Below are 117,180 nucleotides of genomic sequence, written 5' to 3' on the forward strand. Positions count from 1 at the left end.
AAATATCAAACCAGAAGATTTGTATAGTGACTTGGAGAAAGGGAGATGAAAAAGTGTAGGCTTGAAGAACAGGGCAAGACAGTGGTGATGCGTTCCAATTGGTTTGTAGGATAAAAGCTATTTATCAATGAATGACACCTACTGACATTGGCAAGTCTGTTGTTTAAATAAAGAGAAGTGACTTTGAGCAAAACAACATATCTAACAGATTTTTTTCTTTAATGTAAGCAAAATTACAGCTTTGGTCAAAATTGTTGCTGCTGTCCTATTTAAATGCTGCAGAACTGGAAAACAGAATTAATGTCTCATGATCATATTGGCTTAACCTAATGAGTTTTTTTTTAGATAAAAACTCTAAATTTCATCTTGTCTGGGACCCTTTCTTTATATTTCTTAACCAAAAAATAGGATTGCCTTAAACACTCAGAATCAATCTCCAGCTATTTCCTGCTAAAGTGATCAATACCCAATGAAACGTCTCTGCTCTGCTCTGTTAAGACTCAAATCAGCAGGCCTATCTTCTTTAAACCCTTTCTTGAATGCGTTTTCAAAAAAGAAACTTCACTGTGGAACATTTGTCATTTGTCACTTTATAAGGCACTCCCACTCGCAGTATGAACATTATATACTAAATCTACAGGATATGAAGCTTCTCTTTGGATTAGCACCCTGCGTTACCAAGGAGAGCTCTGTTCTTGAGTCACGTACAGTTTATCTTGAGCAGAAGCCTGTGTTTGGAAACCTAGCAAGAGAAGGCTGGTGGTACACATCTTAAGCAATGCAAAGATATGGAAATGCCACTCAACAGTAACCAGAGCCTATAGAATAACCGAAGCAACAAGAGCCATTGTTTTGTGGGGCGGAACACAAACTGCACTGTGACAAGACAAGACTGACATTGCATACCAACTCAACGAAAGACACCCCTTGCCAAAAATCAACACAACATTGCACCTCTGACTGAGTTCTGATGATCTGATGTTACAATATGTAACACACAAAAAAAGAAAAACTTGATAGCAAAATGTTTCAATTTTACCAAGTTTCTTTTTGGGTAAATATACCACAATTGAGTTTATAAATAACTTGCAGTCTATGGTGTTGTATTTGAATATTTTCAAAACAAAATAAAAAGCAAATAACATTTTCTGCATTAATAATAAGATCATTAAGATTTTGATAGAGCGGCAGGCACACCAAGGCTGATATTAGAGACAGTAAAAGCTCCGATCAGCATGAAATCTAATACAAACACATGGTCGTTATGTCTGATACATAACTATGGAATACACTTCATAGACATTTGCATTTATGGAACTTGGCAATTAGTCACACAGCAAAGTTTACGGTGAGTGTCAAGTGTAATGGCAAGTGGATGTCAAATGAATTAAAATCCCAAGAAGGTCCAATCTTTATACTGTGACAACTTTTACTAATGGCTTTTCTGTTTTGAAAGTTCAGAGTCATCAACATTGGCTAGAAGACCTATCTTGTGGATTATAGGTTAAAAATAAATAAATAAAAATACAATGATTTATGACCAATAATCCTTTTGTGTTTTGGTTGTAAATTTTAAGAACTGCTTTGGACAATTGCGGTCTACAGACCTATGAAAAGAGTTTTTTCTTTCATGTAAAAAAAACTCTGGTTGAAAATCGTAAAAGTAATTTAATCCATTAATTGATTAACCTTAAACTGTAATGTTGTTACAACCCATGCTGCTGAGTACTTATAGTATAGTATAGTATAGTATAGTATAGTATAGTATAGTATAGTATTATTCTGCAGTACCACTATTGCTGGTATACTAAAGAACATATTCATTTTTTTTATTTAGTTTATAAATTATACAACAATGATAAGTTATGTAATTTATATTAAAATATGGCTTGCTTACAGTGTTACTCATAATATATGTACCAGTTATTGTATGCAATTGTCTGGTTTGGACTTATTTCTATGAAATACTAATAAAAGACAAGACCTGAACTATCAAATAACAGAACACACATACCTAAAGTAAGGGAGATTTCTCTATAATACTACAAGTAAACAGTGGTACAAGCAAATAGCTCAGTGGAATCATTAAAGAGAGATGCAACTCCACTAGTGTTCTTCCAACCGAATAGGGTTAGCTTTCCTATCTCCTGAGAGGACTCAATAATCACTTAGCTCAGTTTAAACCCAGTTAAAAACGAATGCATGCAAAATGCCTTATCCACTTCACTGGTCGATTGTTTGCACAGAGACTGCCAGTGGGTTCCTTCAGAGAGCACTTTAAACAGCAAAGAGTACAGTACAGTAATCCCTTTCATATCCGACTCCGGGGGGACCAGACTAAGGGCGGATCTGTAAAAAGTCGGATGAATGAATCCTGTTTTAAATCCCATTATACACAGCTGGAACAATTACTATATTCACACAATTATTTTTTTTTAGATTTAGCGTTTATTAAGGAGCTCTCCTAAATCCCTTGTTTAGAAAGATAAAGGGTATTAATGCTTGTGAGAGAGTAACCATCGGCCACGTGGATGCGTGCATTCGTTGCTGAGTGACAGGCAAGTTGATAGGCCCCGCTGGCAAACAGAATTTATTTACACATCAACACACCGAACAGCTCACATGACACTATCAGCAATGGTAGAACACGGAGCACATGCAAGCAACACAGAGTATGAAAACTTTGGTAGGATTCACAATATCTGAACTAATCTTTTCTGTTCAATATTAAATGTTGCTGTAGAGGTTGATCATGGCAGATAAACGGTTAGGGCGGATATGTGACAGGCAGATAGGCAACGGATTACTGTATTTAAACAGATTACAGATTATTTTGGCGAATTGGCCCTCTGTTCTAATTATGGTAATTCTCAATGGTAAAGGTATCATTGCTATTAAATCACTAACAAAAAAATTAAGGCTGACATCTACACCTTAGTCCAAGGGACTAAGGACTATCAATATATATGAAGGGTCATTGTTAGATTCTGAAAGAGACACATACAGACCATCAGGTTTCTATAGATTCCTGTCCCCATTTATAGGAATTGAGATAGAGTGAATGAATTGTCCACTAAGCTTAGAAAAGGCAAAGGGAGTATAAATTCTAATAATTCATTTGTTTTTCACAATTTTGGGCTGAGTTTTTCCACCATTTTTCTACCCAATTTGGAATGCTCAATTGGAGTATCCTAAGCACTTCAACTGACTTAATGCTTAGGAGCACTGAAGATAATCCAGGGCTCTACATTTACATTTTTAACTACTAGCCTCTTGGGTCATCGAGGTAGTGTTTCTACTGGCCCGTAATGATTTTACTGGCAGGTAGTGTTTCTACTGACCGGTATATATATATATATATATTATATTATATATATATATATAATATATATATAATATATATATATATATGATGGTTTGTTTAAAAATGTGTACTCTAACTGAAAAGAGCCCACGTCGGGTGCAGCTACGTTTCGGATATTGTATACATAACAGCCTTTTAACATACCAAAATTGTATGGGTGCTTGAACAGAAAATTAAAATACTGTACATAAGATTTGAAAATGTATGTGTATAAATGATACTCATTTTTTCACAACCACAACCGAGCTGTTACCATATGGTCACAGCAACACTAAAAGGCTAAATGATTTATACTAATCTTAATAATAAACAGTATTAAAACAACAATAATAATAAATCATAATTCTTCTCAGAGGGTTGTCGCTTGTGTAGCCTTCTCCCAAGTCTGCACCAATCTTAAGTGTGAATGGCATTTCTGACCTAAACACATAGTATCCCAAATCAAAAAGTTTTACAATTCGACCCCGTTGTCCAGCTTCTATGTGGTGTATCTGGGTATCCATCGATGCATTTTTTTTGCCACAGTCACAGCAGACAAACACCTGCTATACTTCACTATTACTTTGAAACTGACTATGATCTAAATTTAATGTTGAATTCCCAACAAAATAGCTGTTGTTTTATCTGCAAGTCTGTGAAACTGATGGCAAACAAGGCAGAAAATGACATTTGTTTCACTGTCATCATGAAGCCAGGTGAAGCCTTTCTTCCATTCCGCTATAAACTTTCGTCTTCATTTTTTTGTTCATAATTTCTTCCTTTATCATTATTGATTTCAATGCTTTACTTTTGGTTTATTGGTGCAGTTGCTTAGTTGTAGAAAAACCTGAATTGTAAAAACTTGTCAGTTTTACCAACAGCACCAGTCTCAAATTCTGACTGTACAACAAATATGACGTGCAGCTGGAAAGTTCGGACTAGTTCAATTACCCCGTTATCGGGGGTGGGTATGGTTTAAATAATGGCTTTGTAAATGTGTTTTTTCAGCTTTTTGGCACACTGGACCATTTTCCTAGGTTCATGAAACAGTAGCTATGTGCACTATACTATATACATTATACAGTTATAAAATGTTACCAGCCCCGTTGGACTTGTGGTGCTTCGTAACTACCGGCCAAACTGTGATCTCTGGCATCAGGCTGCCAGGCCATGGCTAATGTCAAACCCTGTAATCAACTCTTTTTTGCCACCTAAGCAACATATATTACCAAGAAACCTTGAAGGCAAGAGACAAGCCTGGAAAATGTCCACCTGGACACATTGGGTAGTAGTGTTCACTGAAGCACAATGAGGGTGTCTAGCCCCAATGCAGCTCAGCCAAGATCAGCAACTTATCTCTGTTGAGATTTGAACTACACTTGCATGGCTCACACCACACTCTAAAATAACAGTGATTTACCAGGTGAGCCACTGGGTGCCCCTACAAAAAATAAGTGCTCTACTTTTTTTTTTTTTTCTAAAAGCTTTTTTATCTAATAAAGTCCAGATCCAGGAATCCAGGATTGATAGCTTCTGGAGCCCAAGGACACTGAGCGATTACTTGACAGCCTAACAATCAGTCAGAATAAAGAGCTGTATAAAAAGGACAGGAACCTTCCAATACTGTATGTCCTATAGAAAATCTTTGTTATGGGATGACACCCTGTGTATATATAAAGAACATCTGGCAGGCAATTTGACTTGAAGTCTGCCAAAATGTTGGACAACTGCCACTCGCCAACTTGCCTTGTCAACAAAACAGTCTAATCGTTCCTTTTCCTTGGGAACAATAAATACTGGATGAAATATGCAGTCAATGTAAACAAGCCAAGTGTTTCAAACATGCGGATTAATCTTTTACTAATTTTTTTGTTTACTGGATGATTGAACATTTTTAACATATCTCTTGACTTTGTATCTCTTTGTAACCGGACCCTCAGCAAAGCTGTGTATAATCTTACAGGGTTACATAAATAGACAGCACAATTCCAACTTGCCTTTTATAATGACTTTAACCAATATTAACCTTTAATATGAAGACATTTCTGAATGTTGAACCCTAAAAACAACAATACATGTTGAATAAAGTTTCTGAACCGGCATTACCAAAGTAAGTGTTGCAGTCCATAACAGTACACTGATTTTTAAAATTTGGTGCTTGTGAATTTCACTGCTTAAGATGATAGCACTAACACGGTACAGTTTCACTTCACAGCAAGTGCACCTCAATCTTGACCTAACTGACACTTTTTTCAGTTGGTTTACCCAGGGAAGAAAATATGAGAAGTTGATGAAATAGTCTATTATACCACCTAGTCCCATATTTCTAAACACAAGCTCATGTTTTCAAAACCCCTTAGAAAATGTTTACTTATGATTTGAAAACAAGGCCTAGTTTACACGTTAAGAGACTGACTGTTCAAATCCCTAGCAAATAAACTTTAACAAAAACAGTGTTATTCACAATTTAATATATTCACCTTTTCATTGTCTTCTTGTTTGTTTTTGTACACAATACCTTCTCTTTCCAAAACTCGACCTATTTATTTAAGAATTTCTCAAACACTCATCATGTTGTTAAGCTAAATGAGCCTTGAAGAAGAAACCAGTAGTTTCCAGTGGACTTTAACCCAACTCATCTAAAAACTACTTTTATGCAAATTAAACCATACACATGTCTTCATTACTCACTCACTATGCCATTCTACTTCCTTGAAGGCTCATTTGCATTGTACAGTTGTCTTGGATTTTTTCAAAGTGAAAGCACTAGGAAAATAATAGTGCATGCTGGATGTGCCGAGTAACAAGTATAAACAATTAGCTGCAACAAACTATGGTAATACAAGAGTACAAAGCTTATTACTCATGTGCATTTTTAGGGGACTTTCGGTTTTACCCCTGGTGGTAAGAATATACATTAGGATCAAAATAATCAAATATCAAATAAAACAAATGCTTTTACGATATTTCCAGTTGTAACCATGCTACTTCTTCATATTAAATTCATATATATGGTCGAGAGGGAGATAGAGACATAAGTTGTTTTTGGCAGGATCATTGCCTCAAGCTTACTTGCTCGATTTTTCCCACCATTGGCTCAGAATGCAGCCAGCCACCACCATTTCCAGAGGATTTAGGCAGATTATAAAAGAGGGAGTCAGAAGCATGTGCATCTGGCTGCTGGTAACACAATCTCTATGTCTTTAGATGCTAAGAGGAATGCTTTACCTTATATGTAACAAGATTGGACCCAGACAACTATCCCTAATTCAATATTGATGAAGATTTTATCTGGAAATTTATAAAAACACAGGGAGTCTTTGGGGAGAGTCCAAAAAGCTTCTTGCAGCTGGGTCAACCACACGGGTCAGGTTAAGAAACACTTTCCAACCAAATTCTACAATAATCGGAAACCGATGCAACTGATCAAATGCAACTGTCTAGAGAAGATAGGCATGAAATGTGACTCTCAGTGTAAGTAACAGGTTCTCCTGTTGTTCCATGGAGAATCTCAACATGGAATGTTAGCTAATATGACAAGAACACAGGTTTTGATTGTTCTGTCAAAGTGCGATTCCACTGCCACGAACTCCATTCTTGATGAGCACACTGCTCCAATATTTGCCATCCCCTCCCCCAGCAAGCAGGTTCATTCAAGTGAGAATGGTTAGTAGAGCATTCTCAGGGCAGGTTGAGTGAGCAATGTACCGATATGTTTATTACTGATTCCCCATATATTCAAGCAAACTTAAGCATTGCTGTCGGTGAAAATAACAGGGGAAACACAGACATGTGACCTTCAGACCACACTGTTAAAATATTTAAGAAAAGTAAACATACTTGGGAGACTTGCAAGATTTTTTCTTTGTATTAACATATAAAAGATATGTTTTATTAACTTTTCTTCAGTAGTTTTAAGCGTGCACATGTTATCTTCTCCAGTCCTGCATGTGGCTGAAAGGTACCACAAGGAGGTCATTCAGTTTTTTTAGGAGTAAGTGCCTTGCTTCTTAGACCACAACCACAGATGTACAGACTTGCTTATTCAGGTTCACAATTTGACTTTGAGAAAAGGCCTAACATCTTTACTATGTTAATGAAATGTCATTTTGTGTGGTCAAATGCACAACCTCAAAATGGCCTGTAGAAGGCGAAACCCCATCGAATTTCAGTTGTTTAAAACAAACTAGGAAAAAGCTTATTACTAAGTATTGAATATTAAAAAGTAGGTAGTTAAAAAACTTTTCGTTGCTTTGTTGAGAAATACTGGGTCAGTGTTAGGTAATTCAATATTATATACAAGAAGGAAATGCATTGACATGTTACAATTTTTACACAAGACGTGTACACACATTTTAACATGGTATCGCTTTCAGTTTCAAGTAATGTGGAGTCCATTGCTTTCATGTAAAATAACCTATTGCAGTTGTTCGAATCAGTTTCTATTTCCCTGCCTCTACATTTAAGAATAGCATGAGGCCTTTGTCTTCTAATTTATTTCTTTCCTATAAATTGTGGTGCATTTTTGGCAGGCAGGGGGCTTTGGAGCCAGCAACGACTCATCCTGTCCAGCATTACACAGGGAAAGCTTTTCTCAGAATTGAAATATGACAGGAATTCAGGATTGATCAAGTAAAAAAGCACAAAGTTGTGGGGTCCTTTTTGAAAGTTTTTTATTATTGTTGAATTAGCATGTATTGACAAGTAGATTTCTATACATGCATGCTCTCAATGGGCGCGATTCAGTAAGCCATCAAACTACAAAATGCCCAGTTTAAATACAAGTACAAAATTACAGAAACTCTGGTTAAGTGATAGAGGCATTCACCAAAACATCTGTCTAATTTACAAGTTTTTACATAAGATTCTTCTAGCATCTCCAGCGCAAAGTCAGTACCAGAAGTATTGCTATATCTACCCAAATATTCAATACAGTTGTCCTGAGTAGTATTTACTATCCATGATTGCTATCTCCCATTCTTTTCAGGGTAATTGTTCTGTCCACATTTCCTTTCCCAATGATATATAATTAACTCATGGCCAGGTAAGCTGTCTCTTTCTCTGTTTGCTGTTTTATATGGTCTCTCTGCATTCTACTGTTGAGCTGTACTGGACTGTATACCTACCAATGCTCTTTATTGTAACTGCCTATGGCAAGCCAAATTATCATTTAGGGATATCCAATTAATTTAAAGATATCTTCAAATATTTAAAGCTATCACTAAATCATTTTAAGATATCTAAAATACATTTAGAGATATCTCAAAATGATTTACAGATATCTTTAAACTGAGCTTTAAATGAGATATCTAAAATGCATTTTTAGATACCTTTAAATCATTTTAAGATAGTTCTAAATGTTTTAGAGATATCTTTAAATACTCTTCAGATATCTCTAAATAATTTAGAAATATCTCTAAATAATGTCCTGTTCATTTAAAGATATCTCTAAATCATTTGAAGATATCTTCAAATAACTTCCTTTTCATTTACAGATATCTTGAAATTACTTCCTGTGAAAATGGACTTGCTGTCCATTTAAATATATCTTCAAATGAACAGGAAGTTATTTAGAGATATCTCTAAATGATTTAGAGATATCTCTAAATGAACAGGATGTTATTTGAAGATATATTCAAATGATTTGCAGATATATTTAAATGAACAAGAAGTTATTTGACGACATCTTCAAATGATTTAGAGACATCTCCATTTTAAGATATCTTCAAATGAACAGGAAGTTATTTTGAGATATCGCTAAATGATTTTATAATGATAAGTTCCAGTCAGAGAATAATTGTAAAGCTGTCTTACTATTTACAAGTGGTATGCATGTTGAATTTTAAGTAGAAACATCAGATTTCTTGGTCCATAGCGCAGACTATATCTATGGTTGAAGAGGGTGGTGAAAAGAAGATATATTGAGAAAAATGACAAAATGTCTAGAAGCAGTGATAAATCCAAAGGAAGTTGTACTAAATTGTAATACAACATTTTATATTCTTGTCATATTGAAAACGATGTTATTTAATTAATATTTAGCTTACTGGTGCTAACCCATTCCGACAGCATTTGCGATTTATTAAATACTTACGACTGTAATTGTTATGTTACATATAAAGCAAGAGACAATGATATATATGGCATATAGGAGATATCAAATTGATTGTGGGTTATTTATTTGTATTTTTTCCTTTTTAGTAAAAGATTAATTTCACAGTTTTCCAGGTAAATGTCAGGGGTAATATTGAGGGACAGTAATGTATCAATTGAATGTAAAGTCATGATTTTTAGTTTTTGGTAGGAGTGGGAGGAGGTTATAAATCAAAATGTCAGCTTAAAATTTGAAATAAATAAATAAATAAATAAAAAGACCTATAATTTTTGTAAGACCCAGGAATTTTCTAATAACAAATCAGTAAAAACTGAAATAAAAAGCCTTGATCATAAATTATATCAAAAAGACAAATGTTTTGACCAGTTGATAGTTATAGATTATTATTGTTATAAGATATACACACTAAATTTGTACACATAAGGCTAAAAGTCCAGCAGTGACATTGATAAAGCATTTGAGGCTTTAAATATGTTCATTGCTCTTTATTAAGATATTAGGGTTGAAAATAATTTTTCAAAAAAGCTTTTGCAGAAGGAGACTAATTGCTTCATGGCTTTCTTTGCAGCGGGCCAACGCTTTCTGTGAGGATTTGTTTGCTTTTGTAAAACAATCCAGCTCTGTTGGTCTTTGCCTAGTTTTTCTCCTGCATATTTCTTGGGCTTTGTAGTCTTGTATTCCAGACATCTGGATTCAATACCAGTCTTGATACACTCATAAAATCAAAAACCCAGCACAGCAGAAAGAGGGGGTCAGTGAAATGATTCAGTCTGATCTAATATGTTTGGTTTCAGCCTGGTGTCATGCTGTTACAGCCAACGTACCACTTTGGGTATCCTAGAGTAAATTAATCAAAAATAAGTAAATGAAAGACACCAGAAGATGTCTGCAGCTAGCACTGACATGTCGAGTTTACCATTCACTGTAAAATCAGACTAGTTTAGAAACCTCATAAACTAGTGCTTGGTTTTGAGCTACCAAGAGATTTTGGCATGAAGACCTCCACTTGGCTAACTATCAGGTTTTCTGAGACACTTTTTTATGGTCCATAGGCTCTTCTTCAGTGTCCTATTTTACCAAAGTTCCAAGTCACAGGCATGACAGAAAAACAACAGTTCTCTCTTCTTTCTTCCTCACGTGTAGAACTACATTTCATTTTTCATGTATTAATTTTGCTGAGTCTTTGCAAAGAAAAAGAAAGAACTTGGGAACTGGACTGCTTTCCCACAAAATGCAAAACAACATTGTAAAAGTAAGACTTGATCAAACTGAAGAAAAGTGTTTAGCATAATTCTTTCAGGTTTAATGGCTCATAGACTGACATCTAAAAATAAAATAAAAATGACAACGCACAACGCGGAGGAGTGACAGGTGATTGATTGCTTTATAAAAAGCTTCAATTTAGACTGGGGAGTTAAATCCCAAAGTGTGAGTTTTAGGAGTTGGCAAGTGTGTTGAACATTTCAGGGGAAATGAACTATTAAGTGTAGTACAACAAAGGAAGAGGCCTTAGTTGTCAACATTCCAGCTCTGGCTTCAAGTTCCATATCTTGAAGAATGAGCAGTCAGCCAGGAAGCTTCCAAGAGCTAAAAAAACCTTCACTGAATTAATGTTTACTGCAGGCTTGGAACAGTGGCCAAATGGGTTGAATGTATGGATTTAGGGATTAGCGTACTGAATAAATATGGACTTGGTTTTTAAAAGTTAACAAAGGGTTTTACTGATGAATACAAACAGTTTGAAACAGATTGACTCTTTTTGAGCAATTTTTAAGTTATTGTCTGCTTACAAACTAAAACAGGGACAGAACCAGAAAGAATAATGGGGGCGTACCATTATTACCTATCAGTAAGGTATTTTTGCTATCCTGCCAAGTTTGTAGTTTTACTGTAGATTTACCCCATCTGTTTTTGTCAGCAGCCTCCTTCTCATTCTCGGTTTGATTTGCCATAAGACAGAACTGTATTCAATGTCATGTTCGCTAGGAGGATGTCTTCAAGCTACTTGGAGAGTACTTGGAACATACTTTCATGTAGTCAAGGTTCAAGTCAAAGTGTCTTTTACCTATATCAGTGGGATAGGCAACTCTGGTTTTGATTAGGTATTTGTTCCAACCACGAACCAGTTATACCTCCATCCAGGTCTCAAAGAAGTTAACTACATTATACATGTTAAGCCTGCAATAGAATGGTCATTGAAGACCGTTGTTGCCCGTCTCTGGTCTATAGAAATGTACGTTGTTTGCTTTTCTGCTTTTTTTTGCTTTCTGAACAGCCCAAGGTTCCAACTATTCCTATAGAACAGTAACACAAATAACCATCAAATGAAAGCAGAAATTTAAAAACTTTAAATATATATATATACACACACACACACACACACACACACACACACACACACACACACACAATACAGTAATTGTTATATAAAGACTTAATAGCCTGTATCACTTTAATACAGTTGACTACAATATTTCATATCTTGTGAGATGGTTTTATAATGAGGGATCCAGATATCCCTTGAATAAACGGTTATTGTCTGTTTTTTATTCATTTGGTTCTTTGGATTTGACTCACTCAACACACAATGTAAATAAGAAGCCAACTCTGGCCTACTAAGTACACAACCCTTCAGACAATATTGTCATTGACTACATTTTTCCAGTATGTGTCTAGGATAGGCTCCAAGCAGGTGGCTTATTCAAAGGGTAGGCGAGCTATGAATCCCTGGATTTGAATTATAAGCCAGCTGGTGAAATCAGGATCAGTAAGTGAAAGAACTGGTATTGGATCTAGCTACATAATTAAAAAAAAAGGTTGAAGGAAGCAGAGATAATTCTTTAAAGGAGTAGTATATTTTCCCCCATGTTCTTCAATGGAATTTGAATCATGTCAACCTACTTGAGGTGAAAATTAAAATCAACCAAATTTAGGTGCACGTCGTTGATGTTTCATTCTGAGACAAATACTTATTGAACATCTAGTTGCTAATTCTTCATTCTGATCAAAATTGAAATAGTATAAAAGCACTGTAAGAATCAGCAACTGCAATTTAGAGACAGATATGTCCTCAAAAGTTTCATATAGGAGGCATTTTGCATTCCTGTTCACTGGTGAATGGCACCCTGTGGAACTTCAAAATGGTCTGCAGCCGTTGCAGGCCAGAGTTTAAAAGACGCACAGCAAATTCTAACAAAATGTGTTGAGGATTTGTGATGGGCAACCCCCACTTTAAAATTGTCAATCCAATCAGTCAAAAGAGGTAAAACAAAGGGAAGTGTAGTATAACATTGAAACACAAGGGTTCCTCACCCTCACATTTTACAGATGCATAGATGTGACTGAAAATATCTGTAGGCAACTTTGGGTCAAGTGCAGTGAGTATCAATATTGCTGAATAACTTGTATACAAAAGCATAAATAACTGTCCACCCTGAAGAAGATTCAGATTATCTATACTTCAGGGAAGTTTTACTGTTACAGTGCTGGCAATAAGCTTTTTATTTACTGTACCTTGAAAGTTAAATTGTACAAACAAACTGTTGGTGTAATTTGTGGGGTAAATGGAAATGTATATGACAATGTGCCAGGATGTAGTGGGCAGTGCAATAGAAATGATGTCACAACAGCCGCTTTCCAATCAAAAGAAACCCCTCAAGGGTGCTTTTATTGCACACACAAAAAAAAAAAAAAACATCTGGACTAGCCAGCAATGGTTAGATCCAAGTTAAAATACTTGGCAATAAATAAAAACACAAAGAAAACTCCTGAACAAAACTAGCAATGGTCAGGTTCAGGGAAAATAGAAATAATCAACTAAACAAGTCTCATACACTTTCACTCTACACAATATTTCTCCATGCAGCTAGGGCCAGTGTCATGCAGCGTGACACAGGGCTGTGGGGCCCCAATCACTTTTTATGCAGAGAGGGTAGCTCTGCAATGGTCATCCCTTTTAGTCCTCGCACTCTGCAAAAAGGTAAGGTACAAAACAGGTAGCGAAACAACAAAGGCAACATAATGTGGCTCCAAAAAACTTGCTCATAAAACCGCTCCCCTAAATACTGCTAGGCCCCTCCCTACAATCAGCAGTGCACCAAAATCTGCCCAATCGAAGCCCACTGCAGCGCTGACCATGAGGATCACGGCCAGCTGTATAGTAGCTTCGGGACCTACCAAGATGGCCGACCTCCAGTCTCTGCTGTGCTCGGACGTCAGCACTTCCAGTCAGGAGCACCCCTATCTTTGAGCGCAGCGCCCTCACAGGTCTGGAGGGTGATATACAGGTCCGATTCATTCTCTCCTTGTCACTCAACGCCATAAACATATAGTTGTTGTTTCATGATCAATTTCATATGCTCTGTCACAGTATGATTTTCGGAGTCCAGATTCTGAACATATTATGATATACCCTTGTGTAAGATTTCCATGTGATATTTTTAACAACACTCCAAAGCATCAAATTTTATTTAAATACGTTTCAACCACTTTAAAAAAAAAAAAAAACCCTAGCAATGTCATTCATAAACAAGGTCTTTCTGGAGATGTGGTTTACATTGTCTTTGTTTTTCTTGGTTGCAACCTGTTGTTTAAGTGCATGGTCCATGGGATTGTCTAACGAAACAATGGGCAGGACCAAATCAAAGTTAGCAGCTAGTGAACGAGGAAGCGAAATCATTCACGGTAATAAAACACAAGAAAAATTCCAAGCGAAATCTAGTGTAACCAAAACAAACGCTTTTCGCCCCACAAAAAGCAGATATCGCTTGTTTACTACAAGTGGGTTGAGAACGGGGAGTGGTCTGCTATTGCCCGACCAAATCTACTAATTTGGATGAGCCCAAAGTCTTAATAACAACCCTGCCCCCCCTCCCTCTCCCCCAACAAATTCTAGGAGCTGTTTCTATATAGATCAGGGCTTCCCAACCCAGGTATCTTCTGGTTTTCATTCTAAGTGAGCTCTCAGTTACTTAACTAAACCCATCATTAGACCTTTTACTTGTTCTCAGCTCTGAAACAGCTGCAGATTTCAAGTTAGCTATAACATTTTATAACTTGAACTCTGCAACTGTTTAGGAGAACAATTAAAAAGGTCTAATTAAGCAAATTATCAGTTCAATTAAGGATCTAATAAAGTAATTGAGAGCTCGGATGGAATAAAAACCAACAGCCATAGGGGGTCATTTCGACCCAATTCTATGCTTTATTTTGTTTTCAAGGAATCCCCTTGACCTATGTGGCCTGTCATTATTGTCTCTACAAATACAGTGCAGGCCAAGCCGGAAATGCATAAACTAATTGAACAATAATAATAAAAAAAAAAAAGTTTACAGCAGCAACTCATGCCAATTCAAACTAATGTTTTGTTTGGTTACTGTATGTAGTTTCAAGATCCCAAGTTGCCATGTTCGTTTTTTTATTTCCCATTGAAGCAAAACTTGAAGGTCGTAACAATTACAATGTTGTATTGTATGGAGCAAGTTTAAAATTGTATGAAAGTTGTATGAAAAACAGTCAGGTGGCAGAGTACATTCATTTATAAACTTAACCCCTTGAGGTACACAAGGAATTGAGCAGTTATTAAAATGGTTTCTTCTTAAAATACATTGGAGAGTGACTACAATATCATGAGGAAACTGACAATTTGGACGACCAGATCCAACCTTTCAATAAGAAAGTTAGTATAATTTTTATTTGTGGGAGACTAGAAGTATTTTTCAATACCTTCAATGTTGAAATGAGTTTTGGTTCTAGCACTAAAAAACAGCCCACTAATCTCAATCATAAACTAGCATTAAAACAAGGCTATGGTAAAAGGCAATAATAAAATGGACTAACGTAATGTATCAAAAATAATGTAATGCATTCCTATCTGTGTAATCAAGTCTAAGCTAAACTAATAAACAGTTAATTACAGCCACACTAACAGTATCTCTTGTTAAGCACAATGCCAACACCTGCATGTCTTTTCTGTTTTTGTTACACATAAAGGGTGTTGTTTGAAAATGTGTCAAGGTTTTATAAATCAATGACGTATTACAGTTAACTGCCACACCGACATTCAATATGCTTTCTTTGGTTTAAGCTTTCAATTCGAGCTTTTGTTGCACCAATTCTTGAAGCATATTTAATATACACGATTAAAACACACAACAACATCAGTGTCTGATGCTGCTTTCTTTTGTTTTGAGCTGTTATGGAATTTTAACAAAAAGTGTGTACTAAAAAACAGTATACAGTATAACCATATTATTTTTCATAAAACAAGCAGATCCCTCTGAACTTATTGATTGAACTACTGCCCTGTTGATATCCATTACACTACAAACAAAATGAAGAACACAAATCCGTTTACCTTAAACAGCTAATACTGCATTAGGCACACCACGCTCAATCTAGTGGCATTGTTGGCTGCTTTTTTGATAAGATCGCTAAGAAAACAACACAATCATAACATCCAGCAACAACAGCTCTTTGAACTTCCCAATGGAATAGGCATGACCTCAAGGTGAACAGGTCACCCCAAGCATTTTCATCCCTCCTGATATAAATGGAGATAATTTCCTTTGTCCATTTTAATGGCATCCAGAGATTAGGAAAGACAGAGTAGATGTGCTTCACTGGACGGAGCCTGAGGGTGCTGGGACTGTCATGTGATGACTGCTTTCTGAAGATTTGACTTTGTTTAGTTAGCTGTCTGTAATTACTCTATTTAAAGTTATTAAGCTTTTTTTTTAAATTCCAAATCATTATTCTTAAAACAATGTTATTTAGTTCTGGTTTGGCAACTTCATGGGGTTTCCTTTTTCCTTTCTGAAAAAAAATGCTGCCCATAACTTTAACTCAAAACTGAAAATGGTTTCGAAATAAATACTTCAATACGTCATATACCAGATATTTCATATATAGTAGAGCCAACAAATACAATCACTTTGAACCCCAGTCCCAATTGCACATGTGGGAAACTACCAAATCATGGCAATGTGTGCGTTTCTGAAGTATTTAGACAGTTTAGCAACACATTTCTATTCTTACAAGTTAGCATCTTAACCACTGTACAAAACAGAAAGACCCTTATTCACAAGGAGTTAATAGCATTCACAATTCAATTAATCTTTGCATGGGGCTTTAATCTAAATAAAAGGAGGGGGTGGGGCAACAGGGTTTATAACATCAGCTGCCTTTTGAACTGTGACCCTTTACAGCTCAGTAGGCTTAAGAAGTTTCAAGATAGGTAAAAGAAACTGACAGTCCACCTTGCTCACACGGATGGCCAATAATACTTTTGGCTTCTCCAACCAAGAGCCTGCCATGTCTCCTTACTTCCAGCATGGTCTGACTCTTCAGCATGAAAGAGCCAGCCCCAACTTGGCTCGTCTCTTAAGAAGTGCTGCTGGTGCTCCAGTCTCTGCTCGGTGTCTTGTTTCAATGATTTTGCAACGTGGAGTTAGGCAAGGGTCAGCTCTAGTGCTAATTTGAAAGGCAGGTTCGACACTTGTTGAGCAATGTCAGCACTTTCCACTGTAAACTTGTTTGGATAACCGACGGGTGGACCCAATCTAAACCGCGTCTGAACTGTTTGTGTCAGAAATGTTCAGGACCAAAAAATAATAATATAAAAAGCTATTGCATTGCCAACAATTTCAGCTTGCATAAACACTGCTGTTACTTACAATTCCAAAGGTCCATAAGAAAACAATGTTTATACATAGGACTGTAAGTATACCCTTACCAAATGACTCTCAACAGCAATGATGTGACACTGCAATGGTTGTCTACTATGTGGTAGCCCAAAGGAAGCTATAATGGTATGAGCCCTTTATAGAATGGTAGCACAGGGGTAACATTTTGTTATTTTGATGTACCAATGATCAGTGGCTTCACAATGCTATGAACCAATACACCCAATACACCCTAAGTGATCCTCGTTTTATCGTACACATTTGTCAGCTTGATGTGTTTTTTGCGGGACTACATCCTTGAGCACAAGACCTTGTATTTATACCCAATTAAGGAAGAAATGTACAATAATGCCATTAGGCAAATTATGAATTGGTATGAGTTTACATTACTGTACATTAACCCTTTAGTGGTGTTCAATACACTATGGTTTCACAAAGGTGTTTTTCCGACTTTTAGAAAGTCCACCAATTAATAACCTTTTTGTCTGCCTGTTTATAATACCCTGGCTAAGAAGATACAACAGTGCTTAACAATATCATTTTTAACCTCCTGCTGCTGCTGAAAAGCTCTGCTTTCAAATAGTGTAGAGTGCACAATGAGGAATGTGGTTAATATACAGCTAGAAATTATACTTGTGTAAAACTGAAGATTGTTGTATGTCACAGCAGCTGTAAAATGTAACGCTGCCCTTTAATGAAAACACTTATTCTCAGATACTGACTAATCAATGTTTGATCTAAATATGTGTTGCCTCACTTAGCATTGTATACATTAGGTTAAGAACATGCCATTTATTTTTCCAGTCTGTTTACTTGCCCTCTGTAAACTAACATAAACTTTATTATCAACTGAGGCCATCTTCAGTTTGGTGAGTGATTTAAAAAAAGAACACAAAAAGATTTCAAGTCTCTGATCTCCAGCCAGTCACTGAGATCAGGCCATTTATCTTACCTGTCACCAAACTCTTAAACAGACCACTCAGCAGGATTTACTTTATCACTTGATAGACGTTTCACTGTCAAAAATAATTTCTAATATAAACACTGCTCTGGTTATCATTGAACTTGTTTTTTCTAAATCCTTTTCAGGTTGCAACTTGTTGATTGTCAAAGCTCCCTGATTAAATGTTCTCCATCACTTTTATGACAGATTATGAAATCTATTAATAATTAAATAAGTTTATCTGGGCTCTATTTTGAAAAAGAGGAGAGTAAGTAGCTTCCAATTACAATTTGGAGTAAAAACCTGTGTGCTGTATTACCTGCGACACCCTCTGGTCTCTCCTTTGTATTGCAGTATGCCTTCTAAGACAGAGGGACTCTCAGGATGCAACTTTCTTACTCCAAAAGCAAGCGCTCTTCCAGTTGAGCAAAATGACCATATCGATGGAAGATTAGTCTGGTTATTTCATTACTACAATACCACATCACATTGATGTGGCTGTGTGGTCCAGTGGTTAAAGAAAAGGGCTTGTAACCAGGAGGTCCCTGGTTCATATCCAGGCTCACTTACTGAGTCACTGTATGACCTTGAGCAAGTAACTTAACCTCCTTGTGCTCTGTCTTTTGGGTGAGATGTTCTTGTAAGTGACTCTGAAGCTGATGCTTGTTCACACACCCTAGTCTCTGAAAGTCTTCTTGGATAAAGGTGACTGCTAAATAAACAAATACTACTACTAATAATAATAATATCAAAAGAAAAGGCAGACATTTAAGTTTAGAGGCATTGCTTTGTTTCAACACAACCATAAATTACATTGAAGTGTTTTGGTCTACAGCTCTGCAAAGTCAAAGATGGTTGTCACTAGGTCTGGACCCCCTAATGAAATAAAACTGTCATCCTGGTCTCTCATTTCAGTTCTTGTGGTTTGCTAACTTAAAAAAAAAACACAGAAAAACCCAGCTTAGTTGAAATTGAAATGATTTGCAAACAACTTCCAGACACAACAGAGTTCAGTGTAAAGTGAAGAAAGGAGGATTTGAAACAGAGTTGTTATCAGTGTGGCAGAGATTAAGAAAAATACATTAAGAGAGTTAGCAGTTAAGGAGAAAACTGATATTAGTGTGCATGCAAAAGACATGTTAAATGAATGAATACGGGCTACATTCTGTAACAGAAAATTCTTGAAAAATAAATGTGGAATACTGTTGTACTATTGAGTGCTGCTCTTGTTTCATCTATAATGATCCATCAAAAGAATGGGAACTGACCTCCTGAGATGGTGAAAAATGAAAAGTTGGAAAGGCCAAAATTAGAAGAGAAGCGTATGTATTGTATCAAAGGGGGAAAATTAGTTAGACCCCTATACATTACAAACCCATAATAAAAGTCTGATATGTTGCCTACCAATTTTGCCTATCAACATTTCAGGGTAATGTCACATGATACAGTACCTTGTTCTCAATCTGTCCAGTATTGTCTAGGCATAACCTGCATGGATGGTAACTCCAGATATATGGCTTTCTTTGGTAAACTTGCGGTTTGATTTTTTATAATTCCAAGTTAAGCTTTTTCCCTGCCTTCATACTTCATGCCACTGTAAATAGACCATACATCCAGGGCTCAAACTGCAGCGTTTAACTGAACATAGCATTTGTCATGCTTGAACTTTTAGCTGATACCAGGGTTCACTGCATAATGCATCACCTAGCAAATTTTCTGAACCATTTAGTCTGTTAAGTGTTCATTAAATACTATTTATTTATTTCATTTTTTAAAAACTTTATTTTACAGCTGTTTATCCCCCATCCAATCATGTTCCTTCACTCGTCCTCTGTTGCCATCACCATGCTGTGGGGAACTGTGACAGAGATCGAATGACTCTTGGTGTTAAATCTCCCTCTCAACCTGTGAGGCAGCTGCGTAAAGGGAACCGAGCACCCTGGACTGGTTGATCCGACAATTCATTCCCAGGGTTAGGTGGAAGTTGGCCAGCTAGAAAGGGGACTCAGCTACGGTACACTAAATCAATGACCTGGACAGGAAATGGCTTGGCATCCGCGGATTGGAGGAGTGGATGAGCCTGTTATCCAATGCATCATGGTTGACGGTATTCAAGGGGATGTAGTGATCTGTTCCTTTGTAAATGGTTAATTAACGTAATTGAAAGGAGAAACTGTGTTGGGATACTGTGAGTGTTTTTTTTTTTTATTGTCATTGCTAAATTATACTTTTTGTTATTATTTAGATTGCTAAACACGATCCAGGAGCTGTCACACAAACCTGGACATCACTGCTCTTTGTATCACCACTGAACTGTATTTTCACTACAGGCATTACAGCACGCTCTGTGGATGGGTGTTTGTGTTTGTGCATGTGTTACAGGACTGTTATTATTTTGCAGCTAACCCGCAGATTATAAATAAGCAATACACGCTGCTGTATTGCTTCTCACTGACATTGTTTATTGTTTACTGTTGTTTGCCATCAGGCCATTGGATTTTAAAAGCCATTAAACAACATTACACCTAGATTATAATTGTCTGTCTATTTATTGATCACCTGCGCACTGCTAACCACTTTGCCACAGGAACCGACTCCCTTCCATTCAACACAAGTCAAGCAGGCAAACATTTGGCTAGTGCTAATTATAATTGATCATTTTTTTAAATCTATTATGTCAATCCTATTAGTTTTGTTTGAGCATTCCTTATCTAATCTGCAGCGTTTTCCCTGTTAGAGAATCAAGATGCCCTCCACCATTGTCTTATGTTTAACTAGCAGTCTGCGGCTACCTGCCTTCCTATTCACTCTCTGAAATGATCAACAGCTGTGTTTTTGACCAACAGTGCACGGCAGCACTTATCAGCTTAAGCATACACATTTTTATTGAGCAAAGTCTTGCTTTTCATGACTTGGATGAACTAAAGACTTGCTATTTTCTTTGACTGTAGTCTCTGACCCCAGTTTAGTCAGGTTTTGCTCCTGTCAGGATTGATCTTTTCCTCCCGAAACAAGAAAACATACATGACAATTTCTTAACAACTAAACAACTGAAACTAGGACCATATTAGTAGAGCCACTGTTTCTGCATGGCTCTTATATTTAGTCTGCCTAGTGACTATCCCTTTAAAACACTGCAGACCTGTGTATATCTAGGAAAGATAACTCCACTCAAAACTGCAGACTGCTATTACAGTATAGGAAACATAACATCTCTCAAAAAAGCTGATGAGAAAGCTAACAATGCATCTGTATACGATCATGTTCATTATTGTTTTCTTCAGTATAAGAAACTGAAATTAGATCATATGTTATCTCGGGTTATGTTTCTGTAAAGTGGGGTGATTAATGGGAGCACCAGGAGGGGTTTCTTTTTCCATGGATCAGGGGCTGATCAAAATCAGCTGCAGAGTTTTTTAAAAGTCTCAATATTAAAGAAGTTCACTTGTTCCAGTTGTTATTTGTCAGCATACTGTATGTGTATACATAGTGTAATGCATATAAGGTATATATGAGTTTGTAAGACTGTTCCTTTGAATACACAATGGGCTATTGAACAGTAATGAGTGCTAGCTATCAGAAATAAATACTATTTGTATTCAATGAGATGAGATGCCTGCTATAAGGTCCATTACCTTTTGCATGCCCGTTAGCCCCAGTTGAAGCTGGCATAAAGAAATACAATTAGAGGAGGGCAGACTTGGTAGGAGGTAGACAGTGTGTATTAATTACAAGAGGGTCAGGTTTGTGTGGTGTGGGTCCAGGTTGCACAATAGCTTGCAATGTTGCTCATGTAACACACACCAGGTTGACATGGAAAGGCTTTGTTTGAATAAAGCGACCTCACAACAAAATAAACTCAGTGGGCCAAGTCGGGAATGATTAACTCCCAAGAGAGTTGTGTCTGAATTGCTCTGTACCCTGCCCCTGTATAAATACACTACTTAAATAGCTGGGCAAATGTAGTACCTTCATATATCAATATTTGTATCAGAGCCTATTAATCTTGATTTGATAAATAGAATAACCTGGCTTTCTTCTCAGTATAATCACATTGTAGGATTTCTGGCCCTGTTGGTCTGTATTAAAACTTCTTGAAGAGCATCTCATTTTGTAGAACTGGCAACAGAATGTCCCGTACAGTGCGATGCAACACTGAAGTTTATTAACCATAGTGACTCCACCAAAGCTCCACTTATATATCCAGAAACATGTAAAGATGTCTGTAGCTCAGAGAAGAACAGCTTCACAATTCTTCTCATACTGGAATAAACCCAAAACAGCTTTAAAAGGAGGCTGACCGAATAAAGAGACAAGGTCGCCAAAGTTGGCCTCTCCAGTCCTGGTCTTTGTTCCAAACCTGTTCTAAATTGTTTAATTGAACCAATTAAACCTCAGTGAAAACTATAAAGTAGTTAATTATTTCATTATACCTGTTAAACCTGGAATGAAATGGCTCCCCGGCACCTTGAATGGACACCCCTGATATGGAGAATCAGTAGGTCCAGTATACTTTGAGATGAAGGTCTATAGCAGGCGGTAAACACAGGACAGCAGGTATATGATTAGTTACAAGTTACAAATTAATTCCAAGTCCAACTCTAAGGATGCCTACAGGCAAATCATAACAAGCTGCGTGCAAACATTTGGATTGATTACTGCTTAATTGAAAGTGAGATAGCATTTTATGATGCAGTAAATATCTGAACTACCGTGTGCCCTTTTACATTGACGTTACATTAAATGGTGGTTAAGCAGAACCAGATTGCCCTATTCTACTTCTGCAACACACTGTTTCAAGTTTACTGTTGCGATGATACTGATGTCTGCTATTGGTTTGGCTAGGATTGCTTCAGAGTAATTCACTGATACTGTAGTATAGAAAAGGTGTTGTTCTAAACTTTTCTTTGAGGAATTACACTCAAATCCATATACTAATCTTAAGCCAAAAAAAAAGATGGCACCAGTGACCTCACCTCCCAGCCAAAAAAAAAAAAAAATGCAATGCCACGCCCTGAAATCCAGTAAAACTAGTTGAGATCAGTTTAAACCAGCGCTGGTGACTTTTGAACAGGAATATAGAGAATGTCAGCATGAAGGATGACTCAAAAGTCTATGAATCCTTTGCAGCAAAACAAACATGCTATTGTTTAACTAAACTCAGCTACCTGAGCGCAGAGATAAAAGAGAACCACTCCCCTGTTGTTGTTTAGCTACAAAAAATTGTTGTTTTGCATGTTTTTCTAGCTCCCCTGTTGTGTTGAGATGCCTCCAGGTCACATGCCTCTACATTGTCTCATTGTGTCCTAAGCTTTGTTATGCACTTGAAGTAAATAAAAAGCAGTGATTTGACACATGACAATGAAGAAGCCAGTGCATTATGATACCCTATTATGCCTCTGTGCAGTGTACACAAGCGAGATAACAGTGTCCCAGCCACAGGTGAACCTCGAGAAATACATACCTAGCACTTTGAAAAGGCAAGAGTCATGGGGAAGCAGTAAACAATAGGCTGCTGCATCTGCTATTGTGCAAGTGGACCAGAACACATGTTTAGCAACTATAGATATGATTACTGCAGATGACTTTTATATTCGGCACAATTCTCTTCTATTGTTGTTTCATTAGGATCTAATGGAAACATCCCAGTGCTAAATCTTAAAGTAGGCTCACATGCTAGTCTAGTTTCATTACTATATTCTATTTGTCTTTTTTTAAAATGAAGTTTACAAAAAAATGTGGGCATACACTATTTTATGAGAAAATGTATTTGGTTTTATATCTAAGATAAGGCGCTTCAGTATAAAATAATAACAAATAATAACAAATGCCTTACTGGTACAATACACCATTGGTGAGGTGTGACAGTAAAATTAATATAAGACTATATTGATGCCTTGTAGGTGAATATCTAATAAAATATTCTTTCTTTTTGCCAAAAGTTGCTGCATTAATTATTATGACATTTTTAGTAGTGCAGTAATGATTTACCTCTTGTGGTTTTGAACAATTACAATGCAAGTAGTACGTTATTTATCAGCAGAAGTTGAATAGTACACCAGTTGTCATGCAATCTCCAGTATTTTCAGACTATACAGTAAACTACATTGTACCGAGTACTATTTTACTAATTTAGCGGTAAGTTTGATACCCCAGTCATGCAAGTTTGCTTTACATTGCAGAGGTAGTAGTTTGTCATCAAGTCTGCTGTAACAAAATGGACCGGTTCACCCAACTGAAACAGTAAAAGGAGTAAGTGAAGAACCTATTCACTCATTATAAACTCACTGACATTCCATGTCTCATATAGGTCCCACTGGGGTCAGCCTGGATTAGCAGAAGGAACTAGGAGTAGAGGTGATGTTGCCCTTTTGATGCAGGTCAATGACTGGTTAGAGTTCACAGCTCATAGTCCACCCATTCTGTGTAATTCTTATTGTAATCACAGTAATATAATATTGTGTTTTATTTATTTTTTGATAACTGTGTGTTGAAGCTCTTTGACTAGGAGTTCAGGAGCTGCTCTTCCATTCTAATTCTGCCATAGACATATGCAGGCTATATCAGCCAAAGTGCCTTAATGTTAGCAAGCACCAACACCTTGGAAACTTGGTCCAGAAGACATGGCGCTCACTTCTAAAAAAGACTCTGGCTGATCTTGCCTATGTTTCATATATCTGTGACAGTATGACTATAGAACTCAAGATGAAAGCAGCTTCACAAAACTGCATTTGAGTAAATGCAAGAAGAACCACTCCTACAAAAAAACACAAAGAAAAAATGAATTTTGAGTCTACTTACTCTTTACAGTATAATTTTAAAACTATGAAACCTTTTTTTGAAACAAAATGTGTCCCTGATTGTTACAGCAGACAGCTGTCAATGTGATAGTCCTTGCTTGTGTAGATCTCACTTATCTTTTAAACAGGATTTTTATGTCAGACTTTTATTTGTATTCTAAATATCTACCTTGAAAAATGATCGTACACCATTACTGGAAAGAAGAAGTCCCATTTCCCAATACAATATGTTAAAGCAGTTGTTTGACTTTGGTGTAATCTGAATTTGCCAGCTAAACAGATACAGCTGCTTGTGCTTCTCAGTTGAAAGATGGATTTTGTTTCCCTATACAGTCAGTTTCATATCTGCCCCTTTCATCTCTGTAATCTGTTTACGTGCCAGTATCATTTTTATCAGTCAGTGAATGCTAATGAAGGTTCGTATCTTTCGCATGGGTGTTCCATTTCTGGAAAAACTCACAGAACTGATTACGTTTGGAATATTTATGTTGAGATTGCCGTCTGAGAAACTCATGCATGTCACAGTGCGGCAGCATTGAACTGGATCTGCCTGGAGGAATGAAAACCTCAGGCTTCAGAGGTAGGTAATAATGCCTGATCAGCATTTTCACATATTCAATTCATGGCTTCACCTCATTGACTCCTGGTATTATGCATGGTTGATTTCACAGTCTTAAAGGGATACTTTATACCAGGGAGGTCCAAACTTTTGGCTAAAAAGCTATACTGACTATATGGAGCCATCCTGATAAGAAATATAACTGACAAAAACCAAGTTCATTTTAAAAGACTGACTGCAGTAGCAACTACATTAAGACGTTGCTTTTAGTTTCTTGCTCATTAAACATGTTGAAATGTCAGTTTTGCTGCATTTTTTACTGTATCTCCCTAAAGTTCAGCTTGCCCTTGGAGTCTTTCCAGACTAAAACCCTTAAACGTATGGTTGAATTCAGGGACAATGTATTGTAAGCTTTACACCATCTATATTTTCAGAATATGTCATTTCTACCCTGTTTAATATTGCATATTTTTCTGTTTACTGGTTCTACTTATTTAACAGGCTTACTAACAACTAATGTCAACCACAAGTGCTGCATCTGAAAAAAACAAACTTAAGTGATGTGGTTTCAGAAATAACCACTAGGGGTGCAAAACTGTAATTTCTAACCCCTCTGCAACTGTGGTGACAGTGAGTAAGCAAATAGAAAAGCACAACAGAAAATCACAGTTTCTGTCCATAAAAATATGTTAAATGCAAGAGATGGTCCTGTTTAATGATTTAAAAGATGGTGGTATTTAGATGCATCAATGTTTAGTTAAATTGAAAATACCCTTTACAACTATTATTTGTTTTGCCTTTACCACTAATGAATAGCTAACTGCTATTGATCTTATATACTGCTACTGTTAATCAAAGTCATGTAGTTCAGTTCCATTGTATTAATGTGCCAACTTTCTTCCCAAACACGGTACTTCTAGAAAAAAGTAACCACACCACTTGAAACAACACATTCTACCCTCTAGCGGCCAATATATGGAAATGCACTAGCAACCTTCTATTCCATTGCTTTTCAGTAAGACTGGAAAGGTGCTAAGAGAAAGACTGGCTGGTTTGCATAAAATCAGTCCTCTGTTTAAAATAAATACGTCATCTTGCAAAGAAAAACTTTGCAAAGAAAAACTTTTTATTACCCTGCCATGTCTCACTGAAGAAATTAGTACAATATCAGAAAATCAGATTCTCAGGACAAACCACACAGCCCCTTCAATGAAGGAAAGCTATCATTTCTGCCTGGTTTGCAGCATCTCTCGTTGAGAGAAAGCGCCATCTATTGGTCTTGAACTGTGGTCACACCAAGAGGAAACTGATTTCTTACAGTTTTGTTTACTTCCTGTCTTTCTCCATGTGGGGTCTGCAATTTAATATCGTTTTTGAAGGTTGGCAATTTCAGTGCTGCCGCTTGTAATTTATTTCAATTCGTACACAGTAATAAACAGTTTCTCCGCGTTTGAAAGTTGATGCCTTGGTTATGTTAATGTTAACTTAAGTTATTATTTCAGATAACAGTTTCAGTTAAAAAATAAAAAAGGGTGTTGGGGTTAGCCTATGTAACAGTTAATGTGCGAGCTTTTAAAGCAAGTTTTGATAACTTAAATTTAACATATGAGTTATATTACGCATGTGCCCAGCAGTATGGCAATTCCGGGTTCGCTCCATCTTGATTCGTGCTTGGTCCGGGTTGGGAAGGACAAAGTGGTGGGGACAACAGACACGTTTCTCGATAAGACAGAAGAGTGGACCGGGTCAGGAGGACACGTTTCCGATTACGGAGGAGGCTGGCCTGTATCTTCATGTAAGTGTTGCGGTCATACAGTGGTTGCCATAATAACAGTAATTACATTTATATAATTGTGCACTGTATTGATCATATTTAAAAGTAGCCAATATATTTCGGGCCATTTAAGCATAACAGAAGTAGTTCTGAAATATATTAAATGTGACTCTCTCTCTCTCTCTGTATTCCTCAACTCGCTCAGTGGCCGTATTGTCAGAGACGCTGTACCTACTGCAATTTCAATAAGTACATCGCCCGGGATGTAGATCACAATGCGATGATGAAGTGTTTGGTGCGGGAGACTGAGACTCTCCTTCGACTCAGCCAGGTGAAACGGTGAGTCACCGGTGCACTGTGCGTGAGTTTGTCTTATGATTTCTGCAGAGGTGTGGCTGGCAGTACTGTGCACACCTCACCGCGGTGTTTCCATAAAGGGATATACACTGTTGAATATTGCTTGGTAAACACATTTTAATGGTCTCAGTGGTTGTGATTTATAATATTCAAAACACTCCATAGCTAGGTGCAATAGACAAAACATCACGTGGGCCTGTTCAGACTATTAATTTGAGTGTCATTGATGCAGGCCCATTATCAGTATTGTTCCCTCCCTTCAGAAACCACCTGCATCTGACATATTTTGAGCAGTTAGTTTCAGCTGCATATAAATCATTTTGTTTTAATTTTTAAGTGCTAATGGTTACAATAAGTATTGCCTGCCAGAACAGGACTTGTTCTTTCACATCCCAAAGTAAAGCATTGGATACACTGAAAAGTATAATTGATTTGAATTGAAACAGCCCCCCCCCCCCCCCCCCTGTAAGTTTGGCTTTGCCAGGAAGGGTTGCAAAAAATCTAAAAGTCCTTTGAGTTTGTGGCTCGGATAGGGTGTAGGTTTCATCCCTCTTAATAAATCTGGTCCATGGACAGTTAATAAGATCTTCCTGTCTCTCTGCCGTGCTGCTCAGGATCTCATCTATATTCTTTGGAGGGGGGACTCCAAGCCTGGCCCTGCCTTCCACCGTTGCTGCCATCCTTGAATCAGTTGCTAAGCGGGCACAGCTCCCTAGCGATGCAGAGGTAACTTTGGAGGTCAACCCTACCTCCGTGGGTGCTTCTAAACTGTCCGAGTTCAGATCTGCTGGAGTGAATCGCTTCTCCATTGGAATCCAGGTAAGACGCAACCACCTGCAAACTGTAGGCACCTTTAATACAATCAGTGTTACCGCCTTGTGTTGTGTGTTTTATCGTTAAAGTTTTCTTTTAAAAGGAAACCATGTTTGGAATATTTGTATTATATTTTTCTTACCCCTCCCCATCCTTCTTGGGTTGAAGGTATTTTGGTTACTGACTTTGTTTCATATACAGCTAAGGCCAAAAGTTTAGCACCACCTAGAATTTTATGAACATAATTTAGATCTTTCATCAAAGAAACTACAAAATTATATCGCAGAAATCTACCCGGAAGCCATAATAGTAGTACGGTATTTCATGTTGGATTTTTAAATGTCATATTTTTCAATTTTTGTCAGTTTATGGAAAACTACAAAGCGGTATGTAATTCAGTATGTTAACATAACATTATTCAGCAGGTTTCATTCAACTTTAGGAAGCAAAACTAGGTAATTCTGTAGGGTGTTACAAAACTTTTGGCCATAGCTGTACTCTGATTCAGTATATACGGATGTTTGTACTGCAATACTGTAGATCAAAATAATTAAACTGCTCCTTCTTAGTATCTTAACAGCTTCCTGTGTTGTTGCTCACTTACCTTGATTGCAGCTAAACTATTGGAACTAAGCTAAGGGAAATGATGTGATTGGTCACCAAAAAACATCAATAACGTTTACATTAAAATATATCTGCATATTCCAAACTAAAGGATAAATTACTTGCAAAGAACAAAAAGATCTTCCGCAGAAGGTTAAGATGTTATTATATGCTTTCATCTGTTTGTGTCTTTTTGTGTGTGTGTGTGTGTACATATATATATATATATATATATATATATATATATATATATATATATATATATATATATATATATATATATATATATATTCTTTTTTTTTTCTTTTTTTTCCTTTTTGAATGTTTTTGCAGTCCTTGCATGATCCAGACCTTGTGCTCTTGGGGAGGGATCACACATCGCAGCATGCCCAGCAGACTCTTGAGGAAGCGAAGAAGCTCTGCCCAGGTCGCACCTCAGTTGATGTTATCTTCGGCCGTCCAGGACAGAGCGTGGAATCATGGGAGAAAGAGCTAGAGGAGCTGCTATTGCTCTGCTGTGATCATGTGTCCCTGTATCAGCTAACCCTAGAGAGAGGTACCGCCCTCTTTAAACAGGTGCAGGATGGAAAACTGAGCGTACCCAGTGAGGAGCTCACAGCCCAGATGTACAATGCAGCAAGGAGGATTTTGGGAAAATGTGGCTTCCGTCAATACGAAGTTTCAAACTTTGCCAAAAACGTACGTTTAAAAATACATTGATGTGAAATTTTTAATAAATTGGTTTATATGCTATATCTCAACACCATATAAGGGTCTGAGCACACCCACTTCACAGAATTTGAGCCATTCCAGATCTTACCATGAGCTGAATTAATGGCATAATTTGCCCAGTATTTCATTTTAATAAAACTGAAATAATTTGCAGTGGGGAATAATCGTGAAATTGAGAAGACCCAATAAAGTTCTGTACAGCTCAATGCAACAATGAACAGCATCCTGGGGATAGGAAATGGCTTTATGTAGTAATAAGGGTTCCAAAGACAACTCCTGACTTGGAGGTGAAGGTTTTGTAACCGTGATATTTTAATTAAAAAAGCTTGACGCTTTGGTTTGATTTTTCTAGGATGCAGTCAGTGTGCACAACCTGGCCTACTGGAAGGGAAGGCAGTACATCGGCATTGGGCCAGGTAGGGATAACAGTGCAGGAACATTTCTTCAGCAGAAATCTGAACCTGCATTTTTTTTGAGTACAGAAGCAAAAAATATTAAAAAAAAAAAAAACTAACAGGGAAAACTGTGCAACCATAAATGGCGTACACGTTGTATGGGCTTGAAACATTCGTCAGGTAATTCTAGTAAGTTTCTTTTTCGCTTCAGTTACATATAGTACTGCATTTCTGTGTATCTTGTTTTCTACTGTTTCTTGTAACCTATCCATGTTCCTCCCACTCTCAAGGAGCCCACGGTAGGTTTGTCCCGCTGGGAGACGGGGCGATGCTGAGAGAAGCCCGGATTCAGACTCTTGAACCAGACTTCTGGATGAGGGAGGTGCAGAGGTGTGGGCATGGAACCAGAAAGAGAGTGCCTCTGAGCCGACTTGACGTGTGAGTTAACAAAGCAGTATAGACAACACCGCCTGTGCCTGGAGATAGCCTTCAGAACATTTTCAGTGGATTGCATTATTCAAACTAACTTTTAAAATGGCTGCTGTATATGAATATGCATCAGTATGAAACAATATTTTAAAGGTGGTGCTGTTTTTATTTATTTTTTTTATGTTTGTTTCTAGTTCTGAAGAAGCCATGGTGATGGGTCTGCGGATGACTGAGGGCATCACTCATGAAGTACGTCTGTATACTTCTTATACTGCACTGTGAGGTTATTATAGATTTCCTGAAAATATCTGACGTTCCCTTTAAGCTCTTAGCTGCTGCTTCAGTTTTTCTCCACTAGTGGGCATCCATTCCGTTTAAAGATTACATTTACAATGTTTAACCAACAAGTGCATGATACCCAACAGCAGTAAAGACAAATAAAATAATTTAAGGGCAATAATATCAGCCGTATTACGTTTTCTTGCGTGTCCCTGTTTCATGGATTTGTGCTATTCTTTTTAAAGGGATTTTCAATTTCAGTTTTAAAAAAGATTGTAAAAACAAAAACAAAAAAAAACAGTCCTTGAATCTGTAAGTCTGTACTAACACGTTCGTGTTCTGTTTAGCACTGGAAACAGATCTGTCCTGAGTGGAGCCTACAGGAAATCTTCAAAGGGTCCCAGGAGGTGCAAGGCCTGCTCCAGGAAGGTTTGCTGATCATGGACAGCAGGTAACAGACTAGTTCATGACTGATAGACAGCCCCTCATACTATTCTGTGTATAAGAACTCACAACACAGCTCCTTGTGCAGTAGCTGCAAGAGGCTTTGCAGATCACATTTTATTTGCTTAAGCGACATACTGACTAGCAGATCTGGAACTCTGTGAAACAGACCGCCATGTGCTAATAAAAAAACAAGTAAATATCATTCATATATAGGGTTGTGCAAATAATTTGTTTACTGGTCTACTCTTTTATGTGAAAGGACCTTTTCGACTGATGCATGCTATAAAAGTGGTATACAGTTCTGAAAACTGTTTTCTTTCTTGTACAGTGAAAAAGTTAATACATAAAGGACTTAAAAAACTACTAGATCCGTTAAATTTGTAAATGGTCCTTAGCGGTCCATTTATTCAGCGCCTGTCAGGCGCGTCGGGTCCAATTTATTTTCTCACGCACTTTGATTTTACATGCACTGTTTAAAAGTTGTTTTTTTCACAGTAAAACAGGTTTAAAAGGCACACTCAGTACTGCATCTCCAGCCAACCCCCATCCCTTGTTCACTGTATTTATCACATACCTCTTCATAGTAGTGCATACTGATAAATCCTCTCCTGATCACTCGTTTTATCACCAAACTTTTTATCATTATATTATTCCTATAACATCTCAAAAAGCTCTGCAAATGTCCGTGAGAGCGCTGGATGTGGAAGCAGCTATCTTGTTTCTTTATGTCCGCGTTAGGTCTGTGGTGCAGGGCCTCTGTGTATTGCTCAGATCTGCCCCTTTTTTTCCTGCTCCTATTGGTCTCACTCAGCCATTGAAAAGTTTTCTCTGCTTTTTCCGGAAAAAAAAACCCGACTAGAGACCTGTGCTTGACGTCTTTTTGATGACGTCGAACCGGAAAGAGTTAAAGTTTTACACTAGGTTTAAAGGTTTATACTCTGCTGCACACATCTTTGAGCCAGGGAGAAAATACATTTTGAAAGTAAAAACAAGCATGCTTTGTGTGACCACACCATATTCTGGGGATGCAACTATCTGTTTGTTCGCTCTTAGGGGAGTGAGGTGTTCCTGGGGAGGATTGGCAGTGCTGGACAGCATGCTGCCTGCTCTGCTGAACCAGCTTCAGATGACAGCGTCAGGAGAGAGGCAGAGCAAGCAAGAAACCACCTTTTGAAAACTGCTGGGGAAGAATCAATTTTTAATGAGTAATTGTAAGAAGTGCGCATATAGCGGAGTGACTCATACACTACTTCAATAGCTTAATTTACCTAACCACCATGCAGGCTTCTATGTTAAATGTCAGTGACATATTTATGGGGAGGAACCTCAAATGCATTCGTCTCAAAATCACAAAATAACAAGAACTTCCTTTTAAATGGTGTTTTTTCAATCAAACCTTTTATACAAACACGTGAAGCCAGAGTGAGCAGTAAATGGACGACAAAGGCACGGGTTCCTGTCACATGGAAACACTGCCTGTGCCACATGGGGGACCTGCTGTTTAGCATGACCTGCTCGATACTCTTTAATCGATTAAAAACATTTGTTAATAATTTAATTAGTAAACAACAAATGTGCTTTAAATAAGGTTAACGCTGTTATTAATAAACACACCACTGAAATAACTGTCATCCTCCATATTGTATTAACTGATCGACTGCACATTCTGTGACCTTTTGAGTGAATTGTTTAACTGGACACATTTAAACTAGCTGTATGTAGGTGTTTTTCAGTGGATAACGACTGTCACGTTTGCATGCTGGAATGCTGAACTTGTAATTCACAAGTGCTTTGGGATATTTCTCGTATGTAAAGCTCATACTAGTAAATAAATGCAATAGTTAATCGGCAAAATGATATAACTTTGTTTGTAATGCATTCCTTGTAACAGCTCCCTGTAATGTAGTGTCCCTACTCTCTTGCTTCACAGTGAGGTGTAGAGCACTTGAAATGGCATTGTAAATGAGGCTCAAAAAAAAAAAAAAAAAAAAAAAAAAAAAAAAGCTTTGATATCCATATTGGGGAATTAAACACAATTATTTAGACCACACAATAGCTGATGCGGCAGACTGGCTCTTAATGAACTGCCGCTGAGGATGCATATCCCTGTATGAGGATATGGTGGAGGCAGGTGTAAGTACATCACACTTCAGTCAATATATAAAGAACCCTTTGGCCAGTTGAGATGACCAGCTATATGTCTGTTCATTGTCTGCAGTCGCAAAATTATTAGATATATCTAGAGAACCCATTGTCAAATTGAGTGGGTGGATGAAAAACTGTGGGTATGTCACACACAGTTTTTATATATGTCTAGATATTCACTAATTATGATGAAATGTATTTAGGTTATTAAAAAAAAAAGTAGACCAGCCTTTTCCAAGATCCTCTTGGTGGAAATTTTGTAATTAAGTTCTATACAATCACAGATTGGAAAGCTTTTAGTACAGACATAAAGAAACCGAATGTCACGTGTGAGCCTCACGTTTCTAGTAATTCTGTAAACCGTTAGGATATCGAGTAAGCATGTTGAGTGTACCAACATGTCATGGCACTGTACATTAAATGTATGGTTTAAAAAAGATAAACAAAATTTGTCAATTGTCTTTACAGACAGAGCAGTACTTTCCTAATTGGAATATGAGCATTCTTGGAGGCTCTGTGTGCTCATAGGTCATTGGTATTTGACTGGAACAAATATGGTAATTGAAGAACGGGGGGGCGGGGGGCCTGCAGAAAATCAACATGCAATATTACTGAGATCCTACTCTTGAGACTCGACAGATCGCGAGTGCTTCTGTGATCTATCTATGGCACATGTCTAAGCTGTCTCCCTTCTGTTTAGGATGCAATTATTTTGAGTGTGAGAGTTATGTAATGTAAGATAGATGAAAGGGGCATAGGTGGAGGTGGGGGGGGGGGGGGGGGGGGGTGTAATTTGCAGTATTTTCTGTATTCCTTAAAATGTAAAATCTTGTTTATATAACCATATAATAACCATATAATATCAGCAGGGTACTTTTGTTGTTTTATAAATGAGAATATGTGCTATCGACAGGATATTCTTGATGTGAAAAAAATCAAACCACCCCCACACCAATCATACTACTTCCGTTAGCTAGAAGAGCATTTTGTTTAGAAACCTTCACCTCCTCATTGAGGCTATTAAGTTTTCATTATATTCTTCAGTTGCTTTATTATAGCATTGATGTGTTAAATAATTCCAGTATTTTGCCAAAAGTGAAGCCAAGTACAATTGTTCACCAGTAACTGTATAACAGAAAAAAAAGTTTCAAAATTGAATACAAAGCCAGAAGATACTCAACTGAACAAAAACAAAATGTTGAAAAAAACTCACGTTAGCCAGCAGCTGAAATCTGCTCAGCAACACACTGTTGGCAGAAATCCAGCATGCAGTGCATTTTGTTCGGCAAGTGAAATAGACAAATGCATCTGTCTGATGCTGAATTGGTTTTCTTTGTGAGCTGTAACAACTTGTAGGTGACACCTGTAGCCCACTAATGCAATGACTGATTGACAGACTTCTGGGATGATGAGGGCCTGCAATTCAGTTCTTTTTTAGCTGGGGAGGAAAAAAAAGCATTTTCTGAAATTTAAAAAAAATCCATGCTGTACAACCAATTGTGGAATGTTTTTTTTTTTTTTTTTTTTTTTATTTTTGATTTGATTAACACAGCATGAGTGATGAATTAAAATAATCACTACATTCTGGCTAATTATATCATGTTTCTCTATTCAATATAAGTGTCTTGCATCTTGATTACAGGCTGGTGTGTTTATTACATCCTGGATTTGAGAAATTGTGATATTGTGACCTTTTAACTCTGCTAACTCAAACCTGCTCCACCGTTACCTATTTTCTGGCAAAAGTAAATACCCCATCAACTTGAAAATCAACTTGGCTCACTGCAGTTTAAAATAGTCAAGAGCAGACATACAGTTCTGTTAAAAACATTTGAAAAACCATGTCAAGAGTCTTTGTCAGTTTATTCCATTGTTAAGATCCCTCTCTCTCAACATTAAACGCTCAAACTGCCTGAAACTAGGCCACACAAACAAGAATGGTTTAATTGAAATCATTGCATCTAATCAAAATGCCTCTTACTGACAATGATTATAAAGAAGTTGTTTATGCCATTTAAATTATAGTATGAATCATGGACGATGGACCATGGAATTGGAGATGAATACCTGTCATTTATAAAGGTTGGAACTGTACATCACAAATAGGAATTGCAAATCAATGGGAATCCAAAGCAAACACGTGAAAATGTGCACATGCCCCATTATATTTTCAATGTCAAAGCCTGATGCCATTATCTACATATTGGAAAGCTTTTATTACTGATATAAAGAGATCACATGCCACGTGTGAGCATCACGTTTCTAGTCATTCTGTAAACCATTATCGAACAAACGCCATGTGCCACAAGAACTAACAATACATTGAGCCATTAGAGTTTTTGTCATGCTTTATAAAGGTTGTGGCCATATAAGGAGTTTTGATCTTGCTGATTACTGACGAGGTTTTGTAATTTAATAAGGAGACAAAACTGTGAGACAGTATTAACCGTAATGCAAGGAACTTACCACAGCAAGCTACCGGAGAGAGCATGCTGGTAACCTTTGTATTCCTTCACTGCACCAATATATTTTTTCCTTTACATTATATCAATATTTTGTCAGTAAGTGTTCAAGACCACTGTCGTTTAGTGGATTTGCCTGGTTAAAAAATGGTTTGCTGCATTTTTCCTTTGCTAGGCCCTTGCAAATTAGCATCCTCTGTAAAGACTCAATGTTCCTGACCTAAGTAGCTGTGCGTGCCTGTTAATGCACTGGTAAGGATGGTGCAACAGGTGGGAATTGCTGTTTGAATTGCAGCAAGTTGCTATTTAGCACTTTTATAAGAATGGTTGTGTTGATGCTGGTCATGGTACTAGAATCCTACATGTTTTTACCAAGGTACCAGGAGGGGTAAATGCTGCTACACACAGTGAATGCATTGGCATGTCAACAGTAGTTACTGTCTCACAAACAAAATTAATTATTCTGCTAAAATACTGCCTATTTCATTTACTTGTCATGTAACATTATTAATCTGGCTGGCTTTCCTTTTAAATACAGCACTCAGCTGCCCTATATAATCTAATCATCTGCTGGTAGAGAGTCAGATATTCAAAGAAAATCATATCATCTTTGCTTGAAAATCATGTCATCTTTTCTTGCTTGTTGAGGTAGTGTTTAAGGCCCCCTCTGAATATTGTAGTCACTCAAAGGCCCAAATTGCAGTTATGTAACTGGGCCACCACATACATTAAAAGTGTAATTAGTATTTCAATTTAATGTCCCTCATTGATCTAAATTAAAGAAGATTTTCAGAAAGTTATTTTTATTTCATTCAGATGTTGATCAAATCGAAGAGATGCTGCTTAAAATACATCCCCGTGCTAAATATCTATATATTTCCTAAAATTCTAGTATTCCAAATCTATATGGACTGAATAACAGAGGTGCTTGAATTTAGATGTGGGGTGTATAGTGCCTGTTGTAGCCAAAGACAACTGTCCTTTTTATTTTGCATGAGTGGGAGAAAGAAAGAATGATCTGTGTGAATTCTGTGCTTTTGCATCATCTTCTTGGAAATAGTAGAACAGGAAGTAAAGGCTCCAAGTGCAATTTACATTTTTATTTTCTTTTAATTTAAAAAAACAAAACAAAAAAAACAGTTGTCTCACTATATATATATATATATATATATATATATATATATATATATATATATATATATATATATATATATATATATGTGTACACACACACACACACACACCATGATGTCATCAGATGAGTTCTTGAGAGCTTATTCATCCCTGGTTTCCGTTGATTTGTTTGCTTTTTTCACATTATTGTTAATGTGTCCTAGGAGAACGTGAGATTGAAAGCGGGATTTGGAAAGAAGCTCAGGAAGAAAGCTCTGAGGTGACTCACTGCTGTTATTCAACAGTACACTGTAGCTGTTATTGAAACATTTTCTAAAGTTACTGGCACAAGGGTTAAACTGAGATTAATTCTTGGTAAGAGAGTGAAGAGCAGGGTTTGCATATTCAAGGATTAAATACTGTGTAGTGAAAGTTAAGGTTAACCTAATGGTTAGAACATTCTTTGGTGGGCGGCATGGTGTGTGTGTGTGTGTGTGTGTGTGTGTGTGTGTGTGTATATATATATATATATATATATATATATATATATATATATATATATATATATATATATATATATGATAAAGACCATTACTAAGCAAATGACATACAGTCCAACACCACCTAAATCTTAAACACAACACAATATTTCAATGGAGCAAGCAGAAAGCCATCCTCCCTAACTGGTGTCAAACCCTAAGATGCATTCCAACAATGACCAGCGCTGGGGTGGCTTGGTGCTACTTCAAGTGCTGGTTTAACTGGTGCAAGAAATACATAGATCCACTAAAAAAAGCCTTTATCTGGGATTTTTCATATCTGCTGGGTGACCAGTAAAATGACCATGTAAATATTTGCAGCAAATGCTTTTCTAATGCAGATTGGACAAGGTGAAAGGAACTAGCCAAAACGTTTGTCTAATTGGCTTTTATAGTTTTTACTCTATGATTAAGTGTTTTTGAAGTGCTGGATGACTTTATAGTCAACATTCATTCTAAGATATAGGACAAGTCATAGTTTATTAAAGGGGTCAGGATATGAAACTGGAGATACGGATAATGGGTATTGAATCAATGCTGTTTTTATGTATCCGGAAACCTGATATCATGATACCTGTGTATTTCTAGCTTTTATATTCCCATGGGTAGAGTTGCAAAATTATATAATTAAATCAAATGAAGCACAGTTCAATGCATGTAATTTTATTACAGTAAGAAAAAGTTGTTCAATAGCTGTGTGCACATTCAAACAAGTATGATATTTGTTAAGATAAATGATAATGTTTTTAAAAAGTACAATTTGTGCAGTTTTTTACAATGTTCACCAAGAGGAATCTGACTGTCCCTTAATCAATATGAGACTTCGCTAGGGACCAGCCCATAGTCATGACTTAGTTTACAGACTCGATAGACCAGTTATAAAATAAAATAAATTAAGTTCTCAGAAGTTAAAAAGTTAAGAACTTTAAAGTTCTTAACAGTCACATTGGCTTTACTGTATGTGGCATTTCTCAAGTGGTTTGCTCCGTTTTCTTGGCAGACTGGGTCCCACAATGGTTTGGAGGTCTGTGCTGAAGCTGGGGCGGCGGGCACAGGGATACACTGCTCCGCACGGAAACAAGTTCTCTTTTCCCCCTCGTCCCCTCGGCTGGCGCTGCTTTTGGAAAGACCGGACAGAGACACTCCTGTGGTGGGAAGGACTGGTCTCCATGGGTAGCCCGGCTCGCTCCACAAGAGCCTGAAACATTTCTTCCATGTTAGTGTTGTCCTTGGCAGAGGTCTCAAAGTAAACGCTCCCCTGTCCGAGGGCTTTGGACACGTCTTCCCGAGTCACCGCTCTCCCGAACTGCTCTGTGTCCAATTTATTTCCACAGACCACAGTCGGGACGAATATGTCATCTTTCGACTTCATCAGTTTCTTTTTAGCTTCGATAATCTCCTTCAGGAGCGAGCAGACCTCTTGAAAAGATTCTCTGTCATCCAAACTGCAAACCAGGAGGAATATATCTCCTATGAAATAAAAATAAAACCAATTTAATACTTTATCTTACAATAAAATGTTACTTAAAAATAAAACATGAACGTTACTATGTTAACACATAATTAATATAACAATGCTTTACTTATTAGGTATTGAAACATACACACAAAGATCATACTTTTAAAGCTTGGTTTTGTTTTAACATCTTAGAAACAATGTTTTCAGACACTGACACGCACATACCTGTGAGAATTGTCAATCTCCTTTTTGCTGGGAAAGACCTCTCTCCAGAAGCATCGAGGATGTCCAGCTGATAATTCTCCCCTTTGATCTGATACAGCTTTCTGTGGAAATCCTCTGTGGTTGGTACATACTGGTCATCGAAGCTGCCCTTCAGAAATCTCCCGACAATGGAGCTTTTCCCGACTTTGGGAGCCCCCATCACCACCAAGCGCCGACAGTTTTCTGGCTTCACTCGTTGAATGCACCCTGGGCAGGGCGACTCAAGGGGGCTCAAAGAAGGATTATTGTGCATGTGAACCGGTGTAAACTGTCCATTAAACCTCTTGGAGTTCCTGTCCACGTCTGGGTGGCTACTAGCTGACCTGCAGAGCATGTTCTTTCGTTCTTGACGCTTCCACTGCCCGGTGACGGTTTTAATGATCCCCATACCTGTTTTAGAAATGTTGCCCAGGTTATTGGACACCTTAATTCCAATGACAGCGGTCACCTCAGCGTTGTAATCCATAATTAACTCATCGGTATCGGATTCCCTTGGGTTACAAACGGAAGAGCATTGGTTCGAGATATTTAGCTCCAGAAAGCCAGTCTCAGTATTTTTTTTGTTCATCACAGAAGAGTACATCTGATCCGCTTTTGGTAACTCCATGCCTTCTCAATGTCTTTATTAAGACGCATGAAGCAAATATCACTTGACTCTTGTTACAGGTACGGCTATCTGATTCTGCAAGTAGATTCAAGAAGCATTAGCACCTGTGTTGCTTTTTAATGAGTTTTTATTTGCAGCAACAACCCTCGGTATATTTCTGATTGGTTACTAACTGAGAAACCCTCTCATCTGCTTGTAAGGCTCGTTCAGCGCTACACTTATATACCCACGCTTCTACTGTGGGGCTAGAACGTCATTGCACAATGGGGAGATGATGAATATGGATTGGAACATCAAGGTCTCGTTTATGCAGTCAGCATAATGAGCTGTATTTGGTAAATGTTTGATTGGTTTATATTCTGATATTGAACAGATGATTAATTATGCTTCGAACATTTTAAGAAAAAAAAGTCATTTAAATTACAAGATGTACAACATGTTTTTTTTTTTTTTTTTTTTTTTTAGCATTGCAATGACCAATCAAAATTCATATACAATATTAAGAAGATGGGCATGTACTCATTTAAAGTGTGGTAAAACGCAGTAGCAACTGAGTGCAGTAGACTGTCTACAGTGCCAATAAAATAAATAAATAAATAAATGGGATCAATTCTACAAATAAAATTATAAACCAGTCTGAAAATGTATGACAGATTTGAGACGGGGCAGCATGCTGATAAAAAAATGCCATAATAATTTATCCATTCTCCAGCCTCTCCCGCACCAGTTCTCTTAATTTATTTCCAAATTTAGAGATATGTTATATTTATTTTGCTAATGCAAATGGAATGATGTGTTCACTGGCTTCATCTATTGTAAACCAATACTAGCCTAATTCTCAAACTATGGTTTACAAATGTTACGCAATTCATGTTAATTGGGTTGACTATATTTGGAATGTAATTTGAGTTATTCTGATAATATATTTTGACATTTGATGCTGTTTATTAGGTTAATTTTGACATAAAATCACTTTCAAGACCTCAAAAGTCTTCTTCATGTGTGGGACTAAGGGAACATTTTAAGAATAGACTTCTGTCGGAAGCAAGTGATTTTATATAATATAAATACCATATCTTCAAATCTTACCACGATTACCTAATACAACCAAAACTAAATTCTGATGTTTTTATAGCATAAGAAATCACAGATAATAATACAAAAAACCGTGGGTATTATGATCATACTAGCTGAACAACTAGTAACTCATATGTTCACACATAATTTCAGGTGGGATTGTGAACGGCAAGATCCTTTAAAAAGCGTGGTTTTCACTCACGATGTTTTTCTACCACCCCCTAACTAGTACTGCAATTGACTGTTTTATTCATAGAGTGTGACGTGAAATAAATAATAAAAAAGCTCTCAGGTTGTAAAAGGTACATCTCTGTTTCATCTTCAATATAGATGTACCGGTATGCGGGTAATGTGGCAGTCGCTTCGCAAGAACCATTTATTTGTCGGGGGATACTAAACAGTCATCCCTTCCCTTTAATTTCTGCCTTCTCCGACATTACGGCGAATGTTTTATGTTGTTGTCATGGTGACAGCAACAGGCGACGTTAGACTGAAAAGTAATGCAGAATGACATTTTAGAAACAGATTTTACAAATAAATTAAATTATAAAACAACACCACTGGCCGTCGGTTGAGCATGTACTGTATAAAATCTGACTGAAATAATCGCTATTTATTTTATCCTAAATCCGTAAATAACGTTGGTATATATATATATATATATATATATATATATATATATATATATATATATATATATATATATATACACAATAAAACTGATATATACTGTACTTTCAATGGCGACCTCCAACAAAGCCACTGCTAAAACAGGAAAAAGGGATGCGAGACCGAAAACGCCACCAGGTTAGTGCGTGCTACTAATAATATATTACTGAACACATTTCGCGAGCTAATCAAACCTTGTTTTAAATGTATGTACAGAACAGCCTTTATATACGAGTCAAATCTAACTTATCTGTGTAGATCAGAAACAGAACTAGTAACGAACACATTATTTATGTTCAACTGTGTTTTACCACGTTGTTCTTCCTCCTCGGCGACTGTTAAAAACATAAATCGTTTTCAATCCTATGAACCCTTCATTGCTAACCAGACCAAGTTTGCTTACGGTCCAGAAAGGTTGGAAGCCTTTATGCCACTGCTAAACGTGCAGCAGCGGGAGGTTATTATATATCAGCCCTCTGATATGATAAAGCTGTAGCTTTTATTATTACTGATAATATTTTACAAGACAGAATTAAGAGGGCTGATATTTTAAACAAGTTGTAAGCCTTCTTAAGTCTGTAAAGCATATTTGTAAAACTATGGGGCACTACTCAAATATGTGCTGAACTTGTTGCTATTTTTGTCAAATTAACAGTTTGAATTAAAGACATTATTCTGGCCTAATGGTTGATTCTAACCTATTGGTCAGGCCCAATGTCTTGAACAAAAAAGTAAAGCAGGCCTCAACCTGACCTGCCATGTTTCATCTCCCAGTGATGAATGTATCTTCTGTAGCACAACATGTAGAGTGTTATACCCAACAGAATTCATAGAGTTTTGAGGGCTTTCTGACCATTCTAACCTATACATATATACAATATCAAGGTATTGGGGTGTACTGCTACCAACAGTGTAGTTGCAAGGGCAAAAATAAATACATCAATACATAGTCTCCTTGTCTGAGGCAAAAAAGTTTATTATCTCCCATGTAAACAACTCAGATGGCAATTTATGCTTCACATGATTTAGAATGCTTTCATTTTTTTCAAATCCCCTATACATACACTTATATAACTCAAAACCTTTACAATATTGACAGCCAACTCTAGGGTTCCTTAATGGGTGATTATGGACCTGAAATTACTCAATAAAGGGCAGAAATTTGACATGGGTTTTGGAAACTTTTCTGTATAACTTTTGATGACAAACAATATAAAAAAATAATGCAAAATGCAAAGATGCAGTGTTTACAGAAATCGTTAGAATCACATTCAATTAAAAAATATGTTTACTAACAGCTATTTTCTTATTCTGTATCATAATATAATTTGAATAAAATCCTCCACCCCCAGCTGATTCATGACACAATTGACCTCAACCTAATGTACCTTGGTTGTCGATTCTTTGCTATGCAGCCTTCAGTAAGAAGGCTGCATTATCTGGGAACCAGAAAGCCTGCAATTCTATTCAAATTATTTCATTTTGGGTGGTCAACTGAGGAATATCTGTGTTGCCTGTACTAGCTGAGCAACATTTTTAATTAAAAAAATGTAAATAATTTCCATACCCCAGTCTGCTACTGTTGTGTGGTTTCAGTTCCTGGTCAGTACATCAACAAGAGGATAAAATAGTCTTAAATTAAAGTTTTCCTTGTATTTAGACATTTCAGGTTGTATTAATAGTAACTACACTAAAACCAAATGCATTAGTTTAGCAAAACACACGGTACCTTATTTTCTATGGTTGTCTCAAATCTTTCTTTAATAATTGAAACAATCTTGTAATTTTAACATTAAGGTCCAAATAAAGCGGTTTTGGATTAATTAATTGATTTTATTAATCTAGAATGTATGACGCTAGAACCGTTAACAAAAGTCAAGTTTTTTTTATTTTATTTTTTATAACTATATTGTGCATTCGATTGTTTGATTTGTTTTCCAATTGTGACAACTCAATATCTGCTTTGAGTTTGGACATAAAATGTATGATTCGAAGCCTATTCAAAGAGTCTTTTAAACTAAAATAATGTGCCTGTTTCAGAGAAAAGGTCAAAAGCCTCTGATGAATCCCCCCCTGTTTCCGAGGAACAACCGAAAAGCCCCACATTGAAAGGGGATGATATCCAAGCCCTTGCAATCAAGGTGGAGGACCTAGAAAAGGTACATACAGTAGTGACAATCACAGAGTAATTCATATTCCGTAGGGGCTTTTTTAATCAGCAGAGTTTTGTTCTTTTTTAAGCTTCACATTCCCCACCCGCCTAAAGATAGCCAGAAGTTAGCTGCTGTCACTAGGCTCCTTGTTCGCAAGATCAAGCCTAAGGAGGATGAGAGGAGGAAGATCCACCTGGTTGTGGCCAGACCTGCCCCTGCTGATGCAGCCGTCCAACCAGTCAGCTACGCAAGTAAGGGAGGAAAAAGGCAGTGTGTGTAATGTTAGATCCTTAATGTAGAAACCGCCACTGTTAAAAACATGTCTCCATGCTTAATCATGCAAGACAGTCATCCCCCAATGTAACATAGAAATGTCTTTAACTAACCATTCCAATGAATACAAGTTTTCAATTAATTTTTAGGACGTAGCGGCTCTCGCTTTGAGGCCAACGGAAAGATCCTTCCACACAGCATCCTTGGAAGCCTGGCAGACTTTAAGAAAGAAGTAGTGTCCAGAGGCGATACTGAGGTTAGAAAATACAGCTTGACATCCTTAGCCTATCAGATGGTTGTGTGTTTATCCATTTATAATTAAACGTCTAGATAGTGAGAAATTTGAATATACAGTTCTGCTATACAAATCTATAGTAAAGGTGACTCATTTAACCCTCTTACTGCAATCTATGTGTATGTAGTTGGCAGAGCTGATCCCAGACCCCCCTGATCCAAGGAGCAGGGTGCTGACTGTAGGGGCTTATGGGAAGCAGAGTAAAGCCCTAGCCAGAGGACAGCCAAACATCTCTATTAGCCAGACACACGCCCTGCAAAACTGGCAGCAGCACATGGCAGAAAGGAAAAGGCAACAGGGTTTCATCTCCAGTGAGTACAATTACTTGATAAGTTGTTAAAGACTTATGACTGGTTTCACAGACCCAGATTAGCCCTAAACATCTTTGAAACCATGCGTTTAAGATCTATAGCATTACAAAATAAAATGAAACAGTGGTATGTGCAGCAAAATAGTTATAAAGTTCAAGTTTATCAGGATAAATGAGCTTCACCATACTCCATGTGAAAATAAAGCCTTCTAATAAAAGTTTCTTTAGTTGTGTAATTACAAAGAGCTTAGTTAGTTTGTTTAGGGTGCATACAAAAAGACACAAGACAGATTGTATTGGATGCTGCTGAAACAGCTGTACACAGAGGTATCAGGCAGATATGAAAGTAAACTACAGAGCTAGAATACACAAATTGAAGTTCTTTCTGATGACAGGTCAGCTCCAAAAGCCAGTGGAGAAGCTGGTAATGAACGAATCAGACAACTTTCGACAAACACAAGAGCAGCGACACATCATCGACCACAGCCTCCCAGCACTGCATTACAGGAAGGTACGTTTTTAAAGAAGTTTCAACCTTTTGCTGCACAAAAAAGACGCTTTGTTCTGGCCACTTAGTGTCTATGCATTACACATTGAACATTGCATTTCTGTGTAGCCCCTTTAACATGAGTCAGTCCATTTCCATAGCAACACAATCTTTTACCCTGTGGGAGACGAATATAGTCTATATCTATACACATGATCTGATCAAAAAGGAAAAAATCGTGCACTATATTTGAACAAAGCCCTATGTAAAATTCAGAAGTGTTGCATCAGGGATTTCTTCCAAGCTCATTTCCACCTTTCAGCTGAGAACGATTTGTGTAAAGGTAGCCTTGCACGATATGTTGGTCCATCTCTTCTCTTCTGCCCTGATATATACATAGTACAGTATATATCGATATGTGTGTAATGGTTTAAATTAACATTGAGACTGTTTACCTGGAAGGAAAATTAAAAGCTAAAATAATTTGAGCAGTGTAGTTTTAATGGTCACCTGCAACTGTAATCGTCTGCATTAAAAATTTTATACAGTTATATTTAAATTAATCTGAGTCCTTTTCACTTGTTAACCAGTACTAGAAAAAATGTGTAAGAGTTGGTGCTTTCGTTTCCCTACTGATTGCTCCTTGTCATGTGTTGTGTAGGGTTATCGTGGGGGCAGTGAGTTCTGGAACCAGCCCCAGCGCATTGGGGATGAGCTGACTGGCCTCACCATTACCCTGACCCAGACTGAGCAAGGATACCCTGAACCTGTTACCCACATTGGGCAGCCCCGCAGCATCCGCCTCGAGACAGGTACATGCACGTCACTCAGTCTCCAAAAACTACAAGTTAAAGATCTCCAGGGTTTTAAAAGTAGCCTTTCTTATTCCACTGTACCAACAGAGTCTCTTATGCTGTCTTCGCTGGTCAGAGAAAACAACAATTCCAGCAAAGCACAGGGAGACTCTATAACAAGACATGGAAAATGACTTCTCATATAAGCGTTTGTCCACACTGATACTAAGTTTATTTTTAGTACTACTTTGTGGTTACTTTTATGGATGAACGCTGATATCATTGGACACTCATGGAGGAGAGGGCTGCTCAATAGTGTTCTGCCTTTGTTAAAGGTTAACAGCTTTTTTTAGAAATAGAAAAGTGGAACCAAACATTGAGGATAGGGCCAGTAAAGTTACCAAAGCAAATTGAGGGTAATGCTTTAACACCTACATTTGCAGGGGTTCAAATTCTGGCCCTGCCTGTACTGTATCTCATTCAATTTGTAAGCCTATCCATTGGCTTAAGTAAGGAAGTCCAATTTTAGTTGTAATTAGGATCTGTTAAACCAGCCACAAATGTCAGGTTTACTGTTTTAAAGTCTACACCTACAGTATTTGTATGATCTTGTGTAGGCACCATCCTTCCTGAGAATATGGACCCCAGTCGCCGCCTCTGGGACAAAAGCCTGTACCTCCTGCAACGTCGAGAGGAACTCAAATCTGTCCTAAAGGATCTGGACTTTAACCAGCCAGTAGGTGTAGCATTGCTTAGTTTCACTGCTTATTTTCATGGCAGTAATTGTACTTAGTGTTAATGAATGTTAATATAAATCAGTTTAGTGCTAATTAATACATTTCATAACCATACTACCTCTTGCTTACAAATGCTTCCATTTGTCTATAATGAGGCTCTAATAGTTTTAGCCCCAGACACCTTGTAAGGCTTGCTGCCAATATGTGTGCTGGGGATGCAAAGTGTGTAAGCTGAGTGTAGATAACCCAGTGTGCCAGATCCACTGCAGCTAGCAGGCTTGAGAGGTAATTCAAATGAATTACTCTAATTAAGTGCCAGTACCATTAATTCAGGAAACAAATGCTTCTAAAATAAAACAGTTTGTAATGTTCTGTATTATTATTATTATTTACATAAAGTCCTTATAATCAAGATGCTATATACCAATGTACTGTCCTGTATAAATACATTGCAATGTGTGAATAATTAAATTGTGCGTGTCATTTCAATGGCAATGTGCTTATTAGTAACAATGAGGGTGTCCTGTCCATATTGGAGATGTACTTCTATCGGGTTTTGATTGGATTATTCTTGAAAGGTTTACAGACTTGCATTTAATTTAAAGGTTGCTACATCTATCTGACCCCCCCCCCCCCTCTTTCTATACAGGATATAGAGGGTCTGGAAGTCATTGGAACTGGGCAGCCATTCACTTCTGTCTCTGTGGAGCATTACCTTATTGAAGAGGATAAGGAAAGTGGAATGGACGAGAAAGAAAATCAGTGAGTTTGTGTTGTACTGTAAAAGGTGGTTCAAAAACCCCTGTGCGTGGAAATATGTACCACAGCACAATGAGACTTGCTGTAGGTGCAGTGTGTAGTAAAGGCAGACAATTAAAAAAAGAGTATAAAAAATCAGATGTAAGAAACTGCAAATTATGCATTTATTGAAGTGCTTGAAATCCATGAGGGTAATGTCTTCCCTTGCAAGCTATTGTGCATGTGCTTTGGCAGTGTCACTGTCTTGAGTCACACAAGGTGACAACCATACTGTAATTTTCCTTATGGTCAACTGCTGCAGAGTTTCATTGCTCTATAATGCATACATGTACAAATAGAAAATGGGGCACCGAAAAACAGTTTTTATGGATATGTCTATGTTATTTTGAACTTCAAATCTGCATGTTGTAACACAGGACAATTGCAGGCCTAGTGCTTATACCGCAGTATACCTACATTCTGAAGCAGCTTATTGGGAAGAAGCTACTTTCCAATATCCCTTGCTTTAGATAAACAATCTATACCAAAACAAGCTTAGGCAGCATTTCAGTGGCAATCTACTTTATATACTGAACTGCTCAGTGTTTTCAGGTATTGGAACAAACCCTAATTGTGCTTTAGTTGTGGCACTGTCATCCAGGCAGCATCCAGAAAGGTAGCTTCAAACCTGTCCATCCTTTGTATAGGTGTTAGGGCAACAAAAAGCTTTGATAAGCTGTGGAGATGTCTCTTCACTGCAGGAAAGATTGTACTGTACCAAGGCTTCTGTATTGTGCATTATTGCGTGGAAGTACATATCACATTACGATTTCAATAAAGGCAATTACACAGACATTGAGGTTTCACAGTTCTGCTCAATTTTCACTTTTTTGGACTGTCTCGAAATGAGGGGCCGAGGAATAATTCAGATAGTAGACTGCTTCTCTTTAGAGGATATAGTATTCAGACATTCCCTTGATTTATGGTTGGGGGGATAGGTTTAAACTAACAACAACTCATAACCAATGTTCTCAAAATATAACCATTATTAACCACACAAATCAGAAGCCAGAACTCATTTTCAGTAAGGAACAATTACTTGTGCTAAAAAGCTTGTGCTAAGAAATGTCTGTACCAAGTTTCTTCACGATTGGATAAGCAGTTGCTATAGATATAGATATTGTAGATATTGCTACAAGAAGTGTGGCCTTCCTACAGACACTTTCTATGCCATGTAAAACACAGGTTAGTATGTCTTAAATTTTTCGTATCTGTGTATTCTCATTGTAGCGACCCTTTGGAGGAGTACCCTGATGTGATGATGGAGGCCACCCTTGTTCCATCCATTAATTTCTGTGGGCAGCCTGCCCAATGGATAGGCACCACCGACTCACATAAGGTGCAGAAACATGCAGGTTTAATCATGTGAATACTAAATAAAAAACAAAAATTAAATTGACTGTAGTATGTAATCATGCTCAGAGAAACATTGACATCTCTGTAAAAATAAAAGCTTTAATACAGCAATCTGCCACAAGACAGATTATGCTCTGGAAATGCACCATAACCAGTAGAGTAAATTGTCATTTTAGTCACAATGTTAATCCCATTAACCATTGTACTCCCAACACCCACTATTATGCTGAATAGATCTTTCTTAGCTCCCCCAGAGTTATTTCTGTTGATTTTATTTTTAGATTTGTCACTTGTCTTTTTGCTTTTGTGTGGGTTTATGCATTACGTCACACTTTGGTTGCTTGTGGGTTTTATGCATTAGTCAAATAAACAGATTCATCTCCTCATTAACATCTAAAAATAGATTTTAATGGGAAATATCAGGGATGTGCAAATAAAAAAAAATAGTCACATTCATTATTATTATTATTATTATTATTATTATTATTATTATTATTATTATTATTATTATTATTATGTCTTTCCTGTCAGACCCCCTTATCCAGGGCGACTTACAATTGTTACAAGTTATCATAGTACAAAGTATTGCACATTACAGAATATCATAATACAGATAAGAGCAGATGTTAAAGTACAATAAAATCAATTAAAGAGCAAAATAAAACATAACTTAAATAATAGCACATTTGAGTTAAACCTTATAGTAAGTACGATAAATGGATGAGAATAGTTTCAAATAAGAGCAATTGCAGAAAACGTGAGTACAGATACCTGTGAGTAAAATCAAATACAAGATATAGGGTAAGTAGTTATAGGTAGCAGCAGTAGTAAAATACAGCAAGGTATGGAGCAGTTCAGTGCAAGTACAAGCTGATGCAAGTACTGGTGCAAGTTGGCTCCATATAGTCCAGCATGGTCGAGAGTTGTTGTGTTTACAGATGCTGTCTGAACAGGTGTGTATTGAGGAGGTGCCGGAAGGCTGAGCAGTACTGATATCCGTGGGTAGGACGTTCCACCACTGAGGGGCAAGTGTGGAGAACGAGCTGGCTCTGGAGGCGGGGGAGTGGAGTCGGGGTGCAGCTAGTCTGCTAGTCTGCTAGTCTGATCAGATTAAGGTTTTTTAATATTAAATATACAGGTAGCTGTAAAAACTCAGTTTAACCTGGTGTTTTTGCTTCTCTGAATGCAAGTATGCAAGCAAGGAGTGCCTCATTATTATTACTCAATTTAAAAACTGATTAGGTTTTTCTTTTCAAAGGGGGAGGTTGGGATTGCTGCTCGACTCACATTTGAAGCTTTTGTGGATGACAGAGCCACGTCCCATTTGGATGTGACCAACGACGGGAGTACAGCAGTTTACTACAGCTGGAAGAGACTACCCCATCCTCCGAGCTTCAAGGAGATACAGAGGGAGCGCCACATGCAGAGGTTTTACTTCAACACCAGTGGAGGTTAGTGATCTAGAGCTGCTTGCACCAGCGTTGACAAAAAGTCATGTATAAATGAAATTCAACACTTACTGTATTATTTAATATATTTTGCACAATATTATTGTATTAGCGTAGTGACATTTTTAGCAGAGGCGATCCATAATTAGAGGACGAGCATTGTACTGTGAAGTACCAATGGGAGTTTTTAAAAAAAAAAAAAAAAAAAAATTCATATACAACTATTATGCCCATCCAAATTTATTTTGTATTAACTTTATCCAAGAAATCCTTTTAATTCTTGTATGCCTGTATTCATGTAGGAGTGATTCTGCCTGGAGACGTGCAGAGATTCCTCTTCACGTTCAAGTCTGGCATCGCTGGTATTTTCAGCGAGTCGTGGGAGCTGTGCACTCACCCAGTGTTACTGGGGGGAGCCTCTATGGAGGTGACATTGAGGGGAGTCGCCATTTATGAGGACAAACTGGTGGAAGTAAGGCAGTCTATACAGGTGGGTGAAGCAACACATTTTTCACGTTTCAACAACAACAACAGTTTTTTTAAATTATAATCTTCTAGATGGTGTTTTTTGCTCCCCCTTATAACATTTCATATAATATAATATTTATACTATTTAAAAGTTGACTATTCCATATTCTTATCTGTTTTTTTTATATCATTGCCATCAATATTTACTAGTTTAGTGATAATTTTAAGAATTATTTTAGACATTATTAAAGTTTTACATATATCTTATTTACGCCAGAAGACCCTATATGAATAAGTATCAGTGACAGACTTAAATCTGTCTCTAAAACAAGACATTTTTTCCCAGTTCCTCTATAAATAAATAAAAAAATACCAATACTACAATGTTGTGTTTGAATATGTCTTCTGTTTCTGCAGAGAAAGCTGGAGGCTAAGAAGGCCTTGGCAACTGTAAAACAGATAGTGGAAAGGTTGGTGGCGGGAGTGCGGACCCCTGAACGCCCATGCTCCCCTGTAGACTCCTACATCACACAGGAGGAGATCTTCCAGAGGAGGAACCTGACGGTAGGCAGCAGCATTGTTTGCTGTAAGCTCAACTTTGCAAAACAGACATCTCCATCATTGCAAAATTTTTTATTTCATTCTAATCCAATCGTTGCTATCTGTTCAGTCATCTATTTCCATGAAGGATGAGAGAAACGTCAAGAGAAATGTGTACTCTATTATGATTTTTATCAAATGATCTCTAAAGCCCCTTTCACACTGGCACTACCCTGGTCCTGTACCGGGTTCTGGCTACTTCTGGGTTCCTCTGATAGCTAGTTCAATCACATCTCCTCCAATGCTTGACTGACACATACCCTGGGCCATGACTTCTGGTATTGTGACTCCGCCCCCTTCTTGGATGGCTGGCTTCCGACTGATCTTAGAATGAACTGCCGAATCATCCAGTACGAGGCACGCTGTACTTATTATACAGGACCCTCACAGGTCAGGAGGGAGATTGGACTAGGATTCATTTGCTCTCTGTCACAGTGCCACTTTAGCATAAGTGTATTGATAAACTGACAGAAACTTTCACCGTTTTGATAATTTTCATTGTAGTCTAGTCGTGAGCATACAGGGATTCCACTGTAGTTTAAAAATTCAGTGATTTTAAAATGTAAAGTGTAAAGTGTAAAGTGTAACATGCAGGTAACCAGAGATCCAGGTGTCTTCTGCTGTTTGACACATGTTTAGTGAGTAGTAACAGGACGCTGTCTCTTGCAGTGTGAATGTATTCCTGTAATTAGACATCTTAAAATCCCACTGATTTTTAACACCTCTTCACAGAACTTACTTGTAGGCAGACTGAAACAACATAAAATGTAGGGAAAAGAAAAGGTACCATTAACAGAATAAAGCAAGTGTCTAATTTATACACGACAAGCAGACCTCTGGGATGTAATTTGGATATTTATCTTCACGTCACAACAGATTTCATTACACTCATTAAATTCATGAGCTACACATTTTGTTTTGTATTTTGAGATCACCAAAGACACCCACTGATCTCCCTGGCTCAAGGAAATGTGGTATAATTTAAAATATATTTATTAAATACTAATGTTAACATACAAAATCATCCCTGGAGTAGGTCCTCCATATGTTCCAAATGTAGTGTCTGATCTTGTAGCTTTGTGTACAGCACTGTTTGTTCATCAAATAAGAATGTTTGACTCCAAAAGTCAGTTCAGATACCTTGGGTGGCAGGGCTTTGACACAGAACAACTTACTTGTGGAAGACAAAAAATATTAGGATTCTAAATCAGATTTTAATCTTAATTAGACATTTACAGTCAAGGCCTTTTAAGATCAAGTCTTGCTTACAATGAAAAATGAAATAATCTAAAGCAGAATACACCTTCAGCACTTTGTGTAATGCTACACAACCGAAAAGCTGTTGAGATGTTTTGTTTGTTCAGTCTTTATGTCAACATACAAAACTACCAAATCCAATTGGGTAGACAGGTCCTAATTAAGTGTCCAGTCAATGTATATATGTGTTTTAAATGCATTTTTTTTTATTCTTCTTCATTTCCACTAGCTTTACTATGAGCATTCGACAGTGGAAAGTCTCAAACAACTGTGGAATCAATATCTGGGGTCCCCTGCTGAGCCACTTACTGGCGAGACACTGACTGCGAAGAGAGTAACACCTACAGAGTCACAACTAGATAATATAGATACCTCAGCAGACTCTGATAGACCAGTATGGGACCTTTCAATCTCCAGCTTAAGGGAGGTTAGTCTGCAAGAACAATCTAAATACAAGAAGAATTGAAGCTGTTTTTTGACATTGTAAATATTTAATTTCTTACCTCCTGTTATATACCCATTTATCTATGTGTAGAGAACTGCCACTTTGAGATGATCAAAAAAAAAAAAGAAAACATGTGTAATGTATTAAGCACTTTGGTATAAATCTAAAATAAACAGAACATGCATGTCTTGTAAAAGAATTGCAATTTGAACAGTTTTGTTCCCTCACCTATGATATAATAAGAGATTCAGTCCACAATAGGGCATGTTTATGTGTTTTAAGACACTCCACATGCACAACGTAACTTATAAATGAATGTTTTTTTGGCTTTTAGAGTTCCCTTTGGTTTCAAAAATGTGAGACCAGTTAGTGTACTTTGCAGTTTTTGACTTTTACTCTGTTTTATGTCCGGCAGTCGGTCCTCTCACTGCCAGAAGAGGATGAGGAGGGCAGAATGTGCAGAGAGGAAGCTCTTTCCATGTTTAACAGTCATTTTCTGAAGCTCTGTAGCAATCAGTATCAGCCACAGCGGGACCTACTCTACCAAATAGGGTGAGAGAAGAACACAAACCTAGAACATAAATCCTAGAGGCTTTCTGTAGAACATAAATCCTAGAGGCTTTCTGTCTGAGAGCCTGTGCCCCTCTCGTTCCATTCCAGCCAGAGCTTCAATTGTTCTAACTGGGGCAAAAGCAAGCCTAAAATACAAGCAGTAGCAGGAACAGTTAAAATGTCTTATTGTGTGACAGTTAGAAGAAGGTTCATTGTAACCTGCAGCTTTTATATTGGATAATGGGGTTTTCTAAATGAGTGCAGTCGATAATGCTAGAACCAAATGATGACACTAATTAAATGCCTATCTTAATTATTTAGCACAATTCACAGTTGTCCTGTTGAGTAGTAGCCATATTAAACAGCTGTACTGTACAGCTGAAACATACGTATCCCGTTTATGCCATTGAAGCAAGCTTTTAGGCATAGTTTATATGGACAATCCAACTGTGGCCCAGTCACATTCAACTCATTGCCAAATGGTAACTGGGTCAAACACCACTCATGGTCATGATCTTAATATTGATGTTCGGGATTTACTCAAAGCTGTGGCTTTTGCTCCTCTCCAGTCTGCAGCTGTGGCGGGAGACAGTGGACAGGATGGTCAGTCACTCCATGCTGCTGAGGAGCATCCTGGGAATGCCTGAGAAGGAAGTCATGGGGGAGTATCATCAGGAGTCTTCCGTAGCAGGTACACTAAAGACACTGAAGGCTTATCCAGCTGCTGCTTCACAAATTAATTATATACCATTGCTATCTGTATGCATTCCTGCAATATCGTATGGTAATCGTGACTGCTAATTGACTGCCGAGCATATTCTATGTAATAACTTTTTTTTTTTTTTTAGCTGAACCTAACTTCTCCAGTATTGTATTTAAGTAAAAGCTCCCCCTTCAGACCAGTTTTCTGCATGCTTTCAGTTTACAGTCGAGACATGGAGCTATTGTTTGGATACAATACAGAGGATCAAGGTTTGTCTTACCAAGAGTTGTTGTGAATACAATGGGTTCTATTGTGAAGCAAGTGCAAAGGCAAAAGCTACATTTTCAGAGACAATTAAAACAAATTGAAAAAAGTTTTAATTCACAGTTGTGGCTTACAATTCACTTTTGTGATCATAGCTATTACTTATAACTGATAAACAGTACTGCTGCATATAATACTATAAGAAATACAGAAAACAGATTGTGCAGTTGCTTATTTTTGGCCACTTCTTTTTTTGGATATCTGCGTGATACTAAATAATTACGCTTTTCTGTTTGCAGTTGGAAAAGAGAAGAAAGAAGAAAAGGTGGATAAAAAGGGGGATGAGAAAAAAAGTGGGAAGGAAGATAAGAAAGGAACAGCTAAGCAATCTGGGAAGGACAAACTCACAGAGGTGAGAACTGCTGACTGAATTTGAGAGCCACTAGAGGAGAGCAGTGAGCAACTAATGCTAAACACAGTAAACAAATCAGTGTTTAGGTTTTAACAGAATAATTGTCTGATAGTTCTTCCTCTGCTGTTAGATTACACACTTATAGAAAGGAAGTTTAAGTAAATCAGTGACCCTTGTGACTTTGCCATTTTACATGCACACATAGTTTTATGTCCTTGCTTTCACCGCTATTAAATTCTAGCTTCATATTGCTGAAACCTATAGCTGCAATGAAATGCCAGGCTTACAAACCTCTGTTGGTTTGGTGACTGTGGCCTGTGGTCTGCTTTCTTAAAAATAGGAACGTCCAGCTAGCAAAAAAGGAAAGGTGAAGGAGGAAAAGAAAACGGGGAAATCACCAGTCCCAGTTATCAAGTTGACATCTTCTAGTGAGAGTTTCGAAAGCGAGCCGCCAGTATCCCACCAGGAGCCAGAGGATCCTGTCTTGCAGGACAAGTACCGCAAAAAGCTTGCCATTGAGGTCTGTGTTAATTCTCAATTGTATGTATACAGAGAAGAAGGTATTTGTTTGTTTTTAATGACGAATTAAGATGATTTTCAGGCAGTTGTGTTAAACATACTAATACCTGTAACCCTGCCCATCCCACTAATCCAAAATGGCGAGGTTTAGGAAACTACTTTTAGTGCTACAGCGACACCGCTGAACCTGCCTTACTGGTTCTGTTAGTTTTTCAAGTGCGTCTTAGAAAAAGCACAGTCGTGACATTTATAATTATTGTTGCTTATGGATCACTGGTTACATAGACAGGAAGTCAAAAAGATTTATTTTATCCTTGTAATATCAGTTTATACAGTGTAGTCTGCATGAGAATACTGTTGCTCTCTTCCTAAATCTGGCAAGAAAATATGCCCTCTTGGCAGAGTTAAACAGTATCCAGTTCCCATGCAATCAGCAAGTAGCTTAAGGATTTGTTATAAAATCCCTTTGTCATCAGAATATTGTTTTGTTAGTAATGGTATTATTAGATTCATGGACACTCATAGATGGGTTGTAAGTCCTTGAAATGTAAATAAGAATAGAGGAAACCAAAATGAGTGATCGAGAACTGAAATCTTTGTGCAACTTTATTTACATTCTCGAGGCCCCCTTTTGATTCCCCACTTTTCATCTGGTGTTTTGCATTCATTATATATTAATGTAAAAAATAAGCAAAGCACCAAAGGATTTTTAACACAAGAAAGTGGAGTGCAGTGGCTGTGTTACTAGTGCTAATAAAACCCTAGTTAGAATGTCGTTAGGGACAAGCAGAATGTGCAGAATTTTATAAAACCAATAACGAATTATAATACCTTAGAAAATCAATTAAAATACAAACATTTTTACTTTAAAATATGACCAAACCTCAACTTTTTTGTACTGTAATTTTTTAAAGAGATTTTTCTATACCATACAGAATATTTGGTGTTTAGTTGACAGGGTTTGTGCAATCCATAAGATAAGGTTGCAAATGGCTTATTTTCTGTAGTACTAGTGCATTTAGCAACCATGAGTTTGTTCATGTCATTGCAGCATGTATGCAGGAGTTTGGCAATTCAGTGCAATGCAGTAGAATTATGAAAGGCAAGTGTAGTTAGTGCTTGGAGTCAGCACAGTGCTAATGCTGTACTGTATTTCATATTGCATTGTTTTTCATATTGAGTTTGTGTGTATGTGTTTAACATAATGCAGCGTTGGTTTGTGCATTGACATCACAGATGTGTAGCACTAGTGCAGTGTTGGGCTTGTATAGAGGACAAGATAGGGGTTGCTGCAGTTGGTGAAGTTTTCACAGCCAATTGCAAAATAATTCCTTTGATTTTATTCTCCATGTTGCCCCATATAACCATGACAGAATGGAGAAACCCCTTCTTATTCAACACATTCTGTGCCATACTGACAAGAAAGAAAATACAAAAATACAGCAACCATATTCCTATTAAAACTTAGAAGTGTAGAGTTATGACTCAGTAGACCCTACTGATCTTAATGAAGGCTGAAGGAATTCATGTATTTAATAATTGATTATTCTGGTGCAGTGGAAAGGTAAACACTGCCCTAATGGATGAAAAGTGAATTATTTATAACTGACTGCTACAGGGGAAAGTCTAGAGATTCGGTCTATATAGGTCATTATGATTTTAAATAACAGTTAAATACCACGCACTGTCCCAGAAACAGTGCTGACCCGGTTTCCACAAGATTGTGAAACTATTTATTTTTTAAATAGCACAACAGGCTTCCGTGAGAGTCACATTTCTAGTGAACTTCAGAACTAATGGCTAAAATGTGGAACTATATGGATCACTGCATTTAGCACCCGCAACAGTTCTAACCCTTGCAAATGCTGACATATTTAAGACTCCATTTATAATTATACCTGCTTTAAAAAAAAATATCTGTAGTCTCTGAATATGTTCAGTACATTTCAAGATTTATTGTTGTGGAGACACTAAAACACTCACAATTAATGCACTTTTAAACATTACAAGTGAGAAACTTTTACTTAGCATATGTTTAAATAAGAATACTGGTTTGATTTAACATGTGTCTTCTGAAACTGCACATGGGAGATCAACACAGAGGGAATGACAGGTAAGATTAATGAAAACAGTTCAGTTACTAAAACCTCTTCATGGTACATTCAGTGCTAAGATACAATGTGAAATTAAAAAAATGTATAAATCTGGCCATCCTGTTATACAGTTTATCCAGCTGCTGTTTATAGTAAATGATACACTCCTAATCTGCAGCAGGGGTGGACATTAATGTAACAGTTATTTATGGGGCTTACAGTGAAACTGTGATTATTGTGGTTGCAAATATGCTTCATTCCTTTAACCTTATGTTCCCGAAAGCCTTACCTGGTATTTGCCTGTCTTACTACTGTAGGCATATATATGCCAATGTAATGAGCACCAGTGCATTGTAGTTAACTGTGCATTGTTGAAATCATATTTACCCCTTTTATTTTCTTTGTGCCATGTAGGTTTTTGAATTGTTATCTTCCATGGTGGAAAACATGAGCGAGCTGTTTGAAGAGGCAAAACGAAGTAAAAACGCCCTGAAAGGAGCAAGCTTTGAGATCTAACCCAGCTTTCAGACAATCGCTTTTTCAAACATGTATTGTGTTGTGTACTTAATAAAAAATATTTTGCTAAGTAATACCTTTGTTTTAAAATAAACAAAACCAAAAAAATGTAATCAGATTTAATAGAATTCAGTTTGTCATCAAGTTAGAAAACCCTGTCCTTAAAGTATTGATTAATCAGTTAATGAATTAAAAATTTAGATTAACCTCCTGTTCAATTAACCTGCTGATTTATACAAGTTCAAATGTATAGCTGTAGGGGAATTGAAGACATGAACTTTGTAAACTAAGGCATCAACCAGGTCAGCAGTGCAAGCATTTCATCACTTGTGCCAGTTAGTGCCAGCTTCTGATCCTTGTACTTTGTGTGATCTGGGTCCAGCAACTTGCTGCACCTCTAGGCTGTGTTCTGACCCTAGACTAACAATTAGAGCAGAAAAACAGAATGTAGAACTAGGACAACTTTACACCTATACCTAACAGACAGAACTTGGGCTTCACAAAGCTACGTTTATAACTGAGTGACATAGAAATACAAAAAAACTTTCAACATGTGATTAGCACAAGCTGTCCTATTATACCCGTCCATCTGGTCTTGGGCGGATCTAATAGATATATGCTGGTATTCTAGATCCCAGTATTTTTTAACAATATGTTTTGTGTTAGAAAATGACGGTGTTAATAATTTGGGAGAAGACAGCTCTCGATGGAACTTTACAGTCGGATTGTTAGTGTTACTCAGTTTATGGACAGGGATTGAAAAAAAATATATAAAAAAGTCTGCCATAACACTGTCGATAGAATGTAAGGTCACTCCTGGGAGCCAGAAACACATCAGTTTGAAGTCAGGTTCAGAAGCAGAGCCAGTTTCTCGAGTCAACATTTGATTGTGAAACATCAGTATACTCTTGGATATGGAAGCACCTGCCAGCCGAGTGCATACTATCATCCCTATTTCAAAGCTTTATCAAATTATTGAGCCGCATATTGTCTACATTTCTGATACCGGTCCAAACCCTGTATGTTCTTCAGATGTTGTTGTATGCCTGAGCTCAGATTCTATGCTCAAATACAGAGACGGTGCTACAAAGTCATGACCCTGTGCTGCAGTGTTTGTTTATAGTTTGGCATTTCTCAGTTGCAAAATATTACACACCCTATTTATGTGGGTGTCTTTATATATATATATATATATATATATATATATATATATATATATATATATATATATATATATATATATATAATGTTCCTTGGTTTTGTTTCACCACTCCTTGGTCTACCACCAGCAATCACACCAGGAGGGCTGCCTCCTATAAGCCATCTGTTCATTAATATTATTTCAATAATTTTATACAACTGTATGAGAACAAGAGCATTCCCACTGAGTGCATAAACTGCAGCAAACAATAAAGCCTCTGCTGCTGGAATTCCAGTAAAAAGTGTCTTCCCTTCTTCCTGGTGTGACAAGACCCTGCCTCTCAGTTCAAATAGCATAGTGCACTTCACCCCTTTCCCAAACCCTTAGCGACACAAATAACATAGTGCACTACACTCCTTTCCCAAACCCTTAGCGACACAAATAACATAGTGCACTACACCCCTTTCCCAAACCCTTAGCGACACAAATAACCCAGTGCACTTCACCCCTTGCCCAAACCCTTAGCGACACAAATAACATAGAGCACTACACCCCTTGCCCAAACCCTTAGCGATACAAATAACATAGTGCACTTCACTCCTTTCCCAAACCCTTAGAGACACAAAACTAGGACAGCTTAAAAACTCTGCCCACGCTTGAGGCTTTTTTTTTTTTTTTTCACTGTACACATTACCATTCCCAGTGGGTAAAATCCACGTACCAGCTGTGACGTGCTTTAATTCAGTTTCTGTGACTGCAGTAATACCTGCTCTTTCTGTCATTTGCTCTGTTACTGTAGGATGCCAGCCAGTTGTAGATTGAAATATCCACATTTCAAATAAAACCACTTGTTGCCTAACATATGGCTTTGAGTTCATGTAAAATTGTTTTAACAAAAAAGTATTCACCTGTATTAAAGGTGGGGTGCAATGACAAAAAAAGTAATTGTTGAGTGCAGCTAAAGTTTCTGTACATGTCCTGAAAGTGTCATTCACATTAACTTTTAATTAACTCCTGTTTTTTTTTTAATAAAGGAACTGCAACTTTTACAAAACTAGAATCATGCAATGCATAATGAACCCTATTTAAAAAGACTTAATTTTATTAATGGGTTAAATACTGTAACTTGATATTCATAAAAAAACAAAACAAAAACAAAAAAAAACTAATTTATTTAACAGTCTAGAACAGTTTTGTGCATATGAAATATTACACTGTAACAATTTTTTTTTTTTTTTTGTTCCTGGGTAGTAAGTGTTATTTCCTAATTGCTTATGCCTCAAAAGTATAGACGATACTGTATTTACAATATAATCGTAAATCTCGAAAAACTACTCACTTCTAAATCTTTTGTAGTCATTTTTGTATTACTTTAGTATAAATACATGTTAATTTGGATTCATATGTTGTTTTTTTCTGACTTTATGTGAACAAAAAGACACACATTTGCACGTTTTCCCATTGGAAATAGTGATATTTTGAAATATCATTGTCCTGGTCACAAAAGCAAAGTTTGTGGGGAATAATAGCCATTTTCTATACTTTTGAGGCATAAGCAATTAGGAAATAACACTTACTACCCAGGAACAAAAATTGTGTTACATAGTGTTATTTAATTAAAAGTTTTGTGATTAGAGCCCAGTATTAAGGTTTTTAAAGCACTCATTTTCAGGAGTTGTAACTTAGTAACTTGACTAAATGCTTTGGAAATATTTCCTTTGTATCGCCTGTTTTTCTTAACCTCAGAATGTATGAGAGTTTAAAGTCATGGAAGAAACTGGTGGTGAAGTTCATGTAGTTTATGTGGGGCTTCTCTTTCCATCTTGCCTCTTTTTGGACTTCTAAAGGCTTGTTAAAGTTTATATTTCATGCCCAGATAGTGACCTAATCCAGCTTGACTTTCCAAACACATTTATTACTTTGGTATATAAACGCGCACACACGAACACAGAGCATCTATATAATACTGTATATCTATAAGCAATATGTACAATAAAAAATACTTATTTTAAATACTTAAAATAAGCAATGAAAAGCTACATTTGAATACTAGATCTGCAATTGTCCATACGTTAACAGGTATATATATATATATATATATATATATATATATATATATATATATATATATATATATATATATATACACACACACACACACCTTTGAATAACAAATTACAATCAAGACAAAAAAAGGAAAAAACTGTCTATCCAGAAAAGCCCCGCTAGCCTTGTGCCAAGCCGCTGGCAAAGCAGGTGTAAAGAAACATCGGTTTACTATCAAGAAAGTCCTGCTTTCACAAATCAATGCACATTTGGCACTGACAAAGCAGTCTCTGCTGTGAACTGTTAAAACCCTCATTTTCAGTTTAGGGGTCTGGGCCATGACAATCCAGCTGCTGTTCCTCTATGCAGGTCTACTGTGGGGGGACGGGACAGACCGCAGTCAGTTCTTAAAAGCCTTTCTTTTGTATCTGAAGCAAAACAACCAAAGAGTAAACTTGCCCTTAAGAACCTGCCTTGCCACTGCCTCACACTGTGTGAAACAAATGATTTAATGGCTAGAGAGGTTCAAATTTCATAGTTAAAGAATGATAACTGTTGACTGAGCAAAACAGAAATTAAAACGGGTGGTGAGCAATTTGAAAAAGACACTTTGAAACATTTTTTCCCCAGACTAAAAGGCCTGTTGTAATAGACCAGCATCAGAATATAACATTGAAAACAACCCGCAGTGTTGCTGAATCCAAGTATTGGAAGAAACAAACCATGCCCATGTGGCTTGAGTTCCCTTACCCACACATTTGAGCTTGCTGGCTGTTGCATAAACTACAGTAACTCATACCATATTTTTCAGCTGCTTGACATCGAAATAAAAAACACGCCCAGAGCCATTATCCCACCCCCCTTTGGTAAGCAGGTGCAGTGCTAGTATTGCTACTGTAAAACTGTCACACACTTTGCTTCGGATAAGCATGGGTTAAAGAAAGCAGGTCCAGTTTGCAGCGTGTCTGCACACCACTCCCTCTCTTTTCTCTGGCTGTGCAACTACCGTGTGGAATTTTGCTCTCTCCCTTCCTTCTCTCTCTCTCTCTTCAGCAGCTCCAAGCTATGTTTCTGTTTCAGTGACACGTACTAAAGACAACTTTTTGCAGGCAGCAAACGTGGCGGTTTAATCGTTCAAAACATATTCAACTGGAAACGGGACTAGAGCTGTGTCTTGAAGGCCCTGTGGGTGGAGAATATAACCATACATTTTACTGGACCTACGGGTGAAAAAAAGATTGCAATGGGGATGATGATGGTCATAAAGTTGCCAATGGAATGATCAGCCTCGCTGAATAGCAATGCTTAGGTGAGTCAAATAGAGGACATGCTAGGAGCCTAGATGCGGTTAAAAGAAAAACGGTTTGCTTTTTTGTATTCTCATTTTTAAAAAGAGTTTAAGGTGATATTAAAATGATTAAGACGCATTATGACCCGTTGTGGATATGGTATCTTATATTGATTATGTTGTTGTGTACAGTACGGTTTTTTCAGTTGGTTACACATTTTTGTTGCAGGTAATGGACAATATGTTTTTTGAAAGTGTAATTACGTTTTCAGTAAAGGTTGTATTCTCTGTAAACATTAACCGTCTCTGCACTGATGAAATAGTAAAATAGGACGTGTTTTCTGTAAATACACACTGTATTTGAAAGTTTATACAGTTTTGAAAGCCAAACGCGCACTTGATGAAATAAAGGGGCAGCTTCTAATAGATTTACTATTATTACTGAAACATTTAATTTTGTTGCGTTTAATGTTTGTACATGTTGATATATTCTGAGCCTAGCTACTTATAGTGCAACAGTCAGGTGAAATCCACAATGAAACGCATACTGTATAGTCCCACCGTCAGCTCTGTCTTTAGCAAGGACAACTGGATTCAGCATAGGGAGAAAGAAAGCTGCCGATTTTGGTAATTAAGCAGAACTGTTGTTGTTATACTGACATCAGTCACCGTTGTAAACAAGCAGTTTTAACAAAAGTAGGCGACCGTTTATTAAACAGAACGATAAAACGCACACTTTTACCAAGATGTCTCGTTTAAAATGAATACTTTTGATTTCGTTTTAACAATGAAAGGACCGTATTGTGCTGAGTGCATTTAAATGAGAATGTAATTATTACACTGTCGCCTACTATCTAAAAATGTTCAAACAATGCGGATTGAATGAGCCTGCAATACCCTAGCTAAACGCCTGAAAAAAAAGCATACTCTAACAATCCTTTTCTGAGGCTTAATTGTACACAGACTGACCACAAGTCATTCTGCAGAAATGGGACTAATTGAGACCCCACCTCACCCAAAGTAGTGTATTTAAATATTTAAAAATAGAAAACAAGTTTTGTGGAATGCAGTATACATTTATTTCTTTCGCTGTTTTCATTAACATTTAGCAAATATGTATAATTATTTTTTATGCAATATTAACATTTAAGGGTGATTTTTTTTAAAAATAAAATGCTGTGTCCCAATTCCAGTCCCCACTTTCTCATCAAAACAAATGTATTTTATGGAATCATTTTAAAACCTGACAATATTTTTTTTAAAAGGACTGTTGTATCATAATATAATGTTGAACTAGTATTTTAAAATGTTTTTTTTTTTTTTTTTTTTTTTTCGATTTTTGAATTACCGTAACAGACAGTGTATTCCCCCGTAGTGAAAATATGCCATAGGCCACCCCTTTGAGCATGTGATCACGATAAGAGATGTATAATTTCCAACATGGCCACATGGTGAGTAGATCGGTTGCAAACATTTCTTTAATATATGATATCATTTATGTATTCAAAGTTAGGTAAGGTCAGAATGGGTAGGCCGCTTAAAATTGTCATTACCGTGATAACTTGTTTTGTTTCGGTAATGACTGAACTGTTACGGTAATGATACTTTTTAGAAATGCTTTATACTAAATTATTTTTAAATATAAATTTATTCATCATGATTTCACAAAACGATTTTCTTTGAATGTAGAATGACTCAGGGAGGGGCATTAATGCCCTTTAAGTCCACTCCCATCTGCATTAGTAGAAAATTGATTATATTGTTGCGACCCGACACTGTTTGTTGTCCCGTTGTTTGTCTGGTCTGTCTTGTCCCGTGTATGTGTTCCATGTATTGTTATGGTGTCACCACGCCACTCAGAATGGGGAGAGGAGCGAGGTCGGTCCAAGTGGAGTGGACGGGAGCAACCACCTGCGCAGGGGGTGAAAGGTTCGAGCGCTGAACGTCTGGAGGAATCTGGCAATCAAAATTCTAGTGAGAGATAGCCAGTGAGATTGGGCATGTGAGAGACTGAAGCCTGGGAGTGATGTGGGGCGAGAGCCCGAGGGAGAGTCAGAGCTCCAGAAAGTGAAAGCGGGGGTCAGTGGGTGAAGGAAGGAGTCACGGTATTTTTATTGTTTTTGTGGTGTAGTCTTGGCCCGAACAGGGGTCTTGTTATTAGATTAATAAAGTGATTATTAATTGTGCCTGGCAGCACTCTCCGTATGCTGCGTTATCATCAAGGGCACAGGTCTTTACAATATTTTAGGGTACATTGTCCCTTGTAAGATGGCCTTGTGATTGAAATATTCGCCTAATAATAATTATTAATATATAACATAAATATTTTGCTCTATTTAACAATGCCAATATTTTTAGTCAGTAAGGGGGTGTTGTAAGGTGAAATGATCAATAAAGGCATTCAACCCACCAAATTCAACAGGGTAGACATGCCACTTTATTGTGTGCCAGACAGTGCATATCCAAATGCTTTGTTGTATTTAAACTTTCCTTTTTAGAGTAAAGGCCTCTTCACACTGGACACGATGTGACACACTGCAGCAAAAAAAAAAAAAAAAAAAAAAAAAAAAAAAGCCTTTTCTTTTTCGTGTGCCAAGAGTACTGTCATATTATTTTATTTGCTGTGATTTCATGCTCCACAAATCTCTTACAGCGCCTACTGCTCGCTGTACTCCTAACTTACCTCACCCCTGGGCTGTAAGTGTAAGCTACACACCCCGATGCACAGGCGGCTGTCATTGTGACCCTCATTATCACGATTGCAGCTCATTATTTGTGCATTTTGAGTAATTTGCATTGCTCTTAAACTTACACAGACCGCAGTGTAAAATAATTGCCTGGCCGCTAGGCAATTTGGATTTTGCAGCTGCAATTGTTTGCGCTACGCCTATCCTTACATCAGCCCAACTATGTTTTAAAGTTTTACGATTTCCAATAAAACCTATTTTGGAATCTGTGTAGTGGCATTATAAATGATTTATTTCTTTATATACTTATTTGAAATCGCTGTTTAAATCTTTAATACCATTTTCACACAGAAATGCAGCTAATGTGCCGTCTCTGAAACGTTTTAACGAGTGTGTAAAATACCTTTTCACACAGCATGAAATTGTGTAATCTGTGCTGGTGTAACACCATCATTACCCTTTCACAACAGCCAAAGAGATCACGCGAGTACAACTTTCAAACCTGTCAATCAACAGACAGGTCTTGCACGAGAACAATCACATGCACACAGTTCTTAATTTGTAAAGAAAGAGGTGCTGGGGTGCAAGCAATAACAATATTACTGACCCTAAGAAGCACATATATTCAAAATCATAACACGTTTATTTGAAAGAGTATTGTACCTACTTGTGTTAGATGTTTACAGTCACGTATTCTACATCATATACAAAGTAGTAGTACGTGCAGAGAATTTAATTAAAGGCAACAGCAGGACAAATAATAATAAAAAAGCCTGTAAAGATGTACATCTTTTGTTATGGTTTTCTATTTAAATGGTTTAAAAACCAAACAAATTGAAAGGCATTCAGAGCACTCGAGAAGGACGACACTGATGAAAAACGCACCCCAACACGATCACTGGTTTGACCAACGGTCTGCACTATTATCAGCGATGTGTATGCAACAGAAGCCACTGGTATATTACAAAAACGATTAATTAAACATTGAAAAAGGCAAGAGAACCAGATTGTTATTGTTTTTTATTGTTTTGGTTGAATAGCAGGCTAATGTTCCTATTGAAGTAGTCTACAATATTTTTTTTCATTAAAAAGTTGTCGTTGTTTGTTGAAATTAATCAGCTTTCATATTTTGTTGTGTACTACTCATTTAATCAAACCAAGTAGTGTAAGAAGTTGCCTGTATCGTTCATGGTATTTTTCAAATCAAATAAGCTTATTTGTGTATAAAAAAAATAAAACAAAGTTTCAGCCAGTGACATTTTACATAAAGGCACTCAAACTGAAATCGTAAAGTAATTCAGAGTCGGCTACAAACGTGGCAGCGGACTGTCTCTCTTTAGCGCGCACGCAAGAACTTGCAGACTTAATTGCAGATTTTAAAAAGAAAGCATTTTATGAGATTTTTAACTAGAAGTACTGCCGCTATGACTCTGCATGCCCACTGGTTCCATGGCTGTGCCTCAGCACTGCATGCACGCCCCTTACCTACCTACGCGATAGTGACGTGGAATTTTGACTTTGAAACCACACCCACTATAGCGCTTCAGCAGCGGTATAGCCTTTCACACAGGCAGTTATGATGGTTCAGTGCCGTCTCTGAACCATCTCGCGAGGTTCTGTGGCGGTATAGGGGTCCTATAGAGCAGGGGTAGGCAACCCTGGTCCTGCAGTTTCACAGACACTTGTTTTTTTTGTTTTATCCAAGCCATAATTGATTCAATGATTGGCTTAATTGGTCAGAATTACCATGTGTTCCAGGTATTTAGCAATTGATGATTAAGAGATAACCACAAAACCTGCAGGATCGTGGAACTCCGAGACCAGGGTTGCATACCCTTGCTATAGAGCAACGTTTCCCAATCCTGGTCCTGGGGAACCACTGTGGCTGCTGATTTTCATTCCAACTGAGCTCTCAATTACTTAATTAAACCCTTAATTGAACTGAATTGAATTAGACATTTTTACTTGTTTTCAGCTGTTAAACAGTTCCAGATTTCAAGTTCGCTATAACATTTTGTAAGTAACTTGAACTCTGCAAATTTTTAAGAGCTGAAAACAATTAAAAGGGTCTAGTTAAGCAAATGATCAGTTCAATTAAGGGTCTAGTTAAGTAATTGAGAGCTCAGTTGGAATGAAAACCAGCAGCCACGGCGGGTCCCCAGGACCAGGATTGGAAGCTCTGCTATAGAGGGTGGAGGCATTAACCTTCAGTTCCCAGGCAAGCTCATTCTTAACAACTGGGCATGTGGGCCAGACCTGTTTTCTCAGTCACTTCACTTACAGTAAATATACACATTTTAGAGTCTCCATACTTAGTCTTTCATTTTATGGTCATATTTAATTACATGCTTAGTCCTGTAACTTAGTTGAACATTGCAGGGATGAAAATAAGACTCCTATTGCTTAGCAGTTGCATCCATTCCAGGTTTTACTATGAGCTTCATTAGTCACAGTGTATTGGTAACACGCTAGATGTGTCTTATTAAACTCCTAGTAAAACCAATAATGGGTCAAACTGCAATGCAGTGGGGATCCATCCCTGAGTCTTCAAGGCATCCCTAGTTAACATATTTTGGCCAGTAGGATAGCAGTGATGGAAGACATTCTTCAGTAAATTATGAATACTGTTTTTAAGGGAGCTTTGCTGTGGTTAGAAGCATCTGGAAACTTTGGGCTTTGCTTTTTATTGCCATCAATTTTAAGTTAGCCTAGTTATCAAGTTTGGGAGCACCAAAGTTAATGCCATTTAATCACAGCACTGCTTAATTTGTGCTGCAAAGCTGCCGCAATGGAGACTAATTAACTTATATGAGATGTTGGAGATATCTAGGGAGTGTGTGTTTGCCCTGAATAGGGTAGCATGGGAGATATGAGATTCAGCTGCTATTGCTTGTGGAACTAGGTTGGATTCCTTTAAATGTGGGAGGTTACAGAGCTATCTCAAAACTGCCTGGTGATGTTAAAAAGGGTAGGTGGAGGTGTCTGCCACGCACAGACTGTCAGGAAATATGTTATTACATTTCATAGAACTGTCAGAACTTTCTGCTCTATCTTAGATCTTAGGACTTCCATTATTGATGTGCAGTAAACAGAGCAAGTCTCCTGTGGTATTTGCTGGAACTCTCTTAGTCTGTTTCGAGGAAGTGGTGCCATTGCATGCATGCTTTTGTGGCACATACAGTCCACTGTAGAATTTCATAATCGGTACATTCCATTGCTGGTGAATAAGTATGTCCGATATGTATTGTGTTTTTGATAATACTTTAGTGTCATATTTCTGTTGTGTTTTGTGTACTTGCTTGATGAGACGAGCTGTGGAGGTTCTTCTTGAGGTACCAGACTTTATTAATTGATTAATTAATTAATCATTTAGCAGACGCTTTTATCCAAAAGCGACTTACAGAGACTAGGGGGTGAACTGTGCATCAACAACTGTTGCAAAGTCACTATAGGACCTCTGTTTTAAATATCATCTGAAGAACAGAGCACAAGGAGGTGAAGTGACTTGCTCAGCGTCACACACAGTTAGTCAGTGGCTGAGTGGGGATTAGAACCGGGGACCACCTCATAGATAAAAAAAGGTTATTAGAGTATAAATAGTAGACTTTATCTTTTAAAATACAAAATACATTTTTCTTACCTCACATCGCCCCATTCCCTTCTTTTTTTCTGAATCATGATTTTTTTCAGGATATGTAGATGCTTCTTGGTACCTGATTACTTCCTGTTCTGTAGGTCGCACGGTCTGATTGCAGTTGAACCGTTGTACTGTACCAGAAAGCAACATATTTTATTCCTCTGTCCTGTTGTATTAAAATAAAAAGCCAGCTAGCCACCAACAATTCTGCCACCTTTCAATGCAAAAGACAAATGCTGAAAAATGTAAGGTGTGCAGTATTAACGATCATCACTTTAACCTTATCTGTGTTGTAAAAAACAGTCATTTCTGAGGTTAGTCCTGGGAGGTGGGGTTCACAAGAGACTTCTCGGTGAGCTTTCCAGTGAGAGGTACAGCACTGAGGTAAGGTCTCACCTCTCCCTCAGGAAAACCTGAAGCTAAAGGTCTGCATTGATCATTTAATTAAACTGCTTGGTTTAGGAACTGATGGCTCAGCAGTTAAAAAGTTACTTAAAACAGTTCTGGTCCCAGCTGTCATGCATGCTGGAGAAGTTGATGAGTCTGGTTGAAACACAGAGTAGACTGAAAGTGCCTGAGGACACAGCTGTGTGTCAAAAAAAAAAAAAAAAAAAAAAAAAAAATCAAACCACATAAATGCCAATTGGTCAAGGAGATCTCCTCTTGGTGCAGTATTAATATAGTTGTGTGTATTCATGTTCAAGGTGGGCACACTTTGGAGAGCTGGGCCACTGAGTTTTGTGTTTGTTGTAGTACTACTGTACTACCTACTGTGTAATAATAACAATAGCAGACAGTGTAAAATAAGACTTTCTGTTCCTCTTTCTGCTGTTTCTTGTTGCTCTGTGAGGGATGTATGTTTGTTTTGTTTTCATGTTTGTTCAAGTTCCTGCATAAGGTTCTGTTCTGTATTGCATTTCTTGCCAAGATCAACATATTTGTCTAATTTGGTAGGGGTTTACCTACACTTCACTGTTGGCCTTTTACCAGCTGTGCCTTATTGCTTCTGGATGCCATTCATTAATTCTTTACCAGGGGAATTTCAATTTCCTTGTCAGTAAAGTTGCTTTGTATTTCCTTGTATGAGTGTTTTTAGTATTCGCTTTACAGATTCCCTTAACAAACACCAAACCATGACTTACTACCAACTAAAGGACTTGATTGCCTGAGGCAAAAATGATTGTCATTTTATGACTTAATATTTTTTGTTTTGTTTTGTCTGTTTAGATTTAATGGTTTGGATTTTTCTGTGACAAATTATTCATCTCATATTTTTCAGAAGAAAATTTGCTTTAACTCATTCAAGTAAGGGGGTATTTCGGCATTTTATAATATACAAGATGCCTAAACATTGTCCTATACCCTTTTATCACACAATAACAGTCACTTTGTGTTGTCATGACATCAAAGAGCTAGTCCAGAACTTGCTGCATAGTTAAAATAATAATTTCCTTACACACTACTGTGGTGGTTCACCGAACATGTAAATGAAATTTAAAAAGGGTCTGTTGTGACCTGGTCATCCCAGTTTAACAATTTGAAAAGATCCTGACATAATATACAGTATTTCTTGACTCAAGAGTGACTACTGTATTACACAGCACTTTTAAATACTGTTCATACATGAGTACAAATAGGAGAAACCAAATAGCCTTATGTTTACAGGAAGTACATACTGATTTGTAGCCTTTTTTTATCCCAAAGTAACTCATTTGCTGGTGGTTTTCTTGACAGTCAGAGAAGACCAAGGAAGGATGAAGGAGTAACGTTTTAGTCCTTGCTGTGAACCTGTTGTCCTTACAACCTCTTTATTAAAGCATTAATATATAAGTTAGAAGAGTGAGATTATTGCCAATTGGTTACATAGGGTTTCGGCTTATTTAAAGAAATGGGGATTTTTCTTTTTTTTTTGACTGTTGTTTTTTTCCCCCAGAAACATTCCACAGTTGTGTGTTAATGTTACATTCCAAGGGTCTTTACTAAGCATTTGTAGACTTATTGCTGACTGATTCTGGGTCCATTACTGTTTAATTGTCTTAGTTTTACTAAATAAAAGGCTTTGTTTTATTAAAACCTTTCCCAAACAATATTTAAATGATACTTTACATACAGCTTGAGAGCTGTCATATCTTGCTGGTGGAAAAGAGGCATATGCAACTCATATGAATATTAAATCTAGACTGCAACTATGATGCTTCTCTTGTTTTTGTCGTCACTGTTGCCCTGAATAAAGATTTGAACAGAAAACCAATGTCCTGAATAACCAACACCCATTTTTGTTTGAACACTGACATTTCAGCTAGCTATAGAAAAAATGGCTTTTCTCTACAGCCACTAACGCAGAAAAATAACACTGAACTAGTTAAATCTGTGCCTCCAATTGTGCATGGTCTGCCAGCTCCATTGAATTGTATTTAAAATCAATACAAAGTTGCTTTCGGCAAAACTGCACAGTGGAAATATCTCTAGTCCTGTTGTGAACTGTATTAACATTGTGCTTTTTAAAATTTATTTTTAAAGGTATCTGGAATAATAGACACCCCCCCCCCCCATGCTAAGGACGTCTTTTAAAATATACCAAATACTGCAATCTAACGCACCTCCCAAAACACCCTAAGGGAAGGAAATCCCATTTAAATCTGACAAAAAAAAAACAAGCAAACTTTTGGCTTCTTTCGGAGCAAGCAGCAGCAGCAGCCGACAGCATGACGACCTCGGCACTGCGACGGCAGGTCAAGAATATTGTCCACAACTACTCAGAAGCAGAGATCAAGGTGCGGGAGGCCACCTCCAATGACCCGTGGGGACCGTCCAGCTCCCTTATGTCCGAGATCGGCGACCTGACCTTCAACGTGGTGGCCTTCACCGAGGTCATGGGCATGATCTGGAAGCGGCTCAACGATCACGGCAAGAACTGGCGCCACGTCTACAAAGCCCTGACCCTGCTGGACTACCTCATCAAGACCGGCTCTGACAAGGTGGCCCACCAGTGCAAGGAGAACGTCTTCACCATCCAGACCCTCAAGGACTTCCAGTTCATAGACCGCGATGGCAAGGATCAGGGCATCAACGTGCGGGAGAAGGCCAAGCAGCTGGTGGCCCTGATGCGCGATGAGGAGAGACTCAAGCAAGAACGTGCCAACGCTCTCAAGACCAAGGAGCGCATGTCCACCGTGGCCACCGGGATCAGTAGCAGCAGTAGCCAACAGGTCAGCTACCCCAGCCGCCGCTCCAGCCAGCCCACCATGTCCTCGCTGTACGGAGAAGAGTTCGGAAGGTCACGGGGTTCCCCTTCATCTTATAACTGTGAGTACCAATACACTGTTACAGTGGAGTGATTATCCGCACACCTTTGTAATTGTTCATATAACTAGGATACTCCATCAATAACTATGAAACACTCAATAGTGGTACATTTATAAGTACTAGAATATATTTAAAATGACAAACGTCTTTTTCAGTGTCTTCAATGTGTTTGCCTGAAATCTGGGTAATTGTGAGTTCACGTTATAATTTTAAATTTATTTTTGGGGATTTTGGTTATTAATCGTACACAAAGGGTTTTTTGATTCTGGGGCTTAGAATGGTTTTAAGTAGAAGTGTCAAGCATTATGAGAAATCAGCCATGCATGATTTTGTTTTTAAATTAGTGCATCAGCATCTACAGTGTCTAAATGGATTGTGTGTGTGTGATGCTTTCAGCTTCTAGTGATGAAATATCAAGTAGCTTTCTAAAGATTAAGTTTTTTTGTAATCAGTGAGATCCAAGCCATTGAATTATTTATAAGCATAATTATAATTGTTTTTTTAGTTTTGCTCTGTCACCCACTGTCAATATAATACCTGCTGAAAGCCGAGTAGAGAAGCCAAAGAGAAGCATGGTTTACTTAGAGCAGTAGAATCTGTGTACCTTCAAATATTGAAGGGCCTTTTGGGACTTCTGTCCATGTGCTTAAAGAGGTGGCCTTTTGCTATGGCGAGGATGTAGAAATTTGGCAGGGGAACAAAACATGCTGAACTGTTTCCTCCCCTGTTGGTTCTTTCGTCTGGCAAACAAACTTGTGTTGCTGAGGACTTGGCAGGGGAGAGATTGCACGTTCCAGTCCCAGCAGCTAACTGTGTGCACCATACCCACTAGCCCTCACGTTTTGGATTTCCTGGATAAACTAACATGCTCTCTCACTCCCTCCCAACTGTCATCTGCATTTCTCATTGCTCTATTTATAGCCTTTAAATGGGATGCAGAGTGACCTTCGCTGTTAAAGCTTGGGGCTGGGCTCTGAAAGAATCCTAGTTTCAGTGCCCAGCTAAACCACTGTCGCGTCTGATTTAAGTAATGTTGAATGGGTTAGCATACCGTCTCTCCAAAGCCAAACTGTCAGCACTGCTTTGATGTCTTTTTATAGCTCCCCTGAATAAGAGAGAAGCCCTTCTGTTTGATCATAGGACTGTTGCCAGGGTCACATCATTCCCATTCCTAACGACAGACTGTGTGGTTGTGTGCTGTGCGGACCAGGGCTGCACAATTTTTAAAGCCTCTGAGCCACGATTGGGTTTCTATTACGATTCAGTAATTAACCTGGCATGCCATTTTCTCTCATGCATTACCCTTGTGAGATTATATTTGTATCATATAGTCACAAACGTTATGAAGTACCAAGTATGCCTGTAAGTATGTCACACTTCTACATCTAGAGAACTAAAATGACAGTGATCATGCCATATGAGTGGACCACAGTGTGCTGCATACAGTTTATGTTGTGGGACTTGTTACCAAAGTGTGAATTTAGCCCTGTGGAATCCAGCTCACGTTGCATCACAATAGGAGCAATTCTAGAGAAAAACAAATCTCTACCAGTTTCCAGTTTCCCAGCTTCTAGCAGATTTAATCTTGGTGTGCCTGCTTGCCAGCATTTTAAATGCCTTCAGAATTTAAAGGAATAAAGACCTTGAATTAAAGTTGGAAGGCTATGGTGGATTTAGGTGGACCTTTTTGTGCCTAATCTTTTTGAGATATCATGACATAATGCCTCTGTGGCAGAGCAAAGCTCTGCCCTTTAAATTGGCAGGGATGGGGTTAACTTCCCCTGCCTGCCTGGGTTTATTATGTTCAGGTGGCTGGGGTTGATTAGTTGATTAGGTTGATTAACGATCAATCAGCGCCCAGCCACCTGATATAAAAGGAGGCCTCTGCTTCTCATTTGGGGAGAGGGAGCTGAGGAAGCAGGTTGGTTTTTTTTGGTTGTTTGGAAAGCTTGAATCCAGTGAAGGCATTGCCCAGCCTGGAGATTGTTATTTTTGTAAATTTTGCTTTTTGTCTTTCTTTGTGTTTAAATTGTTTTGTTTTGGCCCTTGTGCCCTTTCATTTTTGTGTTTATTTATAATAAAATAGTTATTTTTTTGAACTGCAGTCTGTCTCTGGGCCTCTTTCCACTCGCCAGCCTGCCACAGCCTCCCTTGAATAAATGCTGCACTCAGTTACCAGATGTGTAATAGATGCCACTCTTGAATAAATGCCCCACTCAACAAGAAATAAACAGGGAACAGATTTATCATAATGGACAAAGGTCGCCACCCTAGAAAACTGTACCCTACCAATAAGTACCACCCGGGAATACGTGCCACCCTTGAGTAAACGGTGCAGCGGATTTAGACAATTTAAAGTAAACACTGCAACATTAATGTGAAGATACATGGTCCAGTGACACCTCCTTTTTAGTGATTATTTTCAGATAATACTGCTGTCCACGGTCACTTAGAAAATTGTTAAAGTTCACAGTGGGAACAAAGGAGTTGCTTTTCTGTCCGTTTTGAGTAAAGTTGAGAATTATTTCCCCAGATATTTTTCACCTGCATTTAAAAAAAAAACAACTTTTATTTATTTATTTTTTCTAAAACACCTTGTGTCTGCTACAGAAGTTTTACCTTTTCTCCTTCATCGCTAACAAAATGCATTTCCTGACTAAACACATCAAGGTAAATTCAAATCTTCATTGTGATGAGTGGACATGGAAGACTACTATAGGATCAGAAAGTCTATTCCAGTCACTGCTTCTGTCTGTGGCCGAGTTCCAGGATAGGCAGTTTTTCGGAGGGAGAGCTGAACAGTTTGAAAGATCTAGGATGGATGGACAGTCTTTCTGTATAGATGTCATGGGACCTGATGAGACTCCTCAGATTTCTGTAGTGACATATCCTGGAAAACACAAGAAGGCAATTTTTTCAGTGCGATTTTTAATTTCGAACGAATATGCCTGTGTGAAGTCCATCTCCTACAAGGAATTTAATGGCAGTACAATGTTAGCATTGATTTTGGTACTGCAACCTGCTGCTTTTTCACACTTTGTAACGTTATGTGCTACACAGGGAGTTATGCACTAATATAGACCTGACTGACTTGATACTGTAAGTCCAAGTTGAAACTGAGAAAGTTACTCCTTGACAGGGGTTTTTTATTACAACTTTGACTGACGTTTCTTATAGTTTAACCCACTACAATATTTTAAACTGATAAAAAGCAGAGGCTCCTTTTGAATCTGACACGAATAGGTGACTGTGTGTTGATGGCCCAGAGCCCAGCCTGCCACTTTGTCCAGATGGCTGCAGTTTTGCTGAAATGAGTGAATGATGCCAGCCTATATTCCATCCCCAGGACTGTATTGTGATGCAGTGCTGTGGAACTGATAGGGGCTGATAGAAGCTCTGTTAATGGACAGATTTACTGACTGGGAAGGTTAGCATTCAGTCCTCCAGACCTGGCTCCCTTTGTCCAGAGTTGGCAACCTGTAGGCATCCTAGAGATTTTAAAGAACAAGTAAGTCAGTGACTTCCAATAAGAGACACACGTATTCTTTTGGGGGTAGAGATTGCTGAATTAAACTGTGGCTGGACAAGAGAAAATCATTCACCCCCCTCTACCCCAACACTTCTGGAATCAGATATTGGAGGCAGAATTGGCAAATTGTAATCAACAGTAATCGATGTATTGAGAACCTTATTATTCAAAAGAAAGAAACAAAGACATATAGGCTTTTCACAGAAGCCTCCCAATAAAACTGAAGACAAGCATGCCCCAGTAATATAATACAGTATACAGAGGGCTGAGGCTCCAAGTAGGGCACCAGGGCCATTAATCGATCATGTGAATTTTTAATTGAAGCAGGCTTTGAAATTGTTGTGTGTGACAGTGGAATCACGGATTTAGACAATTTAAAGTAAACACTGCAACATTAATGTGAAGATACATGGTACAAACAGTCCAAAAGCCCTGCTCAACTTTCTGGTATTTTGAACTAGAATTCCAGTGTGTCTGTTTGCAGTATTCTCCAAAGCCTTCAGCGAGCACTGCTTCAGCAAAAAGCTTTGGAAAAGGTGTGACAATGTAAAAGTGACCTTCAAATCATGAAAATGACTTTTACCTTTTTGAGTGGTTTGTGTTTACCAGCGTCATTCCATTAGCTCCAGTTGCTTGGGAATGATTGCTGAGTTTCTTCTTTGCCATTACTCATACTGAAAGTGAAGGTCTCTCCTGGGTTGAAATGACCTGAATTAAATATTCTAGCTGAATATATCTATGTATCTGTGGTGGCAGTATGCCATCATTTCAGCCCAATAAGTGATGTTGCTAATTCTAGTAAGAGGTTAGGAAGTAGATATTAAAGTTGCTGCTCTTTTTAATAATCCTGGCTACATATTCATTTGAGAATTAATTTTCCTGTGAGCAGTCCATGTTCTTGATATAGACACAAATGTACAAATTGAGGAGGGAAATTAGGTATTTGGGAACCCATGACTTAAGCAGCAACAAGGTTTTATTTTCTGCTGAATCAAGAAATACTATACCGGTGTCTCTCCTGGTGTTTGTTTCAACTGACCAGTTAAGCTTCTAATAAGAATTTAATTGGTCCAATTAAGTAATTTAGTGTATAGTTCGAACAAAAAGCAGGAGGGACACCGGCCCTCCAAAAATCGAATACTTAATTGCCTCGTTACCAGAAGCTAAAAGTAACACCCCTAAAAGTAGAGCAAAGAAAGAAAAATCTATGTTCTAAATCCTCACTGAAGTATTTTACGTTATTATTTTTTTTATAATTAAAAGAGCTAGCCAAACTTGTAATTCTCTGAATATCTGGTACGTGGCAGCTGTAAAGTACATGGCAGATTTATAAGAAGAATATAAGCAGTTTTAGCAAATGTGTAGTTCAGTTGTATGGGAATTTATGTTGTCTAGGATATCATTTATTTATTTCTTTACTCATTTTTTCTATTTGTTTTGTTTCTGGCAGCCTCATCCTCTTCACCGCATTTGAACTCTGACCTGGAGCAGGCCCGCCCCCAGACCAGTGGAGAGGAGGAGCTACAGCTGCAGTTGGCGTTGGCCATGAGCCGAGAGGAGTGTGAAAAGGTAGCCTAGCAACCATGGTTATTTACTTTAAATTGACACAAACTGCATTAGCTTTTTTTTATTTTGAATTGAGCCATATGTGCTGTCCACAGGATTACATCTGACCACATAAGATGTACTGGGGTTTGACAAACGTTTAACGATGATTGTTTAATTTCTCATACCGGTACGTGATTTATCAAGTCAAAATGTGTCAAACTTCCTCATGCAGGAGGTTAACAATTAAAGCCTTTTCAAGACTGCTGTAAAGTACCCTGTCTGCTGTGGAACCAAGCGCATTGATCAGATTAAAAAATTTATTTGATGAAAAGAAGTTTTGCATCAAATAGTCATTAAAGTAATGGCCTTTATTCTGGGAAGAATCCATTTTTAGGTATTCATTTCTTAATTGGACGTACTAAAAACGGTTAAGGAACGGCTCTTGACAGGAGTGAAAATGTTTTGCTACTGAGAGGAAAGACAAGCCCTTGTTTGAACCCATATAAGGCTTAATTGTTCTGTTTCATTGATCACAAATCTTATTCATTTATTTATTTATTTAAATGAAAGGAGTGCTAGCCAATCAGATTAACTTTATTAACATTGTCTCTGGCTCTCTTATGATGATTTATTAAATAAATCAGGATATGAAAATATTTCAAATGCAATGTCAACTGCTGTGTCCTGGTAGACTGACTGTTGGTCACAGGGTCTGATTTCAGCTTGACCATTGGTGAGTTTGAAACACAACACCAGTAAATGAATAAGTAACAAGAAACGGCATTGTGTCATCTAGTGTCAAAATTGAAATATCAGCATATCCCAGATTTAACAGTGAAAATGGGGGGCAGTGGTAATGTTTTATTCAGTCTTATTCAGTCTTAAAATGCATAGCAGGGTAACTGTTTTGTTTATATCGATGTTAAATGCTCAGTCAATTGTTTGGGAAACTTCAACTGTAGCTTCTAGATCAGCAACTGTCCCCTATCAAGATGCATATTGCAACTGTGCATGTGGTCTTCCCTTGAAGCATAAGTCAGAGCCATTCAGATCCCATGACAGTGGTGGGATCTGAAACATTGCCTGCATGTGGCCACATTGCTCCAGGGGGCTGTGTAGTTATGTAACAATGAAGTCAGAATTGGGAATGCAGAGGGGCTTTGTCCAGGGTGCCATGACCTGCAACTGCACAGCTGGATCTTCGCCAATGCCTCGCCTTGCATTCTTCAGTTTTCAAAGTGCAAGAACACTTATAACTTAGGTTTCAGCTAGAGTGCTCTTTATAACCCAGGGAACCATCCTTTGGTGCCTGCACATAGTTTCATTGCTCTATGTTGAATAATTCTGTGGAGCACATGATTGTCCCCTTTTTAAGAAACCCTGACAAGGCAAACCTTTTTGTCTCGCTTTGAATACAACTGATGCTGTAACTGCAGCACAAAACAAAGAGCCCAATGTCATGTACTGTAGTAGGTACTGTCCCGTTAGCAGTGTGTGTATGAGAGATTTCAGCCCACTGAACCTTGTCAACATAAACTTCTAATTTCTTGATTTGCACAGATCATTATTAACTCCACGCTCAGTTGCTGATAAATTCCATGCACATTTTTTGAACTGCAGAATTGACAGTCTGGGGAAAACGTTGCTTGAGGCTGCTGATATGTAAGGTAAATTGCGGTTTACATTTAAGTGAACTGATTGGACGCTGCATAAATTAATTTCACAGTCGGCTTCAGAATGTTGATTTTTTTTTTTTTTTCTTCCCTGACCTCCAGTACATTTGTATTGATAGTTTGCCAGCTTGACACTTTTTTAGGAAAAAAAGGTCATGTTGAGGTCATGCTTATTTAAATGTATTCCTAACCACGAGAAAACCGATGATGCTGTAGGTGGGCGGAGTTAGACACATTCTGAAGTGGGTGTTGCTAGAGTGGCTCCTCCTCCACATTGAGCCCTGTCTTCTGCTATAGGCACTAACCACGCCCCATTTCTAATGCTTTGTAGCCACAGCTGCAACCACGTTCACTGGCAGTTGAAATCGATGAAGACACCGAGCTGCAGGTTGCTCTGAGCCTCAGTAAGGAGCAGCACGAGAAGGTAGCGTATAAGCCTGGTGGAGGTTTAGAAACAAGGGATGCTCAACAATACTCTCCCCTTCATTTTAGAGGGTTGAAGGTACCCGATCTTCACTGGCCATGCATGTCTTCCAGAAGCCCAGGTTTTGAGAAGCTAACACTAACTAACCAGCTCCTCCTCCTTCTGCCTTGTAGCAACTTGGTCTTAGAAAACTCACACACCTCTCCTTCCTTCCCTCTGTGTCTCTAAAGACTGTTTGATGGATGGTGCAAACACCATCACCAGCTAGCTTGCTTCATTAGTCCGGTGCATCTATTGACCACCTTCTTTGTCCCACTGATCTGCTTTGTATATACAAAATAACTCCCAGATTTAGATGCAATTCCAGTGTTTGTGGTTATGCTGATGGGTATTTCTTTGTCTTAGTAAGTCATTTCTTTCCAGGCTTATCATTAAAGGTAAAGCTCCTGGTCTCCTGTCCTTGCTTCATCAGCAGGTTTACTTCCTCAGACCTTGAAAATGGAGACAGCAAATCAATCAATCAATCCTGTAACATTCATGTGTACATTTGCTTTATGTATGAATTTTTATATGGGCTGTTCCCCTTTTTTTTAAAAACCAAGTAACATCAAACAGAGACTGTGTCAGTTAGAGGGGTACAATCCTGTCCGCAGCTTTGTTGGGGTGTCAGTTTATAAGGGTTTGTCTTGACGAAGGGGGAACTGTATTTCTGTTCACTTTATTTGGCAAAGTTACAAACTTTTACTCCTGAAAAGCAAACGGGTGCAAAGCGAAAGTAATTGACAAGAATTGGAAGAGAAATGTTTGTGTCTTTCTAGAGCAGCGGCTGGAGAATTATTTCAGTTTTGCTGTGCAATGTTACGTGTAGAGAATTTTAAAATGGCCTCAAGTTAATGTAAATAAGGTGCTAACCTTCAAATTTGTTGAATTGACAAAATTGTCTGCCACTCTCTTGACGTCAACTGAGCGTTGATATTCTGAAGAGCTGAGCTTCAGAAGAATTAAGTGTAGGTGGCACTCGTTGGTTATAAAAAGGACTCGGGTTTGTTTTAGCTATATCAACAAAAGCCATAGTTATACAAGACAGTGGATATGCATCAGGAAGTTTTCAAAACAAAATCTTGGTATCCTACTGATGTTTTACCTCAGATAACCTACTTTCCTGTGAATTACCCAGTAAAGCACAGAAAATACAGAACTGTGTGCAGTGCAGTGTGTTCAGAGCTGGCAGTGCGGAGGTAGTCTGTCAGCTTGCTCATGGTTATAAGGGAGCACCCTGTCTAGTCTAGCTGCTGATTTTCTTTTCTGTTTGCAGTGACTGAGTGCTATAAACTGACACCTTGCAGATTTCTCTGTGTCTGCAGTGACTAACGGTACTAACAAAATCCCTATCAAACAAGACTCTCCAGTTGCTTTATTTTTGTTTTCATTTGTTTTTCTTTGTGTTCTTCATAGCAGGACTGTCAAGATGTGCTTTTTTTGGTTAGATTTTGGTTAGAAATAGCGTGATGTTGTTCATTCCATTAGAGTACTAAACCAAAAAAAAATACCCCTATTAGTCTCACAGCTTTTTCCAGAGCTAAATTAACAAATAAATGAAACCTTCCACAGATGGAGCCAGATGAGAGGCTGTCTTTGTGCTGGGGTCTGAGAGACTGTCAGTTCCTGCTTGTGCGGCACCCATCCTTCTACAGTGTGTGTGTGTGTGTGTGTGTGTGTGTGTGTGTGTGTGTGTGTGTGTTCTCTCCATACAGTAAACTCTCTGAACAGTGACGGTGTCGCTTTCCCTGTCGCAGGACCAGCGCTCAAGGGAAGGCGATCACTCTCTGCTGCAGAAGGCCTTAGAGGAGAGCCGGCTGGAGAGTGAGGACACTACTCCTCAGGGAGAGGTAATGCCTACGGCCAGGAGTGGAGAGCAAAGTCAATAAGAATTCATTTGTCCCAAAAGACCTTAATTAGAAACACCATCTCTTGTTTAACTGTGTACTGTCAGTCTTTTTTGATAATGCTGTATAAAATATGTAATGATTCGCCCTGAATCTTACTGCTCACCTTCATATGTGGTTCGAGTTAGATCGAACAGCCTATATATACATTCTATAGACTTAAATGGCAGGTGTGACAGTACAGTGTAAGATTCCCTGTATCTCTCTCCACACAGTCTGCCCTGCTCGACCTAGTGGACATTTTCGGCCCAGTGTCTTCAGCACCCCCTGCTGGAGACCCATGGGATATCACTGGGACTGACGGCAACAACCCCTGGTCTGAGCCCCAGACCAGCCCCTCACCCCCAGCTTTGCCTGCTACTGACCCCTGGGACACTGTCGGTAAGGCCAGGACAGCATACTGAGTTTGCCATTCATTTGAGTTAAGTCTGAGGTGTCCATTTTTAATCTCTAATTTAAAGCAAGGAGTACATCACTACTTGCTTCACATGCAGTCAACTATGAGTCACACAAAAGCGGTCATGCAGTACTGAATTGTTTTGTAGATTATTCTGTGTGACTAGTTGCATGACAGTGTTTGATGGGTTTTGGATTACTAAGAGTACTTCAGTGTGGTTCTATAAATGGGAGCTGGTCCAGATGTATTGGTCATTACTCTTCTCATGAATAAACCACATGGTGTTCCTGTGCTGTAAATGTAATCATGTTTTCAATTATATCTGTGGTTTTGAAATGGAATTTTCTTGCGCTCTCCCAACAGCTGTCATCTGTGAGACGGATGCTGCCTTTAGTAGAATTTAAAAATGACCCTGTAATCACAGCTGAGGAAAAGTGCCTCACATGGCTCTGTGCTGTCGCAGTACTAAAGAAGCTATAAATCTGAATGAGAAAATGTCTACTTCTGTCAAAAAAAAACCTACCTGAATTTGTACAGTATGTGTGGGGAGGTTGCCCTCTGGTGGTCAGAGGAGTTTTGCTGGTAGTTTGAGCCTCACCCACTACATAATCCCAGTGCTGGCAGTGGTACTGCTCAGCTGTTTTGAGGTAGCAGGTTTTCTGTTAGTAAATCCCTGTGATGGATGTTTAGTGGAGGCACCTGGACATCACATATACATTTATTTTGTTCTTCCTTTTCATAATACTGCTGTCTCTTGTTTTTATCACCAATATACTTGTTAAACCAGCCCAACAAAGAAGTAAGTCTCTTCCTGTAGGCGGTCGGCAGCAATACCATGACATGTTGTCACTCTGACTAAATATCCCAGCGTTTCATTCGGTACATTTCAAGGCAGGTATCCCTGGCCAGTGCAGTCAGCACAGAAATGGGTGGACCTGTCATATACACCAGCAACTCCTTGTCTTGTGATTAAGTGTCATGATTGGTTTTGATCAGTGGACTGCGTTCCTGATTGCTCTTGTTCTCCCTTCAGATGTGAAACCAGGCACTCCGGCTACAGGCAGCTGGTCAGACTTGACGACAGCAGTGTCCAGAGCCCCATCGCCACCCTGGCCCTCCAAACCCTGGGGCTTCGACCAGCCCCATGCTGACCCCTGGGAGACTCCAGCCAGCCCCACTCCCAATGACCCCTGGGGTCACACAGCAGGTATTGAGCTAATCGGACACAGTATTTCGTGGCGGACACCTTTAGTGGAATGGCTTACACAATGTATTGAGTTGCTGTTTTGGACCCTTACCTGGTAATAACAAACATGTAGCTGGAACTTGAGTTCAAGAAGGAGGCTAGGTCATCTGATCTTTAGTTTCTGGAGGTCTGCAAAAAGTAAACTTGAGTGTTTAATTTCTGAACCTCAAACTCAGTGTTGCATTGCAAATAACAAGGTAATTCTGATAGCAAGCAAAAAGAGAATCCTGCTGATTTTAAGCCCCCTTTTGTCTTCCAGATGGCCCCACGTTTGACCCCTTTGCAGAGACGTCTGAGGCCGGTGAAGAGGAAGCTAGAGAGCTCAATGGGGCCCATGCTCCTTCCACCACAGGTGAGCTTCACACATTGGGGACAGCCTATTCTCTCTCATTGCCATCTTTGCAATAGAAAATGACAAGGGCTGCCACTGAATGGTGTTCTCTTTGGAGAGCTGCTTACCTTAACTCTTATCTTAATTCCCCACTGGACATAGCATGACGATACAGGTGAATGCGTTAGTGGAAATACTTGTTCAATTGCTTCTATGTCCTCCTTTATTCCCCACAGAGCTGGACCTGTTTAGTGAGATGTTCCCCAGCACCCAGATTAATGGAACATCTAGCCCAGACACATTGGACCTGAAGCGGCTGGGAGACTCGCTGGCAGAATCCAGCCTGAGGAACTGCAGAACTCCCGAGTCCTTCCTGGACCCCAGCGCGGCCTCCCTCGTCAACCTGGACTCCCTCATCCCTGCCGGAGCGCCTGTGAGCAAAAACCCCTTCCTGTCAGAAAGGCCCCAGGGCAGAGTGCAGGAAATGGGCAAGCCCTGCTACACTCCAGTGACTAATGGGGTGCACAGAGAGCAACACAGCAGGTTTATCACAGGGGGTAAGTGAAGGCCACCGAATGTATGGAGTGCTGCATGCAGCATTCAAGCACAAGGTGTGTTTCAGTATTGTACGAATTACACTTTTGTTTTCCAGCCAATTTTAAACTTAATCAAATTCAGAACATTCAAATATGAAAAAGACATGTTTACCCCCAGCGCTACTAGAAATATACAAAAGTTTGTTGGGCTTTTTTTTTTTCTTTGACTGGTGGAGTTTATTTAATTGCTACACCACTATAACTTAATTCCCTGTGTTGTAGGCAATATGATCCTACCTTTTATGTAGCACAAAACTATGTTGGGTCTTTTTACCTGTAACGCTCATAGCGTGTGTGGCATAATAAATAGCTAGGTCAATGTTTACAAAGGATTTTGGTCACCATTTACTACAAAAATAGTATCTATACCGCCATAATATTGTTTGCTATTAAAGTACGGGGCAAACTGATTCAGTACCATTTTCTTTAGGTTATTCAGTGATTTGTATCTGTCTCCCCTCTCTAGGTCTGAGCGCCCCATCTCCCACTAACCCTTTCCACTGCGAGCAGCCTCGCCTCACCCTCAATCAGATGCGTACTCCGTCGGCCTCCCCCCAGCCAGGCTCCCTGTCCTACAGCACCTCCCTCCCCCTGCCACTAAGCAGTCTGCCTGCGGCCATGAGCCTGCCCTCCTCCCTCACCCAGCCGCCAGCCTCGGGAGCGCCCGCCTTCGCTTCTCCAGCGTGTCTCCTAGACATCCCTGGCAACCTGCCTCAGCCCCTGCTGCCCATGGCCCCACAGCAGCCTGGGGCCTCCGGCAGAAACCCCTTCCTATGAACTGGCCTTGAGGCTTGACTTTACTGACCTGGGATGAATCGATTTCCCGTCTGGACAATCACGCAGCTTGGAGTTTTATTTATTTTATTTTTGGGCATTCTAACAAGGCACTCTACAAAGAACGCACAAGGTAAGCCAGCCCCTGCTCCCCCTCCAACTCTAGCCAGTCGCCCACCCCTGACATATTTCTAATGAGGGTATTTTAGGGCGGGGGCATTCATTCTCAGCGCTCTCCCTGTGTAACTCGTCGTTATTTTAATAGGCAGAAAAGGCTGCACATCAGAATGATGTGGAGTTATTTATTTCAACTTCAGCTTCCTAATGTAGCTGGCACTATACTGAGCCGTGCAATTCAACACACTGTGTCACATTTCAATGTGGCAGTCATTACAGGGACCTTCAGATCCTCCTTCATCAGATAATCAGTTGGGTCCAGAAGGTTGACAGAACTGCAGCTGGTACTTTTAGTATTGACCTGTAACAGGAAAGTGCTGCAAGCCTAGACTAATGGCTAAAAGTGTTCCGGGGAGCTCCTTTTGACTGGAAACTCTGAATTATGTCCATTCACTGGTTGTGGACTGTGCTTGACAAGGCAAGGCTGTCTTTGTTTTAGAAAGTCCCAGTTCACGCTCTGTCAGCAGTCCAGAAGGTTTTGGATGTAAATGACGCAAGAAACAGTTTGCCTGTAACTGTAAAATGACCCGTATCTTAAACAAATAATATATCAATAAACAAAAGACTGTACATGCACAAATACAATTTGGCAATAAATTATCAAAAGGTTGTATTCTATGTTTTTGTATGCCTTGTTTTAGATCTGCATTTTTCTCCCACAAACAGCAGGAATGGAGCCTGTTTTTCAAAACCACCACCAGGTGGTGTCAGGTAACAGTGTGACACAATATTCAAGAATTTTGTGAAATCTTTTTAAAATCAATCATTTAACTAAATATACGTTGTAGGTGGATTTAATGATCGAATAATGAATATATTAAAAAGCTAGATAAAATGAAACTTGGTTTATTTTTTATGTTTCTATACAGTTAATAGTTTACAAGCAAAAACAACATTGGGTAGCGACAGTGTTATCAGATTTGACAAATTATTGCATTTAAAAGATGCCAAGTTCAGGCTAGCTCTGTCAGCTATATTATTTAATGAATGTATAAGTTGAGCGCCAGCTGTGGAACAGATTACTGTGATGGTCAAGTAATTATCAGCCTTGATAAGATGCTGGTTCACATGTTTCATTACCATAATAAAGTATAAGCAACTGAGCCATTTCAATTAGCAAACGTTTAGTGGAACATGTGAATCCAAGTTTGTTATGATGACCACAGGTGTTCCTAGCAGGAAAAATCTAGGTTCAATTCCTTTTTTGTAACTGTGAGTGTTTCACATCTGAGGTAGCCAGTCATCATAACACTGAAGGGTGGGACAAATGTATATGAATGGCAGTTACAAATTGGTCTTCACTGGAGATTGCAAACGTGTTTCAAAGCATACAACACCGTGAACGTCGATGGAGTACTGGAGGTGTACATTGTGTCCTTCATAATAAGTGAAAAACCCACAAGACTTCATCATGAACTGTCATTTTTTTTTACATATGACTGGAAAAGAAACATGTTTTAAATCTAATTTAAACAGTCACATTTAGTGAATTACTTTTCTTAGGATTAAGCCTCTGTATTTGCATAGCAAAGTGGCAGAATTCAAAACCATGCAATTTGCCCAGGTAACAGCAGCTAAAGATTAGAAAAAAATATATACAGTGCCTTGCAAAAGTATTCAGACCCCTGACCAATTCTCTCATATTACTGAATTACAAATGGTACATTGAAATTTCGTTCTGTTCGATATTTTATTTTAAAACACTCAAAATCAATTATTGTAAGGTGACATTGGTTTTATGTTGGGAAATATTTTTAAGAAAAATAAAAAACTGAAATATCTTGCTTGCATAAGTATTCAACCCCCACACATTAATATTTGGTAGAGCCGCCTTTCGCTTCAATAACAGCTTTAAGTCTTTTGGGGTAAGTATGTACCAGCTTTGCACACAGTGTCAGAGTGATTTTGGCCCATTCTTCTTGGCAGATTTGATCCAGGTTGTTCAGGTTGGTTGGACGGCGCTTGTGGAGCGCAATTTTCAAATAGTGCCACAGATTCTCAACGGGATTCAGATCAGGACTTTGACTGGGCCACTACAGGACATTCACCTTTTTGTTCTTGAGCCACTGCAATGTTGCTTTGGCCTTGTGCTTGGGATCATTGTCCTGCTGAAAGGTGAATTTCCAACCAAGCTTCAGTTTTTTAGCAGACTGAAGCAGATTCTCTTGCAGTATTTTCCTGTATTTTGCTCCATCCATTCTTCCTTCAATTGTAACAAGATGCCCAGACCCTGCTGATGAGAAGCATCCCTACAGCAGGATGCTGCCACCACCATACTTCACTGTAGGGATGGTGTGTCTTGAGGCATGGGCAGTGTTAGGTTTTCGCCACACAGCGCTTTGAGTTTTGGCCAAAAAGCTCTATCTTGGTCTCATCTGACCACAAAACCTTTTCCCACATCGCAGCTGGGTCACTGTCATGCTTTCTGGCAAACTCCAGACGTGCTTTCAGATGGTACTTTTTGAGTAACGGCTTCTTTCTTGCCACCCTCCCATCCAGGCCAGTGATATGCAGAGCTCTTGATATGGTTGACTGGTGCACCATTACTCCACTTCCAGCCATTGAATGCTGTAGCTCCTTCAAAGTGATTGTTGGCCTATCTGTGGCTTCTCTCACAAGCCTCCTCCTTGTTTGAGCGCTGAGTTTTGAGGGACAGCCTTTTTTTGGCAGTGCCTGGGTGGTGTGATGCAGTTTCCACTTCCTGATTATTGATCAAACTGTGCTCACTGGGATATCCAAACACTTGGATATTATTTTGTACCCGTTCCCTAATCTATGCATTTGTATTACTTTATCTCTAGCTTCTGTAGAATGCTATTTGGTCTTCATTTTCCTTCAGATTTACAGCCTTACCATCAACAGTGGGGTTTTTATCCAGAAAATGTGACAGCAACTTTAATGGTTCACAGGTGGAGGCCAATGGCAAGGTAATTATGTCCTCGTTAGGGCAATTTCTTTCATCAGTGCAAACTGGGAGCTTCCACAGCACGGGGGTTGAGTACTTATGCAAGCAAGATATTTCAGTTTTTTATTTTTCTTAAAAATATTTCCCAACATAAAACCAATGTCACCTTACAATAATTGGTTCTGATTTTCAGTGTTTAAAAATAAAATATCAAACAGAACGAAATTTCTATGTACCATTTGTAATTCGGTAATATGAGAGAATTGGTCAGGGGTCTGAATACTTTTGCAAGGCACTGTGTGGTGTCTGAATACTTTTGCAAGGCACTGTGTGCATATATATATATATCCAGGCTTTTACCATTCTCATCCCTGATCTCTCTACTTATAATTAACAACATTGATTGCTCTTAGTTTTGTTGCATAGTGTTACCTTTGCTGTAGGTTGCATGGCCTGATTGCAGCTGGAGATTTAACGAGAAGTGATTAGGTGCAGTACCAGGTAGAAGCAGCAACTTTCCATCTGCAGCGTTGTCATTGAAGAAACTTTATACTGTATATTCCAAAATAATGTTCAATATGAGCTGCAGCTTTCTTTTTTCAAATCCCATTACCTCCTGTTCACTTTGACATCTCACTCCGCTTGGGCTCATAAACATTCAATTAAGCCTTCAATTCTTAGGCAGCTGTAACTCACAGAAGCAGACTAAGTAAGCACAGTGAAAGAGAGGGAGACTAGGAGAGAGGGGAATGGTGATACAGATTGAACTCAAAGTAACACTTCAAAGGGGTCTTGAGAGGGGTTTCACTCATTTTTTTCTAAACAACATATGGGGATCATTTCTATTTCTGAACAGTAAGTGTACATCACAGAGAATGAAAACCATAGCAGAAAAAGGGGAGGGGGAAATATAGTCCAATCTACGTCTGACTTGACTGACACACGTTTGCACAGATTATATACACACACACACACACATATTGGATAGCATCCTGCCTAGAATGGAGCCACAACTGAATCTCTCCTTGGAAAACTCTACTGATTTTATACCATGGGGCACAGGTAAGCCGTTCTATACTGTTTTCAATTTTAGATACATTTTCTGTAGAAGTTCAGTGCTCAGAAATGTGTTTATTCTGCAGAGCATAACCTGATCTGTAAGATATTTGAGGTTAAACAGTCTAAAGCCTTACATCCTACTAAAAGCTAGTACCTTTTAAGCATGTATAGTGCGTGGCTAAAACTGAAGCTATATCCGGCACGCTATATGCATTCTAAGTTAAAGATGCAGTTGTGTATTAAGGTGATTTTTTTAGCACTGTTGCATTTCTATCCTATAGAATAGGTTAACCGTTGCAGATTTGTTTATTGCATTTCAAAGTTGATTTAATGTTAATAGACTTCAAATGAAAATACTATTTAAAAAAAAGATTTAAAAAAAAATCTTAGTAACCATATGATCGACTGTTTCAATATCACTGGGATAGATTACATTATTTTCTGAAATAAGCCACTGAAGCAGTTCTCACATGGTTTACTTTAAAACCATCCCCTGGCATTCTGATCATGATAAGTATGTAGTGATATATAACCAGCAATGTACTTAACCACGGACTAGTCAAATCCCTGCCTGTTGGGAATCAGATAAAAAGCAATGTATACAGTGTAATAAACTAATCAGAAACATCTTCCACAGACAATAGGCTCTAGGAGCACAAAAGGTAGCCAGCACTAGGTGTATAAATGTCCTGTGACCATTCCTCAATGATTAACTCTTATAATTCCTCCAGGGAAGTTGGGAGTGAAAAAGAGCTTCATATATATTACAGAATACATGGTAGAGTTCCACAGTAAAGTAAAGCACGATCAAGTTCATGTTTGATTATTATGCTTTATGCCATTAAACCCAGTTTGCTGCTTATTTGTCTTCAAGGTTTACTCAGTCTTGGCAGGATTGCATTAATTGTAACTGCAGATCTCACTCTGTATTATTATCAATGGAGCTATTTTATCGTCAGAATCTGAATTGTTTTTTATTGCAGGCAGCATCTAGAAAATGAAATAAACAATCAGCAATGCAGTTAACAATATATACTTTACCACTGTAAATGCCCTAACATTAATGTTTGGAATTATTGCTTTATTTTCTCCAAACATATTTTTCAGACTTGCAATAAAGGATGTGCAGAACTCTTATTCATTGTCACTTCTGCAGTAAACCAGGACGATTGACAGATGCTGTCATTTTGGTAGAAGTTCAATTGTGTAATCAAATGCAAGACCTTCACATTGGTATACATTGTATTATCTGCTGTCATCTGTAACCCCCCCTGAAAGTTATCTTTTTAATGATTCTTGTTAGCAGCTCCCACAATACTCCCAAAGGGCAAAATATTTGGAAAGCAGCAGTCAACTGTTTCTGACCTCAAAATATTACAAAGAAACGATATTCTAGGAATGCATTAAAATGCAAAAAAGAACCACTGGACATTGTTTGTGCGTCAAACACTAATTGATCAATTTGGTGTCATGCTGTGTTTGATGAAAATTCTCACCCATTTATTTTTCTGGACACTTAATTGATGCTTACATGATAAATGCTGAGTTTTTCCATTGGTGTATTTTGAAGCTATGACTGATGCAAGCAGAGCTGCAACACCATAATATTAGAACATGGATCAAATTTCTCTTCTTTATGATTTAAAAAGAACAAAGCTAAAATGTTTAGTTTTGTGCATTAACAATGTTTATTTATTGTACTGTCAGCTGACACTGTTTGTTTGAATTTTTCGCCGATTTGATTGGAGTTTGTAGGCAAGCAGTTTCTTAAATTTATTGACAGACAGCATGACCTGTTTAATATATACTCCTATATTATTTAAAGAATTACAGTTGTGTGATTTAACAAAGTGGGCAGCTGCATAATGTTTTTTTTTCATAATCAGTTACATTACATTGGGTGAGATGATATACAGTATTTTTGTACCGTTTGTGTAAAACCCCACCTCACTATCTTTTAACAACTAAACACACTCAGTGGTGTTGATTTTGTTTATTCACCATTCACAGTAATTGAAACAATTGAAATAAAACCTACAGCTGCTTGTATTTGTGCTGAGTGGTGCTCTCTGTGGAGAGTTATTGGTTTGTGCTGCTCTAAACATTCTGTGCCATCCAGCTTTACTGAATCTGTGGGACAGGCGAGTAACACTAAGTTAAATATTCCCCTGAAGCCATTCCACTTGCTCAAGCCACATTTATCATATTCAATTCTGCCCTCTCTAATATTATTATTTTAACTACTGCAATAATTTTGTTGTTACTTCTAAGGAAATAAATGGTCCTGTGCCACCATGATCATGCCAACAGTCTACGGCAGCATCTGTCTCCTGGGTGTGATCGGGAACGGGCTTGTCCTCTACACGGTGGCCCAGAAGACCACGCTACACTGCAAGCACACAGCCGCCGACATTTTCATGTTCAGCCTGTCGCTGGTGGACCTGCTGTTCTTGCTGGGCATGCCCTTTCTCATCCACCAGTTGGTGGGCAATGGGGCATGGCACTTCGGGGAGAGCATGTGCACAATCATTGCGGGCATCGATGCCTCCAGCCAGTTCACGAGCACCTACATCCTGACTGCCATGACTCTGGACCGTTACCTGGCCACGGTCTACCCACTTCGCTCCTCCTACTTCCGCACACCCTCTGTAGCCATGGCTGTTGTGGCTGGAGTGTGGTTCCTCTCCCTCCTCGCCATCACCCCTGTCTGGCTCTACACCCGCCTGATGCCCCTCCCTGATGGCCAGGTGCGGTGCGGCATGCTGCTGCCCAATCCAAGCCGAGATATCTACTGGTACACCCTCTACCAGTTCTTCCTGGCGTTCGCCATCCCCTTGGTCATAATCTGCGCAGTCTACAACAAGATCTTACGCTACATGGTGGCTGCTGTTGCCCCCCTCCAGCACAGCAATCTGGAGGGCCGCACCAAGAAGGTGACCCACATGGCTATCGCTATCTGTACAACCTTCTTCATCTGCTGGGCCCCCTTTTATTTCCTCCAGCTAGTTAACCTGGGGGTGACCAACACCCCTTTTGAGATGGCCTACATGGTGGCCATCGGGCTCAGCTACTCTAACAGCTGCATCACCCCCTTCATCTACATCCTCCTGAGCAAGACCTTCAAGAGGAAGATCGGCGTAGCGTTCAATCCTTCCAAGGGGAAGGTGCCTTCCACTCGGCTCATTCCTGCAAAGGACGGCATACCCATGATAGCTCTTTCCCAATCCTCGGCTCGCCATGCTGATATATAAACACAGATAACGGCAACAATGTTCTGCTTTAAACTGACTTACAATAGACTTGAAACACAGGTCCATTACTGAATTGTCAGACTTCAAAGCAAAGCAGCTTCAAATAAATCGTGCAATTTAAACAAAAAAAAGCCTTGCTGTGTAACTCCACATAACAAAGACACGATTGGCTTTGAAGATATCAAGGTTAAAATCTTCAAGGTTATAACAAGTGTGATCTCATGACTATGTATTCACCTTTTGTAACTGAATTTAAATTGTAGTTTAATGAAAAATGCAGTTATTCCATGAATGAGGATAGATGAATAACCCACGTGCATTCAAAGGGGCAGACTGGGTTAATCCTATCCTTATTTGTTGAATAACCACAGATCTCTATGTACTTTCGTAGTGTATCCTTGAGCCCATGACTAGAAAAAGTCAATCGATGATAGATCTTGACATGCTTGTTGTATAAAGAGCTGACTGTCTTCTACAAATTATGTAAAATAGTTTGTTAGAAACCTAGTTTCTGATAAAATCCATGGTGTATAGAAATCAAGAAATATATAGACATTGACAGTAATGTTCCTGCATTGATAATAGTGTTTAGTTTATACCTATAAAATGTTTGTGTTGAACTGTGTGATCTGGTAATGTTACCTGAATTTCCACCTACCTGATTAGACCTCTCTTGCAAAACATATCTTAATTTCATTGGTTAAAATCAATATATTTACACCTAGGAGGAGTTGACCTCAAGGTAGGGGCAGGAGCAGGAACCCAGTCAAAAACTCTTGATCCATCTGGAAAAATAATATGTGGGATACATGTTAATATAATTATGGTTTAATTAAGCGTTTTAAATGGAAGTATAATTAGTCTGCAGCTTCTAATAATTTGTTTAAGCATAAAATAGAATCAAATGTTGACCTGCTTCTGCAGTGTATTTGTAAGTTTGATTTTATTTTAGCCCAACGAGAGAGTAATTGCATATAACAGTGATATAAACACACTAAATACATATACTACGTTATACAGAGTATGGGGCATGTGCAGTACTGTATAGGTGTTCCATGAGATTTGTGTGAATGGGCCGGCCTTGCTACAGCAAAACAGAAATAAACACAGTGGTTGAAGCAAAGCACATCCAAGCGTATTCGCCTTGTGTTACTCCGTGGGGCTCCCTGCCATGCAGCAAATAAGAGGTGCTGAAAGAGAACGCAATTAAGAGAAAATGTTTTTTCATGTCATAGGTCATGAATATTCATGAGGCATGACACACAATCAAATTATTGAAGCCGTTGCCAAACACTTCAACCTCAACTGTTTTAATTCAAAGCCTGTCTGTAGCTAACGAGACGATATAATTCGTTTTTGTTTTTGTTTTTGTTTAGGTTATTTGGTTTGAGCACCAGAGCGTGGCATAAATAAGCAGTTTCTTTATTTTCGTATGCCTAAGACAGATGGGGTGTGTGGGTGAGGGGTTTGGTTAGCTTTCAACTAGACCTTGCTTTGTAGGCGTGAAAGCTTGTTAACATAAAAAAAAAAAAAAAAAAAAAACAACAAAAAAACCCTGTAGGGTAGTAATTTAATGATACGAATCCTGGTTATAAAATGAGATGAAAGGTACAATATGAAATCTCACTTGATAAATGTACAACCACCTGGTGTGCAGTCATACATTCAGGGGAGAGCCGGTTCACGTCCTGGATTTCGCCAGGAGCGTTGCATTAATTCTTGCTCTCCCTCAAGCGATGAAGGGCAAATAGTTTGGGTATAGTCCCCTACCAGCCAGGCACCCAATGAGCTCAAAGCAGAAACTTGCAGAGCCCACTAGCTTGCCAGCACCCGCAGTAATTGATATAACCACTGACTTTCAATCCTCCTGAACTGTTGTTGGGGTTTGCTGCATTGAAAGAATATAACTAGGTAGATAATTTGAAAACAATTAGCCACACTAAATTCAATTGTGCTATTCTATGAACATGAAAACAGATTTCTAATTTCTCATACCATGGCGTCCTGGGATAAGCAGTTGTTCTTCCTTGTGCCTTCTCAAGTGCAACATGTCTTTTTAGCAGCAAGGTGACTGGATCAGTTTTTTGCCTTGTTTCTTAAATAATGCTCTGATGATAAACTGGTAACAGTCAATTTTAAATGCACTGTATTTGCTTGCAGAAGTATAGTATATTGAAATCATGTTATTGAACAGTAGCACTGAATACTAATTTGAAACTAAAATCTGTGTTTTAGAGATACAGAGCACAAAACCATCTGAAACATGCCTTAAATATCAATGTGAAATTAAGGACCTGTAGCAGCAGATAATTTTTATTGACAGTAATTCATCATTATAAATCATTGAAGACCTAACAACTCCACTCTTGAAATACTGATTTCCCTTTAAAAATAATGTATTTGATCAAATGACATTTCCTTAGTGACAGACTGAAATGTCATGAAAATGTAATTTTGAATATGTTTATTATTGCATGGTGCTTAGGCTTCACTGACTTCTGTTTAATTTTCTAATGTTTTAATTGTTTTAATTACAGTTAGAGTACTGGTAGACAGTGTTATATAGTGCAATATATTTATGGTAATGTGATTTTCCTGTGACACTGGGCAGACAAAGCGTGGGCCAGTTTTGCCTTTTAGTGTGAGTGAAAATTCTACTTAAGTTTGTGCACAAAACCTGGCCTGAAGTTGAAAAAATGTTAAATTATGTCATTATTTAATTAATAATGTAAATCTCAATTTTCCACCAAAGGTTGTGTGGCTTTCATTAAGTGTTTAGATGCATGCACACATACTGCACACACACAAACACACACACACACACAGAGTTCAGATAATTCCCTCACCTGAATAGGAAGAAGTGTTAGCTACTGAGGTAATAATGTCTCCCTCCTGAGGAGAATAATCAGACAACAGAAACTGTTTTAGATAAACAGCTTAGTGTTCTCTGCTGTGCTTTTTTTATTGGTTTTTTTTTTTAAATAAACAAGAACCTGTACTTAAATATATGATTACCATCAATAAATAGACAAGCAACTAAGAACGTTCAGTTTGAGATTTGTGACCACCTTATCACTATGATACATGTGTTTTCAGATTACACTGGATTCTCCTGGTAATGTCTAAAACATCACCCACACTTTCTCTGCTATATTTTGGATTTTTTTGATCACTTTATATTTTTGAAATTCTGTACATATTTTCAATTTTCCATTTATTGTTCCATTTATATTTTTATCTAAAGAAATTAACTGTAACTCCATAATGTGGCTGAATGTTATTACACTATGTAATGTGTGTGTCTCTATATAATTTTTTTTTTTTTTTTTATGTTTGAAAAACACTAAGTTGCCTTGAATAAAGGCATCTGCCAAAAAATAACAAAATAAAAAGGTCTAAAAAAACTCAAAGCATGCATTGTCTGAACTATGTGTCAGGAGTAAACGGTACACCTTTAAACTGGTGACATACTTCATGACAAGGATACTTAAACTTGCAAACAATGACTTATTTTATAAATAATACTTATCAAATTAACTAACTTAACCGAAAGACAATTTTAAATTACAATTACAAGAAGTACCGAAAGATTTATGGGAGGAGGAGTGTGCAAACTTGGGCTTGTGTTTGTCCCATAGTTTTGGGTTCATTTGGATACATTCGGTGGACAGATTCCAACCAGAATCATTTAAACACCCAGGTAAGAAGAGTTCTGGCAGACCAATCACAGAGCTGCACCACTTGATCCCAAGGAGACATTGGTCCAGCCTTGGTAAAGGATGGAAACCACTGTTCTGTATTGTTCTGACTTGGTCTCTGGAGTCTTTTCCATGTCTTCAATTGCTGTTGCTGGTCTATGTGCACTAGCAGCCGTTTCAATGCATTATAACAGTCAATTTGAGTTCAGGTTATTCCTTCTGTATGGAGTGCAGCCACTTCAGAACGTCCAGAAGGCCCTGACCACTGCGTGCACTTACTTCCAGCACTGTGACAGGCTGCGTAGCGCAGGAGATTATGTCATCGAGTCTGAACAAGGACTTCATTTCCACAAGGGACATGGGGCACGGGATGTCACTAAAAGTGTACAACACAAAATAAAATAAAAAGTCACATGAAAAATGGTTGAGAACAGCAACCATGTCTAAGTTGAGCTAGAAACATACAAACATTACTAAATGCTAGTTTTCTTAATATGTAATTGAATTGGACTTCCCAGCGCTTATTGCAATGCGTTTGGAAAATGTGCTATGCAGTGAACTCCACTGGAATAACAATGTGTGCCACTTACACTTTATTGAAGAGTATCAAGACGGAGGTGGTTTCCAATGCTTCTGCCGAGAGGACAGAGAGAAGCTGAATGCATGAGGAGGAGACCTGGGTGGTGTTGGCAGCATCTACCATGAACTGGGGAAAAATACATCCAATCATGGGGATAAAAACAAAGGACAAAAAGGGGTAACAGAGAGTGAAGATAATCTAAATAGTGCCTTCATTATACCACTGCTTCTGGTGCTTGTGCCATTTCATAAGATTAAAAGCCATGCAAAACAAGGAAAAGAATGAACTTTCTAATTGGATAGTGAACAGTAAAATAGCACTCACAATAACAGAAGAGCAGTCTCCATAGTAGCTGGGCCATATTGGCCCCATACAGCCTCCCAGCTCTCGCACAGTGATCCTCTTCTTGTGGACTGTGATATCTGTCAGATTGGTACCTACCTAAATATATACAAAACACTATTACACGAGGCAGGAATGCGGTGTACAAACTAGAACATGTAATTGTGCTGGTCTACACAGGTTTCATATGTGCATGGGACACCCTTAACTAGAAATAATGACAGGAAAGGGGATCATTAGCTATACTGTAGTAGTTGGTTGATTTTGCAACAGATCAGCACTAAAAAAAAAAATAAAAAAAAAGTACCATAATACTAGTTATAATTTGCTAGTTATAATTTACTACCTTAATACAGTATATTTTAAACATGTATTTGTATGAAAAAAATAAATCTTAAGGTTTTTAATATTCTTGAATGTTTATTTGTTGTTGTTTTGTTGCATTTGTATAACTACTAACTACTTTAAAAGTATACACGTCAAAAAAAGCGTATGCTTTATATAGTTTAACATAATGACAATATATTGGCATATATTCTAAAATACATTTTGTAATATTCAATATACTGAAATATATTAATCAATATATTACATTACATTTCTCAATATATTAAAATATTGCAATTTTTTTCATAAATAACTGCCCTTTCTTCAAAACAGTGCCGACTAAGTATCCCTGAAGTCCCTAATACTAGAGGTTGAAACCACTATACATCTCTCATTCACAGTAACATACTGTAGAATCGTATATCTTACTGTAGGTAAGGTGGCAGGTGGCTCGCCAAGCTCTGCGTGGCTGTCCTTTTGATTGATTCGTGAAAATCTGTTTGTAAAGGAAACTTGCGTGTACAGAATAGCAGCCACCGATACATTAGCAGACAAAGCACAGTCCAACCATCACAATTGTTCATTCTAAAATCAGCAAATTGGTTGACAGATACCTTGTTCACCCAAAGGAAGTTTTAGCTGCAAGGATCCTCCTGAAATATGCTTGCTACTGCTGTACAGTGAAGCAAGCTTTGTTAGAAATTACACACAATATTTTTTTATATCCCAGGGATAAAAAAAAAATTAACAAAGGGGCCCATTGTTTATGTTCAGTGGTACCGTTAGATTCAGTTCACAAAATTGTAAAGAAACGCAGAGCATAAAAGCATAAATATTGCCACACTCAGTTAGTATAGATACATGCAACTGTTTCTGTCCGAGTTGCAAATTGTTTTTTAATTACCAATAACACAGACATAAAAGGATATTTTGCAGTCTTTTTAGCAGTAGCGTCTTTCCTACACCAGTGGCTCCGAGTAACAGACACATTTCTCAACCGCTCCAAAAATTAAACTAAGAAATTACCTAATACAAAATGGAAATGACAGCCCTTCACTTTTATCACGGCAATTAACTTTTGCAAGAAGCAATTTTCGAGGACAATTTTTCATTTTTACTGATTCAACTAAAACAAACAGACTGTGTCGCCAGAATCCATGGATACACAAACGCCCGCCCTCATTTCCTGGTGTGATAGGCTGTAAGTAGTCCCTCTTACTGTCAGTCTTTCACAAATAGCACTAGAATCACCGGCTTCTTAAAGGCGACATGTGGAACTATGGGATAGGGGTGAAATAAAATAGGCGGACCGTCGTTCTTATGGGATAATAATATCATTCAATATCAAAAGGATCGTTTTTCTTCTTCAACCAACCCCTATAAAAAACAACAACATTTGGCTATGTTGTACGTTAACCTATTATTGCCCGCTGAAGTCAACATTAAATACTATAGCATCGTATCGCTCCCAGCAGAGGGCGCCATTCAACACACAGGAAATCTGGGCTCTGGTGGACTCTATGGCAGCACAGACATGTAGACGGGAAGCAGGAAGCGGAGAAGGGCATCGAAAAAGAGGAGGAGAGAGACCATAGATATATATATATATATGAGAGTGACAACTGGGCTCGGAAAGACTGGCATCGCTGCTTGTTTATAGGAGCTCGGTTAAACACAACCTTCAGCCATGGGAAAAGGAGGAGGCGCGTTCGAAAGGCTTCTTGGTAAATAACCTTCGCCTTTTACGTTTTTCTTGAAGTTGGTCTCGATTTGCTGTGTAATGCAGGAGTGCGTTCAGTTTTCACATCTCATTGTTGTTGATTGCATTCCAGGCCAGGCCTACAGCAGTACAGTCTAGTGACTAGTCCCTATACAGTACAGAGACGGACATCCCAGGCAAAACAAATTAAAACCACAATTTGTTAATTTTCTTGTCCTGTATACTTCGTTATTAAGCGGCTCGGGCTAATGTAATGTCTTGGATAGTAGTATGTATTTGTTCATATATTAGCTAGGGTATTGAACTGTACTGTACACGCCTTCATAAAATGTATAATACGGTATAGATCTATTTGCTAAGGTAGCTACAAATAATATCATAGTTTGCAGCTTAATTTGTTCCTTGTTTATAACGGATTCCTACGTGACTTTTAAAAAAATATTAAAACTCGATCTGCGCATCTGATATGTCACTTTTTCCATTGCTGTACATTACATATGTTTGCTTCAGCACATATTTCTGTTGTGTTTTTATTTGATGATGGGTTTTCTTTGTACCTGGAATTTCTGAGGGTAATTAATACTAATGCAGTAAATATATAGTCACCAAAAATGATAAACACTATAGTTTTTACTTTTTGTCAGTGAACGTCTGAATTCAAATCTTGTACAGTGTCTCGCGCAGTCATTGGATTTATTAGAATAACAGCATTTTAGAATAATATCCTTTTGCAACCTGCAGGTTTTGTCAACAGTATTAGACAAAACAAACAAAAAAGAAAGGCAGTGTGGGTAAATTTAATTAATATTATTAATTACCACCACAGACAGTGTGTGTGTGTGAGTGAGTGAGTGAGATCAATCCCTCTGTCTTTTGCAATTAGGTAGCAGGTTCCTCCAAAAAATTTCAAATTTATAGGGCTATTTCCTGGTAGGAAAACCGATGCATGGGCCCTTTTGTACCGTTAACCACTGACATTGTGGTTGGCTGATTTGCATGGACAAGAACGTTGTCAACCTGTGTGTTAAATATAGAAATTCTGATTAACACCTTGCTCCTTAAACTTAGTCCTATTACCATGTATGGATGCAGGAATTTTGTAATATGGACACACAATAATTTTTGCCCTGTATTGAAATCTGTAACCATTGTTTTGTTGTTTTATACAAGGAGTACAAAAATGTAAATGACAACATGAAAATTGGAAAGTATGATATCATAAGTAGTAACCTTGTTTTGAAAAATCATATGCAGTAAAACCTTTGCAGATTTTGTGCCTTTTGATATCCTGTTCTCTAGAAATCCTTGTACATTGAAAACTAATGCAGCACAAATGGAAGGCAGGATCCTCCTCATTTCCTGCAACATACATTTTGTAAAAATACATTCACTAATTTCTGGCCTGCGATGCAAATGAAAATAGAAATGGATACACAGACTGCATCACTCATTTCCTAACAGCCCTGTGCAAGACGTCTGTGCCTACTGTTGTTTAACAAGTCAATTGTGATATGATTTTTCATGTGATCTCTGACTGCAGTACTTTTAATATAGTTATGACTCATTGCAGGAACTCACTGCACAATTTAAGGAGGTGTGGCTACTTTCTGGCCATGTACAATGAATAAATGAATGGATGAACCGGTGTCAAGTATTTTGTTTTCTCGTTCCGTCACAGTGTCACTTCCAAAAACAAATTTGTATATATATAGTATATATATATATATATATATATATATATATATATATATATATATATATATATATTTATTTTTTTTTTTTTTTTTTTTTTTAATATATTTTTTTGCAGATAAAGCCACCAGCCAGCTGCTCCTGGAGACAGATTGGGAATCCATTTTGCAGATATGCGACCTGATTCGTCAAGGAGATGCCCCGTAAGTGTGGCATAGTTGCACTGTACCTAAGCTGCATCTAAAAAAAACGGATTTCAACACCTAATCAGTAGAAACTGATGTATGTGTCAGCCTCTTAACTGTTAAGAATGGTATACCTCAGAAAATTAATACTCCATTTATCAAAAGGCCAATTACCAAGTGATAATGAACCAGAAAATACATGTTACTTGTGAACTACTCAAGGTACGTCACCTGCTCTAGGCATGTCCATGTGGAGTGCAGGGTGTCATACAGTCAGTGGAGAGCCGTTTTGCATCCTTGCCATAGGGAGCATCACGTTTGCTTAATCATGGGATTGGAAGACACACTGAGCTTCTGTTCACCTGATATGCTGTGGCGAATATTCTGGTGAGGGAACATAATGCCTGAATTAAACAAACAAAATAATCACCTTTTCTCCCTTTTAGAGCTAAATATGCTATTGGCGCCATCAAGAAGAAACTCAATGACAAGAACCCTCATGTGGCCCTTTATGCTTTAGAGGTGAGCTTTTGTTACCTGATTGTTTGTAGGGTTAAACAAACCGTGTATAATAAATCTACAGGAACTTGGACTCCATACATAGTCTTAACTATTGAAAAAAGTGAAACTGTCTTTCAAAACCCTTGCAGAATTGTATCATGAGCTTTAATATTAGCTTTAGTGTTCAGTAACCACTACAGAAATTCGGTGTATATACAAAGAAGCTCAAATTAATGGCTGAAAGGGTTTAAACTGAGTCTTAATTGGTCTTATTCCAAGTCATGTTTGCCACCCAAACCATTGTGAAAGGTTCTCTCTTGTTGGTTAATGACTAACAATGTAGAATTGTGTGCTTTGTGTAATGAAAAATTCTAATCTAATTCATAATGATTTACTTCTGTTTTTTGGTGATTAACTTTAGGTTCTGGAGTCTGTTGTAAAGAACTGTGGCCAAACAGTACATGATGAGGTGGCAAGCAAGCAAACTATGGAGGAACTGAAGGATCTCCTTAAGGTGGGAACTGTCAGTCTTAACACATGTACACACATTCTGTCAATACTTTGTATTTTATTTCCTTTTTTGCTTTCTTTTTAACATTGTCTTTAAAAAATAAATAAATATAGCAAAGAAACCTTTACAAACATATGCACAACCTGCTGTAACACACAATTGCTTCCAGTGCAGTAACATCTCCTTCCTCAATATCCTCTCTGTGGTTGTAGAGCTGGACTGTAATGGTTGTCATGTTTCTTTGAGTTCTTTTGATGTAGCGAAAAGACTGTTCTTGTTTATTTCCTTGATCATTAAAAAATATGTATACACTGTTGTCCAAAAGTCTTAGACATGTTGCATTTTTCTACTCTGATGCATTATAAGCATCAACAATTTACTCAAAGCCTACCCTAGTGTTTTCTACTATTATTATAACAACCTTGACTTGCCTAAAGAAGGATAAACATTGAGTGAAATAGCTTGAATCACTTGATTTTTCAAGGTGTGGTGTCCGAAGCATAATCAGCAAGTACAGAGAAACGTCATCTGTAGTTGACAAACCCAGGATTGGAATAACCAAATAGCTGTCTAACAAGGATGAGCAATACTTGAAGACAGTATCCTCAAGGAATAGAAAGAAGACAAGCGTTAAATTGACAACAGAACTGGCAGAAGCCACAGGTGTCGTTGTCCATCCATCAAGAGTCCAAAGCACCTTTGACCATTGCTCTACAGTCCAATTTCTGTGTTCATATTTTAGCCTTTTAGGCTTGTTCCCTATTCTTAAGAGGTGTTCTTTCTGCAACACATCCTTTAAGTCCTGATTTCAAGAGTGACCTTCGTACTGTTGATTTGATGGACAACGACACCTTTGCCTTCTGCCAGTTCTGTTGTCAATTCAACTCTTTCTATTCCTTAACACTAGAAGGACCGGAGATATACTCATACCTAGAAGCCCCGCAGCAGTCTTTCTGATGGCTGTATTAAAAACACTGTGAATAGTATAACGAAAGGAGAAACAGTCGGATGTAATTTTTTAAAATTTTTATTGAGTACGTTACATAAACCATCTGAAAAACTGAAACATTATATATATATATATATATATATATATATATATATATATATATATATATATATATATATATATATATATATATATATATATATATATATATATATTGTGTGTGTACATGTCATTTATTTTGTAAATAAAAATGTTTACAAGAACTTTTAGTACTTTTTTGGCTTCAAATATCCATCTATCCCAAAACATCAACTCCATATTTTCTCACATGTAAAACTCCACAGTCTCTGGTATTTATTTATTTTCACTAGTCCCGATGCTAATTGGCTGACTGAAAAGGCTGATTGAAAAACAGTAGATTGCCAGTCATATACTCAGGCAGAGAGTAGAGACTAATCTGATTACAGCTAAGCACATTGCGGTCTAATAAATAAATATAATAAAGTAGAATACCGTTCTGTATAATCAAAATACAGTTGTTTTCTGTGTGGCCGTCAATGTGACTGCTCCCAGGGCTTTTAGGTATAATGTAATATATCCCCTTTATTTCTGCACTCCCTTGTTGCATGTTTTGTGAGAATGTTTAATACATACGAACAGAAAGGAACATGAACATGCAGCCCCATATGTGTTACACAACAGGAAAAAGTTACATTTTAAAACCAAAAAACGCCAAAATGATTGCTGCGGGGCTTCAATTGTTAAGGATATTGTCTAGAAGTATTGCTTATCCTTGTTGGACAGATTTTTGGGTCTTCCAGTCCTGGGTCTGTCAATTACAGATGATGTTTCTCTGTACAGTACTTATTAATTATGCTTCGGATACTACACCTTAAAATAGAGTGATGTGAGCTATTTCACTGTATTTCATCCTTTATGCAAGTCAAGGTTGCTATAATAGAAGAAATCGCTAGTGGAGGCTTTGAGTAAATTGTTGATGCTCATAATGCATCAGAGTAGAAAAATCTAGGACAGTAGTGTGTGTGTGTGTGTGTGTGTGTGTGTGTGTGTGTGTGTATGTATGTATGTATGTGTGTGTGTGTGTGTATGTATGTGTGTAGTGTATGTGTATATATATATATATATATATATATATATATATTATATATATATATATATATAATATATATATCATACCCCTGAAAAGTATTCAGACCCCTGACCAATTCTTTCATATTACTGAATTACAAATGGTACGTAGAAATTTCGTTCTGTTTGATATTTTATTTTTAAACACTGAAACTCAGAATCAATTATTGTAAGGTGACATTGGTTTTATGTTGGGAAATATTTAAGAAAAATAAAAAACTGAAATTCACTCACCAGTGGGTCTTTCAGTTATAAATGCAGATCAAAGAATTCTACCCTTCAAAAAGTTTGCCTTGGTATTTTTTGCACAGTAATATTTCACTTTCCTATGGTTGTTATGCATTTACTATATCCTGTCATGGATCTCTGTGTTTTAATATGCTTTACCATACCTCTGTGGGGTTAAACAGTGCTTGCCTATGATAAACCATGCTATTTATACAGGTAGCTATTTAGCTAGGGTAGAATCTTCTATCAGCCATTGACTGAGTGCAGATATTGTCTAGTGAGTGTAAATAATGTTTGACCCACCAGAACAAATTTCATAGTCACAAGGCCTTGCTGCCTGTTAGTCTGAGATGGGTTTTTCGAAACCCAAAGGTTAGATTATCTTCTTGGTTTGAAGGGGAAGTACCCAGAGCAGTGAGTCGCATGGTTTTTTGAAAGGCTTTCTGATGTCATCAAACAGAAGAGCAGTAAGACAGGAAGCAAACTACTGCTGATTTCTGTTTTTGTTTAAGTATGTAAGTTTTACTCCTTTAATTGTTTTAAAAATCATGTAAAATACTTTCCTTTCAATGCAAGATAAAAGCGAGTATTGTAAAGTTAGTTTTTTTATTTTTTTAAAGTTGCAACAAAATACCGTAACTACATCTTTCAGGTTAAGAAAGAGGTGACTGAAATAGTAGTATGAAAATACAGGGGATCTGTGTGGCTTTTTGGATATATTATGTAAAAAAATTAATAAATACTCAGTAGTTATAAAAAAAACAACAGTGTTCTGTTTGGTTGACAAAATCAATCTTATGTTTTTATTCCAAAAGGCAGTAGCATACTTTAAAAAAAGGTTTATTTGGTTTCAGCTTGTTTGTCTTGTGCTCAGTTAATTATCTATTTTTCTATCTCGAAACAGAGTGAACCAAGCGTACGGAACAAAATTCTCTACCTAATCCAGGCCTGGTCACATGCTTTCCGCAACGAGCCCAAATACAAAGTGGTCCAGGATACCTACCAGATCATGAAGGTGGAAGGTAAAATCAAACTCATTCTGGTTACTTGGGTTGTTTTTCCATCCCCATTGCAATGTTCTCAAGTTTTCTACCTGAATCCCATGCAGCATATTTTATGCCATTTATGTTATTGCCGTTGTGATGAATTTAGGTTGTAACTTGTGTAACTGACTGGATTAGCAAAAGAGTTGCAATATTGTTAATCTGAATTTAGTACTGTAATTGAAACTGCTACTCGACAATTATACATCCAATCAAAAAGATTGTCACAGGAGAAGTGTGGTCTTGCTGCAATGTGGGTCTCTCTCGGGCCTTTAAAGGTTATAAATTGTGTTTATTTCAGGTCATGTTTTCCCTGAATTTAAAGAGAGTGATGCCATGTTTGCAGCTGAGAGGGTAAGCATATGCTCTATTTCAAAATGAAAATGTTTGTATGTGTGTGCCTTTCTTTATGTTGGTTTGTTTGTTTGGTATACCCATTTAGTATACATTTAGCTTAAATGTACACTAAATGGGTATTGTGTGCAAATGGCTGTACAGTGATCCTGTCCTACATAATAAATAAATAAACAGAAAAGGCCAATGTTCAATGAAGTACATTTTGTCTGCCACTTCTGTTTTAGGCTCCTGACTGGGTTGATGCAGAGGAGTGCCACCGGTGCAGAGTCCAGTTTGGGGTCATGACAAGAAAGGTAACAGTCCTGTTTGTCACTATGCATTGTTTTTTTTGTTTTTTTTCAGTTTCTAAATCCTAAAGGTTTTGTTCACATATTTGCATTTTTGTTTACTTAAGCGTTTTGTCTTTCTGGTTTTGTGCAGCATCACTGTCGGGCATGTGGACAGATCTTCTGTGGGAAGTGTTCCTCCAAGTACTCCACCATCCCCAAGTTCGGAATAGAGAAGGAAGTTCGGGTCTGTGAGCCCTGCTTTGAACAGCTCAACAAGTTAGTCTCTCCATCATTACGTTCTGAATAGCAAATTACTACTGTTTTAGACACAAAATCTACAGGTAAAGGAATGTTCTTCTGCAGTTACTCTTGGTAACATGAAGCCTTTTTTATCTCTGCAGAAAAGCTGAAGGCAAGGCTGCTGGCTCTTCGGAGCTGCCCCCCGAGTACCTAACCAGCCCGCTATCTCAGCAGTCACAGGTAGTGGTTGGTGGCTCAGTAAGTAGCTCACTTGCCTCTACACCAGAAGGTCACAGCCTAAAACTACATGTGGGGATTACCTGGGCACCCTCCAATCACTGACCAACACAATGCCTAAGATAAACCTCCCACTCCTTGCACCCTTAAAGCACTGTATCGCAAGTTACACATGTTCTAAATGCTATTTTAAATTACACAGTTTTAGTCAAATTTCATCTTCCCAACCGTATTCATTGCGAGCTGCTGGTGCTTCAGATAAGAGCTACACAGCATGATGTTCAAGGATTCTTCTAAAGCAGTTTACATAAAATAAATAAATAAAACCATCACAAAAAAAGTGTGTGTTACAAAATCAGTCATATTGTATATTTTTAAATTGTATATTGTAAGTAAACTGTTACAGCATGATTTGAATGCTGTTGCCACTACTGTTTTTTTCTCAACCACCACAACACCTCAACTTACACAGGAGTCTTGGATAGTGTTCCTTAGAAGTACAAAAAACCTATACAACAAATGCACAAAAAGTCAAGTTGCTTATTGATTTGTTCATATTTACATTTAACACTCCCATAACTGAGCATGAAGAGGCACACACGTCTTCTATTAAAGCTTCAGCAACTCCTGTCCTCCTCCCCTCTTTCACGGCCAATTGAGGCTGACCCACATTTGGAGGGAGAGATCCTTTTGAAATTGAGTGATGAGTAAGTATATCTTTGATATTGCAGCTCTTGTCTCGTCCCGTCTCCTTCAGGTGCCCCCGAAACGTGACGAGGCTGCCCTGCAGGAGGAGGAAGAGCTTCAGCTCGCTATTGCCCTGTCCCAGTCTGAGGCGGAGGAGAAGGATCGGATGGTCTGTATTTGTTTAGTGTTTACTATATATTAACAGGCACCTTGTCAAGTCATTTAGTATTAGTCTGGAAAAATTCATGGATGACTTTGTTCGTCAGTATGCTCTCTTTATATATAGCAGTTTATTTATTTAAGGTTTATGTATTTTAAGGTTGTATCCCTGCCCCCGCCCCCCCCCCATTAAAAAAACATGATTCATTGTTGCCTATAGAGAATAAAATGCATTGTTTCAGAGAGTAAACTTGTCATTGGTTTGGATTGGTCTGAAGATTGAACTGAGCTCATGCTAGCTAGCAAACAAATAGATTCTGAAAAATGGATTACAAGGTTTTGAAGTAGTAGTTTTGTAACCTGGAAAGTACACTGGTGTTGCTCTATGAGTTTTGTTTTTTGCAGAGGCAGAAGCCCACATATTCAGTGTACCCTAAAGCTGACCCCACCCCAGTGACATCATCAGCCCCGCCAGTTAGCACTCTGTACACTTCTCCGATGGTAAGGAGGGCTTCATTTACCACCATTAGAAATTTGTATCTTTATTACAAACTGGGTTCTGATGTCAGGTTTTAACCAGTAAAACACCCCAAAACCAAATAAATCCTACAACAGTGAATGAACACTGTAGGCTAGAACTACTTATTTTGTGTTCACTTCCTCCTGTTCATGGCACAGTTTACTGTATTTTGTTGAAATGGAGGTATATTGTTTGCTGTTGTTTGATAGGATCCTAAATGCATCAAAACTCCAGAAGACTAATTTTAGGTAATTCCACTGTTCACGTTTCAGACAGTATGCAAAAAAAAGCCCTAATAAACACTGGTTTATGTGTCTGCAAATATACCTGAAAATGTCTAAAACTATACAGAAAAAGAAAATAAATGAACCCTGGAAAAGAGAAACTCTGAGCCTAATCTATCTTCCGTATTAAAATAAATCTTCCTTTATGATATTTATTTTGGTAACACGTTTGTTAAAATGATATGTATCACGACTACACCCTTCATCCACATGCTTGCTATTATAACTTTTAGTATAACTTTTTTTAAGATTTTTTATTTTTTTTTTAATAGAACTCTTCTGCTCCAGCTGCGGAAGAAATAGATCCAGAGGTAAGAAAAAAAAAAAAAAAAAAAAAAGACCATAGACAACATTGTGCGTATGGTTAAAGCCATAGACGGTCAACATCACCCTAAAGCCCAATATAATGGAACAAGTTAAAGATTCTACAACCCTAAAGATTCTAAAGTGCGTTTTTAGAAGTCTGGAATTAGTAGAATGTGGCAGAACTAGCACTGTTCCCGTTGAAATCCTTTGAGAATACCTTTTATCCACTCTTACTTTTCCTTATTACCCAATAGGCTTTTAAGTGTATCTTTTTCTGGGATTTCTTTCAGCTTGCACGCTACCTGAACAGGACCTACTGGGAAAAGAAGCAGGAGGAGGTTCGGAAGAGCCCCACCCCTTCCGCCCCAGTGCCCATGGTTGAGCCAATCCCAATCAGCCAGCCTGTGGAGGCTCACCCAGCACCTCCTATCAACGTTGTGGAGGTAATGTGGCCCTGGAAATTGTTATTGTACGTATTATTGCAAGAAATGTATAGGTTTCTAAGGAGTAAGAGCACCTTATGAATTTTGCGAACAAAACACTCTTTGCAAACTTGCAACATTTAAATTTCTATGAAGATATACCAAATGCAATACAAAGCCAACAGAGTTGCAATCTGCTCCCAGTTTGTGACCGTGTGAGTTTTTTGTCTTTCAGCAGCAGTACCAGAACGGGGAGTCGGACGAGAATCATGAGCAGTTCGTGAAGGCGCTGCAAAATGCCGTCCCCACTTTCCTCAACCGCATGAAGAGCAACCACATGAGGGGCCGCAGCATCACCAACGACAGTGCTGTGCTCTCCCTCTTCCAGTCCATCAACAATATGCACCCCCAGCTGCTGGACCTGCTCAACCAACTCGACGAGAAGCGATGTACGTACCCCCAACCACAACCAAGCTCTAAAGAGCTTCTCATTGATTCATGCTATTGGATCAACTGGCTTTCTGATCCCAGCAACTCCTCTCATTCCTACATACATTTCCTCTTGGCAGTGTACTACGAGGGTCTACAAGACAAGCTGGCACAGGTCCGCGATGCCCGTGGGGCACTGAATGCTCTGCGGGACGAGCATCGTGAGAAACTGCGCTGTGCTGCTGAGGAAGCTGAGCGCCAGAGGCAGATACAGCTCGCTCAAAAACTGGAGATCATGAGGCAGAAGAAGCAGGTCTGTGTGCAGCTCACCAACCATTCAGTACTAGATTTACAAGGAACGAAGGCATATCATTGAATATACTTGACTACTATTACAGTTGAAGTCTATTGTCTTTCTAGTTAATTAAATTTGTAAAGATAAGCCAGGAAACATTGGATTTTTAAAAAGTTCTGTATATTTTGTTAATATACATCTAGTATAGATAAGATGATGCTGTTTTTATTGTATTGTATCTTTGCTGTCAGCGCTGATTTAATATGTAATTCATTGCTTTTCTGCAGGAGTACCTGGAGATGCAGAGGCAGCTGGCGATTCGGCGGCTGCAGGAACAGGAGAAGGAGAGACAGATGCGGTTGGAGCAGCAGAAACAGACCATTCAGATGAGGGCCCAGATGCCAGCCTATTCTCTACCCTATGCACAGGTGAGCTCCACCTAGGAGGGGTGCAGGGGTGAATAAGGTTCAGATTATCAAAATTAATTTTGGTTTTGTTTTATGTTATATTGATATTAGAAAGCCGTTCTTGAAGGAGGATGATAGATATATATCCATACACTATGATCAGATTTTTCTGTTTTCTGTGAGAATTTCCTTTTCATTTTAAATCTTTCCATTTCATTCCAAGCTGCCTTTCTCCTGTCTCTTCCTGCCCTTTTTTCTGCATTCAGGTCTGTCCGCAGAGCTGCTGGGAACCGGATAACCCAATTCGCAATAGCCTGACTGACTGTGTTTGCCCTCTCCAGTTGCAGTCGCTGCCCGCTGCCGGGGGTGTGATGTACCAGCCCTCTGGCCCCACCAGTTACCCTGGCTCAGTGGAGGGCTCGCCAATGCACACTGTCTACATGAACCAGCCAGCACAGTCTAGCACTGCGCCGTACCCAGGAATGCCTGTGCCTGGCACTGGTAAGGACTCATTTATAAGCAAGCCTGCTATATTAACATCTACACAGTAATCTTCAAGTCATACATGTACATTTTCCATTTGACCCTGTACTGGTTGTGAAGCCTGATCCCCACATCTGGTTTAAAGGGGTTTGAGAGCTTTCTAAATTTAGAACAAGCACAGTCAGATACATTACTTGTGGATATGGTTCTGCTGGCTTTGGTTTTGAGAGTGTGATTCTCATTTATAAAGCCTCATTACAGATCAGTTTCCTGACTTGCTGTCTGTAATATAGTAAATTTTATATATTGCTGTCTTCGCTTATAGTTTAGGCTTTGTATTGTCATATCTGAAATGCAGAACGAAGTTTGACCCTTTTTTTTTTCCTTTTACCCATTAGACCCAAACATGGTGGGTGCGTACATGTACCAGCCAGGAGCCTCCACTGGGCAGACAACTCAGCAGGGCCAGGCTGTGCCCACCACAAACCCAGCCTACTCCAGCTACCAGCCGACACCCACACAAGGATACCAGGCAAGTACTGTAAGATGCAGAGATTTGTGTGGGGATGTTCGCAGCACTAAACTAAATTGTAATTAATTGTTTTCATGAAGCAGCATCATCAAGTTGTAAACATCATTATTGAGTTATCAAATTTTTCTGCTTACTACTTGCAGAATGTGGCATCCCAGTCTCAAAACATTCCTCCAATATCCCAGCCTCCCCAGTCCAGTGGGATGGGGTACATGGGGCCACAGTCTATGCCCATGGGATACCAGCCCTATAACATGCAGGTAAACACTTTTTTTTTCTTTTTTAACCCCCCACTTATTTTAGCTAATAAATATTTCAGCAGTTTACATGTACAGGCCTGGCAGCCAGACACACAGATTTTTTCGAATATACTTTTATTTTTCTCTGTTAGAATATGATGTCTGCCCTGCCTAGCCAGGACCCCAACATGCCTCCACAGCAGCCCTACATACAGGGTCAGCAACCCATGTACCAACAGGTAATCTTTGTCCAGTAAAGGATAACTAACAGGAGAAACAGAATTGTACAGGGCTTGTTTAAGTGATTAACTATTACATGTGTGATTGTCCGTCATCACACCCATAATTTTGAGTAGTAACCTAGGAAAAACATTTTGACGTAACTGCTATATCAGATTTTTACAGTGAACATGTGCTGTATATAAGCATTAATTTGTTGCAAGTCTAAATGCACTAAACTAACTTGTTTGTTGTACTGTTTAGATGGCGCCCCCTGGTGGCCCGCAACAGCAGATGCAGCAGCAGCAGCAGCAGCAGCAGCAGCAGCATGGAGGAGGTGGGGAGGCACAACTGATCTGCTTTGACTGATCTCAGCCCTTTGTCTCGTAGGAACCCTACTGCTCGGAGGACAATTGGCCACTCCCTGCAATAAAACATTATGCTAACTGTCTTTAAACTCGCAATTCTGTGCACGTTGACTTCCACTCCTCTTCATTAACTCATACCGGAACCACAAGGTCCTTTTAAGAAAGGTTGCCGGAGAAGTTGTTCTGCACATTGTCATAAGTATCTTGGAGACCCTATTAGCAGTGCTCTGTGTCCGATTCGCAGAGATTTGGTCCTACAAAAGGAAACTCCCCAGAAATGATTTATCCAGCCGTGGCTTTAAACGCTGGTCACGTGCTCTGGCTGTGAACTCTGTGTGGCTTTATGTCCTCTCTGTGGTTTTAATAGTCATAAGAATACAAAAAGGACTGCATACTGATCAGACTTAATTTTGCATCATTCTTTTTGGTTTTAACTCTTGCAACACGACAGACCTATAGAGAAATCTATCAAAGATAACACCTAAAAACAGCTGATCATAATTGCAGTTCAAAACTGTTCCCCATGTGTAGCATTTTATGATTTCCTCAATACAAGACACTGAAACTGTTCACTTAGTTGTCTTAGGGTTGTCTTCCCTTTAAGGTTACTTTGATGGTGAAAGCGTTAAATAAGGGGTGGTTTGGTATATCTTAAGAGAATGCATATTTCTCATTCTTTCACACAGTGTATCCTTGCAAAATAAAGTGCAAAACAGCAGAAGTTAAGATAGTAAATGTTATAAAATCAAATATAAAGACGTAATCATTCTCAGTTATAATATGTTTCTAAATGAGAAAGTGCATGCTTCAAATTGCTTCTACTTAAGTGGGTGTGTGGCACTATTGAAGAATGGGGTGGGGGGTGGGGGTAGTTTTAAGGAGTTTAACTATGGAAATAAATAAAAAATCCAAAAAGTTAAAATGTAAGTAAATCCTGGCATCGGTGACATTGTCAGTTCTAAGTCTGGCAGACTTCTTACATGGCTGTTTTGACAGTTTCTATTTTCTCTTGTGAGGAAAGTGGAGATCCCTTCTACTTCAGGGTATTGCCCACCAGCATCCTGGCTAACCACTAACCAAGCTGAATTACTGCTTTGAGCTCTGAAAAGAAGTTTTGCACTCCAAAAAGATGCTACATTTTATTATTACCAACTGATATTATAAAATGTACAACCCCCCCCCCAAAACACGGAATGCAAACTTCTGTAGTAAAAACTGTAGATCAAAAAATAAGGAGATTAAGATATGATTCTAAATGTAAAGAGTTTGAATATATAGTGGTGGTGCTGATGCTGTGTTATTGAACCCATTCTTTTAATAATACTTCAATCACTCTTTCTGCATCTTTATAATGGATCCTTTATTTTTTTTTTTTAAGATGTTGTAAACACTAATTTATCACGGTTCATCATAATACGAACATATAACTGTAGAGGGCTTTATGTTTTTCCTTCAAGGGGAACAGTTTTAGGATGGTCACTTTGTAAGGTTTGCCAGGTTCTGAATTCTGTGCCATGATTTCTTAGGTCTGATGTGATTTATTAAGTTGCAATTTGAAGTTGAATACTTTAGAACAAGGGAATGAGTTTTAATTTTTCAGTCTGTAATAATGGTAGTGTCTAAAGCATGTCTAATAAATACAGAGTGTCCTTCTGTAACATTTTTATGTATTTTGTGAAATTTCCATACATTTTTGTTTTCATTCTTTACTGATCTGTCTGATTTTTAAGAAATACTTTTAAGATGGTATTCAATAAACTCTGCTGTTTTTTCTCCAAAAAAGTGTTGGCCTGTGATGGGGAGGGAAATGTGAGGATCAGGCATTACCTCTTGTAGTTTCCTCTTGATTAGCAGGATATATAGATATTGTCAAAATGTCTTCTTAATACTACCATGCAGTATGTCTTTTAATTAAGTCATTGATAGGTGATACATAGATGCTGCAATAAGAGCAAGGCTTCTACCAGTTTGGATGGTAGAGTCCTAGTTTTGAAGCCAGATAGTTGTGTCCCCCTGTGCAAGATTATAATAGAAGACCACCAGCCTTTAAACTTTTGTCAGATGTTTGCTGGAATGTTAAATGACTTTATTAATATGTTTATTTTAAAGATCATACACAGTATTCATAAATGCTGCATTACTTTTTGCTAAACCAAAATACAATGTCAAATCTGCATCGTGACCTAAAATGCAACCAGAGAGAGAGAAAAAATCCAGCATGTTCTGAATAAGTAAATACGACTGGAATATTAGATAGCTTTAGAGCCATAAAAATATGCCACAAATAAGTAAGCGGTACAAATGTGTGAATTTCTTAGTTCTATTTTTCTGAAGTTAAGGCATTTGTTGCTTTCTGGCATTTCAATCTGAACCAAAAAACAGATGATGGTGTAATTTTAAACATACAGATTTTTTTACTTCATGGGTGTAGGATCAGCTGGTTTTATCCATGTTTTGGTGATTTATTTCATTTTAGAATTTTGGTTCTGAATGAAAATAAAATCAGTATTTCATAAGCACGAACAAAAAAAAAAACAAGTTCAGCACTTAACATACTGTTTAACATCTAGGACGTCTATATCGGGGAGCCCCCACTCAGGATTCCTGAAATTGAGTCCCAGAGGTATATTTGAATGATTATAACAGTGGCAAATGTTTATGTCTTACACAGACCTCTTTTTCTGCTGTATATTTAGTTAGAGGGAGAATAAATATACTCTTGGACGGGGGCACCAAGTATACAATGGACAAAGTAACCTAGTAGCGCTTTTACATTTGAATGAATGTTTCAGGTTGAAGACTCACCTTTCCAGAAGGCTGGCACCCAACTGGACGTTGCTCACTGGACAGATGATCCCATTGATTGTATAGGGCTGGGTCAGTAAAAAGATATAGAGTGTGAACACATTTCAGTCTGTGGAAAAATGTGGGGCAATATATGGGCTAAATACTGTCTCACTATTACTATACATAAAATATATATATATATATATATATATATATATATATATATATATATATATATATATATATATACACACACACACACACGACTGATGATGTGAGTATAATTCTGACTCTGTTAGTCATCTTCATCTGTTTTGCTCAGCTGTGTCTTGGACAAACAAGTATTTAGTTTTTGTAGTGTTTCAGATCCTTAAAAAGCTTCAACAATGAACACCAGATTCTATTGCTTCCTTTAAAGCAAAACCATACCAGTTTTACATAAGTGACATATTCATCAAGCTACTCTACTCTCCAGTGGATTGCTGGGACAGCAGTCATGCTTACTCACCCCATAAATGATCAGTAGTCTATGAATATTTACACTGACCAAAAATATAAACGCAACAAGTAAAGTGTTGGTCCCATTTTTCATGAGATGAAATAAAAGATCCCAAAAATTTTCCATACGCACAGAAAGCTTATTTCTCTCAAATTTTGTGCACAAATTTGTTTACATCCCTGTTACTGTGCATTTCTCCTTTGCCAAGATAATAAATCCACCAAACAGGTGTGGCATATCAAGAAACTGATTAAACAGCATGATCATTACACAGGTGCACCTTGTGCTGGGGACAATAAAAGGCCACTCTCAGATGTGCAGTTTTGTCACACAACACAATGCCACAGATGTCTCAAGTTTTGAGGGAGCATGCAATTGGCATGTTGACTGCAGGAATGTCCACCAGAGCTGTTGCCAGAGAATTGAATGTTCATTTCTCTACCATAAGCCACATCCACTGTTGTTTAAGAGAATTTGGCAGTATGTCCAACCGGCCTCGCAACCGCAGACCACGTGTAACCACGCCAGCCCAGGACCTCCACATCCGGCTTCTTCACCTACGGGATCATCTGAGACCACCCACTCAGACAGCTGATGAAACTGTGGGTTTGCACAACCGAAGAATTTCTGCACAAACTGTCAGAAACGGCCTCAGGGAAGCTCATCTCCGTGCTCGTAGTCCTCACTAGGGTCTTGACCTGACTGCAGTTTGGCATTGTAAATGCAAATGCTCACCTTTGATGGCCACTGGCAACCTGGAGAAGTGTGCTCGTCACGGATGAATCCCGGTTTCAACTGTACTGGCAGACAGCATGTAGCGTCGTGTGGGCGAGCAGTTTGCTGATGTCAACGTTGTGAACAGAGCGCCCCATGGTGGCGGTGGGGTTATGGTATGGGCAGGCATAAGCTACAGACAACAAACACAATTGCATTTTATCGATGGCAATTTGAATGCACATACCATGATGAGATCCTGAGGCCCATTGTCGTGTCATTCATCTGCCACCATCACCTCATGTTTCAGCATGATAATGCACGGCCCTATGTCGCAAGGATCTGTACAAAATTCCTAGAAGCTGAAAATGTCCCAGTTCTTCTATGGCCTGCATACTCACCAGACATGTCACCCATTGAGCATGTTTGGTAAGCTCTGGATCGACGTATATGACAGCGTGTTCCAATTCCCACTAATATCCAGCAACTTCGCACAGCCATTGAAGAGGAATGGGACAACATTCCACAATCAACAGCCTGATCAACTCTATGCAAAGGAGATGTGTCACGCTGCATGAGGCAAATGGTGGTCACACCAGATACTGACTTGTTTTCTGATCCACACCCTTACCTTTTTTTTAAGGTATATGTGACAAACAGATGCATATCTGTATTCCCATTCATGTGAAATCCATAGATTAGGACCTAATGAATTTATTTCAATTGACTGATTTCCTTATATGAACTGTAACTCAGTAAAATCTTTGAAATTGTTGCATGTTGCGTTTATATTTTTGTTCAGTGTAGTTCGCCAGCTCCCTTGAATAGACCCTGCAGACAGACACAATATGTTTTTTTCTTTTTTGTTTACCTAATTACATACGTTATTATAAATAACTTTACTAAGAAACTTAATGTGAAGTACCAGTATGGTATATGTAGTGTTGCGTGCTTTATATGGAAACCTCGCTTTGAATTCAGTTTATCTAAACGGGTGATCTCCCTCATTCTTAGAATTATTTATGTACAATAATGTATTTAGGTATGTTGACACTGACAGACGTGTAGATGTGTGTTATTCCTGTCTGTTATATGTACATGTGGGATTTCTGCAGACAGGGTATAAAAACTCAGTGAGTGCTGAAATTCCTCTGTTGTGTTGAAGGTACAGAAGTGTAGCACACTGATGCAGAGTATGTATGTAGTATACAGAGTAGTATATTACTGAGACAGAACCATTACTATCACACTTGTATTTTTTTCTCTGCTTACTTGGTGTATTGTGTCACCTTATTTGTTTACTTAACATAATTTTAATAGATTTACCTTACATAAAAAAATAATGTCTAAAAAGGGGTCAGTCAGTCCGTGTGTACCAATCAGTTTATCTAAATTTATGGGTGCACTACCTAACTCCAACAAGATGTATATTTGTCTGTCTGCAAGGTACCTCTCCTGAGCGGTGTTGCTGAGGTAGTGCAGCTCCTGCGCAAAATGAACGACGTGCTGACGGAGCCTGATCCCAGCTTCAAACCGAATATCTGCCTCTCTGAGTGTCAGCCCAGAAGGACATCTTGTTCCTCTCAGCCACTGGAGACAGTAGCATCTTTAATGGGGTGTCAAATCAAAACTGGGAAGCAAAGTTAAACGGTTTAACCGCATCCACTGAAAAACATTTGACTCTCCCTGGCCCAGGGCTGGAGAATGCTGTTTCTGACACACAGGTGGCTCCCGCAGATTAATTAAATCAAAGAA

At 38.2% G+C, this 117,180-nt stretch overlaps 7 protein-coding genes across 17 annotated transcripts; 5 read left to right on the forward strand and 2 right to left on the reverse strand.

Annotated features, from left to right (window-relative positions):
* The first annotated feature begins 26,749 nt into the window (after window positions 1-26,749).
* Window positions 26,750-33,128, forward strand: rsad1 (radical S-adenosyl methionine domain containing 1). The gene is made up of 10 exons (XM_041222520.1): window positions 26,750-26,821; window positions 27,077-27,237; window positions 27,422-27,555; window positions 28,188-28,392; window positions 29,323-29,688; window positions 30,074-30,137; window positions 30,407-30,554; window positions 30,740-30,794; window positions 31,172-31,275; window positions 32,325-33,128. Exons 1-10 carry the CDS (start codon window positions 26,788-26,790, stop codon window positions 32,443-32,445), a joined length of 1,392 nt encoding a protein of 463 aa, XP_041078454.1. The 5' UTR covers window positions 26,750-26,787; the 3' UTR covers window positions 32,446-33,128.
* Window positions 33,129-38,228: 5,100 nt separating this feature from the next.
* Window positions 38,229-40,023, reverse strand: LOC121296650 (GTP-binding protein Rhes-like). The gene is made up of 2 exons (XM_041222413.1): window positions 39,215-40,023; window positions 38,229-39,000 (listed from the first exon to the last, which is right to left on the reverse strand). Exons 1-2 carry the CDS (start codon window positions 39,858-39,860, stop codon window positions 38,483-38,485), a joined length of 1,164 nt encoding a protein of 387 aa, XP_041078347.1. The 5' UTR covers window positions 39,861-40,023; the 3' UTR covers window positions 38,229-38,482.
* Window positions 40,024-41,620: 1,597 nt separating this feature from the next.
* LOC121296011 (MYCBP-associated protein-like) lies at window positions 41,621-60,075 on the forward strand. 2 transcript variants are annotated; one of them, XM_041221138.1, is made up of 20 exons: window positions 41,621-41,744; window positions 43,647-43,765; window positions 43,848-44,010; window positions 44,182-44,288; window positions 44,455-44,638; window positions 45,033-45,148; window positions 45,786-45,936; window positions 46,536-46,654; window positions 47,305-47,417; window positions 48,684-48,792; window positions 50,068-50,260; window positions 50,560-50,747; window positions 51,143-51,289; window positions 52,812-53,009; window positions 53,443-53,579; window positions 54,149-54,270; window positions 54,501-54,551; window positions 54,846-54,958; window positions 55,299-55,478; window positions 57,985-60,075. In XM_041221138.1, exons 1-20 carry the CDS (start codon window positions 41,678-41,680, stop codon window positions 58,084-58,086), a joined length of 2,679 nt encoding a protein of 892 aa, XP_041077072.1. In that variant the 5' UTR covers window positions 41,621-41,677; the 3' UTR covers window positions 58,087-60,075. The 2 variants fall into 2 exon arrangements, with proteins under 2 accessions (XP_041077072.1, XP_041077074.1); XM_041221140.1 differs by lacking the exon at window positions 54,501-54,551.
* A 2,177-nt stretch (window positions 60,076-62,252) lies between these two features.
* LOC121296540 (epsin-3-like) lies at window positions 62,253-85,672 on the forward strand. 3 transcript variants are annotated; one of them, XM_041222218.1, is made up of 10 exons: window positions 62,253-62,582; window positions 71,406-72,191; window positions 77,171-77,289; window positions 79,273-79,365; window positions 81,162-81,254; window positions 81,527-81,692; window positions 82,742-82,915; window positions 83,214-83,306; window positions 83,522-83,842; window positions 84,348-85,672. In XM_041222218.1, exons 2-10 carry the CDS (start codon window positions 71,591-71,593, stop codon window positions 84,656-84,658), a joined length of 1,971 nt encoding a protein of 656 aa, XP_041078152.1. In that variant the 5' UTR covers window positions 62,253-62,582; window positions 71,406-71,590; the 3' UTR covers window positions 84,659-85,672. The 3 variants fall into 3 exon arrangements, with proteins under 3 accessions (XP_041078152.1, XP_041078154.1, XP_041078153.1); XM_041222219.1 differs by lacking the exon at window positions 62,253-62,582 and adding an exon at window positions 63,957-64,012; XM_041222220.1 differs by lacking the exon at window positions 79,273-79,365 and having other exon boundaries at window positions 62,254-62,582.
* Window positions 85,673-89,017: 3,345 nt separating this feature from the next.
* LOC121295987 (melanin-concentrating hormone receptor 1-like) lies at window positions 89,018-94,916 on the forward strand. Its single transcript, XM_041221099.1, has one exon. It carries the CDS (start codon window positions 91,091-91,093, stop codon window positions 92,045-92,047), a length of 957 nt encoding a protein of 318 aa, XP_041077033.1. The 5' UTR covers window positions 89,018-91,090; the 3' UTR covers window positions 92,048-94,916.
* Window positions 94,917-95,000: 84 nt separating this feature from the next.
* arl16 (ADP-ribosylation factor-like 16) lies at window positions 95,001-98,177 on the reverse strand. Its single transcript, XM_041221100.1, has 5 exons — window positions 97,924-98,177; window positions 97,424-97,482; window positions 96,650-96,766; window positions 96,336-96,451; window positions 95,001-96,121 (listed from the first exon to the last, which is right to left on the reverse strand). The coding sequence occupies exons 1-5, from the start codon at window positions 97,982-97,984 to the stop codon at window positions 95,956-95,958; spliced, it is 519 nt and encodes a 172-aa protein (XP_041077034.1). The 5' UTR covers window positions 97,985-98,177; the 3' UTR covers window positions 95,001-95,955.
* A 378-nt stretch (window positions 98,178-98,555) lies between these two features.
* Window positions 98,556-113,207, forward strand: LOC121296352 (hepatocyte growth factor-regulated tyrosine kinase substrate-like). Of its 8 annotated transcripts, none has more exons than XM_041221809.1 (21): window positions 98,556-98,718; window positions 100,525-100,609; window positions 101,038-101,113; window positions 101,514-101,606; window positions 104,834-104,951; window positions 105,274-105,326; window positions 105,554-105,622; window positions 105,750-105,874; window positions 106,000-106,096; window positions 106,833-106,931; window positions 107,333-107,422; window positions 107,998-108,036; window positions 108,322-108,474; window positions 108,689-108,902; window positions 109,023-109,195; window positions 109,465-109,605; window positions 109,851-110,085; window positions 110,466-110,599; window positions 110,743-110,859; window positions 110,991-111,077; window positions 111,322-113,207. In XM_041221809.1, the coding sequence occupies exons 1-21, from the start codon at window positions 98,682-98,684 to the stop codon at window positions 111,424-111,426; spliced, it is 2,340 nt and encodes a 779-aa protein (XP_041077743.1). In that variant the 5' UTR covers window positions 98,556-98,681; the 3' UTR covers window positions 111,427-113,207. The 8 variants fall into 8 exon arrangements, with proteins under 8 accessions (XP_041077743.1, XP_041077740.1, XP_041077741.1 ...); XM_041221806.1 differs by having other exon boundaries at window positions 98,557-98,718; window positions 107,327-107,422; XM_041221807.1 differs by having other exon boundaries at window positions 98,557-98,718; window positions 107,327-107,422; window positions 108,692-108,902.
* The last annotated feature ends 3,973 nt before the right edge of the window (window positions 113,208-117,180 follow it).

Source organism: Polyodon spathula, chromosome 21 (assembly GCF_017654505.1).
Source record: "Polyodon spathula isolate WHYD16114869_AA chromosome 21, ASM1765450v1, whole genome shotgun sequence".
Taxonomy (NCBI): domain Eukaryota; kingdom Metazoa; phylum Chordata; class Actinopteri; order Acipenseriformes; family Polyodontidae; genus Polyodon; species Polyodon spathula.

What these genes read in the sequence shown, in the direction of transcription:
- rsad1 (XM_041222520.1), top strand. Translation starts at nt 26,788, where the DNA reads ATGTGGGGTCTGCAATTTAATATCGTTTTTGAAG. An exon ending in TTTCAAACTTTGCCAAAAAC is followed by an intron (nt 29,689 to 30,073) that starts GTACGTTTAAAA and finishes TGATTTTTCTAG; the next exon opens with GATGCAGTCAGTGTGCACAA. An exon ending in GTACATCGGCATTGGGCCAG is followed by an intron (nt 30,138 to 30,406) that starts GTAGGGATAACA and finishes CCCACTCTCAAG; the next exon opens with GAGCCCACGGTAGGTTTGTC.
- LOC121296650 (XM_041222413.1), bottom strand. Translation starts at nt 39,860, where the DNA reads ATGGAGTTACCAAAAGCGGATCAGATGTACTCTTCTGTGATGAACAAA. An exon ending in GAGATTGACAATTCTCACAG is followed by an intron (nt 39,001 to 39,214) that starts GTATGTGCGTGT and finishes TTTATTTCATAG; the next exon opens with GAGATATATTCCTCCTGGTT.
- LOC121296011 (XM_041221138.1), top strand. Translation starts at nt 41,678, where the DNA reads ATGGCGACCTCCAACAAAGCCACTGCTAAAACAGGAAAAAGGGATGCG. An exon ending in CAGCACTGCATTACAGGAAG is followed by an intron (nt 45,149 to 45,785) that starts GTACGTTTTTAA and finishes TGTGTTGTGTAG; the next exon opens with GGTTATCGTGGGGGCAGTGA. An exon ending in AAGTAAGGCAGTCTATACAG is followed by an intron (nt 50,748 to 51,142) that starts GTGGGTGAAGCA and finishes CTGTTTCTGCAG; the next exon opens with AGAAAGCTGGAGGCTAAGAA.
- LOC121296540 (XM_041222218.1), top strand. Translation starts at nt 71,591, where the DNA reads ATGACGACCTCGGCACTGCGACGGCAGGTCAAGAATATTGTCCACAAC. An exon ending in CCATGCTCCTTCCACCACAG is followed by an intron (nt 83,307 to 83,521) that starts GTGAGCTTCACA and finishes TATTCCCCACAG; the next exon opens with AGCTGGACCTGTTTAGTGAG. An exon ending in CAGCAGGTTTATCACAGGGG is followed by an intron (nt 83,843 to 84,347) that starts GTAAGTGAAGGC and finishes TCCCCTCTCTAG; the next exon opens with GTCTGAGCGCCCCATCTCCC.
- LOC121295987 (XM_041221099.1), top strand. Translation starts at nt 91,091, where the DNA reads ATGATCATGCCAACAGTCTACGGCAGCATCTGTCTCCTGGGTGTGATC.
- arl16 (XM_041221100.1), bottom strand. Translation starts at nt 97,984, where the DNA reads ATGTGTCTGTTACTCGGAGCCACTGGTGTAGGAAAGACGCTACTGCTA. An exon ending in ACTGCTAAAAAGACTGCAAA is followed by an intron (nt 97,483 to 97,923) that starts ATATCCTTTTAT and finishes ACAGATTTTCAC; the next exon opens with GAATCAATCAAAAGGACAGC. An exon ending in TTGATACTCTTCAATAAAGT is followed by an intron (nt 96,122 to 96,335) that starts GTAAGTGGCACA and finishes GTACACTTTTAG; the next exon opens with TGACATCCCGTGCCCCATGT.
- LOC121296352 (XM_041221806.1), top strand. Translation starts at nt 98,682, where the DNA reads ATGGGAAAAGGAGGAGGCGCGTTCGAAAGGCTTCTTG. An exon ending in CGGAAGAAATAGATCCAGAG is followed by an intron (nt 108,037 to 108,321) that starts GTAAGAAAAAAA and finishes GATTTCTTTCAG; the next exon opens with CTTGCACGCTACCTGAACAG. An exon ending in AGCAACCCATGTACCAACAG is followed by an intron (nt 111,078 to 111,321) that starts GTAATCTTTGTC and finishes TGTACTGTTTAG; the next exon opens with ATGGCGCCCCCTGGTGGCCC.